Raw genomic sequence first — 144179 nt, forward strand, 5'->3', positions numbered from 1 at the left:
AGAGCTACCACCAGCCCAGCCGGTTGCTGTTGCTTAGGATTATGTGGTTCCTACTATGTCTGAGGATGATCAGCGCAGGTTGGAGAGGTTTGGGAGACTTCAGCCACCACCTTTCAGTGGCACAGAGAGAGAGAGGATGCTCAGGACTTTTTGGACAGGTGTTAGAGGATACTCCGTACTGCTGGTATTTTGGAGACTTGTGGGGTCTCATTCACTACCTTTCAGTTTTCTGGGGCTGCACTCAGATGGTGGGAGACTTATGAGAGGCGTAGGCCTTTTGGCGCAACACCCCTTACTTGGCAGCAGTTCTCCGTGGTCTTTTTGGAGTAGTTCGTGCCTCGATCCCGCAGAGAGGAGTTGCGTAGACATTTTGAGAGGCTCCGCTAGGGTGATATGTCTATGACGCAGTATGAGATGCGGTTCTCTGAGTTGGCCCGTTATGCTATCTGTATGGTTCCCACGGACAAAGAGAGGATTATAAGGTTTATTGATGGACTCACTTATCAGCTACAGTTGCTCATGACCAGGGAACGGGTTTCGGGTGCTACCTTTGATGAGGTTGTCGATATTGCTCGGCAGATTGAGATGGTTCACAGTCAGGAGAGGGTTGAGCGGGAGGCCAAGAGGCCTCGTGGTCAGGGTGGATTCAGTGGTGCTCCTTTTGGGGGTCAGTTCCAGCACGGTAGAGGTCGTCATTTCAGAGAGGCTCAGTCAGCTCGGCCATTTCATCAGGGTGCATCATCTGGCCATGGTTCTCACAGTTCTCATCAGGGCCACTCATCACTTAGTGCCCTTCCAGTTTAGAGTTCGTCCCGTGCTCCACCTGTCCAGGTCTCTTCCATGCCAGGTTCTTCTACCAGTCATCCCGGTGCTAAAGGTTCCATTCAGTTTCTGCCGCCAGCACCAGGGAGTTGTTTTGAGTGTGGGTAGCTTGGACATATGTGGAGGCAGTGTCCTCGTCATCATCGAGATCTATCTCAGCAGAGGAGTCAGCCTCCGACTACAGCACCAGCTACTTCACCACCCGCCCAGTCAGCTCGGGGTGGAGGTCAGTCAGCTAGGGGTCGCCCTAGAGGAGGAGGCAGATCAGGGGGTGGTCAATCCCGTTTCTATGCTCTCCCTACCAGACCAGATGCTATTGCTTCAGATGCTGTGATTACAGGTATTGTCTCAGTTTGCCACAGAGATGCCTCAGTATTATTTGACCCTGGTTCCACGTATTCATATGTTTCCTCGTATTTCGCCCATTTTCTGGATATGCCCCGTGAGTCCTTAGTTTTATTTGTACATGTATCTACTCATGTGGGCGATACTATTATTGTGGACCACGTATATCGGTCGTGTGTGGTGACTATTGGGGGTCTGGAGACCCGAGTAGATCTATTATTGCTCAGTATGGTTGACTTTGATGTGATATTGGGTATGGATTGGTTATCTCCATGTCATGTTGTTCTAGATTGTCATGCTAAGACGGTGATGTTGGCTATGCCAGGAATTTCGAGGGTTGAGTGGAGCGGTTCTGTAGATTATGTACCAAGTAGGATGATTTCATATTTGAAGGCTCAATGCATGGTTGAGAAGGGTTGCTTATCTTATTTGGCTTTTGTAAGGGATGTTAGTGCAGAGACTCCTGTCATTTATTCTGTTCCGGTGGTACGTGATTTTCCAGATGTGTTTCCTGCAGACCTACCGGGCATGCCGCCTGACATGGATATTGACTGTGGTATTGATTTGGTACCCATGAGAATGTGTATTGATTACAGGCAGTTGAACAAGGTCACAGTCAAGAACAAGTATCCTTTGCCTCGTATTGATGATTTATTTGACCAGTTTCAGGGAGCGAGGGTGTTCTCCTAGATTTTTTTGAGGTCCGGTTATCACCAGCTGAAGATTCAGGATTCAGATATTCTCAAGACAGCTTTCAGAACCCGATATAGCCATTATTAGTTCTTGGTGATGTCTTTTGGGCTGACCAATTCCCCAGCAGCGTTCATGCATCTGATGAACAGTGTATTCCATTCCTATTTGGACCTATTCGTCATTATATTCATTGACAACATCCTGGTGTACTCTCGTAGCCAGGAAGAGCACGCTCAGCATTTGAGCATTGTATTGCAGAGATTGAGGGAGGAGAAACTTTATGTAAAGTTCTCTAAATGTAGGTTTTGGCTCAGTTCAGTAGCATTCTTGGGGAACGTGGTGTCCAGTGAGGGTATTCAGGTGGATCCGAAGAAGATAGAGGCGATGCAGAGTTGGCCCAAACTGTCCTCAGCCACGGAGATTAGGAGCTTTCTTGGTTTGGTGGGTTACTACCGTCGCTTTGTGGAGGAATTTTCATCTATTGCATCGCCCTTGAACAAATTGACCCAAAAGGGTGCCCCATTCAGGTGGTCGGATGAATGTGAGGAGAGCTTTCAGAAGCTCAAGACTGCTTTGACCACAACTCTAGTGTTAGTTCTGCCATCAGCTTCAGGTTCTTACACTGTGTATTGTGATGCCTCGAGGATATGCATTGGTTGTGTTTTGATGCAGGAGGGTAGGGTGATTGCCTATGCCTCGCGCCAGTTGAAGACCCATGAGAAGAACTATCATATCCATGATCTTGAGTTAGCAGCCATTGTTCACGCCTTGAAGATTTGGCGTCATTATTTGTGTGGGGTTCATTGTGAGATCTATACTGATCACCGAAGTCTGCAATATCTGTTAAAGCAGAAGGATCTTAATTTGCGTCAGCGGAGATGGTTGGAGCTTCTTAAGGACTATGATATTACTATTTTGTACCATCCGGGGAAGGCCAATGTGGTGGCCGATGCTTTGAGTCGCCGGGCAGATAGTTTGGGGAGTTTAGCATATCTTCTAGCAGCAGAGAGACCTTTGGCATTAGATGTTCAGACATTAGCAGGCCATCTTGTCAGATTGGATATTTCGGAGCCTAGTCGGGTATTGGCTTGTGTGGTCTCCAGGTCTTCTCTTTATGATCGTATCAGGGAGCGTCAGTATGATGACCCTCACTTGCTCGTTCTTCAGGACATGGTTTGTAGAGGTGATGCTAGGGATGTGACTATTGGTGATGACGGGGTGCTGAGAATGCAGGGCCGGATATATGTGCCTAATATAGATGGGCTTCGAGATCTGATTCTTGAGGAGGCCCACAGCTCGCGGTATTCCATCCATCCGGGTGCCGCGAAGATGTACCATGATTTGAGGCAGCACTATTGGTGGAGGCGGATGAAGAAGGATATTGTTGGGTTTGTGGCTCGGTATCTAAACTGTCAGCAGGTTAAATATGAGCATCAGAGACCTGGTGGCTTTCTTCAGAGGTTAGAGATCCCAGAGTGAAAGTGGGAGCGGATCACTATGGACTTTGTAGTTGGGCTCCCACGGACTTCGAGGAAGTTCGATGCTATTTGGGTTATTATGGATTGGCTGACCAAGTCTGCGCACTTCATTCCATTTGGTACTACTTACTCTTCAGAGCGGTTGGCTAAAATTTACATCTGAGAGATCGTCCCCCTGCATGGTGTCCCAATTTCCATCATTTCAGATAGGGGTACTCAGTTCACATCGTAGTTTTGGAGGGCCGTGCAGCGAGAGTTGGGTACTCAGGTTGAGTTAAGCACAACTTTTCACCCACAGACGGACGGGCAGTCCGAGCGCACTATTCAGATATTGGAGGACATGTTGCGTGCTTGTGTCATTGACTTTGGGGGTTCATGGGACCAGTTTCTGCCACTCGCGGAGTTTGCATATAACAACAGTTATCAGTCAAGCATTCAGATGGCTCCGTACGAGGCTTTGTATGGGAGGAGGTTTAGATCTCCGGTTGGATGGTTTGAGTCGGGTAAGGCTAGGCTCTTAGGTACAGACTTGGTCCAGGACGCATTAGATAAGGTGAAATTGATTCAGGAGCGGCTTCGCACGGCGCAGTCCAGGCAGAAGAGCTACACGGATAGGAAGGTCTGTGATGTGTCTTTTATGGTTGGGGAGAAGGTTTTGCTGAAAGTATCACACGTGAAGGGTGTTATGAGGTTTGGGAAGAGGGGCAAGTTGAGCCCCCGGTTCATTGGGCCTTTTGAGGTGCTTCAGAAGATAGGAGAGGTGGCTTATAAGCTTGCCTTGCCACCCAGCTTGTCGAGTGTGCATCCAGTGTTTCATGTTTCCATGCTCCGGAAGTATATTGGAGATCCGTCCCATGTTTTAGATTTCAGCACGGTTCAGTTGGAGGGTGATATGACTTATGATATGGAGCCGGTGGCTATTTTGGATCGGTAGGTTCGAAGGTTGAGGACAAAGGATATAGCTTCAATGAAGGTGCAATGGAGAGGTCAGCCTGTGGAGGAGGCCACCTAGGAGGCCGAGCGAGAGATGCGGAGAAGATATCCACGCCTATTCGAGACTCCAGGTATGTTTCTAGACCCGTTCGAGGATGAACGGATATTTAAGAGGGGGAGGATGTAATGACTCGGTCGATCGTTTCGAGAGTTATAACCCCATTTTCCCAATTTCTACTTATTTTTATGTTATTCAGCTATATTATGTTATATCGGGTTAGTGGGTTCGAGTCCGGAAGGAACTCGAAGTAAAATGAGACACTTAGTCTCATAATTGAAAATTTGAGTTAGAAAAGTGGACCGGATATGGACCTATGTGTAAACGACCTCGGATTTGAATTTTGATGATTCTAATAGCTCTGTATGGTGATTTTGGGCTTAGGTGCGTGCCCGGAATAGTTTTTGGAAGTTCGTAGAGAAATTAAGCTTGAAATGCCGAAAGTTTTATTTTTGTTAAGTTTGACCGGGGGGTTGACTTTTTGATATCGCGGTCGGAATCCGATTCTAAAAATTGGAATACCTATGTTATGTCATTTAGGACTTGTGTGCGAAATTTGAGGTCAATCGGACGTGATTTGCTAGGTTCCGGAGTTGTTTGTAGAAATTAGAAATTTCAAAGTTCATTAGGCTTGAATTAGGGTGTAATTCATGGTTTTAGCGTTGTTTGAGGTGATTTGAGGATTCGACTAAGTTCGTATGATGTTTTAGGACTTGTTGGTATATTTGGTTGAGGTCCCGAGGGCCTCGAGTGAGTTTGGGATAGTTAACGGATAAAAAATTGGACTAGAACAGCTGCTGCAATTTCCTTCTGTTGGAAATTGCTTCTGCCCAGATGTAAGCCCAGATCGAGTTCAGGGTCAAGGGCCACGACCGAAGCCCAGATCGAGCTCAGGTTCGAGGGCCACGATCGAAGCCATGACCGAGCTCAGAGTCGAGGGCCACGATCGAAGGCATGATCGAGCCCAGGGTCGAAGGTCATGGTCGAAGGCCGGGTCGAAGACATAATCGAGGGCCAGGATCGAGGACCTCGATCGAAGGCCAAGATCGAGGCAGAACCGAGGATGTCTGGGCAGAATTATAAAAACGGGGACTTCGTCCCATTTGCCATTTTTGACAAATTGGAGCTTGAGGAGAGGTGATTTTTGATATATATTTTCAAGAAAAACTTGAGGTAAGTCCCTTGTGATCATTTCTACTCCATAATATTGAATTATCATCGAATAATCTAACTAGATTACATGATTTTGAGGTGTAAATCGGCGAATGGAACTTAGAAATTTGGAAATAAGATTTATAGATTTGAGGGTCGAGTTGAGGTCAGATTTTGGTAAAATTGATATGGGTAGACTCGTGGTTGAATGGGCTTTCGAATTTTGTAACTTTTGTCGGGTTCCGAGACGTGGGCCCCACAGGCGATTTTTGAGCCAATTTCGGGCTTTGGTCTAATTTTGAAACTTTTCTTGTGGAATTCATTCCATTAGCGTATATTGATGGTATTATACTGATTGTGAATAGATTTGGAGCATTTGGAGTCCAAGTCCAGAGGCAAGAGCATTGCGGGGTAGAGATTTGACTGGTTTAAGGTAAGTAACGATTGTAAATCTGGTCCTGAGGGTATGAAACCCCGAATTTCGTATCATTCTACTATTTAGAAGTGACGCACATGATAGGTGACGGGCGTGTGAGCGTGCACTGTTGGGGATTTGTGACTTGGTCCGTCCCGTAGCAACTGTAAAGTTGGATACTTTGTTGAAACCATTTGATACTTATATGTTTTAGAAAGAATTTCTGTAAATTGGGTTGAATGCCATGTTTGGGCCTTGCGCCAAAGCTGTTTGGACCCTTAGGGGCTGTTTCTTATCATCCTCTCACTGTTTTCGATTGAAAATCTATACTCAGTCATGTTTATACTTGTTTACCGCATAACTCAGTTTTCTGACTCTATTTTGATGCATATAAATGTTTTGGGCCGAATGCCCTGCTTTACTGAAATGCCAGAGTGGCTTGATTTTTTAGGATGAGTGTGGATCGGGGCTGCCCGCCTGCAGCATACTTTATGACTAAGTGAGGCCGGGGGCTTGATTTGTGAGGATGAGTGTGGATCGGGGCTTCCCGCCTGCAACATACTTTATTATTATGGCAAGTGAGTTGTCCGTGCAGATTATAACGCTTGGGCTGAAGGAGCCCCTCCTGAGTCTGTACACACCCCCAGTGAGCGCAAGTACCTACTGAGTGCGAGTGCCGAGTACTGAGTGATTGGGAGACATGAGTGATTGTGAGGTATGCCCGAGTGGCAAGAGTGATTGTGAGGTATGCCCGAGTGGCAAGAGTGATTGTGAGGTATGCGTGAGTGGCAAAAGTGATTGTGAGGTATGCCCGAGTGGCAAAAGTGATTGTGAGGTATGCACGAGTGACTGTGAGGTTTGCCCGAGAGGCTGTATATGAGTGATATTTTGCCCGAGGGGTTGTTTATGATTTCATCATTTTTGCTCACCCTTGCATTGAGCCTTTATTTTAAAAATTGTTGGAAATATCTTTTAAAAATAAATTTTACTGGAACTGGGTTTAAACGAGATGTTTGATTCAAATCCTGATTTTTAAGAGCATGTGGTATTTTACTGAGATTTTCTTATATGAACGTTATATGCTTTATTACTCGTCACTACTGCTCAGTTTTTATTTATTGTTATTACTTACTGAGTTGGCGTACTCACGTTACTCCATGTACCTTGTGTGCAGATCCAAGTGTAGTTGAACATGGTAGCGGTTATTGAGTGTTCTGGTTGCAGATTTTCTTGGACATAGCAAGGTAGCTGTTTGGCGATCGCAGCCCCTGCTCTTCTCCCTCTTATCTTTCTCTAGTTGTATTTAGCTATTTTTCGGGCTGAGTTAGCCTTGATATTGTTAGACAGATTGTAGTATATGCTCATGACTAGTGACACCCCGATGTCAGGCTTTTCTTTTTTGCACTTCTATTTTTTTTTATTTGAACTCTTTAAATGAAGGTTTATGTTAAATAACCTTGAAATTTTCTTTATAATAAAAATATCGATTTGTTTTGGAAATGAGTCAGCTTGCCTAGTTCCACGATAGGCACCATCACGATAGGGGTTAGTTTTGGGTCGTGACAGATATAGGGTGAATGGTGACTATGAAATTGAAAAAATCGGGAATGTGTTTAGGTGTTTCACTGTTTGGCTTTTAACAAGAGTTACATGATTGGCATGTGGTATGGTGATAGTTAGTCACCGTATGTTTTTAACCAAATTTTGTTAGTAGGACTAAAGGTACTCTACTTTAGCAAACTTAAGGGATTAAAGATGCTTAGGGAAATAGTTAAAGGACAAAGTTAGACCTACTCTTAAAGATAAGGGACAATTTTGACTAAAAACTCGTTGACACTACATCGGCTAGAAGGGCCCGACTTGTAAGTAGGGATGACAAACAGACGGGGGTCGAATGTATGGGGATCGAAACCGGATAATAAAAAAATTGGATAAGTTATTCGATTCAGCCTATATTTAATACGGATGGGTTAATCGACGGATAATATGAATATCCATATTATCTTGAATATGATTACTTCTGGGAGAATTCCCAAGCTCCGAAACTTGAGGAATCCCAATTTGAGTCTTTACAATATAAAAGTTAAACTCATTAGTTATCTATTTTCTGAATAGATAATGTGGTTGTTATCCATATTTGACCCATTTTTAAAAAGTTCATATCCAACTCATTTTTAGTGGATAATATGGGTGAATAACTGTTTTTTATCTATTTTACCACTACTACTTGCAAGCAAGCAAGGATACACTAAAGTCAGCCCCGACCAGCCCAGACCATCGAGCTAAGTCTAGCCCGAACTGATTAGAACCCGGCTAACCCACAATCGGATACGAGCGCTAGATCAGACAATATTAGTATATCACTAAAAACCTGACCCCAAGACTCGCCCACTTAAGCCAGTTCGGACAGGCTCAGACGAGAATTCAGAATTGGTCAACAATTTGAGTGTCGGGTTAACCCGGATCGGCCAATTGAACCCTTAATATAGACACTAAGTTATTTTGAAGAATTTTTTTTTTAATGGTGCATGCACTTGTGATGTGAACGATAATCTAAGTCAACGCAGCAATTGACCAAAATGTGGTCCAAAATCTAAATTTTGAAACTGGTTATATTCAAAGCTCTCTAAACTCTGAAGTTTCTACACTCATTGATGGCTGATTTATTGCTTAGTTTGGAAGAGTACAAATGCCATTATTGCACCTTCAAATAAGTATTACTAGTACGTACTGCCAACCATGCATGGTGGTGAGACCCATTTTTTTCGGTGCATGCATGCTCTGATTTACTAGTCAGTATTGCCCAACATTTTGAAAGCTACTATTCAAGAATCTTTCTTCCAGTTTTATTCTGATTGTTAATAACTTTAAAGAAACTAAATCCTATGCACAATAAACTCTCTCTATTATTTAATCTCAAGATTTCGTGCCGGAATGAGAGAAAGATCTAAGATTTTTATAATATTATTGCACCATTAAAGAAATAAGAAAAATAAGTATTAAGTGGGAACTGATCCTTATTTCTCTAGATAAATAACTCAACATTTAATAAAGTACACCATTTAGCCTCTTTGTAGCATGGGTGTCAGCCAATAATAATAGATCAATTCTAGAAAATATGTACATAAAATACCTAGTTTGATGGAGAGATCATCGATTCACATGCACCATATGTTGGGCTATAAATCCGCCCATGGAAGAAATATAGTCCAACATTGAACCACAAACATAATTTATTTATCCGGTTTAACCACCTGGTAGTTGAAGTTCACTAACTCGATTGATCGGAATTTGCACTGTGTAAACCCACTAAAGGGGTAAAGTGCCTTTACTGTTCGAAAGGTTTTCTATTTTCCAAAGCTTATACGTGATATTTAAAAGTAGAGATATTTTAAATACAACAGCAACAATCCAGTGAGATTTCACAAGTGGAATATGGGGAGGGTAGTGTGTACGCAGACCTTATCCCTATTCCGGATGAGTCGAGAGGTTGTTTTCGGTAGGCCCTCGACACAAGAAGGAAAGAGACAGTGTATCTGTAACAGCAAAGGAATCCAGAAAGATAACACCAGCAATGCAACAACCAAAAAATATAGAGAAAAGTAATAGCACTAAGCAGTAACAAAAGCACAATACTAGAGACGTAAGGGAATAATATGGACATAACAAGGGCCACTAAACATACTACAACCTAACCTACGACCCTAATGAAGTATTAAGAACACAACTGGAGCCACTAGCAACCTAAAAAAACACTATCATACTAGCCTCCTATTTCCTAACCTACAACCCTAATGCTCGACCTTCACAACTTACTATCAAGGGTTATGTCCTCGAAAATCTACAGTCGTACCATGTCCTTCCTGATCCTCTCCCCAATATTTCTTAGGCCGCCCTTTAACTCTTCTCATACTCGTCAAGGTCAGCTGTTCACACATCCTTACCGGTGCATCCATACTTATCCTCCGCAAGTGCCTGAACCATCTAAGCCTAGCTTCCCGCATCTTGTCTTCTATGGGAGCCACGCCCACCTTCACCCGGATATCTTCATTTCAAATCTTATCCAGCCTAGTGTGCCCACACATCTATCTCAGCATCTTTATCTCTGCAACTTTCATCTTTTGGATATGAGAATTCTTGACTGGCAAATACTCTGCAACATACAACATGGACAACCTAACTACCGCTCTATAGAACTTTCCTTTAAGTTCTGGAGGCACCTTCCTATCACACAGGACGTCAAACGCAGTAGAGATATTTTAAATATCTCACCATATTCTTTGGTAGTCACAAACTTGTTTGTATCTTTGCAAGGGACGAAAATAAGTACATGTTAGGTGTGTTTGGTACGACGGAAAATATTTTTCAGAAAATATTTTCTCATTTTTCACTGTTTGGGTGCACAAAATAGTTTGAAAAATGAGTAATAGTTTGTATTTAAATTATTTATGAATATTTTTGAGAAGCTATTTTCCTAATTTGTGTACCAAACACGAAAAAATGAGTAAGATTACTACTTTATTTTCTAAAAAAATATTTTCTTAAAAAATATTTTCCGCTGAAAATATTTTCCGTTATACGAGACACACCCGTCATGTTGGTACATCAACTCCATTTTTAGTATAAATGACCGACGGCCAGCATAGTTTCTTCATCTCTGTGCATCTTGCCTAATTCCGACGCACCCCACAATGATAAATTCAGAAGAAATAGTTGTATAGATGATATGTATATATTTGTTTATACTAACCACCTTTAATAAAATGAATGGTTCATATCAAATGAATTGAAAATATTTTAGAAATTGGTTATCACACAGGGCTCAAAAAGTGTTAGGTGTTTGTCCAGATTTTCTTATCATAATTGATTTTCCTATCTCATGAAGGAAAGAACAACATATTTATCATAATCGGGTTTTCCTTTTCCTGTAAGGAAAATATAATTCTTCCATATTTTGATAGTCCTTTTCTTGTAGGAAAAGGTTTGGAATTCTATAAATTGAAGATACGTCCTTCTCATTCAGTAGAATCCACAATGTAGCCATATGGGGTTTAAAAGTCGTGTTTAGGGGGAGAACTTTACGGGACAGGTGTTAGTGTGTTACTTGTATTTGCCTCTTCGTGAGGTTGTTCTCTCGATATTTTGTACTCTCTTTAATATAGTGGATTTCTCATCTCCATTGTGGACGTAGGTCAATTGACCGAACCACGTTAAATGTTCGTGTCTCTTTTGGTATATTTCTCTTTTGTTGTTTGATTTATCGTCACTGAAGGTTTGCTTTGTAAGATTCCGCATGACACCTAAATGTTTTGGTCCTAACAAGTGGTATCAGAACGAGGTTCAAGACATGTTCATCTTGGCGGGTTCAGTTCTAGCCGCAACATATTTGACGATAATCGTGATTTTTGTCTGAGAAATTTTACCGGTGTGTTGCGCACGTTGAGACAAACGTTGTGGTGGAGATTTGGAGATGCGACCTATTGAAGGCTATGTGAAGAAGATGGATCAAGTTTATTTTGTCAGAAAATTCAGGCCAAGGGGGAGAATTGTTAGGTGTTTGTCCAGATTTTCTTTGATGGCCGCAAGTCCTTCATCGCAAACGATTTGCTCAACTGCTTCTTAAGGACTGCAATTCTGGATTTATTCTTGCCAACAGTAAGCATATCATACACGTAAAGCAATAAGATAATAAAATCTTGGGCATTCAAATCCACCGACATAGAGATAGAAATGAGTTATTTTTGTCCCAAAAGCAATACATTGAAAAAGTACTCAAGAGTTTCAATATGACAGATGCAAAAGTGGTTAGTACTCCTCTTGATAAACACTTCAAATTGAGTATGAGTCAGATTTTATCTACTGATGAAGAGAAAAAGGAGATGTTTCGTATTCCTTACTCTTCTTCCGTTGGTAGCTTGATGTATGCTATGGTTTGCACTAGACCAGATATTGCACATGTCGTTGGTACTGTTAGTAGATTTTTTTCTAATCCTGAAAAAGAATATTGGGATGCAGTAAAATGGATATTAAGGTATTTGAAAGGTACTGCAGATTTGAAGTTGTGCTTTGGCAATGGCAAGCCTCAACTTGTTTGTTACACAAACTCTGATTTAAGAGGCAATCTTGATAATTCAAGATCCATTTCCGGTCATTTGATCACTTTTGCAGGGGGAGCTATTTCTTGGCAATCTAGACTACATAAGTGCATAGCTCTATCTACCACAGAAGCTGAATGTATTGCTGTAACAGAAGGTGCCAAAGAACTATTATGGATAAGGAGTTTATTAATGATCTTGGCTTTGAGCAGCCAAGGTACATCTTATTTTGTGATAATTAGAGTGATATATGTCTCACCAAGCACTCCACTTTTCATTCTAAAATCAAACATATAAATAGAAAGTATCATTGGATAAGAACGGGCATGGAAGAGAAATTATTTGAGGTTGAGAAGATACACACTGATGAAAATCCTTCGGATCTGCTGATAAAGGCGGTGGTTGCAAATAAACATGAATTTTGCAGAAAATTGGCAGGCATGAAGCCTATCAATAGTTCCTCTACTTGAAGACATATTTGGCCCCTTGACTGGAGGGGGAGTTTGTTGGGCCCATGCACATGTTGTCCAGCCAAAGGCCCAATGGCCTAATCATATTCTCTTTGTTAGGATCGAAAAATTCAGGTGTCATGCGGAATCTTACAAAGCAAACCTTCAGCGACGATAAATCAGACAACAAAAGAAAAATATACCAAAAAAACACAAACATTTAATGTGGTTCGGTCAATTGACCTACGTCCACGGCAAAATTGAGCAATAGAGAGTACAAAATATCGAGAGAACAACCTCACGAAGAGGCAAACACAAGTGACACACTAACACTTGTCCCGTAAAGTTTTCCCCCTAAACACGACTCTCAAATCACATATGGCTACATTGTGGATGCTACTGAATGAGAAGGACGGGTCTTCAATTTATAGAACTCCAAATATTTTCCTACAAGAAAAGGGACTAGCCAAATATGGAAGAATTATATTTTCCTTCTAGGCAAAGAAAACCCCAATTATGGTAAATATGTTATTCTTTCCTTCATGAGATAGGAAAACCAATTAAGGTAAGAAAATCTGGACAAACACCTAACAATTTTTCCCCTTGGCCTGGATTTTCTGACAAAATAAACTTGATCCACCTTGTTCACATAGCCTTCAACAGGTCGCATCTCCAAATATCCACCACAAAGTTTGTCTCAACGTGCGTTGCACACTGGTAAAATTTTTCAGACAAAAATCACGATTCTCGTCAAATATGTTGCGGCTAGAACTGAACCCGCCAAGATGAACCTGTCTTGAACCTCGCTCTGATACCACTGTTATGTCGAGGAAGAGGCAAACCCGAAAATAAAGAAGATAATAAATACCAAAATTTAACGTGAAAAATCCTTCAAATCGAAGGTAAAAACTATAGGATCACAAAGATCCAAAAAAACTCTACTATAATAATAAGAGGGTTACAAAAGTTCTCAAAATTGGCTACACAACAAAATACAGAGCAACAATAGCAACGACAAATCAATTGAAGACAGAGGAGAAGTCACAAAACTGGAGATGTTGTTCGGGGAACAAAATCAGATGCTACAGCTCACAAAATCCGATCTCCACCGTTCAAATCACCAAGACATTATGAACACTCAGTCAAAATTTCAGCCCGATCCAACGGTTAACGAATCCGTAAACGGGATTTGAAGTTGGTTGGTCGGAATAAAATCTTCATCAAAACGAATACTTTTCTTCTCTCTTCTCTCTTGATGAAAGCTCTCTCAAAAATCACTCTTATGTGCTTAAGTCTTTCAAAGACTTGTACCAATGAGTATTGAACAATTCTCCAAGGTTGTCCTATTTATAGATAATGAGTGGTGCTTTCTCTTAAAGCCAAAACCAACGCTAAATAGAAATAAAAACCGAATCCAATTCCGAATAGGAATGGAAACCAAAAGAGAATAGGATTAGGTTATTGGGCTTTTGGCTGGACAACATGGGCATGGGCCCAACAAAAAGATGGGACAAATCAGAATTTGTTGTCTTAAGTATAATTTTAAATTACTCACAGTTAACATACTCTGAGTAATTTATAATTTTTGAAAAAACAAAAAAAAAATAAGGAGATGGGACATTCTAATTTCTAAGAGGTAATAAGGCAAAGAAAAGGCATACTAAACATTTTAGACGATAATAGAAAATGTTTAGTTCACATAGTTCAACGAAAGTTAGTAGACTTGTACAATATATAGATCAATCAATAAAGTAAAAAGTGAATTCAAACTTTAAACTCTATCTTGTAAGTTCTTCATAAATTATAAATTTAACTTAACTTAAAAAATTCAAGATCTCAGCAAAATTTGAAGCTTGATTCTAATGGTACCAATTGGTTGCTTCGCCAAAAATGCATTTTTATTTCCTAATCTAGAGTTGCAAAAGCACAGTTGCTCTTAAAACCGCGCCAACCTTTAAAAAATCAATTAAGATTAATGTGATTATAACTTATGATGTGTAGAATGAAAAAGACTTTTTTGCCTTGATGTCGACTGTTGTCATATCATGTGGCCATTATGCAAAAGGATTGCAACATGTGCATCGGCAAACTTGAAATGTTTTCTACCTTTTGAGGATGCAAAGATAAATTTGACACATTGAACTTAAATTTAAGCCAAATTAAATTAATTCATTAAAAAAAAAAAGCGCGGGGGGGTGATAGTCACAAGTTCAAGTACTCATGTTATAGAAGTTTATGCAAAAATTAGAATGCATACAGCATGTAAACATTGAATGCGAATAAATATGTTTATTAAGTTTATAGTTGAAAAAGAATATAGTACGGAAAGACCATCATTATATTTTGAGGAAAATATGATCTTGAAAAAGGATAGAAAAATCAGAGAAAATTGATCTGGAACTGCTACTTCACTTACTTCTTCTATTTTCTCTTTTCTTTTTACTGTCTCATTTAGTAGCCACATCCCACAGCTTAGAAACTTGACAATTTACAGTCTTTTCTTTTTTCTTTCTTTCTCCGGTTGGTACTTAAAGGCTTGAAGCTTGAGAATCGTATTTCAACTTTTATTATCCAACATTTTTTCTTTTTTCACGAGTGAGGCTAGTAAAGCCTTTATTTTAGGCCCGCAAATTTTTGAGGCTATAAAAAATATTAATGGTGGAATACAAATAATATTTTTGCTTAGACAATATTGAAGTTTAACAAAAAAAATACAAATTTTGTGTAAAAAGAAAGAAACAAAGAATGTCTACTTTTTAACATTTAAAAAAAATTAGAACTTAATTAAATTACTCAAATCTTCATATTAGTAAATAAAGCTTTTTTTACAACAAGATCCAAGATAATGTATTACAAACATATGGCTAATATCTTATTAACTTGAATTAACCCTTGCTAATATAAATAATAATGTTACTAAGTGAAGTTAAAAGTATACTACACTATAACAAGTAACGAAAAAAATAAAAAGATAACATTAAATTTTTTGCATATATTTATATAAGCGCCCTTACTTTTCAAGATTACTTTTCTAAAACGACCAAGATTATACAACATTGCAGTTAGAAGGGAGTTCATGTAACAAACTTTTCCCATATTCAGTAGCCCCACGTATGGGACAAAAAGGGTTCATTAGTTGCAGTAGGCAGATCCTCAAGTTCCTGTGGAAAGCACAAAATTATTAAAAATAAAATAAAAATATCTTATAACAAAAATTCGAAGAAACTATCTCTTCAGCAGTAGGCTGTTGTGATTTTCTATAATTATGATTTGTCCCATTTTTCATATCTTTACGAAGATATCTTCATATTTCCTTTGGAACTTATCTTTTTTGACAGTCGAAATGCAACTCTTCTCTATTAATGCTCTGAGAAATGAAGCAAACATACACTTAATATAAAAAAGGCAAGAAGGCCTTCTTGCCACTTAAAATTGTACCGGATTGCCAACCCGGTAAACGAACTTACAAGTTTTCCAATTTAACACCTCTACTTTATAGAATAAGGAGTAATAAACACCCCTGACCGTTGACTATGCATACGTGGAAGAAACATGGCTGACATGGCCAAACTACGTGCAAATCACACCTAAATGGCGCATGAATATAGTAGTTTTAATAAAAAAATATTAAAATAAATAAAAATATATAAATAATAACAAAAGATAAAAAATAATAAAAAGAAAAATTAAGATCAACACTTCCTCCCACCTCCTTCGTTCCCACCCCTTTTCCCCATTCTTTCTGCTTCTTATCTCATCCCTCGCCCCAGCCTTTCCTCCCCAAGCCTCTTCATTCTTTTCTTTATTAACCTTTAATTAGTTGAAATAAGAGATTTTTTTTTAATTAATTGAGTATAAAGTTTTAGAGAGAAGGTAACCTACAACTCGATTTTCGGCATAAGAAAATCGCAACAGTTTCTCCGATCTGGTCCGATGGTGATGGAAAATTTTGGACGAGGTTCTGGCGGAAAAAAAAGGCTCTCTTCTTCACATTTAAGTATTTGGAGTATTTCTTTTTGGAGTATGTTTTTTGTCAACAAAGGAGATGATTGTGATTTATGGTTAAGGTCACTTTAGAAGCTTTTCGATCTGGTCAACGCTCATCTTTTTTTCTTTTTTCAGGAAAAAAAAATAGCGACAGGGGTGAAATGCCATTTCTGATCTGTTTTGTTTGTGCCAATGAGCTTGGTAGGAAGGAAGTCTCGACGGACATGGTGATTGAGGTGGTTGAAATCAAATAAAATAAGATGTTTGGGCAGAGATGGTGGCTAGATATTGATAAAATGAGTAGGCAACACGGAGAGCGAACTATTCATCGCCGACCAGAGACAATACAAGGGAGTTCTCCGGCCAACTTGAGTTTATTGCTGGTTTATGAGTTTCTTGCATGTTTCAATTGTGGTGGGAAAAAAAAAGAAGAAAAAACAGTTAAAATTTTGACAAATTAGAATTAAAAAGGTGGGACCACAAATTACACGTGTCAAATTATGAAAGGTTAAGCATATGACATGTCATTTGTGTCATAGCAATTGAGGAACACGCTCAAACCTATGTGTTTATTACTCCTCATTATATGAAGTAGAGTTGCTAAATTGGAAAACTTGTAAGTTCGTTTACCGGGTTGGCAATTCGGTACAAGTTTAAGTTCAAGTTAGCACGTCATATCTTATTCACAGTATTGATGTGGACAATTTGCATTTGTGATATTCGCCAATATGTGTTCTTCTTGACCCTTATTAGGGCTGGCTCAAGGGGAGACTAGTAAAGCTTTGTCTTTAGCCCCAAAATATTGAGACTCCAAAAAATTGTATTAATTAATTTTGTAATTTTTTTTGCTTAGATAATACTCTATCCGTTCACTTTTAGTTATCCACTTTGAACTTTTCATGCCCCATAAGAAATAATAATTATAGTATGTATTTTACCATATAACCCCTAATAATGATAGTATTTCAAAAGTCTTGAAAAATAATTTTAAAAATGAGTATTTAATGATAGGGGTAAAACAGAAAAAAAAAATTATCTTTCTCTTAATTTAGTATAGTGGACAAGTAAAAATAAAAATATATTTTTAATATAATGGATAAGTAAAAGTGAACAGATGGAGTATTGAAGTTGTAGAAAAAGAAAAAAGTACGGAATCTTTATAAGAGAAATAAAGAAAGATTGTTTTATTTTTAACAATAACTACGCTTCAATCCCCAATAAAGCTCGGGACTGTATTTTTTTAACAGTAGAAATATTTTAGAATTTTGAATTAAACTACTCAAATCTTTATATTAATGAATTTTTTTTGTAATAACATTCAAGGTAATATATTATAAAAACATGGCTAACATCTTATTAACCCGAAGTAACATTTATCAGTATAATAATAATATTACTATGTGAAGTTAAAGACATACTGTAATGACCCAACCAGTCATTTTGACTTTTAGAAACTCATTCCCTAAAATAAAACTCCCTGAACATGCTTTTATTAATTTATGACTTGCGGGGATGGTTGGTTCGGAATTTGGAAGTGTGTGGGTTGAAATCAGAACACTTGGTTTCTTAAGTTAGCTTTAAATGGACAAGTTTGACTTCGGTCAACATTTTAAGAAAACGACCCCGGAATCGGGATTTGACGGTTCCAATAGGTTCGTATAATGATTTTGGACTTGGGCGTATGTCCGAATCGGATTTTGGATAACCCGGGAGCGTTTTGACGCTTAAATAGTAAAAATCAACTATTTGAAGGTTTAAACTTTTTTAAATTTGGTTTGGAGTAGGATTTTTAGTAATTGAAGTCCGTTTGGAATTCCGAGTTTGGAAATAGTTCCGTATAATGATTTAAGACTTGCACGCAAAATTTCATATCATTCCGAGTATTTAAGTATATTTCGGCACATTGGAAGTAAATTGACGAACTTAAAATTCTTAAGTTTGAATCAATTTGGTTTGAGGTGTGATTAATAAATTTGATGTTATTTTACGCGTTTCGTGAGTTCGAGCGAGTCCCTTTTATGATTTTAAACTTGTTGGTATGTTCGGGCGGGGTTCCGGGGGCCCCGAGTGTCAATCGGACGAGGCTCGGACCAAGTTGAAAGTTGGGAACCAAAGCTGAGGCTCCCAGCTACTGTCAGAATCGCACATGCGCTTGGCCAGCCGCAGGTGCGGCAGTATCTCGCAGATGCGAGTTTTTGTGCCCAGAAACGAAAAAGGGAAGGGGCAATCGATCGCAGATGCGGAGAATTTGCGCACATGCGAACGCGCAGGTGCGAAGCTTTGTGCGCAAATGCGAGAATTGGCCAGGCAAGTAGAACTCGCACCTGCGAGGATTTTCCGCAGGTGCGGTACTCTGTCCGCGGGTGCGAAAGACATGTTTGGCAGAAAGCTTAAAAAAACGGGAATTCACCATTTTTGCCCATTTTCTTCCATTCTGAGGCGATTTTGGAGCTTTTTTACAGGAGATTTCAACTAACAACTTTGAGGTAAGTTAATTTTACACCCTTTGAGTTAAATACATAGATTATGGGTAGATTATAGCTAGTAAATCTTAAAAATCAAGGGTTTAGGTAAAAAAAACCTAAATTTTTATAAAAGTGAGATTTTAACCACGAAAATAGTTATGGAATTGAGTAGAAATTATATATTCAAGTTCTTGAGATTAAGAGTAACGTTTTCATCCGAAAATTTTCAGAATCTGAGCACGTGGGCCCAAGGTAAAATTTAGGAATTTTACCATTTTGGATAGAGTAATTTATTTAATAGATGAATTTAGAATTATTGAACATATATTAATTATTTTATGTAACTTTTGGATAGTTTCAGATTTTTCGGCATTAAATCGAGAATTTTACGCGACACGACAATCGGAAAGTGGACTTTGAGATGAGGTAAGTCTCTTGTCTAATCTTGTGAGGGAGAAATTACCCCATAGGGATTAAATTGAATAATTATTGCTAATTGCGGGGGCTACGTACGCACGAGGTGACGAGAGTCCGTGCGTAGCTACTATAAATGCTAAAGTCTGGGTAGTTTAGGACTCGAAGCATGAATTACTTGTGTAAATTGTATTCCCTGATTAATTAATATTAAATTGATATATATGAATATATTGTGAATTATTAGATAAAGATATTAAAGGATGAAAATCTCATATGCTTGATTTTCTGTTTAAATCAATTAATTATTAAAAGAAATTGTTCTTCCTCCCGAATTTATCTCATAATAAATATACTCTCCCTCCGGAGGTACATAAGAAAATATCTTCTTTTCTTGTGGAGCGGGTCGAACGCCTCGGCACGATAGATGCATTTATGGATCGCGTCGCACGTCCCTCGGCAGTGTACACGACACTCTGGATCGGGTCGTACATCCTCGGCAGAAATCGTGCTTAATAATAATAATAATAATAATAATTACACGATACTTTAATAGCTTATTTCAGCTTGCGAAACTAATTGATAAATTGAAAAATACTTGGAATTTAATGAATTATTATTCTTGCGTGTTAAAAAATTAATTGTTATTCCTGTAAATGATATTTAATTGATAAATTGGAAATTATTTGAATTGAAGAAATTTGATTATTTTCGCTGATTAAATAAAATTCTGTAAATCATGCTGATTTAAATATCCTAGTTGTATTTCAATTATTATTATTGACCCATAGTGAGTGTCAAAGTTGACCATCTCGTCTCTACCACTTCGAGATTAGGCTTGATACTTACTAGGTACACGTTGTTTACGTACTCATACTACACTTGCTGCACTTTTTGTGCAGGATCTGAGGCAAGTACTAGTGGGGGACCTATCGTCTTACACCCACGTTATCCAGGGGCATAGTGGTGAGCTGCCATTCTGATCTGTTCTGCAGCTACTAGTGTCTCTCCTTGTATTTTTCATTCTGTCTATTTTTATTTCAGACAGTATTTGAGGTTTTGTATAATCTACTAGATGCTCATACACTTGTGACACCAGGTCTTGGCACACACATTGTTAGAATTTGGTTTTTTATTATATTTTTCTTGGTTTTAAATTTTATCAATGTATGCTTAATTTATTAGTGGGCTTGCCTAGTTGTAGTGTTGGGCGTCATCATGACTTATAGGTAAAATTGGATCGTGACAACATGGTATCAAAGCACTAGGTTCACGTAGGTCTCACAAGTTATGAGAAGGCCTAATAGAGTCTTGCGGATCGGTACGGAGACGTCTTTACTTATCTTCGAGAGGTTATAGGGTGTTAGGAAATTTCCTTTCTTCATATTCCATCGTGCAATTGTTGTAGTTCTAAATATCCTTCTCTTATCCTCTCTCAGATGGTGAGAACACGGTCGAATAAGGTTCCAGACCAGGGAAGAGCTACTCCCCTAGTTGCTAGAGGCCGAGGGAGGGCTCGAGCCTGTGGTAGAGGGCGAGGATATCCCAGGACTGTTCCAGTTATTCCGCCAGTGGATCCAGCAGAGAATCCCATTATTGAGGAGTAGGGTGAGGTGCCTGTGGTAGAGCCAGCTCTGGTGGATTTCACGTCTGCACTGGGATTTCAGGATGTCATGGGTTGTATGTTGCGGTTCATGGACAATATGACTCAGGCCAGTTTATTTCCGGCAGACCCAGCCACATCTCAGGCGGACATGGGAGCCCAGACCCCTACTGCAGGCTCATAGACAGGCAACTGCTGTATATCAGACCCAGGGTGCACTACCCGTGGGTGGAGCCCAGCCAGTGGCGGCAACTACACCTGAGCCCACGCCAGCTGTAGCTATCGATCCTCAGAAATTATTGGACAGATGGACTAGACTACATCCTCCTTTCTTTGGGGGTGAGCGACATGAGGATCCACAAGACTTCATTGATCGTTGTAGAGATAGACTGTACAACATGAGGATATTGGAATCTCATGGGGTTGACTTTGCTACTTTTCAGCTAGAGGGCAGAGCCCGTAGATGGTGGCAGTCTTATGTTCTTGGCAGACCAACAGAATCTCCTCCCATGACTTGGGACAGATTCACCCGTATTTTCCTGGACAGGTATATTCCACCCTCCCAGAGGAAAGAGTTGCGATTTCAGTTTGAGCAGCTCCAGCAGGGTTAGATGTCAGTGACTGATTATGAGGCGAGGTTTTCTGAATTATCTCGCCATACACTTATGATACTCCCTACTGAGGCGGAGAGAGTGCGGAGATTTGTAGCCGGTTTATATACTGGTATTCAGGCCACTATGGCTCGAGAGGTTGAGATGAGTACTTCTTATGAGCGAGTTGTGGAGATAGCCAGGAGGATTGAGGGTGTGCGTCAGCGGAGCCGAGAGCAGATTATGAGAGATAAGCGGTTCAGGTACTCTGGAGAGTTCAGAGGTGCTCCGTCTGGGGGCAGAGGTCAGTTCATGAGGGGGCAGTCCAGCAGACCCCCATTTCCAGCACCACCACCTCCTTCTGGTGCTCCAGTGCGACCTTATCTCAGTGCTATACCAGAGAGTTCCTACCGCCCACCAGCTATTCAGGGTCCTCCCAGTAAGTATTCAGATCCCCAGGGCTAGACCCTTAGTCAGCAACCCATCGCACCGAAAAGTTATTATGAGTGTGGGGATCCCAGTCACATGCGAAGGTTTTGCCCCAGGCTTCGGGGTAGACCAGTACAGCAGGGTCAGCATCCTATGCTTACCGGACCAGTTGCTCCACCAGTAGTCCGACCACCAAGAGGTGGATGACAGGTGGGTAGGGGTCGTCCTAAAGGTGGAGGTCAGCCAGACGGAGGCCAGCCAGTTGGCGCTCCAGCTCGGTTCTATGCTTTTCCAACTAGGCCAGATGCAGAGGCCTCAGATGCTGTGATTACAGGTATTATTTCTGTTTGCGGCAAAGATGCCTCAGTATTATTTGATCTAGGATCCACGTATTCATATGTGTCATTTCTATTTGCTCCATTCCGGGGTGTTTCTAGTGAGTCCTTGAGTACTCCTGTTTATGTGTCCACTCTTGTAGGCGATTCTGTTATTGTTAACCGGATCTACCGGTCTTGTATTATTACATTATGTGGTTATGAAACTAGAGCAGATCTCTTATTGCTCGAGATGATCGATTTTGAAATTATTCTAGGCATGGACTGGTTATCTCCATATCATGATATTCTAGATTGTCATGACAAAACTGTTACCTTGGCTATTCCATCTTTGCCTAGGCTAGAGTGGAAGGGTTCGTCGGTTAGTTCATTTAATCGGGTTATTTCTTTTATAAAGGCTCAACACATGGTTGAGAAGGGTTGGTTGGCTTATCTAGACTATGTCCGGGATACTAGTGCAGAGACTCCGGCTATTGATTCAGTGCCAGTAGTTCGGGCGTTCTCCGATGTATTTCCTTCAAATCTTCCAGGTATGCCACATGATCGTGATATTGATTTTTGTATTAACTTGGCTCTAGATACCCAGCCTATATCTATCCCACCGTATCGCATGGCTCCGAAAAAATTAAAAGAACAACTTGAAGAGTTACTAGCCAAAGGGTTCGTCAGACCGAGTATATCGCCTTGGGGTGCACCGTTATTATTTGTGAAGAAAAAAGATGGCACAATGCGAATGTGTATTGATTATCGCAAATTGAACAAAGTTACTATTAAGAACAAGTACCTGTTGCCGCGTATTGATGACCTATTTGACCAGTTACAGGGTGCTAGGGTGTTATCTAAGATCGACTTGAGGTCGGGGTATCATCAGTTGAAGATTCGAGATTCGGATGTTCCGAAAACTGCTTTCTGTACTAGATATGATCATTATGAGTTTCTCGTAATGTCTTTCAGTTTAACTAATCCCCCGGCAGCATTTATGGATCTGATGAACAAAGTATTCAGGCCATATATTGATTCGTTTGTCATTGTCTTCATTGATGACATTTTGATCTACTCGCGCAGCAAGGAGGATCATGAGCAGCATATGAGAGTAGTGCTTCAGACATTGCGGGAACAAAAGTTATATGCTAAGTTCTCTAAATGTGAGTTTTGGCTAGAGTCTGTAGCATTTTTTGGGACATATTGTATCGGGCGAAGGTATTAAAGTTGATCCCAAAAAGATTGAGGCAGTTCAAAATTGGCATCATCCCACTTCGACGACTGAGATCAGGAGTTTTCTGGGTTTAGCAGGTTATTATCGTCGGTTTGTGGAAGGTTTTTCATCTATTGCAGCACATTTGACCAAATTAACCCAGAAGAGTGTTCAGTTCCGATGGTCCGATGATTGTGAGTCAAGCTTTCAGAAACTCAAGACAGCATTAACTACAGCACCAGTGTTACCTTCCGGTTCGGGGATGTATACAGTATATTGCGATGCTTCACGCGTTGGTTTGGGTTGTGTATTAATGCAGGAAGGGCGAGTTATTGTATATGCTTCACGTCAGTTGAAGCCCCACGAGCAGAATTACCCGGTACATGATTTGGAGTTAGCTGCGATTGTTCACGCCCTTAAGATTTTGAGGTATTATCTTTATGGGGTGTCCTGTGAAGTTTATACTGATCATCACAGTTTGCAGCATTTGTTCAAGCAGAGGGACTTAAATTTAAGGTAGCGCAGATGGCTGGAATTACTAAAAGATTATGATATTACTATCCTATATCATCCAGGTAAAGCAAATATAGTTGCACATGCCTTGAGTAGAAAGGCGGAGAGTATGGGAAGTTTGGCTTTCATTTCAGCAGAAGAGAGGCCATTAGCTTTGGATATCCAGTCCTTGGCCAACAGACTTGTGCGGCTAGATATTTCAGAGCCCAGCCGAGTTCTTGCATGTATCGTAGCTCAGTCTTCCCTATTTGAGCAGATCAAGGCTCGCCAGTATGATGACCCACACTTAATAGTTCTTCGAGAAACGGTACTACGAGGTGGTGCCAAGGAAGTCACTATTGGTGCAGATGGTGTTCTACGACTCCAGGATTGTCTGTGTGTTCCTAATGTGGATGAACTGAGGAAAAAAATCCTGGAGGAGGCACACAGTTCTCGGTATTTTATTCATCCAGGTACTACGAAGATGTATCGTGACTTGAGGCAGCATTATTGGTGGCGACGAATGAAAAAGGACATAGTTGAGTATGTAGCTAGGTGTCTAAATTGCCAGCAAGTTAAATATGATCACCAGAGGCCAGGTGGCCTACTTCAGCAGATGACTATACCGGAATGGAAATGGGAACGCATCACTATGGACTTTGTAGTTGGGTTACCGCGGACCTTGAGGAAGTTTGATGCAGTTTGGGTGGTTGTTGATAGGTTAACCAAGTCGGCACATTTTATTCCTGTTGTGACTACGTATACTTCAGAGAGGTTGGCCCAGATTTATATTCAGGAGATAGTTCGGTTGCACGGTGTGCCAATTTCCATCATATCAGATATAGGCCCTCAGTTTACTTCACATTTCTGGAGAGCAGTACAGAGTGAATTAGGGACCCATGTAGAGCTCAGCACAACCTTTCATCCGCAGACCGATGGGCAGTCAGAGCGGACAGTTCATATTTTGGAGGATATGCTCAGGGCATGTGTGATTGACTTTGGAGGTCAGTGGGATCGTTTCCTGCCTTTGGCCGAGTTTGCTTATAATAACAGTTACTAATCCAGCATCAAGATGGCTCCATTTGAGGCTTTATATGGTCGTCGATGTCGTTCACCTATCAGATGGTTTGATCCCGGTGAGGCTAAGTTATATGGTACTGATTTGGTAAAGGATGCCTTGGAAAAGGTAAAGTTGATTCAGGAGCGACTTCGTACAGCACAGTCCAGACAGAAGAGTTACGCGGATCATAAAGCGCGTGATTTATCCTTTATGGTAGGTGAAAAAGTTCTCTTGAAACTTTCGTCGATGAAGGGGATTATGAGATTCGGGAAGAAGGGCAAGTTGAGCCCAAGGTTTATAAGCCCATTTGAGGTGTTGAGACGAGTTGGGGAGGTTGCTTATGAGCTTGCATTGCCTCCCAGTCTATCGGGAGTTCATCCGGTTTTCCATGTATCTATGCTCCGGAAGTATCATGCTGACCTATCACATGTGTTGGACTTTAGCACAGTTCAGCTAGATAAGAGTTTGGGTTATGAAGAAGAGCCATTTGCCATTATTGATAAACAAGTTCGCCAGTTGAGGTCCAAGAGAATTTCTACAGTAAAGGTCCAGTAGAGGGGCCAACCAGTCGAGGAAGTGACTTGGGAGGCCGAGGAGGACATGCGGAGCAAATATCCACACTTATTTAGCACTCCAGGTATTATTCTAAACCCGTTCGAGTACGAACGTTTGTTTAAGAGGTGGAGAATGTAATGACCCAACCTGTCATTTTGACTTTTAGAAACCCGTTCCCTAAAATAAAACTCCCTGAACATGCCTTTATTAATTTATAACTTGCGGGGATGGTTGGTTCGGGATTTGGAAGTGTGTGGGTTGAAATCGGAACACTTGGTTCCTTAAGTTAGCTTTAAATGGACAAGTTTGACTTCGGTCAACATTTTGAGAAAATGACCTCAGAATCAGGATTTGACGGTTCCAATAGGTTCGTATGATGATTTTGGACTTGGACGTATGTCCGAATCGGGTTTTGGATAACCCGGGAGCGTTTTGACGCTTAAATAGTAAAAATTAACTATTTGAATGTTTAAACTTCTTTAAATTTGGTTTGGAGTAGGATTTTTAGTAATTGAAGTCCGTTTGGAATTACGAGTTTGGGAATAGTTCCATATAGTGATTTAAGACTTGCACGCAAAATTTAGTGTCATTCTGAGTAGTTTAAGTATATTTCGGCACATTGGAAGTAAATTGAAGAACTTGAAATTCTTGAGTTTGAATCAATTTGGTTTGAGGTGTGATTCATAGATTTGATGTTGTTTTACGCGTTTCGTGAGTTCGAGCGAGTCCGTTTTATGATTTTAAACTTATTGGTATGTTCAGGCGGGGTCCCAAGGACCCCGAGTGTCAACCTGACGAGGCTCGGACCAAGTTGGAAGTTGGGAACCAAAGCTGAGGCTCCTAGCTACTGTCAGAATCGCACCTGCGCTTGGCCAGCCACAGGTGCAACACTCGCAGGTGCGGCAGTATCTCGCAGATGTGAGTTTTTGTTCGCAGAAGCGGAAAAGGGAAGGGGCAATCGACCGCAGATGCGGAGAATTTGCGCACCTGCGAACACGCAGGTGCGAGAATTGGCCAGGCAAGTGGAACTCGCACTTGCGAGGATTTTTCGCAGGTGCGGAAGCCACATGTGCGGTACTCTGTCCGCAGGTGCGAAAGACCTGTTTGGCAGAAAGCTTAAAAGAACGAGAATTCACCATTTTTGCCTATTTTCTTCCATTCTCGGGCGATTTTGGAGCTTTTTGAGAGGAGATTTTAACTAACAACTTTGAGGTAAGTTAATTCTACACCCTTTGAGTTAAATACATAGATTATGGGTAGATTATAACTAGTAAATCTTAGAAATCAAGGGTTTAGGTGAAAAACCTAGATTTTTATAAAAGTGGGATTTTAACCACGAAAATAGTCATGGAATTGAGTAGAAATTATATATTCAAGTTCTTGAAATTTTGGGTAACGTTTTCATCCGAAAATTTTCAGAATCCGAGCACGTAAGCACGGGGTGAATTTTAGGAATTTTACCATTTTGGATAGATTAATTTATTTAATATATGAATTTCGAATTATTGAACATATATTAATTATTTTATGTAACTTTTGGATAGTTTTGGATTTTTCAGCATTAAATCGAGAATTTTACGCGACGCGATAATCGAAAAGTAGACTTTGAGACGAGGTAAGTCTCTTGTCTAATCTTGTGAGGGGAAAATTAACCCATGGGGATTAAATTAAATAATTATTGTTAATTGCGGGGGCTACGTACGCACGAGGTGACGAGAGTCCGTGCGTAGCTACTATAAATGCTAAAGTCTGGGTAGTTTAGGACTCGAAGCATGAATTACTTGTGTAAATTGTATTCCCTGATTAATTAATATTAAATTAATATATATAAATATATTGTGAATTATTATATAAAGATATTAAAGGATGAAAATCTCATATGCTTGATTTTCTGTTTAAATCAATTAATTGTTAAAAGAAATTGTTCTTCCTCCTGAATTTATCTCATAATAAATATACTCTCCCTCCGGAGGTACATAAGAAAATGTCCTCCTTTCTTGTGGAGCGGGCCAAATGCCTCGACACGATAGATGCATCTATGGATCGCGTTGCACGTCCCTCGACAGTGTACACGACACTCTGGATTGGGCCGTACGTCCTCGGCAGAAATCGTGCTTAATAATAATAATAATAATAATAATTACACGATACTTTAATAGTTTATTTCAGCTTGCGAAGCTAATTGATAAATTGAAAAATTCTTGGAATTTAATGAATTATTATTCTTGCTTGTTAAAGAATTAATTGTTATTCCTGTAAATGATATTTAATTGATAAATTGGAAATTATTTGAATTGAAGGAATTTGATTATTTTCGATGATTAAATAAATTATTTTAAATTCTGTAAATCATGCTGATTTAAATATCCTAGTTGTATTTCAATTATTATTATTGGCCCATAGTGAGTGTCAAAGTCGGCCATCTCGTCTCTACCACTTCGAGATTAGGCTTGATACTTACTGGGTACACGTTGTTTACATACTTATACTACACTTGCTGCACTTTTTGTGCAGGACCTGAGGCAAGTACTAGTGGGGGACCTATCGTCTTACACCCACGTTATCCAGGGGCATAGTGGTGAGCTGCCTTTCTAATCCGTTTTGCAGCTACTAGTGTCTCTCCTTGTATTTTTCATTTTGTCTATTTTTATTTCAGACAATATTTGAGGTTTTGTATAATCTACTAGATGCTCATACACTTGTGACATCAGGTCTTGGCACACACATTGTTAGAATTTGGTGTTTTATTATATTTTTCTTGGTTTTAAATTTTATCAATGTATGTTTAATTTATTAGTTGGCTTGCCTAGCTGTAGTGTTGGGCGTTATCACGACTTATAGGTGAAATTGGGTCGTGACACATACTATATTTTAAGACTACTATACTATAAATAAAAAGTGAAAAAGAAAAAAGAAAGATAACATTAACTTTTTCATATTTGTATTAAGTTAAGAAATTTAAGGCCTCTTATTAAATTTGGCTTTAGGCCACTAGTTCTATTTAGCCACCCTTGATGCACACAACATCCTAATAACTTCAAAATAATGTATGGATCAAAACAATAAACCCTTTATAAAATATTCAATAAGGGGACTAATAACTATTATGAAGGCAAAAATCTTTTTTGTTTCCTTTTTGCAAAATTAAAACCAATTGTTCTTTTCATATAGTTCGGTTAGTTGGTAAGGTTTAATTGAACAGATAATAAGATAACACCGCGATGAGAACTTATAATATTATACTATCCTCTTAAATACTGTATTAGTTATTCTACTCAATTCATTTCAAATTTATTTATATCTTAAAAAACAATAAGTTGTTTATTATTTCTTTTTAACTCACCCTTTTGTTTTAATTAGTATAGTGTCAATCAAAAGATATGTTTAGGGCATGTTTGGAAAGCCACACTGTAATTGAATTTGGATGTAATTACACAGTTTTATCATATTTGTCTAGTCAAGTAATTACTTGGTGAATATGTAATTAGGTGTAATTGAGGGACTATAATTACACTCTCAAACTCTCGAGGGGAGCTAAGAATTGTTGGTAATTACAAGGTTATTTTTTGAACCTCTTTTCTTTTCTTTTTAATTTAATTTTTATTTCTATTTTTTTCTTTTAAATTTACTTTTTATTTTAATTATTTTTCCAAATATTATTCTTTTTACATTACTTATCTTTTATTCCTTATTTCTCATTTTCTAACCTTTACTTCACGTGTTTCTACAGAATTTCTCATATTTTATTTCTTTCTTGATTATTTTTTTATTTTTCTATTACACTTAGCTATGTTATTATTTTATTTTATTTTTTAAAATTATACCTTGTAATCTTGGAAAAAATAAGTCATCCACATGCTTGACTTGTAATGAGTGAGTCATTAAAGTTGAACTTAGTTATTGAATGAGGTTACATGCAAACTTAATTATATTAAAATAATATATTACTTTTTGATATTTAAATAGTATTCTAATTTTTCAACCTCTATTTTTTGTGATTCCATGTAGTTGCTCATATTTTTATTTTTCTTTATTTTCTTCGTTTAACATAATTGTGCTATTATTCTAGTTTTGAAACTACACCTCCTAATATTAAAAACAACGAGTCATTAATAAATTCGGCATATAATGAGTGATGTCATTAAAATAAAATCTCATTGTTGAATGAGGTTATAGACTTATATTTTCCATTTCTATTGAATTATATTACTTAAATTATGTTGAAACTTATTTTATATTATGTTGTAATTTACATAAGAGTATTATGTTATTTTTTTTGAATTTTGAATTTATGTTATATTTTCGTTTTCATTTTATTTGCTTTAGTAGTATTGACTTATTAATTCAAATTGCGTGCCATCCATTTTTCAGTTAGAATTGATAGATTATTTTTCGTAAAATATTTGAGTAATATTATGGCATTGTGTTTATAAATATTAATCTTTATCAAGCATGCAGTCCAGGATGTTCTTACAAAATATGCACTTTTAGTTTTATAATTAATTAGAGCAAAATATTATTTTTACAATATTAGTTACAAATATATGATTAGTAATTAATATATTTTAAAGAAACAATACATATCTTAAATGTCAAATTTTAATATAATGTATAAAGGCATATATTTGTTAAATCTTAATTTTTAATTTTTGATAATTAAATTTATATTTAAAATTTAATCTAACTGTGTAATTATACTTATGCAACCAAACCGTGCACTTATAATTACATTGTACTTATATTGTGACAAACAAATAGGTCGTCCTAATTACAATACTATGTAATTACTAGATTATGTAATCACTACCTTGGTAATAACACCAATTCCAATTACTTGGTAGATTTTCAATGCTAGGGAGAGCTTCTTTTTCTTTTTTTTTGGTTTCCCACCAGCTATTCGGTACCCATATTGAACCCGACTAAATCCGAATTCACGTCGGTAAGTCTCACCTCGGGAGGTAAAGCCTCTCTAACAAAGGCGAGTCGAATGCTGGGGAGAGCTAAATGCTCTTATAATCTCTTTCTTAAAAGACATAAAAAATTTAAAAGACTAATAATATAGACCGTTTATTATGACCGTTTTAAAACAGAATAAATGAATATTATGATATGTGAAGGTTGTTAACGGGTCCACATGAGAAGGTCTGAGAAGATTTAACACAGGGGCCAACTCTTATGAATTAAAAAGTCAGCATCCGATGCTAAAATTCTTGGCACAGTTACACTTCTTCTTATAACAATTCCGTCTTTCAAAAAAAAAACCATCCCCTCAGTTTTCTTGTTAAAGTTCTGACCAAAATCAAGAGTTGTAAATGCAAAGAGTGGCAGGTGAAATTAATTACCATCTCATTCAATGCTCTCAACTACACTTAAGTCATGCAATTCAATGCTTTGCAGCTAACTTGGTCCCATCTCTTTGTGGTAATTTCTGTAGTTTTTGTATATCTACAGTGTGTGTGTGTGTGTGTTTTACTAAGTAGTTTGCCTTTGCTGTTTTACAACTTCACCATTCTTTTTCTTTCATCTTGTTCTTTACATTGTTCTCTGCATTCAATTTCTTCAGATTAATAGTTTAATATAGTCCAATTTATTTATTTAAAAAAAACCCATTAAAAATCATTTGTCCTGCCTTCATTCCTTCATTTATTCTTTCTGTAGCCCATTCATTTGTTTTTTGTTGCTTTGTTAAGTCATACTAAAAGATTTTTTCTTTTTCTTTTTTTGCTTGAGTTTATTAAATATGTATGTACATGTCTGAGTTTTGTAGTGTATTCAAGAATGTAATGTGAGATATCAGAGTCTTTTCTAGTTGGTTCCTAACAAAAGTGAAAAAACAATGAATGGTTTAGTGATAGATGAAAATCAGAGAAGAGTTGGTAAGAAAGAAAATGGCAATTCTTGGAAATGTGCATATGGTTATGCCCAACATAGGCGTTGTAAAAGGTTAATTTTTTAGCCTTAGCTGCCTTTAATTTTCCTCTAATCGTGCGGTTTTTGTCTTCTTTTGGATGTTCCTTGACTTATTAGATGGTTAATTATGGTTTAGATATAGCAATGACTAAGGAGATATGAAATTTTGAGGGACATTGCCACTTAAAAAGGCAATGCTGTCTTTTCTTGTATAAAAGACTAAATCTTTTTTGTTCAAAGACTTGGATTTCGAAATCTTCTGAATTTTGTTCAGTTCTTGGATGTGAAGATTAGAGAAGAAATTACTTGCCTTCCTCTTCAACTTATTGATTTTATCAGTAAGGTCTAATTGGATGGTTAACTTTAACTTGAGTGTAAATGCATTTGAATATTTTGACTTGGCCTTATAGGGTTGTACATTTATGTTGCAAGAAGAGCATGCTTTTTTGGCATATGAAGGAGAAAAAAGAAGAATCATTTTCAGAGTAGTTTATCAGTAAATCCTCTGAAATAAACGCCAAAATCATGTTATTACCACTTCACGTTAGCAACTTGTGTGAACCTTTACAAGATAAAAATGGCTACAGATGTTTGCTTGTTATGTTTAAGTTAATCCTTATTATTTCTTTTCCTTGGATTCACATCCATGGTGAAAAATGACTAGAGCTGTGTCTAGATATTGCTGACCAAGAACATGAACTAACACAAAGGAGGAAGTTTACAAAAACTACATTTGCTCAAATTAGGATGAGATTAATTTGATTAAGTAGGGAATCTTGTGTCAATTCATTCTTTAATTGCTAATTTAAATGTGCATGAATTAAAATTGAGTTGTGTGGTTGGCCTTCTAAGTTGGTTATGCTTTTGTCTCAGTGCTTCCGACAAAAACGTTGCTGTATCGAAAGGCGGAGACAGACAATCCGTAAGAAAAGAGTTGAATGAACCACCTGTAAGAGCTTCATGTTTTTCTTCTGTTGTATAAGCGAAATTTGAGGATCTTTAATAATTCGTGCTTGCATTATTTAGAGGAATGATGAAGTTTGATTAGATAAGTAAATGACATGAGCAGATATAATCTTGAATATGCAGGTTTTGCTACCTTCAGCAAGGAGTTGTAAAGCAAGTCCATTACATGAATTCTCCAAAATTATTAGCAGAGAGGCAGTTCCAGACCACAGAGTCTCCTTGGAAAAAGATGTAAATTTTATTCACTTAATGTCTGTGAAGTCAATTCCATTATCACATCTTTTTACCAAAAAAAGAAAAAAATTACCTATGCAACTTGTCGACCTTGCTGCTACTTAAACTGCAAGCAACTCGAGATACCTTGAGCCATGTCAAGCTAGTTGGTGTAAAGCATAAATTGATTCTAGTTCTAAGCTGTTGGTATTGATAGAATTTTTATTATTGTTAAAGCTAGGTACGGAATGTACTTGTTCTCCAATCTTTGTCCACTAGGAAGTAGAGAAAAATTTACTTATTAAACAGACAATATTAGAAAATTTGAGGTTTCATGTTTTTCATTATCCATCTCTAAAAGTTTACTAACTCATTAATATAAGCAGGATCTCAGTAAAACTCCAATCTTGAAATTTAGGATAAAATGAAAATGAACCTTGTTTTGCATGTCGGAAAATTCATTTGGACATCTATAAATGGAAATGAGGCTAATATTCCATGGGCATACAGATTTCAGAGTACTTCAATATCATTGTGTTTCTCCTACTATATACCATAGATAGAGCTAATTTCTTATCTCGTTAGTTGGAACGGAAGATATCTTAGTTTCATTTGGAAGTCAAAAGTAACTTCTCAGAAACTCTACCATGATCTGAATTTATGATTGTCTTTCACATAACCAATATGCACAGATCGAGCAGTTACAAATGCGTTTGCAGCAAGAAAAGTCGATGCGTATGGTGCTTGAGAGGGCAATGGGACGAGCTTCTAGCACCCTCTCTCCTGGACATAGGCATTTTGCTGCTCAGGTACCTGACCTTTGACAACTGACATTTTGTACTCTCTTTATCGCTTTAGACCTTTGAGATGTTTTGGTAAAAATGTAGGAAATGGAGCATCGGATAATGGTTTTTACTCGTGCAATCTGCTAATTGGAATGGTTGACTACCATGTCTTCTAGTAACTCTATACAGTTCTAAAGATTGGCCTTGACTTGAGTTTTCCCATTATAGTTCTGGATATAGTTCATATATATACTTTGTCTAAGACCTCCATTCTCGCTTTAACTTGAGAATTTACTATTTTCATATCTTATGGTCTCTTTTTTCTAAAATTTATTTCCGTGTCAAGTAAAAAAATCGATGGTGTCTGATAACACAACTGGTTGGAGTCTGTTATCTATTAAAAGAATACTTAGGTAATTTCATTTTGTCTATAAGGTTGACAACATCGAATATTTCACGTTCTCTGCTCATTTCAACTCCCAACCTTGGCTTTGCTTAACTTAGTTAAAGTTAATATTTGTTTTCTTCTCATTTCAGACAAAAGAATTGATAGCTGAGATTGAATTACTTGAAGAAGAGGTTGCAAACCGTGAGCAGCATGTCCTTTCGCTGTACAGGAGCATTTTTGAAGAATGCATTAGCCGGCCTTCTTCTGAGCAAAGTTCGGTCATGACTTCTCCAGCACATAATAAAGCTGAGTCAAGAAAACACCCAAGTATAATATCAAGTGCCTTTTGCTCATCCAAAAAGTTTCCTTTGCGGACATTCCAAGATCTTGCTGCCATAAATGAATTGGGAAAGAGAAACTTGTCGCAGTCAAAATCAAGACATGCTTCATTTTATAATAGTAAAGCTAATGCACACATTCAGAAAAGTTGTTCAGGTCATGCTAAGGTAAGGATCCAATCCTAAGAGAATGAAACTTTCTGCTAAAGTGGCCACCCCTAGCACTGTGCTGTAGTTGGTTGGTCTCTTGCTTAAGCCCTTGTCCAGTCAGTATCCATATGGCGAAAAACATGAATCCCAGAACTCTTGTTTTTCTGTTGGGAAAATGAAAACTTTAAAAGGACAAACCACTTTGACTTTTGTTTCTTTGCTTCTGATATTTTGCTACCCTTAGCTTTTGTTTACCAGTATGAAACACACCTAAAGTGGAACACCTAAGTTAAAGTATAATTTAAGCATGTTACTTTACGACATGAACGCATTATATCCAACTCAATTTTTTTTGTTGGTTCTTAAATAGTGAAACCTAAATTAACGCGCATGGAGAAAGTTGGAACTCATGGTGAAGCTAAATATCATAGGCAATTCAATATTTGACCAGTTCTAACTAACTTAATACAGCTCTAGGTTCAAAATATTGTAATTAGTCTTTGGTTTTGGGCTGTACTTGTAATCCAGACTCTGGCATGCTACAAACTTGAGTTCCCCACTCATACTCAGTGCCCACAGTATAGTATCAAATGAAATTCAATATCTATATTTCCGAGTAATTTTTTTTGACTTTTCTCTAAATAGCTTATCCAACATTATGCTATGCTTTTATCCTCTAGTGTTCTATTACATTCTTGTGGTGTGCTCTGTGCTGAATCTGCCCATTGCTTTACTAACAAACAAGCTGTTCAATTGGCCCTTTATCATTCTCTGCTGAAACGGGATCCAAATTACTCACTATGAAAAATTCAATCCCAATTATGTCAAAGAAAGACCCTTGTACTTGTAGAGCTTTCATTATTATTTTTCCTCTAGTTTATGCGGGATATCTCTTTCCACATGATCGACTCATGTTATTTTCTATCAATTGTTGCAGGAGCAAACATCAATGGAGAAAGCTCCTCTGTCCCGAAGTCTTAAAGACCATCTTTACCAGTGCCCCAGTAAGTTGTCTGAGGAAATGGTAAGGTGTATGGCTGCAGTATACTGTTGGCTCCGTAGTACAGATCAATCGACAAGTACTGAAGAAAAGCGATCACCTTTGTCATCAAGGTCATCCACTAATGTGATAATTCCAAAGCATGATATTAAAGAGGACAGAGATTGGTTTTGCAAATCCACTATTGAAATATCTTGGATAGCAACAGACAAGAATAAATTCTCTCGCGCATCTTACGCCATCAGCAACTACAGGTGCATTTCCTTAATAGCAAAAAAGAAGCTTAAACTACATAAGTTTACCACTGGAAAGTTGAGGCCCTAAGAAAGAGAAGTATTAAGTTCCACTGCCACCTCTCTATGCTGTCTTTCTTGAATTACAGGATGGTTGTTTCTCCCTTTTTTAATGATTTTGTTTGTCCCAGAGCCACCATTTGAGTCAGAATTTATTTTACAACAACAAACCCAGTAGAGACTTAGAGTCCCACAAGTGGGGTCTGGAGAGGGTAGTGTCTACCCAGATCTTACCCCTATTCTGAGGGTAGGGTAGAGAGGCTGTTTCCGATAAACTCTCGACTCAGGAAGATGAAAAGAACACTAGAAACAAGCAGTAACAACAACAAAGGCCAAAAAGATAATACCATCAGTCTAAGAGCCAGAAAAATAGATGAAAGAAAGCAATAACAACAAGTAGTAACAACAGCAAGATACTAGGAAATCGTAGCGGAAGATAGTAAGAAAACAACATGTAATACTAGCAACCTAAGGCAAGACACTATCAGACTAGCCCTACTAACCCGGTGCGGAATAGAACAACGCTCGACTACCTACTAACCCTCAATGCTAATTCTCGACCTCAACACCTTCCTATCAAGGGCCATGTCCTCGTAAGCTGAAGTCGCGCCATGTCCTGCATGATTGCCTCTCCCCAATACTTAGGCCACCCTCTACCTCTTCTCGTACCCGCCAAAGCCAACCATTCACACATCCTTTCTGGGGCATTTAGGCTTCTCCTCTGCCCATGCCCTAACCTCGTTTCCCGCATCTTATCCTACATTGGGGCCACGCCCACCATCAAAATTTATGTTATGCTCCAAATTATAGCCTGGAAAAGAAACTTCGGGTTAACCTTTACTGCTCTTCTTTTTTCTAGAAGTGTAACAACTATTAGTCAGGTCACTAGCATCCCTTGCATTTCTACACTAAACTATGTAGAAGACCAAATAAGCACTCTTGAGAAAGCCAGTCGATGTTATAGTTAAGCATTTATTCCCTCCTTAAAGAAAGGAAACGAGAATGAATGAGAGGCTGTAACCATAGTTACGGGCCAATTCTCTATTTGGATCATAGGAATTCTTAAATGCTGGTTAATATCATTTGCCTGACGTAGTTATCAGAGGATACCTGGAAAGGCTCCAGAAATTCTTCATTTTCTCATTCCAGTAGCATTATGTTTAATCTGGGCCATTTTGTAAAGCATCATCTCTTTTAGATACTAAGGAGTTCTGACCCTACTGGATACGCTTTTAAGATATTACAATTTTTCTTGATCGGTTAAGATATTACTGTTTTGATGGCGGCCCGATTTAAAAGAAGTAACAAGTATGTAAGTGGAATCACTATATCCTAAGTAGACCCTACATCCTTTTGTAATGCCTCTAGAACTTTTCTATTACTTAAAGGTGAAAGATACTAATATAGAGGAGATCTTGTTGCATCAACTAATCTCTACTCGATAAAAATGATATAGGTGGAAGATACGTTTTCATAGTCTGCTAAGGGGATCAAGCTTTTGGTATCTTTTTTCTTTTTCAACTTTCTATATTTGGTGCAATGCATGCTACATATGCTGGTTTATCTCTCTATAGCAAAGACGCCTATAAAACAACCAAAAAAAACAGAATACATGAGAATCACCACTCTGATATGTATCTTTGCTTCAAACTTTCAGAGTTTTGGTGGAGCAATTGGAAAGAACAAATATCAGTCAGATGGAAACCAATGCCAAGATGGCATTCTGGATCAACTTGTACAATTCCTTAGTCATGCATGTAAAGATGGCTCTTGCTTGTATTGTTTCTCCTTTTGGATTCGTTTATTATGTTTCTTTACATCTCCTTCTTTGTCTTATCTAGGCATATCTGGCATATGGGATACCACAGAACTCCCTTAGGAGATTGGCATTGTTTCACAAGGTAGTCTAATTTAATTTGTGTTTACTATGTGTCATTCTCCTTTTCTTCTTTTTGATCTACTTGGCCTACTTATCCTGCATATATTTTTGAGTATTTGAATCACCATTTGCTTCTCTGTATAGTGCAGGCTGCTTACAATGTTGGTGGCCAGATCATAAGTGCCAATGCCATTGAACAGTCGATTTTTGGCCTGCGTACACATCGGATTGGACGGGTATTCACTATTTCTAATTTAGAATGCCTAAAAGCTCCAGTTAAGGAATAGCAGTATAACATCATTAGAAACTAATTTGGATCCTGCCTCTTTTGCTCATTATATATAACGACAATTGAGCAAAATGATTCTATGTGCTGCTTTCTTGCTCTGACCATCTCATAAGTTGCTAGTTTTCCGTTGTCAGCCTTATGCAATATGTACTTTTCTGGGACTTAGACGTAGTTGTTGTTGTTGTTGTTGTCGTCTTATGCAATAAGTACAATTGTTTCTTAATTATAAGTAGCCTGGAATGTTAATATGTCCCAATATGCACTTTGTCAAAGAGGGGAGAAAACTTTAGGGGTTCAGCACTTGTGGCTAATTGAAAAGCCAAAAACAATCAAGAAAGTGATTGAAGTCCTGTCAAAATGTATACTTAGCTACAAAGCCTAGTAAATTCACAGTTATTATTCTTCTGTTAATATTTGCTTGTCATATCTTGTAGAGGACACACCTTCAGTTTATAATTTCTGTTTCTGCTCCAATTACAGTGGTTAGAGTCCATTCTGTCAACTGCTTTACGGAAAAGATCGGGAGAAGAAAAGCAACTCATCAGTTCAAAATTCGCCCTTCAAGAGTTCCAGCCCCTTGTTTTGTTTTCTCTTTGCACTGGCGCTTTTTCCGATCCCATGGTTAATACTTATGTTCTCTCGTTTTATTATTTTTATTTTTTCTTGTGTATTCTCTGTGCATCAGAGCTTCTTCTGATATCTTGGTAATTAAGTAGTTACATTTTCTCCTTATATTGGTAAACCAACAATATCGCTTTCTTGACGATTTCTTGATAGATTTGAAGCAAAACGGAGTAATAGGTGAAGCCTTATCAATATACATTGGATCTAAAGCAGATTGAATCAACATCTAACACTTTCTTCGGCTTCTTTCTTCTTTTCTAGCTGAAAGTGTACACAGCCTTAAATATTGTGGAGGAGTTGGAAGCAGCAAAGAAAGAGTTTCTACAGGCTAATATTGTCGTAAAGAAGTCAAAAAGAGTATTCTTGCCTAAGGTTCTCGAAAGATACGCGAAGGAAGCTAGTATTCCAGCGGATGATCTTCTTAACTGGGTTATGGAAAACGTTGAAAAGAAGCTTCGCGATTCCATTCAGAAATGTATTGACGGACGAACCAATAAAAAGTCGTCTCAGATAATTGAATGGCTACCTTACTCTTCAAGATTCCAATATGTTATTTCAAAAGATTTTACAGAGAAACCTTGGTGGGCATAGAAGTGTTGAATAATGTAGAGAAACTCTTGAGTTGATCTTTCTAATGCACATAACTAATGCTTAAGCTTTGGTTCATTTCTTCAGTTTGTAGGAGTATGATTTGATCTGGTATTAAGTGAATGTACATTGACTTCAATTCATCTACAGGTTCTAGTAAATGCAGTTACTTAGATATTCAACTGTTAATTTGTGAAGTGTAAGTTGTGTAAATACTAGTTAAAAATTGATATAGCTGCTGCTGCTACTGCTACTGCATTATTTTGTCAAGTTTATGACACATTTTAGAGGCGAGTGAGAAACACATACTGAGAAAACAGTTTAGGATATGGTCTAGCGGTCAATGAAGTATGACAAAAACCATGAGAGACGAGGGTTAAAATCCCAGCAGAAGTGAAAAAGAGTTGGATGATTTCTCCCCATTTGCTCAGAGTCAGATGTAGCACTCAGACACTGGGTTCATCTTAACTCATTATTTCAGCGAAACATAAATTTGTGTAAAAATTCATTAAAAGTGCTGCAAACAGTAGGCCAAAACTTATAATTTTAAGAATATAATAGGTTCAATCATAATAAACTTTAAGGTTGAACCAATAAAATTTAAATCTATATGTTCAATAATGCATATCTCATCCTACAAATCCGCGATTTCAGATTAATTTACTATAAACACGTGAACTTAGTACATTAGGTCATCTCGTGATTGAATTTAAACATTAGTTAGTTTCACTTAATTTGCCAAATGCCAAATGCCACGCATACAGAGTCAACTCAAAATTCATCAAGCGTGCAAGTGGTTATTAGTTTATTACTTAGACAGACTCAATGAAATTAATTCGATTTTGTCACAGACTCAAAAGATTGGTAAACAAAATATGTGAGATTTTTGTAAGGTGAATTTCTTCCATTCATGTTATAAGTGGTTATAGGAGATCATTTTCTCTTAATTTTATAATTTTGCATCTGTATCATGCACTTATTTTTCAAAATTTAATTTTGCATTTACCATTTATTACCCTACTAATTTTTGAGAATGCAATAAATACACTATTTTAACTTTATTTTAAAAGAAAATTCCCATTGTGTTGCAAATACCTTAGCTTTACTCGAGTCTAACGCTTGTGTGTGTCCTATGCTAGTTGTTCAACAATTTAACTTCCATTTATCGTAAGATTTGAAAAGATTTTTATAATGGATAAGTACATTTTATTTCTACTATTTGCCAAAATATTGTAAAGAAAATTACATTTATGTTTCAAGTGCCTATCTTTCTCGAAGGAAATTGAGTTCATGTTCTATCACCTAAAGGAGAGAGCAAAAAAAAAAAAAAAAACTGTTCATCTTTAGATGCACCAAAAGATAAATGCATGACACGTTCTTTTATAAGAATATAGTTTGTTTTTAATAGGGGATTACAATGAATTTGTTGTTGTTATTGTTGAATATTTGTCATTTAATTATGAGTGACTAATATATTTTATATGTATAATTTATTATTTAAGGAGTATAGTTTAGTGTACGTACCACGTTAATAGCCTCTTTGGCAGAAGTGCTTTTTTTTTTTTTTTGCGAAAGGTACTTTTTTCCCAAAGTTAATATGTTTGGCCAAACTTTTAGAAGAAAAAAGTACTTTTTAGTAGAAGCAGAAGCATAAGCAGTTTTGAGAAACAGAAAAAGTAATTTCTCCCCAAAAATACTTTTGAGAAAAATATATTTGTTATACTAAATTATGGAGCAAGAACAACAAATTGTGTGTACCTTATCACGCATAGCAAAAATTGTTGTAATTGCTACCAAGATAACTGCCCCAACTCTACTTTGAATCACTAGGAAACAAAATTTATTTCACAAACTAAAGTCTTCCCTCTTTTGTACGTGTATTTTGTTGGGAGAAGAAGAGAAAGTTTTCACCCTTGGAGAGTTCTTCTACAGGAGAGATATATATAAGAGGAATAGAGGAAGAACTACCGATGAAAACCACCACTGCATGTTCCCACATCTCTCAATAACGTGCGGTAGTTTTTTTTAGGAGTTATAAAACCTCTGTTAGTAACCTCCTTAAATTTAATTTCTTCTAAAACGGGTCGGGTTAGTCTACATGGGCGACCCGCGGCCCAAACCTAATATCCAACATCTCCCACTTTGCACATGGTGGACTAGACCCAAACCAGTAACTACCGTGGAAATAACACACATAATTAATATTGGCAAATAGTTCGTGCGACCTGCAAGTATTAAGAGCTATAATATTCTTAAACCTTTAGAGGTTGTTTAACAGCTCTATGTAGAAATCCGATCATATGCGGAAAGGATTCACTACTACCATGAGGATCTTATTATTAGTCGCAATACCCCAGACATCATTCGCTATTCCAGTAGCTACTTATCCGATCCCTCATCCTCGAAAGAGGTAAACTCGAGTTCTCGTATAACATTGTATGTACAATTACACCTAATACCCTCATGGTAAGTGTAAGGTCGACCTATGAATATAGGTTAAATTACTAAATTTTAGTTGTCTTCCCTTTTCTACTCAAATCTTTCCACTCCAAACCAACTGCTTTCTTAGACATGCACTGCATTGTCGAATCACTCATGGCTATTACATGCTAAAATAGCAATATAGATTGGCACTTCAAGAACCAGTAAAAGGTCAAAGGGTATTTGGATAGAAGTTAATATAAATTTTGGGGATCTCACACAATGAAGAGGCAGAGATCCATTCTTCTATTATCTCACTGGTCGATAGCACACGTGGTATGAAACACATGTTACGGTGTCCTCGCCTTATATTGGGACGTGTATCTTATTCTTTTAATCGTTCAACACCATATAAATCTTGGTCTAGCCACATTCAAATGTCTAACCCGAGTTTCTCACTTCAATAATTCTCAAATTCAACTTTTTGGAGAAACCTGCATCTTGCTTACAAAATAAGTCATAATCAAATGAAAAAATTCGTAAGTCTGACTAGTTTTCAAGACCGACCTTTACAAGTAAATATAACCTCGCATTATCCAAGGTTCTATAAGGTCTCATCTCTTCACGATTCTAAACGTAAGAGGCGATTGCTCGTGTGAGAGAGCCAATCTCGTGACTTATTCGACATACTTTATCATCAAAACATCATCACATGCATACGAGATATAAGCATAAATTTAAGAATCAAATATTGATGAGCATATTATAATAATAATAATAATAATAATAATAATAATAATAATAATAATAATAATAATAATAATAATAATAATAATAATAATAATAATGTTATTTTACAATATATAAATATGTTCATATCCTTCTTAAACCTAGAGCCATAACATGTTTCTCAAACAGGTCTCTAGATATCGTCTTTGTAAAAGGATCAGCTATCATGCTTCGCGTAGGAATGTACTGTAAACCTATCTCTCTACTTGCTGCCATGTCTTTCACAAAGTTATACTTGATGTCAATGTATTTGATCTCACTGTAATACTTAGAATCTTTTACGTATGCAATAGCCACTTGACTATGACAATATAGAGTCATGGGACCTTGAGAGTTCTTTGTAATATCCAAATGTTCAAAGAATCTCTTCAACCAAACAGCTTATTGTACTGCAGGCGCACAAGTCACGAACTCATCTTCCGTCGTCGAAAGGGCAGTACAAGTTTGTTTCTTACTTTTTCATGAAATAGTACCACCACTAAGTAAGAAAGCATAACTGGATGTTGATTTTTTATCATTCCGGTCACCAACCCAATCAACATTTGTATATCCTCTCAAGTATAAATTATTTTCACTATAACACAGTGAATATCTGCAATTCCTTTCAGGTATCTCAAAATTCTTTTCACAACTTTTCAATGATCTCTTCCAAGATTAGATTGATACTTGCTAACTAGACCTATGACATATCAAATGTCTGGGAGAGTACATATCATAGCGTATATCAAGCTCCCGACAACATTTGAATACGGAACTCGAGACATGCCTTCCTTTTCATTTTATGTCTTGGAAAACATTTCAATGCTTAAATTTTCACCTCTCGCTATAGGAGTATCCATGGATTTACAACTATTCATGCGAAAACGCTCCAATTTTTTCTTTATATAAGTTTCTTGAGATAGACTCAATAACTTTTTGAAACGATCTCTTTGGATCTTAAATCCAAGGATATAGTCTGCCTCACCCATATCTTTCATGTCAAATGACTTTGAAAGCCACGACTTGATAGTTTTCAAATACTCTAAATTATTTTCGGCCAATAAAATATCATCCACGTAAAGAAAAAAAATTACAAACATCCCATTGAACTTCTTCACATAAATCCAATGGTCTTTATTGATCATGGTAAAATCATACAAGATCACCTCCTTGCGAAATCTCAAATACCATTGCCTTAAATATTGCTACGGGCCATAAATATATCTTTTCAATTTACAGACCTTTTTTATTTGGCCTTTAACGATGAAGCCTACAAGTTATTCTATGTAGATTCCTTCGTTTAGTTCTCCATCGAGAAAGGCTGTCTTCACGTTCATTTGGTGTAATTTCAAATCCAAACGTGCAACAATAGCCAAAAGTGTCACGACCCGAAATTTCCATATTCGTATCGTGATGGCGTCTAATATTTTACTTGCTAGGCAAGCCAACGTTAGAATAATATTAATCATTTTTTAAAATAATTTTTAAATTATTAATAATCAAATAAACAAATGCGGAAGCAAAGTTTGAGATATAGTGAAATAATTCATAAAAAATAACGGTGTCTAAATACCATCCCAGAATTTGTGTCACAAGTGCACGAACTTCTAGAATAAATACAAATAAAGGTCTGAATAAAATAAAGTTGTCTGAAAATAAATACACAGCTAAAGTAAAATAGACGGGGACTTCAGAATTGCGGACGTCATGCACCTCAAGTCTCCTCTGGTAGCTGAAATCCGAGCAAGTCTATGGTACGCCGCTGGGACCAACTCCAAAATATGCACAAGAAGTGCAGAGTGTAGTATCAGTACAACCGACCCAATGTACTAGTAAGTGCTGAGCCTAACCTCGACGAAGTAGTGACGAGGCTAAGGCAGGTCACTTACATTACCTGTACGCAATATTAGTAACAACAATAATAGTAGAAATAAATCAGGTAATTCGTTTATAATAATTGAAGCCAACTCAGCAGTCATAACTAATTATCATTTCTATCAATTCTGTTGCAGCGTGCAACCCGCTCTCACAATATATTCACATTCAGTTTTGTTGCAACGTGCAACTCGCACCTCCAATATATTCATTTTAATCAAGTTTATTGCGGCGTGCAACCTGATCCCCCAATATATATATATATATATATATATATATATATATATATATATATATATATATATGTCGACTTTTAAATAAGTTTGTTGCGGCGTACAACCCGATCCTCCAATATGGAATTTTAATAAATCTGTTGCGACGTGCAACCCGATCCTCCAATATGGACTTTTAATAAATCTGTTGCGGCGTGCAACCCGATCCTCCAATATGGACTTTTAATAAGTCTGTTGCGGCGTGCAACCCGATCCTCTAATATATTCATTATAATCAATCTTGTTGCGGCGTGCAGCCCGCTCCTCCAACATATTCATTTACCAATTCTTATAGAAGAATTTCCCCAATCAATGCAACAATTAATATAAAATTATAAGAAAACAAGCATACATTAATTATGATTTAATTACGAACAAACAAAGGCAAATAATAAATTATTATAGAAATCAGAGAGAAAATATACAGTTTAATATTTAATATGCTAAATGTCAAATAACAATTAAGGCACATAATTCAAATATCATGTAACAATTAATGCATGAATTCAAGAATTAATATTTGACAAAAAATAGGAGAGAAACAAATATTATAACAATTAATTCATAATTTAAAATAATTTATGATTTTTTAAGTAAATATACAAACAATTAATTTGACGACGTATAGACACTCGTCACCTCGCTTATATGTCATTCACATGCATTTCACATAACAAATAATTTAAGGGTTCTATTCCCTCAAGTCAAGGTTAACCACGACACTTACCTCGCTTTGTAAATTCTAATCAATTACTCAATCACAACTTTTTCTTTTAAATTTATCTCCGAAAGCTTCAAATCTATTCACAAACAATTCAATATACTTAATACGAATCATAGGAATTAATTCCTTATGAATTTACAAATTTTTCGGATAAAAATCCAAAATTTATTTAAATATTCAACAGTGGAACCTGTGTCTCAAATCTCGGAAAAACACTTACGAAATACAAACACCCATTTCGAGACGAGTCCAACCATATAAAAATTATCCAATTCCGATGTCAAATGGACCTTCAAATCTAAATTTTTTATTTTTGAAAAGTTTTATAAAAAATCCAATTTCTTCCGTCTAAATCCGAAATAAATGATGAATATAGATTTAGATTTATGAAATGCAATCACGATATGATAAAGAACACTTACCCAGTTCGAAATCGTGAAAAAATCCTTAGAAATCGCACCTAAGCTAAGTTATAATTGAGGGTTTGTGAAAAATGAAAAAAAATCCCGTTTTGGTTCTATTTTAAGTCACGGGCGTCATGCCTTCTTCGCGTTCGCGAAAGGCCTGTCACGTTCGCGATGAATAATAGCACGTGGCTTTCGTGTTTGCAAAGGCTTTTTCCCCCTGGCATTCGCGTTCGCGTGCCAGTGCTCGCGTTCGCGTAGAAGGACAACTGACCCCTCCCCCAGGCCTCTAAAGTTTCGCGTTCGCGTTGAGCTGGTCGCGTTCGTGAAGGGTAAAGTCCCCATAGCTTCACGTTCGCGGCTCAATCTTCGCGTTCGCGAAGAAAGAAAATTCAGCCAGTCCATTTTGCTCTTCGCGTTCACGAGAGTACATTCGCGAACACGATAAAGGAAATACCAGAAGCCTGAAGTTGCAGAAAAATCAGATTTTCTAAGTTCAAAATCATCCCGTATTCTATCCAAAACTCACCTGCGCCCTCGGGGCTCCAAACCAAACATGCACACAAGTCATGAAACATCATACAAACTTGCTCGCGCGATCAAATCGCCAAAATAACACCTAGAACTACGAATCGGACACCAATTCAAAGGAAATTTCAAGAAAACCTTAAATCTTATATTTTTACAACCGGACGTACGAATCACGTCAAATCAAGTCCGATTCTCACCAAATTCGGCATACAAGTCATAAATATTATAGTGGATCTATACCGGGTTTTGGAACCAAAATACGGATCCGAGGTCAATAAATCCAACTCGAGTAATTTCTTAAAAATCATTAAGCTTTCAAACTTTTAATTTTTTATCAAAATTCCATATCTCCGGCTAGGGACCTCGAAATTCGATTCCGGGCATACGCCCAAGTCCCAAATCATGATACGGACCTATCGAAATTGTCAAAATACTGATCCGAGTTCGTTTGCTCAAAATATTGACCAAAGTCAACTCAGTTGAGTTTTAAAGCTCTATTTCACATAAAAACTTTCCGAAAATTTATACGGACTGCGCATGTAAGTCGAAGAATTATACATGATACTTTTTTTCGAAGTCTTAGAATATAGAATTACTTATTAAATTTAAAGATGATATTTTGGGTCATCACATAAAGTAAGCGAATTGAGGTAAACTTCACAATAGGGAAAATGTTTTCTCATAATATATTCCATCTTCTTGATTAAAGTCTTTTTCCACCAATCGTGTCTTGTATCTTTCTATTAACCCATCCGCTTTGCGTTTAACTTTGAAAATCCATTTGTTCCCAATGACTCTACGCCCAGGCGGAAGGTCAACTAGATCCTAGACTTTGTTGGCTTTCATGGTCTCTACTTCTTCTTTCATTGATTTCATCCACTCATCTTTTTCAAGGCTCGATAAAACCTCAGTCATAGACTCTGGCTCATCTATTTATGTGGGAGACACCAATAAAACATATTCTTCAATATCATAAGTACGTTTGAGTATTTTTTTTTTTTTCCGATACTCTTTTGTAGTTGAATTTCAAATTCGTTAGAAGAACTTTGGGATTGAGAACTCCCACTCCCACTCGGATCAAGAACAAGATCCTAATTAATTTGATTATCAATTGGGTCAAAAAATACTTGCTAACTATCTGAATTCAATATTTCATAAAGCGACTCTCCATTCTTTACCCCGCCCTTCTTTGGAAAATCATTCTCAATAAATGTGACATCTCATGATTCAATCTCAGTAACACTTTCATCACCTAATTCGCCAATGAACACATACTCTTTGGAGTGATCTAAATATCCTATAAAGATATATTTCTTGCCTTTTTGACCTAATTTATCAAACTTGCTAAAAGAATTTTTTACATATGCAACACAACCCCAAGGTCGTAAATTATTTAAGTTTGATTTATGACTAGTTCATAGCTTATAAAGAGTGGAAGAAACTGATTTAGAAGGCACTTTGTTCAATATGTAGGTTGCAATCAATAACACATCTCCCCAAAAGGAGATAGGTAAATTTATCTGCGCCATCATGGACCTTATCATGTCCAACAATATTCTATTCCTCCTTTCTGCTACACCATTTTGTTGAGGTATGTAACGAATAATTAACTGTCTAGTGATGCCCTTTTCATTACACAACTCTTCAAACTGTTTGATAGATATTCACGCCCTCTATCAGTTCTTAAGGTCTTAATCATTTTATCTAATTGATTGTCAACTTCATTCAAATATTTCTTAAAGCATTCTAGTGCTTCATATTTATGAGAAATCAAATAGACATAACCAAAGTGCGTGAAACTGTCAATAAACGTAATGAAATATAAAGCATCGGACCTAGCCCTCTTATTCATTGGACCACATATATCATAATGAATTAATTGCAATGAAACATCAGCTCTCTTAGCCTTTCCAAATTGTTTACGTGTAATCTTTTTCGGTAAGATAATTTTCACAAGTTGGCATTTTAATTTTTGAGAAAGAACCTAAATGTCCTTTCTTAGCCAATATATTCATTCGATCTTGCCCTATGTGACATAAGCTTGTATGCCATTTAATACTATCAATTTTATTATTACTAGAATAACATGCCATAACACAACAGTCAATATAATAGTTATATGCAGAAAGATTACAATCTAACACAATAAAACCATCATAACGATGTCCAAAACTATAAAGAACATTGTCTAGAATAATTCTAAGGCCATTGCGTCTAAAGTTCAAATTGAAATTTAAATCTAGAAGAAAAGACACATAGACTAAGTTTCTTCGAATCTCTAGAACATATAGGACGTGTTGGGAAGACTAAGTTTTGATAGATATTCACGCCCTCTATCAATTCTTAAGGTCTTAATCCTTTTATCTAATTGACTAGTGAAATAATTCGCGCTTCGCGCGGCCTTAAAAGACATCTATAAAATTTCAAAAATGATAAAATATTCTTGAAATTTTGTCGAAACAAAAAAAAATCATACATAACCAAAAAATAGATCCTTGCAAAACCTCATCAAAAGTAGATCTTTGCCAAAACTAACCAAAAATAGATATTTGCAAAAATTAAGTAATCTAAACATACCAATTTTTTACTTCAAGCGGGAGGTATTTTTCAACAATATTTTTTTTAAAAAAAAAACAATAAAACCAAATTAACAAAAAAAAAACATCACGTATAGGTTAATTTGTTTTAAACAAAGAAGTAAGAATAAAAGTATAAAGCCACGACGGCCTAACAGCAAAAGGCCGAAAGCAAAATTCTGGAAACTATTCTTGTATATGAAAAGAAGTTTTCACTTGCTGGTAATGCATATGTTTTAGTTGCAATTTCCTCCATCTTCTTCATGTAATATCGACCAGTCACTTACTAACTTGAATTACTCTTTTATTTGTTTTTTCACTTTGAATTACAAATATAATTTTAAAAAAAATAGATCATTAAAATCTAAAAAGGAATAGAAAATAGTATAAGAAGTTATTTTGCTAGTTGAGTCAGATTATTTTCTCATGTGTATTATTTTCTTAGAATTCAAATCAATATAAATTTTCAAAGTCTGATGTAATAGCAACCTCAAAATTTTTAAAATTTCTCTATGCACAGAAAAAGGAGTTTCTCACAATTATTAAGGCTGATACATTTTCAATTTTCATAACTCGTAAAAATATGAAGAGTTCTAGAAAGTCAAAATCGAAAAGTAAAGCACACTTCACATTCCACCGCCAAGAAAACTTGTTTTAGCCTCTACAGTCATTCCAAATCGCAATAAAACTTACCAAACATGCTTTTGAAATAACAAATGATACTCACATCTCAAGATTGTCATACTAATATAGGAAAAATGACCCATTACTTTTAGTGGTGAAAAAAATCAATATCAACTCATCAGAGATCGATCGAGCTCTTATAGTATTAACCATATGCTAATATGAGTCAGTGATTTTTCTGAAAAGCAAAGAATATGATATTACTCATAATGTCCTCAACTACAATCCAGAAAGAATAAATGGACTAAGAAAATTATAATAAAATAAAATAAAATAAGGAAGGTAACGATATTAGAGTAAATCACAAAGAAGTTAGTGTTACGAAGCGAAACGTTAGAATAGGTATCTCAAAGTAGTCGTAACCCACTGATCCGCGAGGTAAAAATTAGATCAAATTAAAACATATACATCATATTCAAATAATAGCAAAGTATGGAGTGTCACAAAATTAAGAAAGAAAAGAAAGAGAAAGAGTAAGAACCTCCAATCATTAATCGGAATCCACATTTATATACAAGGCTTTGGCTCAAAATTTAAAGGATGCCAACCGTTGGTAAACAATTTGAAATGGAAAATAGGTTACAAAATTAAAAAGAAATAAAAAAAGATACAACCCTTCTCTTTCATATTATACAAAAAAGAGAGAGAGCACATAAAAGAAAAGATCGATTGCCGTATCTTTACAGTTCTGTCTTTGCTGCCATCACCTCTGCCTCCTTTATGGTCGCACTGTCACTTTTTTTCCCGTTAAAATTCTTATTTTGTCATGTTGAAACCTCCCCTCCTTTATATCCTCCAGATCTGAATGAACTCGTTAATTTGTCCAAATTAAGAGAATATAATACAATCTCAAAAATATGGAATGAAAAACCTTTGTAACCTTGTGAGAAATCTATATTTGGTTGCATGCTAATTTAGTGTCACCCGACTTCTACAGTTTAGAGTTTTGGGATGCAGTGTATGCGCTTGTCCTTCACCTTGTTTCTTGGCAATGCTAGATATAGCACAGATAACCCACACAATTCTCACACAACCATTATCATAGCAAAGTGCTCTCTCCATTTCTGGTTCTCTCGTTCTTTGATTGCTATTATTCTTTATTATATCATTCAATACACAGCTAAAAACAGAAATTAAGAATTGTAACGGTTGTATAATTAGAAACATGATTGAATACTAAAAGTCATTAAGGAGACCTAAACATGTAACGGAAAAGATTTTTAAAAAAAAAGAAGAAGAAAAAGAAGCGAAAAAAATGAGTGAAAAAATGACTTGATAAAGGAGAAAACATGGGTGTAAAAGAAATAAATGATAATAAGGAATGACACAAATAGGATGTACTTAATTTTCTCTAGATTTTGTAGATATCAAATGAGGGGAAAAGGTCAAAAAGGGAGGAAAAAAGGTACTTTCATGGCTTATGAGATGCCTCACATCATTTTTTTAATTCCCAACTTTATATATATATATATAGAGAGATTCATATGACACAACAACACACACAAGCACATTATTGCGTTTGTTTATTTATTTACCGGTACTCCTACATTTTGTGAGGCAATTCATTAACGATTACCAATATCATTGGCAGATAATTAGTACTTCCCATTAAAAAAAAATACCTTAATGTGACAATTTAAAGGAAAAAAAGGAAAAGCAGAGACAATATACAAGTATAAATGTGTATATTTAAAGAAAAAAAATATAAAAGAAAAAACTTTTTATATATGTAAAATAAAGGCATTAACATTCACTTAGTTATAAATGTTTGTTTCCCAATTAGCTAGGCAACGACATTGACAATATGAGTATCTAAAAAGTAAAACTAAGATGCTAATAAGCATAAAAATCAAAATTTTAATTGGAAAAAAAAGAAGAGAGGAAAGAAATACAGAGGAAGGGGCAATAATAATAAATCGCATATTTGTTAGTTTCATATCTATCTTTGAGTGCACCTACCGGCACAAAAGAAAAGAAGATAAAAATCCAAAACATTACAACACATAAGCAAAATGTTAAAAATTAAAGAAGTGAAAAATTCAAAATAACTACAAAACAAGTAATCACAAAGTGAGAACTACCTCTCCGTTAACAAAACAAAAAACTTAAAATATAAAGTCAGCCATATTGATAGGGTGTTAGAGATTGATGCTGAGGCAATAAAACTGTTGCTGGCATATTGGCCTTGTAGGACCAATTTTCTTCTTCTACACACGCAACTTTTGATTCCGCCACTCTCCACTCTCTACTGTAACTTTCTATTTAGTAGTAATATTTTTCATACGCACCAAGCAACTCGGTAAACAAAACCCAAGCAGCAGAAAATGAAAATCGGAGAGGAGAGTAAAAGAAAGCCCAAAAAATAGTAATGGAGGAAGAGAACTTATTTGTTCATCATCAATCAATAAAAATAAAACTGAAGTGTGATGCAGAGTTGATGATGAGTAAGTAAAAAAAAGGAAGAAAAGATGCACTTTATAACACATTAAACAAATAGGGGTTACAGATTCAAAAAGTCACAACCCAAGATGTAATTTATAACAAATTAAATAATTGTGGGTTATGAACTTGAAAAATCACAATGAATGAAGAAGTGTAAGTTATGGATATAAATTTTTTAAATTAAGATAAATGGTTAAAATGAAAGGAAAAAGTCAAAAAAATGAGAAAAAAGATAAATAGATTTCCTACAATATAAGAGATGCCACATCATTTTGTCAAATCCCTCATTTATATATATATATATATATATATATATATATATATATATATATATATATATATATATATAGATTGTCAACTTCATTCAAATATTTCTTAAAGCATTCTTGTGCTTCAGATTTATGAGAAATCAAATAGACATAACCAAAGTGCGTGAAACTGTCAATAAACGTAATGAAATATAAACACTAGACATAGCCCTCTTATTCATTGGACCACATATATCATAATAAATTAATTACAATGGAAAATTAGCTCTCTTAACCTTTCCAAATTGTTTACGTGTAATCTTTTCGACAAGACAATTTTTACAAGTTGGCATTTTAATTTTAGAGAAAGAACCTAAATGTCCTTCCTTAGCCAATCTTTTCATTCGATCCTGCCCTATGTGACATGATCTTGTATGCCATTTCATAATATCAACACCATTATTACTAGAATAACATGCCATAACACAACACTCAGCATAATAGTTACACGTAGAAAGATTACAATCTAACACGATAAAACTATCATAACGATGTCCAAAACTATCAAGAACATTGTCTAGACTAATTTTAAGGCCATTGTGTCTAAAGTTCAAATTGAAATCTAAATCTAGAAGAAAAGACACATAGACTAAGTTTCGTCTAATCTCTAAAATATAGACTAAGAGCTCGTTTGGACATAAAATTTGATGGTAGTTTTTTCTAAAAAATATTTACTTTTTTTCGAAATCAACATTTGTTCAAAAAAATTTCAATTTTCACTTGAAGATGCATTTTGAAAATTTTCAAAAATTTAAAAAACTCCAAAAAACTATTTTTTAAATTTTTCACTCAAATCACTCACAAAATTTCAAAACAACCCAAACTGAAATTTATGTCCAAACATAACTCTAAATTTCAAATACCATTTTCACTTGAAAATATTTTTTACCATTTTTTCGAATTTTATAATTCTTATGTCCACACGCCTACTAAATTTCCTTTTCCAAATATTGTAAGTTTCCACATCTCTCATGTATTGGGCAGTATTACGCTCATCTGGGTGACTTATAACATGGTTAATACTCTCAAGATAATCTTGCTCCTCGAGTACGTATCATATATTACGACTTCAGATGTCGTAATTCTCACCATTCAGTTTGTCACCCTTGTTCAAGTCAACAGTGATACTTTTCGATGACATTTATGTTATTAGAGACAATATTATAAGTTTCACTCGTCAATATATACTTCAGTCAATTATGCATGTGATTGCACACTCAAGCAAATTAATTATAATAGTCATTTTATATTTAATATAGAATCGAAAGGTCACTATGTTTTCATTCATCATCTATATCCAATAATTTTAATTAATATTAAATTCACTTCTCAGTGTGTGCTTTGTTTGAAGTCTTAATTTATTACAAAATAAAATAACATATAATATATGTAACTGGTGAGACAAATAATATAATTTAAATTTTATTAAATAAAACACATAATAATAATTTACATGTTTGCTATGACACACATATACCAATTGAATAGTAACTATTGCACATATGTGCTAAAAGGTACACTAGGCCAAATATCATGATAAATATCAGTTAAAATTTTACCCCAAAGCTTTCGAAGATAATCAGCTAAAATAGCTAACGCTTCCCAATCAGTAATCTCTATGTAATTAGACAATTCAGCATTTTTTAACTGGAAAATGTGTACATGTTCAGGAATAGAAGTATCAGGGCCATTTTAAATTCTTTAAACTCCATAAATTTCTTTTTCTCTTCCCTTCGTTAAGCCCCTTGATCCCTTAACTCATTTTGCCTCTCCCTTGGGACATTCATGATGACTTCAGGCTCAAAATCTGGATCATTATAGAAATAAGTTATGCGACAATGTATCTTTCTATGTTGTCCCCTTCCTCGACTTCGAGAACTCCCACTTGGAGTAATCGAACTTGTCTCTGTTGAGCCATGTCTGAAATAGGACAAAGAAAACAATAAAAATGGATACAACCATTCAATGTGACAACATATATCACAATTACTTGTATAATGATATTAATTGAGGGATTAGGACTAAACTAATTTTAATTCACTAAAGCAAACATCGATAGGTATTAAGATCATTTCTGTTTTATGTCAGAATATCTAAGGAGTAACTAATTTACTCTACTGGTTGGTCAAATAAGAGATATGCCAAAGTAACTTCAAATTCAATTTTTTATTTTAATAACAAAAGAATTCAACACTACTTTTTGTGAATGTGTATCAAAAGAAAATTTCGCAGAAAATACCAACTTAAGCTTTCTACAATATAACATGGTGCTAAGCAACTTTTTAAAAATTAGTGTAATATATATTTATTCTAAAAGCACCATCAGTGGAAAGGAGGTTAAAATAAATAGTTAATCCACAAACTCCTTCTATGCACCAACATTTTTTTTTTTTTTTTTTTTGGTCTTTGGATTACAAAGATCCTTTTAATTATAAAAGAAACTTTGCCTCACTACTAAAAGACAAAAAAGAATTATGCAGAAAACTTCTAGTGTAACAATGGATTAGACATTAGCCAAAAATCAATTCGATTCCGTCAACAAATGAATTGTTAATTAGTTATACTACAAAAGAATTCTTTTTATATGCAAACTTTATTCCCATTCCAATAAAGATCCACAATTCTATCAAAGCTAAACTTAAAATACCAAACGACACCATAATGGTTATCCAAATAACTTATCAACGCTATTAGAAATTATTATCAAACAATTTATCGTTTTCTTTCTTTTACTACGACAATGCATAAGAAAATTGCAGCAGCAATATTTAAAAACATATAACATCAACTGGGAAGATGTGGATCAGGAAATAATATCACTTGCTCTGATGCCATTGTTCTACTAAATTACGGAGCAAGAACAACAGATTATGTATCTTTTTACGTGCAACAAAAATTATTGTAATTGCTACCAAGATAATTTCCCCAAATCTACTTTGAATCACTAAAAAATAAAGTTTATTTCACAAACTAAAATCTTCCCTCTTATGTACGCGTATTTTGTTGGGAGAATAAGAGAAAGTTTTCATCCTTGGAGAATTCTTCTGCAGGAGATATATATATAGAAGTGGAATAGAGGAAGAACCACCGATGAAAACCACCACTGCACCTTCCCACGTCTCTCAATAATGTGCGATAGTTTTTTAGGAGTTATAAAACCTCTGTTAGTAACCTCCGTAAGTTTAATCTTTTCTAAAACAGGTCGGGTCAATCCACATAGGTGACCCGCGACCCAAACCTAATATCCAACAATATTAAAAGTACTTTTTAAAAGGGAATCTTACAAAAATATCCCAAATAAATCCCAACTTACCAACATCTAGCCTTTAGTCATAAACTTACCAAAACTAACCAAGCACATATAAAAATTAAAAATCCAAATAAATAAGGATTTTTCTCTCCAATAATTACAATCAAAAATCTCCTTTCATATTTTTAAGTGTGATTATCAATATTAAATGTAAGACGGAAAGAAAATTTTATGGATGAGATAGCAAATAAGGTGATGAAATACAAAAATAAAATAAAATATATATATATACAAGATTCCAAAAATCTATGCAAAAATGACCTTTTTCAATGGGCATGGTTGAAATTCATTGAAAACATGTAGATGAGTCAATATACAAAATTTGAGGAAGATTGAAGGTGATTTGGACTGATTTGGTATCAAAATTCGTAGCTAAAATCGAGTTCAAAAAATTCTTCTGCGACATATGTATCACACATGTATCTCACATACGGGTATACGTGGATATACATGTGATACACATTTAATACAAATATGATACATATGTGATACACAAAGATACACATATCATTTTATTTTCATGTTCGTCTTCTACTTCGAATTTTCAATTCAAATCAACTCAAAACTCTACCAAATCATCCCAAAACTGAGGTTCAAACTTCTTAAAATGTACCCTATCTATTCTAATTACACCCACTCAAAAGAAAGCAAATATTTGATCTTTTTTGGGCTACAAATAGCTAATTGGCTAATATTAATAATATTTGGCTAATATTAACAATATTTTGTGAATTGACAAATTTTTGTTATAAGCTACTTATAAATAAACATAACGGATAATTTTTCCTTTTAAAAACTTGGTCAGATATTAATTGCTGCTCAAAAATATTTTTTAAATTTATAGCAAAAGTACTTTTGAGAAAAATATTTTTCAAAATAAGATGACTTTAGAAAATTGGCCAAATAGGCTATAAGTTTTTCTTGCAAAAAGTTTAGTAATAAAAAGAAAACAATAATAAAAAAAGATGGCAAAAAGGTCTCATAGCCACTTGAACTTGCGCCTTTTTTTTTATCCCGGTAAATAAACTTAGGAAAGTCCCATTTTAACACCTCAACTTGATAGAATGAGTATTAATAAACACCATTGACCAAGCTTATGTGCGAGTGGTATAACAGACGTGGCAAAAGTGCGTGCATATCACTGTCATAAAGCGCATGTATATAATGGTTATGATTTAACAAATACTTACTAAATAAAACAAAAAATTTATGCTTTAATTAAAAGAAAAAAGTTAAAAAGAATAAGTTAAAAAAAGCTTTAATTCCATTCTTTATTTTTCTAGGTTCCCCTCCTTCTTCTTCCCTCCCCCCACTCCCCCGTTTCTTTCACAGTATTCCCAGATTCCCCTCCCCTCCACATTTTCTCCCCCCTTCTCTCCTCCTTTTTTTTTTTCATACTATTTTTCAGCATAATTTTTTCGTGACCTCCTCTCCCCCGCTTTCATAGAAATCAATTCGAAAACCTTGCAGAATTCATTTTGGTTCCCTATTTAGACGGGTTTAGTCTGAGAAAATATTTTAGCTGCTATGTTTGTTGGACTTCGGGCAGAAGTAATCGGCCTTTTGGAAGGTGTTCAAAGAAAAATCTTGATATTATTTAGGCAAAAGAAAAATGGTGTTGGATGTTTTATGAAGAGTCTCAATTCTATCAGAAATTCATAAACTATAGAAGTTGAAATAATAGCTCAAATTTGTAGCAGCAATGACAATTTCATAGAGAGCTGTGAAAACGGTGATGGAAGCCTGTAATTTTTTTTTAGTTTGGGGTGGGGTAGGAGGAGGTTGAATTTGGAGTTCTTTTATATATAAAATAAAAATAAATAATATTTATCTGATTAACACATCAGCGTAATTGAGCAACACGTACTGAAAAAATATTTATTATGAAGTGTATTTAGCGGGATGAAAAATCGGTACACGTTCAAGTGGTTAGGAGACATTTTTCGCAAAAAAAGATCTATTGGTAACTCACCTGCTGGTGACTTTAAACGACCGCCCGTCGCTTTAAACCATAGAACAACAGTCTCATTGGCTCCAAAATCACCAGAACCAATAATATACCACCACCTCACTATATTCCTTCCTTTTATTTTTGTGACATTTCATCCCTATCATTCCTCATTATTTACATAAAACTCCTCTAAATTTCAAAACCTTACATCACCTCTGAGATTTGTCATTTGACCACCTAGTTATTCCCTTGCTATTTACACAAAACTCCCCACTTTTTCAAAATTTGATCCGGTCCACGTGAGAATAAAAACAAAATTTCACACAGTAAACCCCTTTTAGTCACACACAGAGATAAACACACACTATTATTCCTACATATATATAAGCTCATTTTACACTCAATTTCAGTATTTTCTTCACTTGCTCACTTAAAAAATTCTTCTTCGTTCACCCAAGGGTGTGGAGGTTACAGGCGGAGATATTTATTCTTCCGACGTCGTCGTTTAGGTGTGCGTGTTTTTGGTTTTAAAGGTGTTAGGGTTAAAGTTAGGGTTAGGGTTTGGCGATTTGGGAGTAGTTGCGTAAAACCCTAGATGGTATGAAGCATCGCGTAGCTGATATCGTTTGGGCTGAGTTGATCGACGGTTGAGATCTCATCACCGGATGGAGGGAGGTTGCATCTCTACACTTAATTCTTCTGGTAACTGTTCATTTCTTCAGCCGTGTAATTATTTTTTTCGACTGTAGTTTTCATGGTAGTTAAATGCAGGTGTGTGACTAGTTCGACTTAGATTTTGTTGGCGATTACTTTGATTTTTATCTGAGTGTTCGCTTGAGTTTTATAAAAGTTGTCCTTTTTTGGTACCTCTGATTGCAACCGAGAAAAGGCAAGTTGTAAGATTTGTATGTGAAGGGGAGCCTTGGAGTGTGGCGTCGTGGAAGCAGCCACTAATGCTTACCTTAATGTAGGCGTCTACATCACATCCCTTGGGTGTTTGTCCTTCCCCGGACCCTGCGTGAATGCGGGATGCTTTGTGCACCTGATTTTTTTTTTTTTTTTTTGTAGGATTTATATGCCAGTAGAAATATAGAGAACTTTCAATATCAGTATTTTTATTATTATTACTATTATTTTTATAGAGTTAACTTATTTTTTGCTTTAATTTTTATTTGGTATGATGATGACATGAGTTGAGCTTAAATGGAGAAATATACTAAGTGAAGATTCATATAGCCGACCCTTACTTGTTTGGGACTGAGGGATAGTAGTTGTTAGTGTTGAAACAATGAAACTTTGGAGCGTCTTGGTGGTTACGGATGAAATTGTGATTTTTGACCTGGTAAAAAGGTAAAAAGTTCATTTCTTTAGCTCTGTACCTAGGTACCATGCCTACCTTTGCTAGTTGAATCCTTAATATCCATTTAGCTTCTTTTGAACCTATTCCAATACTCATTTGTCTTTTTCCTTATAAAAAAATACACATTTATCCTTTTAAGGCAAATTAAGGAGTCTTTACCTAGAGGTTCTTTACAATTTTCACCCACTGACAAATCTCTAATCAAAATATAAAGATTAGCCGGAAACTCGAGAGGGTCACCTTTGGAGAAGCTCTTGGCAAAATGGGGTCATTTTAGCACCCAACATTATGGCTTAGTGGTCAATAAAGTGGGTTGAGAACCTGAGGTCTCAGGTTCAAATCCTAGCGGAGACAAAAACAGTAGGTGATTTTTTCCCAATCTGTCCAAGCCTTGGTGGATTGAGGTTCTTGGTACCTGTTGTTGGTGGGAGGTAGTAGGTATCATGTGGAATTAGTCGAGGTGTGCGCAAGCTGGCCCGGACACCACAATTATAAAAAATATAGGGGCACTTTTAGCTAGCTGTGTTAGGGGAGAGTGGGTTGAAAAGGTTTAAGGCCTTTTTTTCAACCATCTTGTATGTTGTTTAAAACTTTTGTGCATCTGTTAGTATCTTCTATAATCTTCTGCTAAGTTGCTCCGACGCGATAGTTTAGGTGTCGCACCCGTGTCGACACGACACTAGTATGAGTGTGGATATGGGATCCGTACGGGATTTGTCCTAACAATTTTGGGTACTTTGACCACGACGAAAGAAAAAATTCGAGCTGAGATACAATTTGATTCACGAAGTCTGAACCAAAACTAGGATAAATTTGAAGAAAATAGCACACAGCCACACCTTATCTAGGAAATTAATTTCTGACTTATCTACAACTTGAGAATAAAAAAGAAATTCATACTTTACAAGCTATATGTAAGTATTCCACAAAAGTTCTCATAATTTAGAGATTTTTTTTTATTTTTTTGAATTATTTTTAGCCGGATCTCTGCACCCGTATCCGTATCCATCCCTGGTATCCATATCCCCGAATCTTATAAAATTACATCTCAAAGGGTCCGATCTCTGATCCATACCCGTGTCGGATACCCGCACCCGTGTCCGAGCAATTTAGATCTTCTGGACTTTCTTTTTAGTTAGGCAGCTTTAAGAGAACTATGAATGGTACAATGTTTTATTGTTTTGTGATAGCGGGTGGGTACAAAGATAATGGAAATTCAAAAAAAGAAAGCAAAAGAGAAAAGAGATGAGAAGATAATATACAAATATGAATGTTATAGGCAATAAATGGTGTCAGAAATCAACTACCTCATATTAGGGAATTCAAAGAAGCACCAGAACTGTTTGAAACCCCTCAAGAGGCAATGAAATCCTCGTGCAAGCTCCAATGAATGTTTTGTACAACAATGGCATACAACCATCACAATCTTACAAAAAAGAAGTATCAATCATCCAATTATCAAAGTTGTCTGAACTAAACCCTAAACATCCTATTTATTGTATAGGGTTATAATAGCTCCCAAGCAAATACTTAAAATGTCCCTCAAGCTAAGACTTTGCATTGACTAGTTGGGATGGATGGATTAATATGATGTACTTATACTGGTTAGGTATGATTTTTGTGGGATAAACATTTAAAAATATCAGATTGGAGTTATGGGCTACAAAGTTGAAATTTGAATAGAAGATGATCAAGAGTAAATAATGTTCTTTGAAAACGTTAATGACACGCGTCACTGCCTTATTGGGGCATGACATTACACATAGCGTGTTAGACATACTTTGGAAAGGTTTGGTGTGTAAGGAGTTGCCTGTGTTGGGGGTGTGTCAAAGGGATTTGGCTTCAAGGTTAGAGTGTTAACTATTTATATTCTGCCAAATATAAATAAAAACTATTAGAAGTTCTCTACAGCCTCAACCTAATTATTTTGTTTGCTGGTTATTTTACCTTCATTCATATATGAGTAATTATTGAAAATCGGTTGAAGGTTCTGAGGCATATTAATAGAAGCTTCATTTCGTGATGTGTTGTCAGCAAAGGATGCTTGGTCGTTTTTTTTATGTTGTTGGCATTATGCTTGTGCATTTGATATATTTCTTTTGTAGTGGTTCAATTGTGTTTTCTTTGGTTCACTTTGATGTTTTTCAAGATTTTACTTGGGGATAATTTTGATTTAGCACTAGTATTGTTGTCGCATCTTTGCATTGGTGCTTTTATATGGTAATCTTCCCACTTTATTCCATAATATACCATAGATGAAACTGTCACAATGAGGATGTTATTTCCTGGTAAAATCAAATTCCAGACATCAAAAAATAGTCTTGATACACTTTGAGACAAAGTTAACTTGGAGCCAAATGTTGATCTGCCACATTGCAAAGTTTCTTGTGAATTTGATAACAATCAGTAAACAATGATTACACTATATAATCTCACTTGATGAAGAAAATGAATATGATCAACCAAGTGGCAAACATTTTGCTTGAAGTTTAGCTCACATGCCAATTTATAAGTACAACCACAATACTTATCCCAAAAAGATACAACCACAAACATTTGGCTTTCAAAGTTTAGTTTCTTGGAAAGTTTGAATGGCTTAAGGAGGAAAATCTTTTAATATATACTCCATGAATTTCATTGTTAATCGTTTGACTAACTTATATGCTGTCCAGGGATATACAGATGGATTACAATGACAATGATTATCAGAGTCATTTAACTGGTGAAGACAGCTCCAAAGTTTCCTCTGTTTTGCATCCCTATGCGCTTCCCAAATTTGATTTTGACGATAGTCTTCAGGGGCATTTAAGATTTGACAGCTTAGTTGAAAACGAGGTTTTTCTTGGTATCCCCACTCAGGAAGACAACCAGTGGATAGAGGATTTTTCTCGGGGAAGTAGTGGAATAGAGTTCAGTTCAAGTGCTGCAGATTCTTGCTCCATACCAAGGCGTAATAATGTCTGGTCTGAGGCAACATCAACAGAATCTGTTGAAATGTTATTGAAATCGGTTGGGCAGGAAGAAATGGTTCCAGGGGACACTATTATTGAAGAGTCAGATGCTGGAAATGAATTGGGTTGCTTAATCCATCCAGTGGAATCTAATTTGAAGTTGGATGATAAAAGAGACGATATTAAAGAGTCCAGCTCAGCAGCGCCAGCAGATGAGTCGGTTGAGTTTACTGTTACATTTTCCAAGTGTGAGAGAACAGAGAGAGAAGGTAAACATATTGCATGCGCTGCGGAAATGCAGGCTTTGGAACGTATTGCCGATAGATGTTCTGACATTACTGGTGAGAGATGTTCTGGAGTTACTGCTGAGGAAAAGTCACAGACTGAAATAAAAAGCATTGATGAGAATCTAGGGGAAGCTAAAACTTCACAAGATGAATTTCTACCTGATAAATCTGATAGACATCCATCTGTTCCTGTAATTCAAAGTGCAATTAACGAGTGCATAACAGATGCTCGTCCTGTGAGTGTGGAGATTTTGGATAGTCAGCATAATTTAACCAGCTGTCATAGTGGAAATACAAGTGGTTTACCAAGTGAACATCACAAACCAGAGGAGAAACAAATTTCTGTGAGTAAAGAGAAGAGTATGGGTGATGAAAAGCTGTGTGGAAGTGGCGTTGAAAGTGAAACTTGTACCTCTAATGCCAGTCCTCTCTCTCTCGCTGCTTCAGAACTGGAAGTAGTAAAAGAGCTTCCAACTGATACCAGGATGATTAAATTACAGGAATCTTGCGTGCAAAGGAACGAATGCAGTCTTACTGCTGATGGGTGCAAAGAAGATGCTTCTTCTGTTGAACCTCCTGAGATCTGCGGATTGGTGACGGTTTCCTCAAAAGCCTCGGAAGATAAGGTACAGGCTGAAGGTAATAGCATACTCTGTGAGGATGAGGAGGCATCTATTAGTCAGCATTTAGATTCAAGAGACACCGAGGACCAAGAAAATGGCTCCAAGGGTCAGATGGAGGTCTCTGCTATGCAGATATCAGATGGACTGAATACTTGCACTGAGAAAGAGGAGAATATTCTTGAAAGTCATATCCCACTTAATCTTGGTATGTCAGAGGCATGCACAATATCAGAGCTCTCCGAGCCGTCAAAGCCGAATAATGGTAACGGTAATTGTACTTATTCTCTGGAAGGTCCGAGTAATATACAAGAGGCATCTATTTCTGCTCAACTTATTGTGGAGAGGCCAGTACCTGAGAATTTAGAAACTGGAAATGATGCTGATAGGGTCTCCAAGGGGGATGCATGTGCTGGAGACCGCGTCTCCTCGTCTGTGCCTGTTGGATCGATGGACATATGTGGAGAAAGCGTCCCTTGTGTGGTTGATGTTGATACTACTAATGAGGGTGTCTCTAACGGTAAGGAAAAGGAAGAAGTGCTGCCAGTAGAAAATGAGACAGAGAGATCATGTGAGCGTGACCATGGGGTTAGATCCTCCTCTGTGGGTGAAGAACCTGAAAAAATCTCTGACCAAGGTCATGGATCACAACTTGAATCTTCCACATTGATTAAACAAGGTATTATTTTCTATTTCTCATTTTAGTGCTTAAATATTGTGGACCGCCAAATGTGTTTTAGAAATTTAGCCTGTTATTATTTTTTGCTACTTCTTACTGGTACTTGGTGTGACTGCAGCATCAAATGCTGGGTTTGAAGGTAGGAGCTTAATCTCAGGTGGCACACCAGTGAGTATTCCGAGTGTTCCGTTGCCTTCTGGTAGTGGCACTATTGCAACTGAGATAGTTAATCAGGATGAAAAGCTGAAGCCAGTATCAGTTTTGATGGGTTCAGAGCATTTGGCAGAAAAGGAGGAAATGGAAGTTGTTCCCAGTGTAGAAGCAGAAGTGCCAACACTTAAGGAGTCTACTGCAGGCCGTCCAGGTCCCCTTTCCGCTGATGAAAAAGATGCATCTGGTGACTGTCATATGGAAATAGCACCTGTGATTGTTGATCAGAACATTTCTATTCAGGGTAATCCCGACACAGCAAGCCACGTTGAGCAAGCAGCAATTGCTGAAGCAAATAGCGAGTGCTGTAGGCATGTGGAAGCATGTGCAATGAATAGTGGTTCAACCATCAAAAAGGGTGATGATGCTGAGGCAGCGGCTCTTGCAAGGAATCAGGATATAATTGTAGAAACAGTGGAATTGGGAAAAGTTGGAGGTTGGTCTTTTATTTCCGGCACTCGTATAATTATATCTATGATTTGTTGGTTGCTCAGTCATTATCATTTATTCTTGGAAAATGGCCTTATTTAGGTATACAGTATACTTGTCTCCACCTTCCCTTTGCTCCCTCTCGACTGTGGTAATTTAATATATAAATTTTGTTTTAAATTTTCTCAGTTGTATCTAGTTGTATCTACCACAACATCTGGTTGTTGTTTGCTAATGAACTATTTACAAACTAGTTTTCTTTCTCATTTCATTGTGAGAGAACTTGTTGTTGGTGAACATTTTGGACTTCTATGTTGACTATCAGTGTTGTCAAAGGCGCGCTTAAAGCGTGCTTAAGCCCTGAGGCGAGGCACAATATATGCTGAGCGCTTAGAGAGTGCTTCGCCTCGCTTAGAGAGCACTTCAACACCATCATCAAGGCTCTAAGGCATACTTTTCCTTACCAATGAGCGTCATCCCAAGGAGGGGACACTAAACAATTGATATTTCATTTTATCGTAATTTGTTTTCAATTTCGTTGTCCATATATCTATTAGTCATGCTTATAATTATTAGTCTTGGACTACTAATACATAATTGTATTTTTCCCTCCATTCGCACCTTTCTTCATTAAAGTCCACGTTTTATTTGCACTTTGCGCTTAAAGACCCAACGGACCTTAGAGCTTTTTTGCGCTTTTCGCCTTTGATAACACTGTTAACTACTGAAGAGTTGTCTTTGTGAACTGAAAAACATGACATAAGCAGTGGTGTTTGCATTTCATTGAATGCTTTGTGGCCTTATGAGATCCCCATTTATTATGTACCGCAGATGGGTATAATACTAATTGGTCTCAGTGTCCATCATCTTTTGAAGTCGATGGCGTCATAAAAACTCTTAGTGAACATGGGCGATTTGTAGGTTACTTGTTGCTGTTTTATCTTTATTTGCATATTGGGATGTCAAGTTATGCATACTTATATTTTTCTGCTTTTTCTTTTGTGCTTTATGACCTGTTCATTCTCTCTTTAGAACCAATTGTATTACTTGTTCAGTGGTCAACTGATTGACAGATTGAATTGTCTTACTGTGTCAGTTATCTATGCCAAATGGAAGAATTTAAACATGATCATAGGGCCTTATGAACTCAAAGATAACTTGGATTCTCTCTCTCTCTTTCTCCCTCCCCGTTCCATTTTACCAAGTACCTATTATATGACATTATGAGAATAACTTCACAATTATGAGTTTATTTTTAAAAAAAAACGGATAGAAGAAGAAAAGGGCTTTGGACTCATTTGAAATTTTAGAATCTCTCTTGGTCGGGAAGGGCTGATAATAGATAATGGTTTAGATAGAAACCTGCAATAAGGATCATTGCCCGGGTGGAGTGCAATATATAGCTTCGGGTTCCTTGAAAAATTCTAAATGAGAATTGAAAAGATTGGTAGCATTCGACGCCTGTTATTTTCCGCGAAAGACCTTTTTTACAAACAAAAGGAGTTTTGAAATGATTTAGTTGCCTTTGCAGTTCAGGAAAGTTCTGACGTAATTGGAGGATCTAAACATGATTCTGCTGCTCTCGTAAGTTGTTCTGCTCTTTCACCAAGTGAAAAGAAAACGGCAGAGATTAGAAGTAGTGCTGTAGTTGAGAATGTTGCTCCCCTTGCTGATACAATTGAAATTGGTGGTAAAGCGCAGTCCACCTCCATAAGTTCAGGAGAAAATACTTCCACTAAAGCAGATAGGAGCTTTACTTTTGATGTAAGTCCATTGGTTGTTAATGCTAAGGGAGAAGCGGACAAATCAATCACCAGTACTCAAGCTTCCCAACTAACTGAGGTCTGCATTGTCTTCTACAATCGTATTATTTTATTTTGTATTATGCTTCTTATAGCTCCTTAATCTGTTCTGACTATCTCAGTATGAATTACAGTTGAAGGCTGGGGATGGACTGCTTTTGACATCTGGCAGCAAACAAATTGATACTAAGATTGTGCAAGAAATTTCTCTTGTAAGTCCTCTAATAACTGACAAAGCGGCTCAGTCTGGAGGTGCTAAGGGTGAGCGCAAGGCAAGACGTGGCTCGAGTAAATCAAGTAAAGAAAACCCTAAGGGAAACCAAGTGAAGGAAATAAACTCATTGAAGCAGTCGGATAGAAGAGACAAATCATGTGCTCTGTTTAGCCCTTCTGTTGCTGCGCAGAAATTGCAAATTGAAGCTGGAAACAATGAGCGCAATATTACAAAGTCCAATGGGGCTGTTTCCTTTCCGTCTTCAAGTTTACCGGATTTAAACACTTCATCTACTGCATCTGTATTGTTTCATCAGCCTTTCACAGATCTGCAACAAGTGCAACTGCGAGCTCAAATTTTTGTTTATGGGTCTCTGATGTGAGTCCTATATGCCACGTTCTTAATTTATATGCATATGTGCTGGTAGCTATCCACTATAAAATAAGACCATGTAGTGTAAGCACAAAAATTGCCCTAGAGCATGTTTGGATTTAGGTATGACTTCATATGGCAGGTGGGTAGGAATGCTTGTTTCTTCTTTTTTGATGATGGGAATTAGCAACAAAACTTTCAAACCACCTACTACTTTCCCACACCAGTACTGCATATAAAGAAAATTATAAAGGAAATAAGAAAAAGGAGAGAGTAGACTTTCGAATTGACAGGATAGATTTTAAGGTAAGAAAAGAAAGACAAAGAGAAGAGTTATTTAGATTGATAGGATAGACTTGAAGATGATATTTTTTTTCTTCCAGTTTCGTTCAAGTATATAGTTTTTAGTTCAAGGAAAGGAAAGAACAGCTACTATTTTGGTGGGTGTCCAATTGGTCTGATTATTTGATGTTGCTAGACCAACTCACTAGGGATGCATACTGGAAGGATTATGGAATAGCCTGCCAATCTAACATGTATATGATGTATATGTTTAATTTCATTGTTTCCAATGGTTGCTGCAGACAAGGTGCTGCACCGGATGAGGCTTGCATGATTTCAGCTTTTGGGACATCTGGTTGGTTTGTCTGCTTGTGTTAGTTATATTTTCATGTTTTACTTTCTTTTCTAAAACTTGGACATGTGATTTGTTACCTGAGGCTCTGCAGATGGAGGGAGAGGTCTGTGGGACCCTGCTTGGCGTGCGTGTGTTGACAGGATTCGTGGACAGAGATCTCACACTGGAAACAATGAAACTCCGTCTCATCCACGTTCAGGTAGAGAACATCTCTATTTTTTTCCCTTCATGTTATGCTGCTACTGATTTTACTTTAGAAATGAGAAATGCAGGTCCCAGAACTCCAGATCAAGCTAACAAGCAGGTTATGCATCAAAATAAAGTTACTACTCCGGCAGCTGGACGAGCAAGCGGCAAGGCTATCAATTCACACGTTGTTAGTCCTATTATACCACTTTCATCCCCTCTTTGGAATATACCTACCCCCTCGTGTGATGGGCTACCATCTAGTGGCATGGCCAGAGGTGCTGTCATCGATTATAAGGCACTTTCTCCTATGCATCCCTATCAGACTCCACCAGTACGAAATTTTGTAGGACACACTGCCTCTTGGCTACCGCAGGCCCCTTTCCCTGGTTCCTGGGTTGCTTCTCCACAAACTTCTGCCTTTCCTGCATTGCCTGTTACAGAGCCTGTGAAATTAACCCCCGTAAAGGAGTCGTCCTTGTCCATTTCTGCTGGTACAAAGCATGCAACGCCTGTTTCGGTGGCTCATGCTGGGGAAAGTGGTATTCTGGCTGGGGCTTCTCCGCATGATGACAAAAAGGCCTCAGTGTTGCCTGCTGATCAGAAATCTAGAAAGAGAAAAAAGGCGTCTGGTACTGAGGATCGTGCCCACAAATCTTTGCGTGGTACCTTTTCTGAATCTGTTCCTGCCCCTGCAGCAAGTACTCAGTTATCAAGTAAAGCCCCGGCATCTGATAACTTTGGCCAGTCATCATCGGTTGCTGTTGCACCACTGGTTGCTCAAAGCCAGACAGGACCTGCATCTGCTCCCATACTTGGCCATTTTTCAACGTCAGTTGTCATTGCACCTCCTTCTAGCTCTGCCCGTATAAACAATTCTGATATACCGATCATCTCTACTCCATCTTCTACTGATCTCTCTAAGAGAGAGCTTTTAGGAAAAAAGGCTTTAACTTCGGAGTATTTAGGCAAAGTTGAGGTGTCGAAGGTGCAAGCAGAGGAGGCTGCTGCCAGTGCTGCTTCTGCAGTCAGTCACTGCCAAGATGTGTGGAGCCAATTAGATAAGCAAAAGAATACTGTTTTGGTGGCGGATGTGGAGGCTAAGCTGACATCTGCTGCCGCTGCTGTAGCAGCTGCTGCTTCTGTTGCAAAGGCAGCCGCGGCTGCTGCTAAGATAGCATCAAATGCTGCAATGCAAGCTAAACTGATGGCGGATGAGGCATTGATTGCATGTGGAGTGAGCAATCCTGATCAAACCAATGCTGTCTCTTTCCCTAATATGAACAACTTGGAGAGTGCCACTCCTGCTTCCATATTGAAAGGTCGAGAAGTTAGCAATAGTTCTAGTTCAATTATATTCGCTGCTAGGGAGGCTGCGAGGAGAAAGATTGACGCTGCTTCCGCTGCATCAAAAAATGCTGAGAACTGGGATGCTATAGTTAAGGCTGCGGAACTGGCAGCTGAAGCTGTGTCACATGCTGGAAAAATTGTTGCAATGGTTGATCCTTTGCCCCTGAATCAATTAGTGGAAGCTGGTCCTGATAACTACTGGAAAGTTTCCCAAGCACCCTCTGGGCATGGTGGCAAGGCTAAAAAGGTGAATGGGGATGAATCTGGTATTTCAGTAGTCCAAAAGATTCCTGGCATCTTTTCCAAGAGATCTGAGGGTCCGTCTGATGAAGACACAATCCCTGCTTGCGAGCCTACTGGTGTTTCAGGCAACATGGCAGAGGACAACGTGAGGAATGAAGAGGTTATTCAAACTCCCGTTACAGGTGTTGAAAAGGATGTAAGAGGAGCAAAGGGTCATAGTATGCCAGAGATGCGTAAGGCTGCAGGCCTAGATCCTGAGTCATTGAATGACTTCAGGTTGGCTTCCGATGATGTGCAAGCATGTGGAGATGCTGCAAGCTCTAAAATGCAAGAAGGGTCCCTTGTGGAGGTATGTTAATAATAACTTTATCAGCCTTTGGCTGCCTTATTACTTGTATGATACTCGGTGTAAGATCCTATTGAAATGGGTAGTTCCTTGAGAATTTCCCATTGTTCTTTTGCATCGGATTGTTTTCTGTGGATTTGTGCATGTACAGAAGCTATACATTTGGAACTTGCGCTTTTCTTCTTTAGGGAATTTATGGACTCTTATCCATCATGCCCCATTTTCAGCGGCGCTTCAGTGTTTATTTGTTTGTTTATTTTATTGATGATGTAGCTCATTGCTGATTTAATTTATTAATAATTTTTGTACTGACAGGTTTTTAAAGATAGTGATGATGGTAAGAGAGCCTGGTACTCAGCCAAAGTGTTGACTTTGAAGAATGGAAAAGCTCTCGTTTGTTACACTGACCATCAATCTGATGAAGGTAAGCTGAAAATGATACATTTTTGCAAGTAATTTGATTGGCGTGGAGAGGCGTTGGTCTTGAGTATTAGGGGAATAAGTGAAACTTTCCTCTCCAATTATTCATAGCATCTGGGATGAGTAATTAGTGTTCAATTTGGGATTTTTGGATGCAATTGCTGCTAGGTCTAAACATATCGCCATGCCTATGCTTGTAAGTTCAAATTTTGTCGATGCTTGTTAGCATTACCATAGGTTGGGGGCTTGAGTTGAGTCCTAGGGGGGCAACGTTGAAAAAATTCTGTTGCCCTGTCGGGGGGGGGGGGGGTTATGACAGTGGGGGTTTACCCAATCAAGAAAATTCATTCTCTTTTTTGGACTCTATCAAAGAAAAGAACCCACTAATGGTGAAAATGCAAACAAGAACAATGCAAACAAGAACTAGATGATATGCATCTCTTGTTATGTCTTAACGATAGTAGATTGAGTTGGTTAAGCAACAAAAGCTCATATCTTAAAATTAGAATGTGAGCTGGAAGTATGAGGCCATTTACATTTTACAATTGTAGTATGGCCTTATGGAATATTGCATTTCCCAAGTTGGCTGGAGTAATATTAGAAGTCCCTTGTTTGTTGGGCATGTGGTGGTTAGTGAACATCTCGTAGTTAGTGACTTCTAAAGTTCAACCAGGAATTGACTTCTAAAATTCAGCAAAGACTTGCTAAGCACTCACTTATCTATTCTTTGCCTTAAAGTTATGTTTCTTCAATTTTGGTAAAGACCTTGCCTTTTTTTCCTTTTCCCTTGGAGTTTCTCATTTAGTTCAATAGATGTCACAAGTGGTAAGTTAGAACTTCTGCTCTTCGTGGAATCTAAAGTCCAACAATTGTTACCTGGAACTCAGTACTTACATTCTTTTGCCTTCCATAAAATCTAATTTCAAAGTTTGTCATGACCTGACCCTTGTTTCTGTAGTAATCAGATAATTTAGGTCGTACATATGGAATATGACTAGGAAGCCAAAAAACATCATTCTTTGTTGTCGTTATGGCTAAGGACTTTGTGGATTAAAAACTGGTTTATACCTTCGAATATTTCAGGGCTCGAACAGTTGAAGGACTGGGTACCTCTTGACGCAGACTGTGACGAAACACCAAGAATACGTCCCGCACATCCGGTGACTGCTCTGCAAGGAGCAAAAAAGAGGCGAAGAGCAGCTGTTAAGGAGTATACCTGGTATGTAGGAGATAGAGTTGATGCATGGATCGACTACCGGTAAGTTCCAATCTCTTTTTTATCACATTAAGTCGCCAATTCCCTTTCCTAATGATTGTGAGTTCAAGTTTTCTCCTTCAGTCCTTGACAATTAATGCATTTTTGGGATGTATGTGTGTAGGTAATATATATGCATCAGAACAAATTCTTTGATTTATGACATATCCTTTTGGTTAAATTATTTCCTGCATTTTAAGATGATAAATGCTAAGTTGGAGAAGGGTAGAGGGGCGAGCCCATAATCCTCAAGTTTTGAAGGATGTGGATGGCCCAACGGATCGGCTTCAGACTGATTTCTGTGTCATAGAAAAAGCAAAACAATTGATAATAGTTTTTGACTTGTGGCATTATAAGAATATTGTTCGTCGACTTTTGAATGTCTAGAGGTCTTATTATCCTCTGGGCTTTATTACATGTGCCCAATATCACAATTCATGTTACGCTAATAAATTTACATTGTTGAACAAGCACTTTTCTTGATAGAATTTGTAATGTAGTTCGCACTGTGCTTCCAAAAGAAATAAATGTACAGATGAAATTTTATTATTTTTGATTTCATTCTCAAGTTCAGAAAGCAACCAGAGCTTCAGTCTCGTGGTAGGATCGCAACGTGTGATGTCTGGGTTAGGCACACTTTGCGGGTTCAAATCCCGCCACAGACAAAATCCTGGTACTTAAGTGGAGAAGGATGGAGGGGCGAGCCCCATTATCCATCACGTTTCGGACCTAGCCCTTGGGAATTTCTCAGTTATACAAAAATGGAAGTAATTTATCCTAAAATCCTGGTTTTTTTTATCTCAGTAATTCAGACTTTGTCAGGTCAGAGTTGGCCTGAGGAGATATATTCTTTCCTTGTTTTTTCTTCTAGTTTTCGCCGACCCCAACCTGTTTGGGACTGAGGGTTAGTTGTTGTTTTTGTTGTTTTCTTTTTAGTTTTGTAGTTTATTATATTTTCTCAATATGAATTTCATTTTCCAACATCTCGTTTTCTTTGCCCTATCCTGTGTCTTAGCTGGCGAGAGGGGGTCATTGCTGAGAAGAACAAAAGGGATGAGACTACATTTAGTGTCAACTTTCCAGGTATTTTTAATGTTTGAAACTCAATTGTTTTCTACCATTCTATGTGGTTGATTAACTGGTAAGATTTTCTTGCGTCATTTCTTCAGCTTATGGAGATACTGCAGTTGTCAGAGCATGGCATCTCCGACCAACTCTTGTATGGAAAGATGGGGAGTGGGTGGAGTGGTCCAGGTCAAGACATGACTTCTTGTCCCAGGTCTGCATGTATACATAGCTTCTAGTCTTCTCTTTTTATCAAATCATCAAGAATTTGATTTATTCAGCTTAGTTGTTTATCTATGGTCAGTGTGGTGTCCCTTATTTGTGACTTTGTTTATTACCTAAGTAGTACCTAGTTGTTAATCTACAGTCAGGGTGATGTGCCTTATTTTGATCTAGTTGTTTATTACATAAATAGGGCGATACACCTAAGGAGAAGCGAATTAAGCTGGGAAATCCTGCTAGTGAGGATACAGGAAATGACAGTCTCTCAGAGAAAATGGTTCCGTTGGTGCCAATGACAAATGAACCAGCAACGTTGCTTCCTTTGTCTGTCAATGAAAAAACGTTTAATATTGGGAGTAACAAAAATGACAATAAGCCCAACACACTTCGAACAATGAGGTCTGGTTTGCAGAAAGAGGGATCAAAAGTTTTTGGTGTTCCTAAGCCAGGAAAGAAAAGGAAGTTTATGGAAGTAAGCAAGCATTACGTTTCTGACAGCGCAACTAAGAGTGATGCTGCACATGGTTCAGCCAAGTTCACAAAATATTTGATGCCTCGAGCAACAGGAGCTGGTGGATGGAAAAACAGTTCTAGAATTGACCCGAAGGAGAAACAAGTGACTGAAACTCGACAGAAACCTCCTAAACCCAATAAGCTTCCTAGTTCAAATAGAAATTTGAAGGATTATAGTATTACTTCCGCTGGAGATGCTAGCGGAGCGGTAGGTGATGCAGTCAAGTATAATAAGAGTGAAGCACAACAGCCTAACGTGGTCAGTTCTGTGGCAAATGCTGAAGGCAGAGCTGAAGGTCCCATGAAAATTTCTTCAGAAGCTCTCCCTGCCAACATCGCCAAGAAAGCTTCAGCATCATCTTACAGAGGTGAGGGCATGAAGAAGAAGATCCCTGTATCTAGTATGAAGTCAAGTAACGTTGAAGTAAAGGACAAATTGATACATGAAGTTAATGAACCCCGGAGATCAAACCGAAGGATTCAACCAACCTCAAGGGTAAGCCTTCTCTTTGATTTAAGTATACTCAACTTCTGTGAGGATGGACTCTTTCTTTTATCAGCAAAAGATAAGTTTATCGATTTCCAGCAACAAGTGAACTGCTGGGACATATATATACAGTGTGTAGCTACATCACAGGTTGTGCTAAAAAGTTTCAATCATGGCTAATAACATTAGCTTAAGCCATATTGCACAAAAAAAAGTAAAGCGGTACATCATTGTAGTTGCAGAATCTTTTTTGCTGTAAATATTTGTTGTGTTTCTGTCCTTCAATGGAGAATGGACGTTCTTTGAGCATTTTTGGGGGTTAGTTTTCGGGCAATATTGAGATTGCTTTAGTAAGCACGTTGCTAGCAATTAGTGCAGTCTAGATTAACTAATATGTTGAGTGAGTATTTTTGAGAACATTAGTTAAGCTAGCATAGGTTTCCAATATCCTAAAATTAGGTGTCAAATGATTGGAGGGCGTTGAAGCAGTAGGGATGTTTTTTGTGTTAACCAATGAAAAAACATCATTAGAACATAGAAACACCTGCATCATGAAGAGTCTAAAGCGAATTGGAGCATAGACAGTTTACTTAACCTGTTGTGTTTTAAAGTTGACCACCCATTTCCTGCTTGTTTTTCCTTTCACTGCCTGATTTAATTTGTAAGCTGGAGAAGAAACAATCTTTCATATCATGTGGCCGTTTTGAAGTGTGCTCTTGGTATGCTCTTTGGAAGAGAATGTTGGGAATTTATATTGTGCCATCAGTAACCTGGCCTCCACCATTACAGTGCCATCCTTTCCCACTAATTTTGCTACCAAGTAAGATCGAAGTCAGCCCTTTTATATGTCATTTCCATTACCAATTGGAAGAAATCACCCTCCGGCTATTCATGGCTGCCATTTATGTTTTGTATAAGTTGTCTTGTTTCATTAATTAATGGTACTCAGGTAAGCCTGCATATAGAAGGTTAAGATAATTGCTGATTAAGAACAAAAAAGTTAAATTAGTATTTGATTTGTTACGTGCAGTTATTGGAGGGACTACAAAGCTCGCTGATCATCTCTAAACTTCCATCTATTTCACATGATAAAGGTAACAGAAGCCACAGCAGGGGTGCATCAAGGTAAGTTTTGAAATACCTCCCATTTGAAAAAGAAAATGCAGTCAAAAAGATTCGCGTGTCTTGAGTTCTTTCACTGATCTTTTCCAGCTTTAGTATGTTAGCCAAACTATCGGAAAGCAGGATTTGGGTTGTAATATTGCTCTTTTTACCCCGCAGGTAATATTGAAGGTGGAAAAGCGCTTATAAATGTTTCTGCTCAGCCCAGATTATCTAAATGTAGCTATTAGGATGCCTAGCGTTTAATGTTTTTTCCTGTACATTTAATATAGAGATGAAAATTGGGATGGGAAGTTCTCACTTCCTGGCTGTAAAATTTAGGCAGTAGATGTCCATAATGATTTAGTCCTTTCCAGAATTTGTGGAGGACTGTTCTAGCTGGAATAGGTTGTAAATGACTAAATGGGACTTCTTCATGTTGGTGGTTAAAAATTGCAAGAATTATTTTGAAACGATCTGTCTTCAAATATTTGCAGTCTTCGCAGGGTAACAATAATACTCTGGCTATTAGATGTTACCTTGGGACTAGAAGGCTGGTCTTATACCTTCATATGCCATTGGAAAATGCCGTGGAAACAATTTTCATTTTTAGTGGTTGATGCTTACTATCATTGCTCCAAACATAGTATGCAACCTTTCCATCATATATTTTTTCGGTCACCATTCTATCATTTACCTGGCTCAAAACTACGCAATTATAGGTTTTCACGGCTCCTTTTAAGAGTGAACAAGTGATCTTTGTACGAATAATTGGACTGCTCAATTATTAATCCTTTCTGGTTCTATTATATAACCTTTACGACTATTGCAGGCTACATCCGAAGAATAATTATTCCCTAAAACTGAAGTCTCTGCAGTCGAGAATCAACCTTTTTCTAGTTAGGTCTGGAACTAGAGATTAATAAAGGGGGACAACCTAAATACCAAGCATCTGATAGGCTAAGAAAGATTCATTTTAGGCAGAGAATAAGTAGGGAAAATAATAGTATTTAGCCGATGTCAAAATAATAGTCGAAAAAATTTATATTGTTTGTATATATATATATATTTTTTGTATGTTATATACAAAAATTATATAAATTTTATACACTTTTTTAGTTAAGGAATGTAAATAGTTTCTGGAACGGGTTAAAAGTGAAAAAAACCCAAATAAGAACCTTTTGGGCCAATTGATCAATTGAAATTATATGCAAGTGATTATTATGGAAATACTAAAATGGGAAAGGCAAGGCAGAATGTGAGGAAGCCCCGGGGTATTCAGGTCTGCTTTTGATGAACCAAACTGTCCTAATTGAAATACATATCAAACAAACGAGACATAGTGAAAAAGGTGCAGAATATATATCTTCAACCAGGCAACATAAGGCCTCACTCTTCTCCCTACAGTCCTATCTTACAGAACGTATATGAACAATTGCAGATCACCAGAAGTTACACGATTTGCTATACAAAAGCAGCAAGATCGGAAAAATTGAGCATTGAAGATGCTACCGAGCACTGAGACTCCAGCTTCCTGAAGTCATACAAAGTGAAAATCGCAGCCTGTTGGAGAGGACGAGATAACCATAACAATGCTAGCAAAACTGATAACCTAATCACGATATTTATTTAGTCAGACAAAGGATTATCAGGGTCAATCTCTTCTATTAGAGATTCATGCCCTTCCCTCAATCTCCCTTTTCTAAATTTCTGTAAGCTTTTCTCATCCAGGTTACTGCTATTGGATAGGTACCTATATCTTGAATCCACGACAGTTGGATTCCTTCTCGAAAACTGATCCTTGTTCTCTTTGCTTAATACATTAGAATAATTGTATGGTTTCTTACAGATACACGACGATGGAAATTCATGGAACTCTCCACGGCCTGGTCTCATTTCCTCTGGATCTCCCATGAAACCTCTTTGGCATGATTTGACTTTTCTAGAGAATGTGGCCCAATCCATCTTATCTCGTGCCATGAACAAAGCACTGAGCCTTTTGGCATTTGGTCTGATCGTCCTCTTGTGCCCCATGTATCTCCTTTGGTATGAACAACAAAACAATGAGTATCAAAAGGACAGTTATCCCTATCATGCTACGTCGCTAATGAACAGATCAATAAAAAAATGGACAGTAATCCCCCACCTTCTACCGGCGAGGATCTTTGCCATGTTCCCGTTATTGTTAGTGACAAAGACATCACTTTCATCACATACAATGTAGTCAACTGCAGCAAGTCGAGAAGAGTAGGGGAGAAATGGTTGAAGTTCTTCACTGGCAAGCATCTCTTTGGTATAAAAGTTTGGAAAAAGCTCTCTTAGAGGCTGCAGAGTCTTCTCTCCACCATATATTTCACCAGATGCAACATAAAGGTACGTGTCATTTTTGAAGCCAAGAGCCCGCAGCATAAGCCCGACTTCATGAGGTGTTAGTGGGCATTTCCCTCGTGTTCGCTCTTCATCAGGGCTCAACTCCTGAACCAACAAAATGTACAGAAATTTTTATTGGAGTTACTGCTTTAGTATATCACCAAACTTTCCTTTCTTGTTGTGGAAATTACTTTGCAAAAGCAAGAATGAAGAATTCATTGTGACTCAATCGCATTGCTTCCCTAAATATTATGCTTTATGTATTCAGGCTAAACTCCAAAAGAAATAGCATTTCAAAATCCTAAAATCCCAAAGCAAGAGACAGTGCTTGAGAAGAATAATGAAAGAGGCTGCCAGCAAGGAAGTAGTTCACAAGCTTGGCAATAAAATTGCAGCTCTACAAATCCTAGACACACCCTAATATGCAATAGAGACCTGATAGCGCAGAAGTGATATCACCTAAATTGGCGTGTAATAATGGGCAGGAGCGCAATTCTTTAGTGATAGAGATCTTACAGGTAAAGTAGCCCATCGTTTTCTTATCTCACCCAATTCATATCTTTCCTTGTCACCCCCACCATAGTAGCAGCCAGAGAATGCCAACATATCAGGTTCAAACCTACAAAAAATAATCAAAGCACAGCAGAGATGAACAGCCAGTAGAAATCATAAAGTCGAAGGGGATCAATATTGACGGAACATAAGTGTTAAACGGCATCAGTAAGATTCTAAAGCTTCATCCTGTCTAAATTGAAAACTTATGCCACACTTTTCTACTAATTTCTAAGCAAATAATGAAGGCAGACACTCAACTACGACCAAGAATGAAGCTCGAAATACAGGTCCCTTCTTACCAAAAGGGAACACAAATTTATAGCCTGTTCTAGTTCATTTTATCTTTTTCTACATAAGCGACTTTTTTTGTTATCTTCATCATTATGCCACGGAGAGAGAACTACTAAGCCGTAACCACTAAATTGAAGACTAGATCCCCCTCCCTACAGCACAGCAAACTTGAACAGAAGTGCGCGTGACTAGCTCCATTAAAAATTAAATATATACATGTCAAAAATGATCATGCTAAACTTAAGAGGCCTAAACAGTTGCAACTTCAGTTCTCAGTTTTACTTTTAACCAATGGTGCTTTCTTAAATTGCAAGGAAAAAAATTTAAGCTCAGAGAATCAGAAGGCTTAACTGTTTAATGCACTAAGTCAAACTAACCTCAAGTGAACTGCAATGAAACGTTTTGCCATCTTTCGCATGCGCAACACAACTTTCTGACCAAGATTTCTTATGGGTTTCGTGAATCTTAAGGCATGATAATTCACACGGCAACGCAATCTTTGTAGCTCTTCGTCGAGGTCATTAGCAAGTCGATAATCAAACTTTGTCAACTGAAGAACCTGCATGCAATTCGGAGCCCAAACATCAATAAAATTTTAACATAATCATGCACTTTCCAGAATCTTGTTTTCACTTTAATAGACTTGACCAGCTTAGGTGAACTGTGATGTTGATGAACGAGAAAAAAAATGAAAGCTCAATTTAAAGAACATATTAAAAGAGTGAGCATAGGTAGACCACTTTCCAAGAATGATACTTTTTAGGAAAGCATAAATAGATATGACTAACTCACTTAAAGAAAAATTGCTCAACTGCTAAGAATATCAGTGAAATTAATTAACGCAGATATTACAAGCATCTTAGGAGTCGTTTGGTTAAACGGATACATGACAACACCGGGATAAAATGTGGGATTATTTTATCCCGCATTTGGAAGAACTTTTGATTCTGGTATAAGCAATCCCAGGATGGTTTATACCACAATTATGGTTTTATTTTTATGCCACTCTATGTGGAATGACAATCCCGGGATTATTAATCGTAGGATAAACCAACAAAATGACACATTTGCCTTTCTCCAAAGTTCTTTTCTCGAAGTCCTTTAAGAAAGCTAAAGTTAAAACTGAAAATAAAAGTTTAGTGTAAAACCAAACACATGTTTTATAGTATACCCGTATATTACATTCTTTTGTCCAATGAATCAAAAATCTACAGACAAAAGTATATCCACTAAATAATCCAGTCAATATTTAATCCCTGCATTATAATCCCCATATTATAATCCTAATATAACTTGTTCACAGACCAAACAACTCCTTAGTAGCTCAATTTATTACTCTCTTTTTTTTTGATAATCGTGGTGTACAGGCTAGCTCGCGCACACCTCAACTAACTCTACTTCCCCATTTACCGAGCAATATGATTTCTTATCCTTTCAAGCACACAATTATAGACAGAGTCCTACTACAGATGCCATGATCAAGTTAACGAAATGACTTTAACAAAAGCCTCAACACTTAATAGATATTTATGAAACAAAAGACAATGAATAGCCAGAGTGTCTGACCATGCCATTAATTATCTTTTATAAATTCCAACCCCTATTATACGGCTAGGCCCAAAAAGAAATGCAAAAATGATAATTTTTTTGCAAAAGAACTGACTGACTTGCAAACAAGTTTATCCATGTCTGAAATTGAGAATGGTTAGGTCAGACAATGGCCTAAGCTAATATCAGGAAAACAGAGAGAGATTTAGATCTTATTCAAAGTGCATCTTTGGCTCTTGCAACTCGACATAGTGCTCACTGCTCACTTAATAGGAGGTCAGGAAGCAAATGATACAACATTTCCTAAAGTGCATTACTATTTCTTGGAATCATCAGCTCTAACAAGAAAATAACAGCTAGCTTAGTAAGCTATTTTGTGTATTCACTTACCCGTCTTCTTAAGAGTATAGGCAATACTTGCTCCAAATAATATTCAGGCTCAGATTTTCTAGGAACTCGCATGGTATATGGGGGTTTTTCCATTGACGTCATGACCTTCTCTGGAACCCTTTTAACAATCGTGACATCTTTTGCAAGGTAAGAGATGAACCAACCGACGTCAAAAATGTTGACAAAATCACTGCAAGTAAACAAGCCTCGGTAAGAAAAAATCACAAACTTGCTTAATATACTATGACGTTAAGAAATACACATGCTCTACCAATAAACTAAAAGAAGCAGACAAACCTGTCATCCTTCCAAAATGAATGATGATCCAGTTCAGGTACAACTAAAGTGGCATTGAGTATCCGTGCAACAACTACAGCATCAGTTATCTGATAAGCAAGATATACATTTCAAATTTCAGATTATTGAGGTGTGGAATTAAAATGATTAAAACAAGAATATCACAGAGGCCCCAAAGATAAGTGAATGAATAAATGTAAAGTCAAGTAAAATATACTTACACCAGTTCTTTGCTGGTTGAGACCTCCACTAGTTGCAATAAGCAGATATCCATTTGAAGATCGCTCATGCACAGCAGCTACATTTAATTTTGGAAACATTATAGCGTCAAATCAGGTTCATGTTTAAACCAACGAGTTAACTCAAGCCAATAACAGAAGGACCATAATTGATATTTCACATACCTTTAGACTACTGGAGAAAAACACTATGTACCTTTAGAAATATGCAAGGATACCATGTAAAAGCACTAATAAACTTACAAGCAAAATGAGGGCCTCTCTCACTGCATCCGTAGTAAGAACTTGAATACCTTGATTTCCAAATGTCAATTTGTGCACGATGACCTCCATCCTGAAACATGTCATAGAACCAAAATGTGATGCTTAAATATATCAAGACACGCATCACAATAACTTAGCCTTCACTGTCATGCATGTTAGTGTCATAGCCACAAACATTTGCTTTTCCAATTAAATTTTGGGCCATACCAGCAATGGCAAACTTCTCCAGTATTTTTTATCTAATAGAAGAAAATCTTTCGATGACTCATCCACAAAGATCTAGCACAAGAAACGAAAATTTCTTTCCTTAATATCTACGAGAGTTCATTTCCACATGAAGATATGTCCCATCTAATTATTCTACTACAACTATATGCCTCAATCCCAGACTAATGAAAGGGGCTAGAATCCTCAATATGCATTCTGTAGCATTTCGACCTCTGTTCGATACTAAATAATTTAACTGTTAATGCATATTAGGGGTTCTTCGAGGGAAAAAAAAGACAAATTAGGAGAGTGTTCTAACACTAGTAGTTTCCTACCAACATACAAATCTCTAACAAACCAAAAAAAAATCCCTATATAAGTGTAATATAGCATTTTAAGTGTAATGGCATTTTCTTTTATTAAGTACTGCAAATCTAACAGCATTACTAAGACTTAATCCCAACTTGCAGGTGTCTCCTATGCAGATCTTTTTTTTGTTTTCATTGTGTTATTTTCTTCATTGTTTTCATTGTGTTACTATAGACCCTTGTGGTCCGGCCCTTTCCAGGATCCCGCGCATAGCGGGAGCTTAGTGCACCGGGCTGCCCTTTTATTATGTTATTTTCTTCGATGAGTCTGCATGTATTTCTAAGAGAAAATAGGTCAAGTAGCACTTAAGGATGTTGGCTAGCGGCCAATGAAGTGCGAGGAGAACCACGAGGTCTCGGGTTCAAACCAGCAGGAGCAAAAAACACTACGTGATTTCTTCCCATCTACCTAAGCTTTGGTGGATAGAGTCACTCGGTATTTTTGCCGGTGGGAGGTAGAAAGCATCCGGTGGAATAGCCGAGGTGCGCAAGCTAACCGGACAGCACCATTATCAAAAAACCAAAAAAATAAATAGTAGATCAACTTGAACAGGGTTTCTCAAAAGATAGAAGAGCTCCCACCCCCCTTAAAAAGAACACTAACACATACATTGAAAGAGGCCAGTCATCAGCACTTATTTTCCACATTCTAGCTATATGTGGGAGTAAGGGTTGAAAAAGATCAAAATTTTGAAGACTGCATTATCAAATACATAGCTGATACTCATTTAGCTAAATGGAACATTCCCCATTTCCTCAATCTTTTTTCCATTTTTTCACAGACCCTTTTCCTCAAAAATTACACTGAAGCATAAAATTGCCACAACAAACAAAAGGGTGAAAATCTAACATTTTTGTTACATTACCAGCTTATAAAACCAAGCCCGTTTGACGAGTCGCTGAGAGTACCATTCAAGATTAGATGCCACGTGTCCAGTGAAGAGTGAAATCAACCCCAAAGCAAAAAGCATGAACCCGCAAATAGCTGTCCATGAGATCGGCCGACGCGCCGCCGCCCCCGCCCCCAACGACGGCCCCGACGGCCAAATCTTGAAAATGACACTATATCTCCACACTTTGGCCACCCCCATTTGTAAAGATACTAACTTTCGATCTTCTATTACCCTTTTTTCTCATATTATTACCATTACCATCAAGAAATCATATAAAAACTAATAAAATGCTTTAACTAAAATTACACTTCACTGTGCTCTCTCAATAAATGAGCTTTATTTCAGAAAAACCCTAATTGGGTTTTCACTGTAGAGGTGGGGTTTCAACACAAATGACAAAACTGTGTTAACGAAACTGTGTTGAGCTTTTTTCAAAGGGGTGGAGTGTGAATAGTGAATACGCTCTGTGGGTTCTTTTTTTCTTTTTGATTTTCCCAAGAAAAATAAAAGAGAATATTAGTTCTATTAAATTAAAATGGGAATGAGAGGAAAGGGTGTGTAAGAAGAAAAGTGCATAAAAGCCATAAATGGAGGTGAATGAATGCTTAAGTAAGCAAGCTTAGGCTTCGCTTATATGTTTTCCCCCGTTTATGAGGAATGATGATATGAGATGACGGTGACAGTAACTAACTAACGGCGTTAAGATTTGTGGGAATTGGAAACTGAAACTCTGCTGCTTTCTTTCTTTTCTCTCATATTCGGTGCGGTCCCTAATTTGAGACTCTATTAATTCGGATTTGTAACTTGGTTGAAAAATCTCATTTTGGGTAAAATGCCATTTAGTAAAGTAATTCTATTCTCTGAGCCCAAATCATAAATATTTATATTTATATTATTATAAAAGCATGAATACAATCTCGGTTTACAAAAATAATTATAATATTAAGCATAATAACTCATAATAAAAGGACATAACCGAAACTCTAGATATTAGCCTTATAATCCTATTAGTTTTTGGACATAATACTACATGTTAGGAATCCTATTAGTATAATTACTTTCGGTCTTTCAAATTCATATAAAATTGAATAAGTAAAATATCTTAATTAGTCGTGTAATGATATACTTCTTAAAAATTCCTATTACTAATTTAATTTGAAAACGTATTATAATATCCTATTACTAATTTAATTTGTGAATGTATTATATTGTCCAAATCAATTTAGAAAAATGAGAGCATATATTATTATAAAAGCATAAATACAATTTTAATATATCAAAATAGCCTTAAAATATTAAACGGAAGAAATCATAGGAAAAGGACATAACTGCAATAACCTATTTTTTGGACTACAATATCTTCTATGCTAATTTTTAATATTTAAAATTTTAAAATCAATAAAATTTTGTCTGTTAAATTCTTATTAAAAATATGTAGGAAGGTTTAGTAAAATCAATTTTATTAGAATCCTCCGTATTGGCAATACATTACCACTCCATAGTATCCAATACGAAGAAAAAATAAAAGTAATATTAAATGAACTGCATAAAGAGTTGAAATTGAGAAAAAAATATCCCCACGATAATATATTTTTATGTTATATTTGAACTATTTTTCTACTCAAAAAATATTTTTTTATCACTTTTTCGTATAATATTGAAAAATACCCCATTATTAAACAACAACTAAGAAAGTATTTAAGAATATAAATGTGTGAGAAAGAGAAAAAAAATGGTTGGTAAGAGTCAATACCAATAATGATTCTACAAACATAAAGATCTAAAAGTGAAATGTCATATCAATCTTTTATTCTTTGAAAATAAAATTTATGGTGGATAAAATTATAATTAAGATTAAATATTCAAAACAAGAGATGAACTAATATTAAGATCTGAATAAACATAGAATAAATTATTTTTTATGTTAAAACCCAATAATTAAATCTTTTAATTAATTATTAACAAGTGAATCCAATTCAATTATTTTTTAAATTCATCATATGAGTAAAATTCTTATTCAAGTTAAAAAACAATCTTAGAGTACATAAATTTATTCCATAAATAGAGCGTTAGAACACAAAGTAAAAATGTTAGTATATTATTAAGAATCAAAATGTTATACAAGTGTCTGAGGAAGCACAATCAAAGCTAAATCCTAAACAAGAACAAGCTTTCAAGTATATTATAAAGAGTCGACTATGGTATAACGAGATTATTCTTTGTAGATGCCTCCGACGAAATCGAAATAATATTTCTATGTTATGCATTACTTGCAAATATCATATCAAGAGGCATGACATTGTTAGCAATAGTAGCAAGTGGTGTACCAACAATGATTTTATTGTGAGGTCACCCACTTTAGATTTGATATACCTCTTCAAACAACTTAAATAACCATCACAAATATATCAAAGCAGAGCAATGGTGCTAAATTTATATGGAAAGAAAAATTGATAATATGAGATGAAGCATTTATAAGTATCAAACGATCGAAATAATTGCCCGAAATTCTAAAGATATAATGGATATTAATGAACTGTTGGGTAAAATATTAATGGTTTGGGAGGTAATTTTTATCAAGCACTACCAGTAGTTCCAAAATCGACAAAAGCAAAGACTGTAAAAGCTAGCTTGCCAAAGTTATACTTCTGGCCTCAAACGAAAAAGATTCAATTGACAAGAAATATAAAGTAAGAATAAATAAAGTATTAAGTGTCTTCTTGCTTCGTGTCGGAAACGAAGAAGAGCATCCAATAAAAGATGATTTGGTTCTTCCTGAACACTTGGTTATCAATCTCAATGGTAATAGTAGTGCATTTAAATAAGAGAAATATTTCTATCATTAGATTAAAAACGCAATTTGTGCAAATCGCAGGATAGAATTAAAAATATATCTTAGCTATAAGAAATGAATATGTTGATCGACTAAATAAAAAGTTGATTGCAAAATTTTATAGTAAAAATAAAATACTTTTCAGTTTTTCCCTCAGCAGAAAATGATACCAATAATTACTACCAAGAAGAATACTGAAATACTTTAATACCAAATGACCTTTTACCATACATGTTTGTTGTCAAGTTTTTTATTTCTTACGTATGTTAGTGCCACCGTATATATAATAGACTAAGTTAAAATTGATCTTCCATTGTATATAGGTTAATTTTGAAGAAAAATATGTCTGTCATGCTACTGAAAAACTTAGATACGCCGAATAGCTTATGCAATAGCACACAGATGGTATATAGAAGTTTTGACAATAACGCCATACATGCAAAAGTTATGATACTGGTTAATGTACTTCTAAGTATATTCTTTTCTCTGAATTCAACTTTCGTCTTTCGAAACTAAGGAATATCCTTTTAAATTTATGTGAATAATTTTTAGTATGTGTATGTTTTACAAATATAATAAATAAATCACAAGGACAAACATCCTAAATATTGGACTATATTTACCGCAAATATATTTTCTTGCACGAACAACTGTATGTTGCACTTTGAAGAAGGATATCAATAGGGGTGGGCGTCGGACGGTTCGATTTTTTCGGTTTTTGATTTTCTATTTAGTGCACCAATAACCGAACCAAAATTAGTTCGGTTTCTTCGATTTTTGTTAATTTGGTTCGGTCGATTTTCGGTTCAATTCGGTCGGTTTGGTCTTGTATTGAGCTTTTCAATCGAATTTTTTCTACTAAAAATATATTTAATTTCATGTTTTAGTGCAATTAAAACTCAAAAATACGATACTTATAATATGATTGGCCAAATTATTTAGTTGATGTAGAAAATACAAATTAAATATGAACCAGGAGAACACTCAGTCCCGCAAAGACAACTGTAAAACATGAACATACTAATATGAGTCCAGCTAAATCTAAGGCAGTCGTTGCAAACGAGAGTTTGCTAGAATAGATGGATATTACTTAGCCACAATCGAGTGGAGAGAAGCCGTCATGGGCAGGCGAAACGGAAAATATGGAAGCTCAACCAATACAGGAAGGGAAAACTGAATTTTGTTAAGGAACTAAATTTAAGGCATTAGTATGGGATAATTTCGATATTACAAAAATCTATTTAACAAATATTACTTATAATATAAATACCTCGTAGACAGCAACACCGGTGACGCTCAAGCAAACAAAGATTAAAGATGCATTGGCAAACAAAAAGGGATAATTTTTAGAATGTGAGACTTTATTTGGGTTTGGGATTCAAATTTTATAATGTAAATATGAGAAAAAGTGGGGCAAGACAACTTAAGAGGAGCCTAGAGGCTAAGACCCATATAAGAAAACTTCAGTTTTTCGGTTTATCCGAAAATGAAGTTGCAAAACCGAGCACCGAACCGAACACCAAAATTATAGAAAACATAAACTATAAATCGACCGAATAAGCCGAAAAACTGGAACCGAATGAACCAAAATTTACGGTTCGGTCGGTATTATGCCCACCCCTAGATATCAAGATCGACAACAAGAGTTCTGGTTAAGGCAGAACAACCAACGCATTAGGAGGAAACATACACAAAAAAATATTGTCCATAAAAAAATGTTCGTTAAGATACCATTACATTAAATACTTTTAAACTATAATATATAATTATCTAACTAACATGATAAAATTGATCATTTGTGTAAGTTTTGATGATGTCCTTTTATTTTAAATTTATATATTATGCTAATGTAATAATATTTTTCGACATTTAGATGATTGTTGTATTATTATACATAAAAATTCTCTCATTAATTAAATTTTATTGTTCCTTCATATCAATAAATGTTTAAATCATCACGTGCCATTATTAACCTGCAACACACGTTCATAGATACTAGTCTAATTAAAAATAGAGGAATATTTTTTATCTCATCACAATTTTAGTAATGAAGCTTTGCTTTTATGAATGCTCATTTAGGTTTGTGTCAATGGTTCGATTCGACCGATTATTTTATAAAATTTATACCATATTATTTTTTGATTATTCTTTATGTATTATGAAAATTAGAATTTTCGAAATCTCGTTTCAATCATGTCAGTTTCTCTTCGGTATCAGTACGATTTGGTTCGGTTAATTTTCGTTTTTTTTAAATATTATATAAAAGTCACTAGTAGAAGTAGAATGCAATAACATACAGTCAAACCTCTCTATAACAACCTCGTTTGTTCCGAATATTTTTGAATGTTATAGCGAATTATTGTTATAGAGAATATATATTATAACATAACATAAAAATTGATTTCGAAAAAATTTGGCTTTTATAGAGAAGTGTTGTTATAGAGAGGTCTGACTGTACATACTTTTATAGGACTTAGTAAAATTATCTAGACATTTTACTCTTTAAAGGGTGATAAATTAAAAAAAATATGAAAGATGACCAAAGTATAGATCCATCAACTATTCTATAGCAGCGTTAAAGAAACTAATCAAAGACAAAAAAATATAAATCACACGAGTGAAAAGATATTAACTAAGTTGGGACTCAAGAATAAAGTCTATAGAAGATTAAATATTCAAAAGATAAATCTAAATCATACAAAAGAATTCGATATATTGTAGTTTAATTTACTACTCATAATCGCTAGAATAATTTGTATCTTGCTAGTGAATATGCTGAAAATAATTTAGTTTCAATAGAAATAGCATAATATGTTTTGAAATTACAATTTTGAGTTTAATTACTTGTTGGTTTTTAATCGTTTTCATAATTCCAAGGCCAAAAGAAAAAAATTGAACCATGTTCATTGAGTCATTTTTTCTGGTTAGTATTAATTGTATAGCAAGAATTATACTTTCCAGGTCGGTTTTTTTTCTCACGATATTTTTAGATCGATTGGATCAATGTATTGTTGTAACCTGTGATTATTATTAGAGGTGGATTGTTTAAACCATGTTAGTTGTCTGTTAGATTTCCAGAAAAATTAATCTATTTATAAAAGTTTAAAAGGGTTTAATTTCAAAAGGATCTATCTAGATACATTACTGATGTCACATGAGTAGTTATTTTGTTGTATTTATTAGTTAGATCTGTAGGTGTTTTTGTTTAGAGCTACTCTATAATGAAAATTTAAGTGGAAATTTCCCTTAATCAGTTTTTCTAAAATCTCAGCAATTGAAACTTTACGCTACACATTCAGAAGTTTGGCCAACAATTTCTAACACCAAAACCTACTTGAGAAATTAGGGACCTCTTTTGGGAGTTTCTTGATCAAGATTCAAGCTTGCACATGCTTTGTCACCATCTCAAGAATTTCATTAACTCTTTTTATTGGTTTCTTTTCAGAATGAATGTAAAGAAACATGTCATTTCTTAAATAGAAACAATTTAAGTACGAAATATATGCTTTCTTTTGTTAGTATCTCTTTTTCTGAACTCAAGCAAATTAAAGCACATGTACTATAGCATACAAAACACTATAAGAAATAGACCCTTGCTCTATTAGAAGTAACTACTACTCCAAAAATTATTGAACTTTTGCATAATCCAAGTCTCTGCATGGATGTGAAAAAACATTGTCATTTTTTAAATAGAAATAATTTAAGCACGAAATATATGCTATTTTTTGTTAGTATGTATGCATTTTTTTTTTTAACTCTAGCAAATTAATTAAAGCACATGTACTATAGCATACAAAACCATAAGAAGTAATTAAACCCTTGTTCTATAAGAATTACTAGAAATTATTGGACTTTTACATAATCTAAGTTTCTGCATGAAATGAACAAACAAGAAAAATGCTTGATTCGTTAATAAATGCCCAAAAGATGGTAGATAAGGTAATTAAGACAGCAGTAGTGTTATAGGGATATTTCTTGCCAATGCATTATGCTGTTTTCCTACACTAATTACTAGTAATTACTAAAGCATTTTTTCCGGTTATATGAATGTATAATGTGGGAGAAAAATCTCCATCTTCGGGTTCGTTTCTTCGTATAATATTTAATATGCAGAATTATATTTGTTTGTTCTAACAATGTTAATTTGCCATTAAAGATCAAGACAAGATTAATGATATTTAATGATTGAAAGTTGGTCTTTTTTACCATATATATACATCTTAATTCTTTGTTCACACACATACATATATATGGTAGAAACAATAAATTGCCCATATTTACCACGATACAGGTAATTTCACAAAAAGTTAATTCTTGATAAATATTGTTTTATCCCGATATAATAGCAGAGAGTACTATTGTGGTTTTAAATGTTTTCGTATTGATTTGTCCAATAAAAAGTGTCATCTCACACGATAAGGATTTCATATTTTCTTATATGCTCAGAAAATTAATGTTGATCATAGTTAATGTGAGACGTTGTTGATGTCACGACCCAATTTCACCTGTAGGTCGTGATGACGCCCAACACTACAGTTAGGCAAGCCAACTAATAAATTAAGCATATATTGATAAAATTTAAAACCAAAAAAATATAAACCCAAACTCTACCAATGTGTGTGCCAAGACCTGGTGTCACAAGTGAATGAGCATCTAGTAGATAATACAAAACTCCAAATACTATCTGAAATAAAATAGATAGAATATAAATATCAGAAGAGACATTGGTAGCTGCAGAATGGCTCAGAAAGACAGCTCACCACTATGCCTCGGGAGGATGTGGGTATGTGATGATAGGTCCTCCACTAGTACCTGTCTCAGATCCTGCACAAAAAGTGCAGCAAGTGTAGTATGAGTACGTAAACAACGTGTACCCAGTAAGTATCAAGCATAATCTCAAAGTGGTAGAGACGAGATGTCCGACTTTGACAATCACTATAGGTCAATAACAATTGAAATAAAACTAGAATATTTAAATCAACGTGATTTACAGAATTTACAATAATTTATTTAATCAACGGAAATAATCAAATTCCTTTAAATGTATCAATTTTTTAATATATTAATTAAATTCCTTCAATTCAAATAAATTCTAATTTATCAATTAAATCTCATTTACAGGAGTAACAATTAATTCCTTAACAAGCAAGAATAATAATTCATTAAATTTCAAAGATTTTTCAATTTACTAATTAGCTTTACAAGCTGAAATAAATTATTAAAGCATCGTGTAATTATTATTATTATTAAGCACGATTTCTGCCGAGGACGTACGGCCCGATCCAGAGTGTCGTGTACACTGCCGAGGACGTGCGGCGCGCTCCATAGATGCATCTATCCGGCCGAGGCGTTCGGCCCGCTCCACAAGAAAGGAGGACATTTTTATGTACCTTCGGAAGGAGAGTATATTTATTATGAGATAAATTTGGGAGGAAGAATAATTTCTTTAACAATTAATAATTTAAGCAGAGAATCAAGTATATGAGGTTTTCATCCTTTAATATCTTTATCTAACAATTCACAATATATATTCATATATATATATATATATATATATATATATATATATATATATATATATATATATATCAATTAATATTAATTAATCAAAGAATACAATTTACACAAGTAATGTATGCTTTGAGTCCTAAACTACCCGGACTTTAGCATTAATAGTAGCTACGCACGGACTCTCGTCACCTCGTGCGTACGTAGCCCCCACAATTAGCAATAATTATTTAATTTTTAATCACCTATGAGGTAATTTTTCCCTCACAAGATTAGACAAGAGACTTACCTCGTCTTGCTCCAATTTAATCCAAAATTTTGCCTTTTCCACGATTATCCAATTCTGTCTGGCTCGAATCTAGCCAAAATAATTCGATACAATCACTAAAAATTATAGAAAATAAATTCTATAAGGAAATACTATATTTTTAATAAAAATCCCGAAATTAATTAAAAATTCGCCCGCAGGGCCCACATCTCGTAATCCGACGAAAGTTATGAAATACGACAACCCATTCAATTACGAGTCCAACCATACCAGTTTCACTCAAATCCGACTCCGAATCGATATCGAAATCTCAAAATTTTATTTTTATGAGATTTCTAAACTTTTCCAAATTTCAATCTCAAAACACTAATTAAATTGTGAAAACAATGATATATTCTTGTATATTGATCAAATCCGAGTTATAATCACTTACCCCAATGTTTTTCCCTTGAAAATCTGCCAAAAGTCGTCTCTGCTCAAGCTCAAGTTCGTCAAAAATGGCAAATGGGACGAATGTCCTCTCTTTGTAACACTGCCTAGCACTTCGGAACTGGCCTCGAACAGGGCCTCGATCGCGGCATCGAACATGTGACTTCGATCAGGGCATCGAGGGTTGGGCCTCGATCCTAGCCCTCGAGCCATACCTTCGATCATGCCATCGAGCCTTACCTTCGATCGCGACTTCGATCAGAGGCTCGAGTCTGGACCTCGGTCATGGCCTCGATCAGGGTATCGAGGTTGGGCTTTCGATCATAGCCTCAATCATTGCATCGAGCTTGAGCCTTCGATCAGGGCATCGAGCATGGGTCTCGATCCTAGCCCTCGAGCCTTACCTTCGATCATGCCCTCGAGCCTTGCCTTCGATCGAGGCTTCGATACTGAGCCTCGTCCCTGGCTTCGACTCAGGCCTCGATCGTGGGCTCGATATCTGGGGCTCGATCTGAGGCTCGATATCTGGGGCTCGATCACAGCCCAGAATATGCAGCAGAAGAGAAAATTGCAGCAGCTTTTTAAGTCCAACCTTTGATGCGTTAACCATCCGAAACTCACCCGAGGCCCTCGGGACCTCAACCAAATATACCAACAAGTCCTAAAACATCATACGAACTTAGTCGAACCTCTAAATCATATCAAACAACGCTAAAACCATGAATCATACCCCAATTTAAGTTTAATGAAATTAAGAGTTTTCAACTTCTACATTCAATGTCGGAACCTATCAAATCAACTCCGATTGACCTCAAATTTTACACACAAGTCATAAATTATATAACGGAGCTATAAAAATTTTTGAAACTGAATTCCGACTCCGGTATCAAAAAGTCAACTCCCCGGTCAAACTTTCAAACTTTAAATTCCTATTTTAGTCATTTCAAGCCTAATTTCACTACGGACTTCCAAAAAAAATTTCGATCACGCTCCTAAGTCCAAAATCACCATACGGAGCTGTTGGAATCATCAAAATTCTATTCCAGAGTCGTTTTCTCAAAATATTGACCGAAGTCAAACTTAGCACTTTAAGGCCAACTTAAGGAACCAAGTGTTCCGGTTTCACCTCAAACACTTCCAAAACCCGAACCAACCGTCCCCGCAAGTCATAAATCATTACAAGCACCTACGAAAAGTTTTATTTTAGGGAATAGAGTTCTAAAAGTTAAAATGACCGATTGGGTCATTACAGTTGATCTCCACCTTATACTGAAACCCCTTTTGTAATCCACATTTTTTATAAGTTTCTTGTCCAGACTTTCTATTTTCTATTTATATTTATGTCAAAATTTAGTTGTTGAGCAGTTGAAATGCCTCAATTATTCTTAACCATATAACTTATAATAACATATCGTAATATATATCTACGTAAACTAAGTTTAAAATCCTTGAAATTTGCTATTGGACAAATGAAAACCCTTGAGTTTCATTGTACCACTGAGTGCAAATCCTTTAATTTTTTCCGCCATACTATTATGAAACTAATAAACTAACTCAAGGTCACTAAAACATGATCATTTTGGAATTGATGTTTAGTGATGGATGAGTAATTAATAAACTAGTTCCCTTTTTTGAAAATTCTTTGACTGTAATTAATTAATTAGTACTTGAAAAGGGCCCCAAAGAGGATGATGATTTCTTTATTTATTACTTTTTCTTGGAATGATGTTGAAGGTGATTTATGATTATGTCTACTCTTTAATTAACACACTTGTTTTCAACAAATTAAGTTGGGTTTGTAACTTTTTAAACGAGGAACACGAGGTATTTCACCTTAGGCATATACCCAAATATGTGTGAAGTCTTAAAATATGTGTGTCAGCATGTGTTATATTAACAGTATCATGACATTTGTTCCATTATTAGTAAATTTAACTTTACCTAACTAAAGTCAATTATACACCATCTCCATATAAAATAATACTATATTAGTATATATAAAGAAATACATAAAAAAGAAAGAATGCACTTTTAATTTCTCAATAACAAAATGCTATTTTCTATCTATGAAAGACATGATTCTCGTAAATTTGCTTGTAGTTTTTCCTTTGCAACTCAAAGAAAGCGAGGATATTGTGCAACCATGGAAGATGGGGGAAAAAAGAATGAAAGATAGTGATTTTTCCTTAATTAATTTCTCTATGTGTTTTTTCTTTTAGATGGAAAAAACAAACATTGAAGTAGTAGCTTTTTTCTAGTTACTTTCTCTCTTTTCGTTTCAATACAAAAATATGGTTGCTTTGAGTTTTACTCTTCTATTTTTTTAATACACATACATTGGACTTACGATTAATTCGGATTCGCGTCTAAAATATATTACAAAGAAAGCTCTATCTACCAAAATTTACATATTCAGTGCTCGAATATGATAATTTTAATTAAAGATGAAAGGGATTGTATCCAAAATACTATTACGATAAGCTGCGTTGAGTTTTACAATGCATCATAAATGGATGGTTAACTTGTCGGCCATAGATATTACCAATGCAATGCCATTTTTTATTGGTGAAACAGTGTAACAGAGGGTCCGTAGCTTCTCCTCCAACATTATAGTTTTTTAATTACTTTTTTATTTAATCCGAATGTCTCTGCGTGGTTATTTGTGTTTTAGGATCGTCCTTGAATTTACAACCTCATTTTTCTTGGGAAAAGTTCTTCATTAAAGAAGTAAATAATATTAAACCAAACATGAAAATTTCTGCTACTCTAATATCAACACGAGAATAAGAATAGTGTTTAACTTCATGTATGGTAATTGAATTTTATCGGGAAAAGTTCCAAAAATGACCTTGTGGTATTCGAAATGGATCAATTATAATCCCCGTTTAAATTTGAATCCAAAAATGACTCTGCCGTTATAAAATGGGTCTAATAATGCCCTTGTGTTATTCAAAATGGATCAATAATGCCTTGAATTTTTTTTTTTAAAATGCTTTTAAAAACTGAAAAATATATATTCTGTAAAAACTAGAAAAAGAAAGGAATTTGTAAAATATATATTTTTAAGTCTTTTCAATTTTTTTAAAGTATTTGTTTTGTAAAAACTGGAAAAAAAACTGGAAAAAAACTCTCCTAAAGCAGTGGACTACATATGCATTAGTTTTAAAAAAATAAAAATATTTTGCAAAATCTTTTTTTTTTCTTTTCAATTTGACGGTTCAATATTTTTTCGGTTTATTTTTATAAAATAAAAAATCTATCATAATTATTGGTACAGTTATAGATTTATATAAAAACATACGGTTTTATTAAAAAAAACCTAAAAATTGGTTCGGCACGGTACGATTATGTCGGTTTAGTCGGTTTTTAAATATTCATTTACAGTTATATGTCGGTTTTTTTAAAATAAATTTCCAGTTTTTTTAAAAAAATAAAATTCAATAAATTTCCAGTTTTTAAATTTTTTTTTTCCAGTTTTTACAAAACAAATACTTTAAAAAACTGAAAAGACTTAAAAATATATATTTTGCAAATTTCTTTCTTTTTCTAGTTTTTACAGAATATATATTTTTCAGTTTTTAAAAGCATTTAAAAAAAAAAATCCAGGGCATTATTGATCCGTTTTGAATAACACAATGGCATTATTAGACCCATTTTATAACGACAGGGTCATTTTTTGGATTTAAATTTAAACGGGGGTTATAATTGATCCATTTCGAATACTATAAGGTTATTTTTGGACCTTTTCCCAATTTTATCTAATAAAGTCACCAGACAATTTTTGTTACGTTAAAATAATTAAACTTCACCTTATAAATGGTTTGATTTTGTAAATGTTTTTCTTGCAACGTTATTACATATAATTACAAACTCTATTTGAACAGTGAAGTATACACACAGCCAAATGTTTAAAAAATGCACGATCTCAAAGCGAAGTGAAAAGAACATTATATTACTAGAGAGGTCTGAGTTTTTGGGCTGTATGTGGGGTTTTCTTTGTTCCGATGAATTAATGGAAGGATAGTACATCAACTGAATAATGAGTATGGTTGAGCCATGATTTGAATGTTATGGTTTGTGATTGTAATCCTTTTAAGTTACTGATTTTTAAATTAATAATTTATATATATTTAATAATTTTTTTAAAATATATATAGTGTTTGAACAAGAGCTATTGAGTTCGGGCGAACTATCTGGCTCCGCCTAGGAAATACTTTTATTCTGAGTCGTCTTGACCACTCAAAGGTGAGGAAGCAGGTCCCATGGTAAGGTTAATTAATTACTGCACATTAATTTTGCATGGACCTACCTGAAAGTGAGAAGAGAATACCACATTTCTGCTATAGACTCCAAACAAGCAAGTGAGTAGGGTGTTCAAACCGAATCGGAAAAATCGCACCAAATTGAAAATCAAACCAAATCGATTAAAAAACTCGATTAGGTTTGGTTTGACTTGGTTTGGTATTGAGTAAAAAAATTCGAATCAAACCGACATATAAAATATATATATATATATATATATATATATATATATATATATATATATATATATATATATATATATATATATATATATATATATATTTAAGACTTTATATTGAATTTTCTTTAAAAAATATTGAAATATTTGGGATCCTCTCATGTGTTAATCTTGAAAGCGTACATTAACGAAAAATATTGTTAGACGGCTAAGAAAATAACTATCATGTGTTACTAAAAAAATTCTCCCATTAGAATATTTTAATAGATCAAATGTTTGTCAAATTTTTTAATATTTACTAAACATATATTTACTTATCAAAACTTTATCTACACTGCTAGAATAATGGCAAAACCCGTCCACAGAATACCGACCGAAATCGGTCGGAAAATAAGCAAATTGGTCGCAAAAGTCAAAGAAAATATTTCTGACAACGGGCACACACACACACAAACACACACACACACACACACACACACACACACACATATATATATATATATATATATATATATATATATATATATATATACACACACACACACACACACATAATCTTGAATGTTTTATTCTCGATCACCTTATTAGTACTTTGCTCGGATACTTCATCAGTGGATCAATTGGAAATTCAATTATATTCGATTAAAATTTACTATAACACATTTAAAAACAAAGTGTATAGTTCTATGTAAGGGTGGCAAGTGGGCTGGTCCCGGGCCGGTCCCAAATTAAACGGGCTAAACGGTCCCGGGATAAACGGTCTTTTTGTAGGGACCGGCCCGAGACCGGGACCGGAACCGTTTGGTCCCGGGCTAAACGATCCCGGCCCGCGGGCTAAATGGGTTAAGTGGGCCCAATAATTTTTTTTAAAAATTAAATAGAAATTAGAGACAAAATAATGTTAAAAATAATATCTAAGTCTAAAGACAAAAATATTGTAAAGAGATATGCCTTGTAATTTTATTATAGCATTAAAAAATATGGCAATATCTTTCTTAGTCTTCATCCCCCTATGGAATGAGCACAACAAGGTGCTGAAACCACCATTGAGAAGAAAAAGAAACTAATCAAGATGTGCCAAAATATAAGTTACATAATACATAATAATTTTTGTTCATACAAGTTACATGATATCTCTTACAAACTTCATAAATCTATCAAGGTCCAGAGGAATTTTCGTTGGTGGTGGCGGAAAAGTAGCTTGGTCATCGCCACTTCCGGGGTGAAGCAACATCCTCTGTAAGTTCAGCTAGCATTTCTTCGTAAGTTTCGTCTTCATCTGGTTGTGATTCAGCAAGTCCAAAATTTCTTCTTTCCGATCGGATTCAATCTCTGAAAAGTACTGATTTTTCCAAACTCTCCCTCATAGACGCTCTATAATCACCGAGTTGAAGTCTTGCTTGACTGAAAGCGCTCTCTGATGCCACTGTTGAAACTTGAATAGTTAAAATATCTCGGGTCATCCTTGAAAGAACCGGAAAATATTTTTCTTTGTCCTTCCACCATTCCAAAAGATTAAAGGAGCCGTTGGGATTCACTTCCTCAATTGCATGCGACAAATAAACTTCAAGCTCATTTAGTTGTAAAAAATTTCTACTACTAGAACCTTGAGAACCCCTAAACCCCGCCCAAGCACTAAGTGCTCTTACTCCCGCAGTTCTTAAACCCCTAAACCTTGCGCTTTTGCATTATCCAATCCTCATCAATCCACTGACTGGTAACAGTAAGGTAATCACAGTCATTACCACTTATACCAATATCAGTTGTAATAGCAACACGACAATTTATATGAGTAAATAAATAGCGCAAATATTATTCATATTCATGTTTATATTTATAAATATCGCTCTTTACGGTTGTGCGAGGTAAACCTTTATAAGTAGGATTAAATTTCTTTTTAATATAATGCACAAAGTTAGGGTCAGAAGAAAAACTATAGGGTAAACACATAACCGTTACCATTTTTGCCAATTCTTCCCAATTTTTTTTTGGATCATAATATAAAATACTACCGGTAACAGTGTTAATTGCCGGTTGAAATTGATTTGAACCGGTACTAGGGTCAACCTGACTAGGAGTATGTAGACTTTTCCCCTCGGCCAAAGCTTTCAGACGAAGATATCTCACTCTATCTTGAGGGTGTTTCATTATGTGTCTAGCCAAAGTTCCCCCCCCTCCCCCCGCGATCCAAAATATTTAAAAACTAACTCTGTGCCACAAGTTTTACACTTAGCCTTATTTTCTGGAATTAGTTGAGTAAAAAATGGCCAAACGGGAGATGTTTCCGTCTGTTTGCTAGGTTGTCTAGAAAAAGTAGGGGTAGTAACAGGAGTATCATATGGGGCATCATTTGGATTAGCAGGGTTATCACTAGTTGGGTTAACATCAGGAGCAGGACTAGTTGGTGTATCATCATCCGGTTGAGTTTTATCAAAATCTATTTCCTCGTCATCATTTTCATCAATAGTTGGATTAGAATAAAGAGCATTCATTAATTCATGGTCTAATTGTTCACCAGCTCTAATATTATGGCAAAATTAACTTTCAGTAAATTGTAATAAACTATTATCGCTATCAAGAATAGCAGGTGTAGGACGGATATGGAGTTTGGTTCGGGGAGCCCGGGGCAGTGGAGGAGGAACAGATTGAGCACTAGATTCGTCACTCTTGGACTTTCCCTTATTTTTACCAAAATATTTTTTTTTAAGGAAGCCATCTTAATTAATAAAGTAATAGAAAATAAATAAAACAAACAAAATTATAAGATTGAAACTTAAGAGTTGGAACGAGTTTACCGAATTGACGAACAACTTGTTGAAAATTGATTATCGTTGAAGACTTCAATTCACCAACTTCACAATTGTTTCACAAATTGTAACAATAAAGTAAACAATAGTAGCAATTATAGAAGAAAATTAGAGAGAGATTGTGATAGATCGATAATTTTGTAAGAAAAAATAAAAGAATGATTGGGTATTTATAGTTGAAAATAGGGAAAAAATATACTTATAAAAAGTTTGGGATTAAAATAAAGTTGGAAGGGGGGTTAAATGGCTATTTTATAAATAGCCAACGACTATTTTTGACAGCCCAACGGCTATATTTTAAATTCTTTTTAAAAAAATAAATAAATAAATAGCTGTTGGGACCGTTTGTCCCGCTAAGGGACCGATCCGGTCCCGAACCGGTGCCGGACGGGCTAAATGGTCCCGGGCCTGGCGGTCCCAAATCATAGGACCGACCCACGAAGACCGGTCCAGGCCCACTAAAATCGGGCCAAACGGTCCTGGACCGTTTAGCCTGTTTGGCCCGCGGTCCCGGGCCTGGACCGGCCCACTTGCCGCCCTTAGTTTTATGAGATGTAGTGCTATATTAATATTTAAGTTTTAGCAACAACAACATATGAATATAGCATATGTTAATATAGCATTAATATGTATATATATATATATGTTGTTGTTGCTACATATGTATGTGTGTGTGTGTGTGTATATATATATATATATATATATATATATATGTGTGTGTGTGTGTGTGTGTGTGTGTAAATACAAAATTAATTAAATATTTAATATTACAATTTAGGATCTTAAATAAATTAAATATTATGTACATATATGTATATATACATACAGAGATAGGATATAGTGTCCATATAAAAGTAATTTAAAAATACACACACACACATACATATATATATATATATATATATATATATATATATATATATATATATATATATATCAATTAAGTATTAAATATTATTTATTTAAAAACTATTTATATAAATTGACTAAAACCGACCAACTTCGGTCGGTATTTTTATTAAATTAATATTATAAAAAATTTAAAACTGAAATACCGACCAAATTCGATCGGAAATGCGGGGTCAAACAGTCAAACACTCCACTAAAAATACCGACCAAATTTTCCGACCGAAGTCAGTTGGAAAATTATAATTTAGGTTGCCCAGCAACAGGTTTCTTCCCCATTTTTCTCTTTTCTCTTTCTCTCATTCTTTCTTCTACATCCGCCAACCCTTCCCAAATTCTACCCAAATCGACTCATCACTCCTTTCTCACCCAAAATCCCCCCCCCCCCCCCCACCACCACCACACACACACACTTCGTCTCTCCTCGTTCTCCGTTGGTCCCACCTCTGTCGCCCACCACTGCTCCTCCGCCCACTGGCGCGCCACTTCCAAAATAATATCCCTCTCCTCTCTTTGAAGGTTAGTTATCTATACTTGTTAATTTTAGTTATTTAAGTTCTTTCAATTGTATAAACTAGGGTTTACAATTTGGGATTTTGGGATTATTTTAATTGATTATAATTCTTTAGATTTAAGGTTTACTCTAATTAATTTTGTTTATGATATCATGTAAGGTACTTGCTTAATTAGCTAAAAAAAAAAATTAAAATTTTATTTCTCATGATTTAGGGCTTATTAAACTATGATTTAGGGCATATTAAATTATAATTTAGGGTTTATTAATTATGATTAATAGTAAGTAAGTTAGTCTAATTGAATGACTTAACTAATTAATTATGATTAATAGTAAATATTGTACTTTGTAACTAAAGTTTATTATGTAACTTAATTCTATAAATTAATTTGAATTATGATTAATATAACATGTAATGTATTTATTCTTTATGTAGATGAAATATCGTAGTTGGATGTATAATATGAATTATCCTAATCGTCGGTTTTTTAGGGAGAAATTTATAGAAGGGGTTACGGAATTTATTAGGCATGCAATGTCACTTGAACTTTTTCAGATTGGAGGGATGACTAGGTCTCCTTGTACGAAGTGCAAGTGTTTGAATTTTTTGGGTTCGGAGGATGTTACGACTCATCTTTATAGAAAGGGATTTATGGATAATTATTTTGTGTGGACTAGTCATGGAGAGGTTTATGGTACTGATGGTGTATTGTTGGTTCCCCAAGTACACGCAAGTATACGTGGTCGTCAAGTAATAAAGTGACTCGAAAGTCGGATGTCGAACCCACAGAGACTTAGATCAATCGTTAGATAAGCAAACTAAAATCAGTTAATTGTCCAAAATAATCAAGAGTGGTGTTTTTTTATTAATCTACTATTGCGAAAATTAAACAAGTAACAACTAATTTATCAAGAATGCAAATGTGTATGATGAGATTTTACTTCAGAGGAGATGAAAATTCCAGGGTTGTGGTTGGTTTATCAATCCTATTAATTTCAATAATCACGCTAGTTAATCCAGATTATCTATGGTTGCTAATTAACCGGATCGTTTATATGAATAGTATGTTCCCACAATACTACTCGGCAGTCCACAATATATCAATCATATATTCCTATGGTATTGAGTATATCATGAACGAATATAATACGATATTCAATTAAGCAATATTGTCAGGTATATTCCTATCCTAACCGTGAAATCTTTCCCCGAGCCACGGGTTCAGAAACAAGCTCTCTCTAATTTTACGTAATCTATGCATGGCTTTCCCAAGCATAGCATAGATAGTAAGGTGAATTGGTAGCTACAATAATTCACAAGTTAAAACTAGAATTAAAAAAACAACCACAAGATGATAATCCGAATTAACAAAGATGTAATTAATAAACGTTAATAATCATGTCAACCACAACCCTAGAACTAGAGTGCTTAGCCACTCATGTTCGTAGTAATAATTTTTTAAGTATTTTGCATAAAGAAATTACAAAGAAATGATAAAGGGATGAAAAACTCTATAATTTTCTCCTCCAAAAGTTATTCCACGTGATGTTCTTGCCTCAAGTCGCAAAAACTCCCTTAAAAATGGTGTTTAATGACTATTTATATGTATAGGGAAGAGACCCAAACGAAATAACCAAGTCCAAAACCAAATAGGAGACAAAATAAGCTTTAAAAACCCGGAACACGCTCGCCGTAGACCGTGCCTTGCAACCTCTATAGCACGCTTGGTCTCGCGATAACCCTCGCGGCGCCCGCTCCATCGCGGGCTAAATTGCTCGCGTCACATGCTCTATAACGAGCTAGATTTCTCGCGTCGCCCAGAATTGAGTTCGACTTCTTGCTGTGTAACATCGAATAAAATGTTAAGAACTCAATTATGTGCCCAACTGCTTAGCTTTAATTCAATTTTTTTGCTGCCTAACTTTTCAAACTCATTTCTCTTTCTCGTTTCTATTTCTTTTTTCAAATTCACCTGCATTGTTTCTTTTTGTCTCTTCAATCATTGCTCCACATAGCATTATAATGCTTCTAATCAATAAATGATCATGGTCCATTCTTGTAGTGTATAAAATACACATAAACTCTCTACTTTGTTCCCAATTTTATCTTCAACGTACCTACACATAAAATAGACTCAATTAAGCACAAATATACTATAGTTTAGCATTAAGGCCCCAAAATGTAAGGTAAGTAATGCACTAAAAATATATAATTATAGCGAAACATCATGTATTTCATAATGTAGTTGTTGGTGAAAGTAGTAGGTCGGTGGAGAATAGTGTTCAACATCCTAGATACCATGAAATGGCTGTGGATGCTTTTGGGATGCACTTCGATTTTGAAACCCATGAAAGTGTTGAACAACCTCTTAACGAAGAGGCAAAATATATTTATGAACAGTTAGAGGCCGCTGGTCGTCCACTAAGTGAAGGGAGTATGCACTCTCAATTGTCTGTTGCGGTTAGATTATTAAGTATCAAATCAGGTATCAATATTTCTCAAGCGGGAATTGATTCTTTCATTGACCTTATGAGTGAACTAGTTGACCCAACTTTCAACATACCTGAAGATTTATATAAGGCTAAGAGATTTATTTCTAAATTAGGACTCTCGTCTATGAGAATCGATTGTTGTGAAGATGGTTGCGTGTTGTATTATAAGGGTGATGTAGATTTAGAAAGTTATAAACTTTGTGAAAAACCTCGTTTTAAGCGGGTTTCCAGCGGGAAGAAGGTTGATGTGAAGTCGATGCATTACTTACCTCTTATTCCTAGATTAAAGAGGTTGTACGCATCGATGAGTTTCGCTCCTCATATGAGATGGTACTATGAAAAAAGAAGGTTGCCGGGTGTTATATGTCATCCTTCAGATGGGGAAGCTTGGAAGTATTTCGATAGGACGTATCCGGATTATGCTAGTGAGGCGAGGAATGTTCGGTTGGGTTTGTGTGCTGATGGTTTCACGCCATTTTATGTTTCCACAATACCTTATTCATGCTGGTATATCTTTATTTCACCGTATAATCTTCCGCCTGAAATGTGTATGACTCTTCCATATATTTTCTTAAATTGTATTATTCCCGGTCCCCACAATCCAAAGATGTCACGACCCAAAATCCAACTAGTCGTGATGGCACCTAACCCAACCCTCTAGGTAAGCCAACTTTCAATCATCCAATTCCAATAATAATTATTAAAGCAATTTAAGTGAATAAAGATCTTAATCTTATACAATCCTTAAGAACTGGTAGTACAAATCATGAGCTTCTAAGAATAGAGTATACAAAGCGGAAATAAAATAAATACATAGTCTGTTTGAATAATACATAAACAAAGCTTTTATAAATATAAGGCTACCCTGAATAAGAGGCAGCTACAACATGAACGCATGTACATCTTCAAGTCCCGCAACCATCGAGCACTGCAACAACAACAACTAACATCTGCACGCAATGTGCAGAAGTGTAGTATCAGTACAACCGACCCCATGTACTAAGTAAGTAACAAACCTAGCCGTAGGTTGAAAGTAGTGACGAGCTTCTACTAAGGTCGGGTCCATAACCAATAGTCTACAACAGTCCATAACAACATAAAGCAAATAATACCAGAAGTAACTCAGAGATAAAATGCTTAGCCAAATCATGATTTCAAAAATAACAGTTCTTCCTTCAAATACATCAGTGAAAAACTAAATAGTTTACCGAAGTTGCCAAAAATATGAATAGTTTGAAAACAATAATTTCTCCCAAAATTCTTTTCATAATAAATAAGATGTTTCATTTTCCTTCCGGATAACCCGTGTAAAACAAATGCATCACTATGCCCATCTGTAAAAATATGTGAGAAATCATGAATGATGTGATGTTGTACAGCATGAGAAAAATACATCTCTATGCTTGTATGTCATGTGTGCATGACAATGCGATGCAACTCGGTGATAAAATCACAAACAGCCCCTCGGGCAGAACATCACTCATATACAGCCCCTCGGGCAAACCTCACAGTCATTCATGCCTCTCGGGCATACCTCACAGTCACTCGTGCTACTCGAGCATACCTCACAATCACTCATGCCTCCCAGTCACTCAGCACTCGGCACTTGGCACTCACACTCAGTAGGTACCTGCGCTCACTGGGGGTGTGTACAAACTCCGGAGGGGCTCCTACAACCCAAGCTCTATAATCTGCACGGACAACTCACGTGCTGCACGGACAACTCACGTGCTATAATATCATATCAGAATCCGCACGGACAACTCACGTGCCATAATAAGCCAATAAGGCCTACTGCAGGCGGGCAACACCGATCCATATAATAGTAATAATATATATAAAGCCAACATGGCCTGCTGCGGTGTGCAACCCGATCCCAAAATATTCTCACAATCAGGCCCTCGGCCTCCCTCAGTCATCAATCTCTCCAGTCTCTCTTTCATGGGCTCACAATGTCATGAGAATAGCCCAAAAATGATGATATGATGCATCAATAAATAACAACAAAGACTGAGATATGATATGCAATGAAATAAATATGACTGAGTATGAATTTTCAATTTAAACAAATAATTCACAGCAATATGATCTCTGTGGGTCCCAATAATACTGTCACATAACCTCAACATAATTTTTAATATACTTTTTAGCTCAATTTCTTTAACTCATAAAATCGCATGGAAAATGCCAAGATCATCTAACTATAAAATTTCACAGAAATAATTATGTCACAATTTCTATAGTGCACGCCCACACGTCTGTCACCTAGCATGTGCGTCACCTCCAAACAATTCACGAAATACATATATTCAGGGTCCATACCCTCAACTCCAAGATTAGAAGAGTTACTTACCTCGAACAAGCCGAATCCAATATCGAGCAAGCTAAACAATGCTTCAGAAATCCCATTATGTGCGTATCAACTCCCGAACGGCTCGAATCTACCACAATTAATTTGATTCAGTCCACACAATCTATAGAAATTAATTCCATATCAAAATGCTAATATTTTTCACAAAATCCGAAATTACGCCCCCAAAATTCACCAGTGGGGTCCATATCTCAAAATCTGACGAAACTCACAAAATACGACAACCCATCCAATTACAAGTTCAACCATACTAATTTCACTCAAATCCGACTCCAAATTGGTATTCAAACTTGAAAAATTCATTTTGTGACATTATAGAAATTTACTTTTATTTCTCTTGAAGATTCAATAATCTTACACCAAAAATGAAGATTAATTCATGGAATATAATCACAAGGGAGTTAAGAACACTCACCTCAAGTTGTGTGGAAAATTTCCTCTCCAAAATCGCCCAACCCGAGCTCCAAAATCCGAAAATGGGTGAAAATATCGAACCCTCGAATTTAAGGTTTTGTCCCAGCAATTTCCGCATCTGCGGACAAGGGGTCGCACCTGTGACCCTCGCTTCTGCGGATAAAATTGCGCGCTTGCAAAAATAGCCGGCCTTCTCAAACCTCGCATCTGCGGCACCTTCTCGCATCTGCGGGCTCGCAGATACGCATTCCCCTTCGCACCTGTGTTCGCCCCACGCCAGCCCCAGTCCGCATCTGCGCCAACACCTTCGCAGATGCGGCAAATTTCTCGCACCTGCGAGCACTGCCCAGTTCCACACTTGGCCGATTCTGCGACGGATTTTCGCGCACATGCGGCTTCGTACCTGCGATCAAAAGCTTCGCATATGCGATCACACCAGTAGGCAGCAGTTCAAGAAATGTTTCAAGTTGAATTTGATCTGTTAACCATCCGAAACTCACCCGAGCCACTTGGGACCCCATCCAAATACACCAACAAGTTCTAACACACACTACGGACCTACTCAAGGCCTCAAATCACATCAAACAACCTCAAAAATACGAACTACACATGGATTCAAGCCTAATAAATTTCAAAATTTCCAAATTCTACAAATGACGCCGAAACCTATCAAATCACGTCCCATTGACCTCAAATTTTATACACAAGTCACATTTCACATTACAGACCTATTCAAATTTCCAGAATCGGATTCCGACCTCGATATCAAAAAGTCAACCCCCCCGTCAAACTTCCCAAAAATTCAACTTTCGGCATTTCAAGCCAAATTCCACTACGTGCCTCCAAGTAATTTTTCGGACACGCTCCTAAGTCCAAAATCATCATACGGAGCTATTGGAATCATCAAAACTCCATTTCGGGGTCGTTTATACATAAGTCGACATCCGGTCACTATTTTAACTTAAGTTTTAAACCTTGAAACTAAATGGTCCAATTCATTCCAAAACCTCACCGGACCTGAACCATTTACCCCGACAATTCACACAACAACTGTGAAGTACAATTTGAGAAGTAAACGGGGTTGTAATACTCAAAACGACCGGTCGGGTCATTACATTCTCCCCCACTTAAACATACGTTCGTCCTCGAACGTGCCAAGAGTTGTTTCCAAGCCATCAAATCACTGTTCCATCTTACCACACACGTACCCGGGGGTGAACCCACGTCACCCTATTCCATATAAGCTTGACAACACAATACAACTGAAATCATTGATTTAACTTTAGCTCATAAGCCTTGGAATTTAATTTCCAACCTTTAGAAAAATTTTTTCAAGGCACAAATCTTACGTTTACACACTGTATGAGTCCGAACAAATTGCATCAATCTATAACTATAACCACATATATAATCAACCAACATATTACACAACTCGCATGCTCGTAGCACCATTCCTGATCGCAGTGACTACTCCAAAACCAATCACATACTAGTATTAAACCCATATCGAACAAAACCTCATTCCAAAACCTTCGTACACTGTTGATAATAAAAGAAACACGCGAAATTTCATGACCATTCACCAGATCAACAAGTCACGGAGCTCTCTCGCCCCAACCAGAATCGTAATCACTTTCTGAGTCGACTTTCAATAGTATACTCCCGAATATACCGAAATTAAACCTGATAGTACCCATTCCAGGTCCAATGACTTTATATTACTAAACATAATTGTTCCATAGACATACCGCACCAATATAACTCGGAGCCACAACCCGTGCCATCCATGCACCAATACGCAACCATTCAAATGTACTCAGTCATGAAAAAAATGACTCAAATGAGAGAACTGCCCCGCCAGATTAACAAGTACTGCCACAACGAAATGCTGAAAATTCATCACACACCGTAGAACCATCACCCGATCCTAACACAAGGTTCATACCTTAACATAGCTTCGCTGCAGTGCGTGACCCTATCCAAACGATAGTCCATAATATATACCTCGAGCCACCCCGCTCAAAATCAATAACCACATAGAGGCAAATGACATAAATGCCACACAAAACCTGAAAGAAAATAACCATTACGCAATCGATCATGCAATACCCAAATACTCATCACACTCAAATTCCGCTATAAAGTTCAAATAGAACCGCACCATCTGTGCACATAACCAATGAATCACAACTCCTCGTAGCATAAAGGAGTAACTCACAGATCATTTCATAACATGAATAAGCTCAACATCAACAGAATGACACATCTCTCAATAATAGCAGTATGGAGCCAGCCATTCCGGCTCGTTGTAGAATACACATCTTAATTGGGCCTACCTATGGACCCCAAATCAATTCGGGTTACCCAAAAATAGATAAAAATCCCTCCGAAAATCCATAATGACTGAATCATAACACATTTTATCATCTGGCTAGCTCTGGGCACAACTTCACAGTCCACAACCATGAAACAATCTGCTCGTGAGAACTCCCAATCTCCAAATCCATAGAACACGCGAATCACCATATTTGATTTCATCTCCACCGCCTGAATGCCTAACACTTCTCTCATACACGATCATCCCACGAGAAATACTTTAAAAGTTCTTCAGTGCCACTTGACAAAATTTGAATATCAACAGTCGATCAACCAGGAAGATGCCCCAATACCTATGAGATATCCATAATTCAAAATATAGTGTGCCTTCTGAAATGTACACTCTACTCACGCAATACCAAATAGTTATAGCATTCATCTAAACATCGAAAACTGTTCATGCCCTATAAGAATTTATGACCTCCCTTTCAAAGCTAAACCATGGCCTTGCACACGCCAAACTTAATCCTACATAACACACCGCATCTATCATGCCATCATTTGAAAAATACGAGAACCTCATAATCATTCTGAGTCACAATTAAAATACATATCTGATCAGTCAGAAGCCTTACATTTGATCCCATCCGATAAATAATCACAATACTCAACATGCTCCTCAGGCCGATAGGAAAATACTCATCTCAAACCGTGGTAGAAAACCTCGAGAATGCTTTGGAATTTATTTGCACATAATCAGGCCATCAGAGTTGAATCTCTCTAATCAACCAAGTCACGCAGGTCGCCAAGCCCAGGTGTATTGCCACAAAGTACTTGTAGAAAACCCCCACATCATAAGCACCCAAAGAACCGATCATATCCATTACCATACTGATCCAACCTACTACCCGTTTGTCTTATTTTCTCCGAGTTTCTTCTAAATCTGTCTTCAGATTAATACTTCTCCTTGCTAAAACGCCACGATCTTTAGCCACAGCTCACCCCACAAACCTAGCATAGAACCACAATGCTCTACGACCCATAAGCAATTGTATTCTTCTTAAACACCTTCAAAAATACCACAACTATAACACTCACTCTGAGAATACCTTATGTGAATTTGAAATTGTTCTTCTTACCTTCCTTATATAAAAATGTAGAATCCATAGTCATATAGAATTTCCGCAAGTCCAGGTACCATCAAATGCAAATCTCTGATTTTATCCATACACAAGTTCGGAAACATTCTCAATTGCTATATATAATTCTCAAACCCACTAGAATTTTCTCGGGAGTCACCCACTTTACTTAAATCTAATTGCACCGCCTAAATGGGCCAAAAGACACGTGCCCCATTAGCACCACAGTACTCAAAGAAGTAACTCTACTTTAACACCATATATCAAATTCATACTCCGTGCGCACTATATCATTCACCAATAACAACTCACTCATCCCACGAATTTCATATACTCATACGTGTAATATAATCCTTAACTAGAAATTTCCTTATTCGAGTCATCCTCGATCTCAACTTCTGCAAGTCATAGCTAACTTAGAAGTATGCCTAGGACCAAAATTAAAATTTAACACCTAACTATGAAATCAAATTGTCAATAGCAGACTCCCCCACTTGGCTCAAAGCCATAGATTAAAACATTCCATAACTCACAATACCAATACTCTCTTACTTCCATAATGCCACAGTCAGTTCAACGAAACTTTTTCCCAAGTTCATACAACGCCAACCATAAAAATACCTCAATCATCCGCTAAGCTCGTATTCATCCTCTTAACACACAAGTCAACTTTCTCAATCAGATTCAGATTCAAATCTCCACCCATACACCTCGTCGACAGAAAAGAAACTCTATACTAACATCATAAGGAATACACATACATAGATTACTCCACAGGAGATAATCCACATGCTTAGCCTCAAACTGGTATCTTGTTATACCCTTTCACAGTCACAATTACTATGCAATCACTTAGTCTATCCGAGTCCAAACTCATTAATCAGACATGAGAGTTTGGCATGTCCCAAAATTTAACAATATGAAAGATACTTCAAAACATTCATTACTCGAGACTGTTCGTCACATCAAATCGAAAATCAAGCACCTAATGGCCTTTCTTTTACATTTCAAGGAAACACTTCTCGTCATATTCCAATCGTCTTAACACATCTCGCGGTAATATCATACCCATCACACCGCCATTCCACCGCTCATCGAGCCACAAATTCCACTGTAGGGTCATTACCGGATATATAAGTCCAATTGTACAAGTTACAACTAAAGCTACCGAGCTTAAGCTGCGGACTGGCCCATCACCAAAACACAGAATACTCATCTCGAACTTTGTTTATGGAATCATAAGCCGATGATGCACAGCTGATACCGAGCGCTCATGTGCGCATACGAATATGTGGAAGGAATTCAAAGAGTTTAAGTCTCAAACTGAATCAATCTCGCACGATAAGGAAAGAAAGATGGGAAGTATATATCCTAAATGCCCCGTAGCCTCTCGAAGATAAGTACGGACATCATCATACTGATCTGCATGACTCTACTAGATACTTGCTCATGACTTGTAGAACCTATGAACCTAGAGCTCTGATACCACCTTGTCACGATCCAAAATCTAACTAGTCGTAATGGCACCTAACCCAACTCCCTAGGTAAGCCAACTTTCAATTATCCAATTTCAATAATAATTATTAAAGCAATTTAAATGAATAGAGATCTTAATCTTATACAATCCCCAAGAACTGGTAGTACAAATCATGAGCTTCTAAGAATAGAGTATACAAAGCAGAAATGAAATAAATACATAGTTTGTTTGAATAATACATAAACATAGATTTTATAAATCTAAGGTTACCCTGAACAAGAGGCAGCTACAACAGGAACACAGGTACATCTTCAAGTCCTGCAATCATCGAGCACAGCAACAACAACATCCAACATCTGCACGCAATGTGCAGAAGTGTAGTATCAGTACAACCGACCCCATGTACTAAGTAAGTAACAAACCTAGCTGTAGGTTGAAAGTAGTGACGAGCTTCTACCAAGGTCGGGTCCATAACCAATAGTCCACAACAACCCATAACAACATAAAACAAATAATTCCAGAAGTAACTCAGAGATAAAATGCTCAGCCAAATCATGATTTCAAAAATAACAGTTCTTCCTTTCAAATACATCAGTGAAAACCCAAATCGTTTGCCGAAGTTGCCAAAAATATGAATAGTTTTGAAAACAATAATTTCTCCCAAAACTCTTTTCAATAATAAATAAGATGTTTCATTTTCCTTCTGGATAAACCGTGTAAAACAAATGTATCACTATGCCCATATGTAAAAATGTGTGAGAAATCATGAATGATGTGATGTTGTAATACATGAGAAAAATACATCTCTATGCATGTATACATGCCAATGCGATGCAACTCAGTGATAAAATCATAAACAGCCCCTCGGGCAGAACATCACTCATATACAGCCCCTCGGGCAAACCTCACAGTCACTCATGCCTCTCGGGCATACCTCACAGTCACTCATGCCACTCGAGCATACCTCACAATCATTCATGCCACTCAGGCATTCCTCACAATCACTCATGCTAGTCACTCAGCACTCGGCACTCGGCACTCACACTCAGTAGGTACCTGCGCTCATTGGGGGTGTGCACAGACTCCGGAGGGACTCCTACAGCCCAAACGCTATAATCTACACGAATAACTCACGTGCTATAATATCATATCAGAATCCGCACGGATAACTCACGTGCCATAATAAGCCAATAAGGCCTGCTGCAAGTGGGCAGCCCCGATCCATATAATAGTAATAATATATATAAAGCCAACATGGCCTGTTGCGGCGTGCAACCCGATCCCAAAATATCCTCACAATCGGGCCCTCGGTCTCTCTCAGTCATCAATCTCTCGAGTCTCTCTCTCATGGGCTCACAATGTCATGAGAATAGCCCAAAAATGATGATATGATGCATCAATAAATAACAACAAAGACTGAGATATGATATGCAATGAAATAAATATGATTGAGTATGAATTTTCAATTTAAACAAATAATTCATAGCAATATGACCTATGTGGGTCCCAATAATACTGGCACATAACCTCAACATGATTTTTAATATGCTTTTTAGCTCAATTTCTTTAACTCATAAAACCGCATGGAAAATGCCAAGATCATTTAACTATAAAATTCCACAGAAACAATTATGTCACAATTTCTATAGTGCACGCCCACACGTCCGTCACCTAGCATGTGCGTCACCTTCCAGCAATTCACGAAATACATATATTCGGGGCCCTCAACTCCGAGATTAGAAGAGTTACTTACCTCGAACAAGCCGAATCCAATGTCGAGCAAGCTAAACAATGCCCCAGAAATCCTGATATGTGCGTATCAACTCCCGAATGGCTCGAATCTACCACAATTAATTTGATTCAGTCCACACAATCTATAGGAATTAATTCCATATCAAAATGCTAATATTTTCCACAAAATCCGAAATTACGCCCCCAAAAATCACTCGTGGGCCCACATCATGAAATCTGATGAAACTCACAAAATATGATAACCCATCCAATTACAAGTTCAACCATACTAATTTTACTCAAATCCGACTCCAAATCGGTATTCAAACTTGAAAAATTCATTTTGTGATATTATAGAATTTTTTTTCTATTTCTCTTGAATATTCAATAATCTTACGCCAAAAATGAAGATTAACTCATGGAATATAATCACAGGGGAGTTAAGAACACTTACCCCAAGTTGTGTGGAAAAGTGTCTCTCCAAAATCGCCCAACCCGAGCTCCAAAATCCGAAAATGGGTGAAAATGTCGAACCCTCGAATTTAAGGTTCTGTCCCAGCGATTTCTGCATCTGCGGACTTGTCACGATCCAAAATTCCAACCTGTCGTGATGGCGCCTATCTCAATACTAGGCAAGTCGATAATCTCGATAAACCATAATTTCTCTTAAGTTTGAAAATATAATAATTTAATACAGTAAATTCCCATAAATACTGACACGAACACTCCCCAAAACCTGGTGTCACTGAGTACATGATCATCTAATATGAATACAAGTCTAGAAAATATGGTCTATAATAGTCTGATACCAAATACAGTAAACAAGGAGATAGAGAAGGAGAGACAAGGTCTGCGAAACACGGCAGCTACCTCAAAATCTCCTGAAAATCAACTGTACGGAAGAATCAACACCTGCTATGTCCGGGAACACCTGGATCTGCACACGAAGTACAGAGTGTAGTGTGAGTACAACCAACTCAGTAAGTAACAATAATAAATAAAGAACTGAAAATAGTGACGAGCTACACAGCTACAATTCATATTCAGTAGTTCCAGCAAAGAGTAGACATGCTTTCAAATATAACAGTTTAATGTCAAATCATTTTTTATACAGTTCATATTTATATAATCCATATATAAAATCTTTTAGAGATTTCACAACAATGACAGATAGCAACTAGGTGCAACAACAAATAGAAATCAAGCACAACCTCTCAGGACAACAATTACTCACCGGGCTCCCAGCCCTCATCACTCACACTCAATGGGTATCCGCGCTCACTGAGGGTGTACAGACTCTGGAGGGGCTCCTACAGCCCAAGCGCTATAATCTGTACGGATAACTCACGTGTTGCACGGACAACTCACGTGCCATAATATAAATATCTGGATCCGCACGACAAACTCACGTGTTGCACGGCCAACTCACCTGCTATAGTATAATATAAGGATTCGCACGGCCAACTCACGTGCTATAGTATCAATATCTCACAATCAGGCCCTCGGCCTCACTCAGTCATAAATCTCTCTAGTCTCCCGGGCTCTAAAAAATCATGAAATCAGCCCAAACAACAATGATATGATGTATCAATAATAATAACAGAGACTGAGAAAAATTGAGCAAGTAAAAACTGAGACTGAGTACATATAGCATTTAGCAGGTAATTCAACAAGTACGCGACCTTTGTGGGTCCCAACAGTACTATTACATAGCCTAAGCATGATTTCTAACAAGATTTACACTCAAATTTTATCAACACATAGAAATCATATAGCTAACAACTAATTATTCAACTTTACAGTTCCTGGGACGGACCAAGTCATAATCCCCTCGGTGCACGCCTACACGCCCGTCACCTAGCATGTGCGTCACCTTCAAAATAATCACATGATACCAAAATCCGCGGTTTCAAACCCTCACGACCAGATTTATAACTGTTACTTACCTCAGAGCGTGAAATTCTTTACTCTGCTATGCCTTTGCCTGGCAAATCGGTCTCCGAATGCCTCGAATCTAGTCACAAATAATTCGTTTCAGTCAATAAAATTTATTGGAATTAACTTCATAAGAAAATACTAATTTTCCATAAAAATCCAAATTTTAGCTCAAACATCGTCTGTAGGGCCCATGTCTCGGAACTCGGCAAAAGTTACAAAATCTGGAAGCCCATTTAACCACGAATCTAACCATACCAATTATATCAAAATCCGACCCCAACTCGACCCTCAAATCTTCAATTTAAACTAAGAGGGTTTTCAAACTTTTCCAATTAATTCACCAATTAAATGATAAAAACAACCATGGATTCGGGTAATTTAACCAATATTGAGTTAAGAACACTTATCCTATTATTTTCCTTGAAAAACTTCCGAAAATCGCCTCTTCTCGAGCCAAATTCGTCAAAAACTGAAAATGGGACGAAGTCCCATTTTGAGAACTTAAACTCTCTGTCCAGACCTCTCTTCTTCGCGAACTTGACAGGTCCCTCGCATTCGCGAAGCACAACTCGACTGCCCACAAATTTAACTCTTCGCGAATGCGAAGCTTTGCAAATCTTACCCTTCGCGAATGCGACCACCGCTTCGCGAACGTGAAGCTTTACTAGCTCAGACCTTCGCGAACGCGACCGCCACCTCGCGAACGCGTAGAACAAGGACCCGGGGGTCCCCAATAGCCTTACTTCTCTTCGCGAACGCGACACTTCTCACGCATTCACGATGCACACACAGACCAAACCTTCACGTTCGCGTTCGCGTTCGTGTCCTCCCCTTCGCGGACGCGAAGAACAAAACCTCACACTTAGAAAACACTCTTCGCGAACGCGAAAGAGAAAATCAGAAAAATGCAGCAGCAGATTTAGCAATCTCACCAAGGCCAAAAATGATCCGTTAACCATTCAAAACTCACCCGAGCCCCTCGGGACCTCAACCAAATATACCAACAAGTCCTAAAACATCATACGGACTTAGTCGAAACCTCAAATCGCCTCAAACAACGCTAAAACCATGAATTACACCCTAATTCAAACCTAATGAACTTTGAAATTTCTAATTTCTACAAACGACTCCGGAACCTATCAATTCACGTCCGATAGACCTCAAATTTTGCACACAAGTCATAAATGACATAACGAAGGTATTCAAATTTTCAGAATTGGATTCTGACCCCGATATCAAAAAGTCAACCCCCGGTCAAACTTCCCAAAAATTCAACTTTCGGCATTTCAAGCCTAAAATCCTCTACGGACCTCCAAATAATATTTCGGACACACTCCTAACCCCAAAATTACCATACATAGCTATTGGAATTATCAAAATTCAAATCCGAGGTCGTTTACACATAGGTCCATATCCGGTCCACTTTTCTAACTTAAATTTTCTATTGTGAGACTAAGTGTCTCATTTCACTCTGAATTTCTTCCGGACCCGAATCTACTAACCCGGTAAGTCATAAAACAACTATAAAGCATAAATTGAGCAGTAAATGGGGGAACTGGGTTATAATACTCAAAAAAACATGCCGGGTCGTTACATTCTCCCCCTTTTAAACAAACGTTCGTCTTCGAACGGGTTTAGAACAATACCTGGAGTCTCAAATAAGTGTGGATATTTGCTCTGCATCTCCTGATCAATCTCCCAAGTAGCTTCTCTGGCTGGCTGGCCTTTCCACTCCACTTTCACTAATGATATGCTCGTTGACCTCAGCTTTCTAAACTGTTGGTCTAAAATAGCCACCAGTTCCATGTCATAAGTCAAATTACCGTCCAACTGTACTGTACTGAAATCCAGAATATGAGACGGATCCCCGACATACTTTCAGTGCATGGATACATGGAATACTGGATGAACACCTAATAGACTAGGTGGCAAAGCAAGTTCATAAGCCACCTCTCCAATTTTCTTAAGTATCTCAAAAGGCCCAATATACCGAGGGCTCAACTTGCCCTTGTTCCCGAACCTCAACACACCCTTCATGGGTGAAATCTTGAGCAGAACCTTCTCCCCCACCATGTGAACAACATCAAGAACCTTCCTGTCGGCATAACTCTTCTGCCTAGATTGTGCCGTGCGAAGCCGTTCCTGAATCACTTTGACCTTCTCTAAAGCATCCTGAACCAAGTCAATACCGAATATCCTAACCTCACTCGACTCAAACTAACCCACCGGATATCGGCATCGTCTCCTATATAAAGCTTCATATAGAGCCATCTGAACGCTTGACTGGTAGCTATTATTGTAAGAAAACTCTGCGAGTGGCAGAAATTGATCCCAAGAACCCCCAAAATCAATGACACAAGTGTGTAGAATATCCTCCAATATATGAATAGTGCGTTGGGACTGTCCGTCCATCTGAGGGTGAAATGTTGTACTCAACTGAACCTGTGTGCCTAATTCTCGCAGCACTGCCCTCCAAAACTGTGAGGTAAACTGCGTACCCCGATCTGAAATAATGGACACTGACACACCGTGTAGGCGAATAATCTCGTGAATATAAATCCCAGCCAACCGCTCCGAAGAATAATTAGTACCGACTGGAATAAAATGTGCAGATTTGGTCAACCGATCTACTATAACCCAAACAATATCAAACTTTGTCAAAGTCCGTGGGAGTCCAACTACGAAGTCCATGGTAATACGCTCCCACTTTCACTCCGGAATTTCAAGTCTCTGATGCTCGTACTTTACCTGTTGACAATTTAAACACCGAGATACAAACCCAACTATATCTTTCTTCATTGGCCTCCACCAATAGTGCTGTCTCAAATTCCGATACATCTTCGCGGTGCCTGGATGAATAGAGTACCGCGAACTGTGAGCCTCCTGGAGAATCAGCTCACGTAAACCATCTACATTAGGCACACATAGCATGCCCTGCATCCGTAATACACTGTCATCTCCAATAGTGACTTCCTTGGCATCACCGTGCTTAACCGTGTCCTTAAGGACAAGCAGATGTGGATCATCATACTGGCGCTCTCTGATGCGATCATATAAAGAAGACCGAGAAACCACACAGGCCAAAACTCGATTCGGCTCGGAAATATCCAATCTAACAAACTGATTAGCCAAGGCCTGAACATCCAAGGCTAAAGGCCTTTATGCTATCGGTAAGTATGCTAAGCTGACCAAACTCTCCGCCTTATGACTCAAGACATCAGCCACCACATTGGCCTTTCCGGGATGATAGAGAATAGTGATATCATAATTCTTAAGCAAATCCAACCACCTTCGCTACCGCAAGTTAAGATCCTTCTATTTAAACAAGTGTCATAGACTCCTATGATCGATATATACCTCACACTGGACACCGTACAAGTAATGCCGCCAAATTTTCAAGGCATGAACAATAGCTGCTAACTCAAGATCGTGGACTGGATAATTCTTCTCATGTACCTTTAACTGTCTGGACGCATAGGCAATCACCTTACCGTCTTGCATCAACACTGTATCGAGACCAATACGCGACGCATCATAATACACAATATAAGACTCTGAACCTGTGGGCAACACCAATACTGGAGTTGTAGTCAAAGCTGTCTTGAGCTTCTGAAAGCTCTCTTCACATTCATCCGACCACCTGAATGGAGCACCTTTCTGGGTCAATTTAGTCATAAGTGATGTAATAGACAAGAAACCCTCCACGAAACGACGATAATAACCGGCCAAGCCAAGAAAACTCCGAATCTCAGTAACTGAGGATCGTCTGGGCCAATTCTAAACTGCCTCTATTTTCTTCGGATCCACCTTAATTCCTTCACTGGACACTATATGTCCCAAGAATGCCACCGAACTAAGTCATAACTCACACTTAGAGAATTTGGCATAAAGTTGCTCATCTCTCAGCCTCTGTAATACAATACCTAAATGTTGTGTATGCTCCTCCTGGCTACGCGAGTACACTAGAATATCATCAATATATACTACGACAAATAAATTAAGATATGGCTGAAATACATTATTCATCAAATGCATAAATGCTGCTGGGGCATTGGTTAGCCCAAAAGACATCACAAGAAATTCATAGTGGCCATAACGAGTTCTGAATGCCGTCTTCAGAATATCTGAATCCCAAATTTTCAACTGGTGATACCCAGATCTCAAATAAATTTTGAGAACACCTTCGCTCCCTGAAGCTGGTCAAATAAGTCATCAATACGTGGCAAAGGATATTTATTCTTGATCGTCACTTTGTTCAACTGCCTATAGTCAATGCACATCTGCATAATACCATATTTCTTTTTCATAAATAGAACCGGTGCACCCCAAGGTGACACACTAGGCCTATTAAACCCCTTTTCAAGGAGTTCCCGAAGTTGCTCTTTCAATTTTTTTAATTCAGCATGTGCCATACGATACGTAGGAATGGAAATAGGCTGAGTGACCTACACCAAGTAAATACCGAAATCAATATCCCTGTCGGGTGGCATACCCGCCAGGTATGCAGGAAATACATCCGGAAAGTCTCACACGACCGGTACTGAATCAATAATAGGAGTATCTGTTTCAACATCTCTCACAAAAGCCAAATATGACAAAGATCCCATTCCAACCATACGTTGGGCCTTCAAATAAGAAATTACCCTGCTAGGAACAAGATCTAGAGAACCCCTCCATTCAACCTTTGGCAACCCCGGCATCGTCAACGTCATGATTTTTTCGTGACAATCTAAAATAGCATGACATGGAGACAACCAATCCATATTCAGGAATACATCGAAATTAACCATACCGAGTAATAAGAGATCAACTTTAGTCTCTAGTTCCCCAATAGTTACCACACACGACCGATACACACGATCCACAGTAATAATATCGCCCACAGGTGTAAATACACAAACAGGTGAAACTAAGGACTCACATGGCATATCCAGATAATGAGCAAAATATGATGATACATATGAATAAGTGGAACCAGGGCCAAATAATATAGAAGACTCCATGTGGCACGCTAAAACAATATCGTGATCACTGCATCTGAGGAAGCAACATCTGGCCTAGCAGGAAAAGCATAGAATCGAGCTTGCCTGCCTCCTGATTGGCCTCCCCCTCTTGGGCGACCCCTAGCTGCCTGACCCCTACCCCGAGATGGCAGGGCGGGTGGTGTAACTGCTGGTGCTGGTGCCTCGGTCGAGAACTCTGCTGTGAAGCCCCACTCAATAGCCTAGGACCCTCTCTCTTGAAATGACCAAATTCTCCGCACTTGAAACAACCCCTCCTCTGACGGAAGTGCTGCTCCTGATAACCCGAGGAATAACTTGCAGAAGCCTGTGCGGATGAGGCATGATGAGAACTCTGCGCTGATAGTGCACTGAATGAAGACTGGCCTGAGTGAGCACTGTAAGAACTGTGGCTAGCTGATGCACCACAATGAGCTGGACGACCCGTATGAACGTGTTTGTAAGAACGACCTCTACCACGGTGAAACTGACCCCCTGAAGGAAACCACTGTAATCACCCAGACTACGAGGCCTCTTAGCCTCCCTCTCTCTACGTTCCTGGTTATGAACCATCTCTATCTGCCGAGCAATGTCCACTACCTCATCAAAAGTAGCACCAGATACTCTCTCCCTAGTCATAAGTAACCGCAGCTGATCTGTGAGGCCATCAATGAACCTCCTAATCCTCTCCCTATCTGTGGAACCAACCATTCTGCATGATGAGCCAATTCAGAAAATCTCATCTCGTACTGCGTGACTGACATATCACCCTGGCAAAGCTGCTCAAACTGCCTGCGCAGCTCCTTTCTGTGTAACTGAGGCATGAACTTCTCCAAAAAGACCACGGAGAATTGCTGCCAAGTAAGGGGTGCTGCGCCAATAGGCCTACACCTCTCATAAGTCTCCCACTATCTGAGTGCAGCCCTAGAAAACTAAAAAGTAGTGAATGAGACCCAACTAGTCTCCGGAATACCTGTTGTCCGAAGCATCCGTTGGCACCTATCTAGAAAACCCTGAGCATCCTCTGACTCAGTACCGCTAAATGGTGGAGGTCGAAGCCTCTCAAATCTCTCTCAAGTCTCCTCTGCTCATCATCTGCCATAACAGGAACTACCGGGGCCTGAGCAGCTGCAACCGGCTAGGCTGGTAGTGCCTCCGGTATATGAAGTCCCTGTACTACCTGGTCTGGAGTACGGGCAACAGGGGTATCAGTACCTCCCCCGGCCTGAGAAGCGGCAGGTGCGTCCTGAGCCGAAACCACCTGAGCAAGACCAGTGCAAGCTGCCAATATCTGGGCCAAAGTCTCCTGAAGGCCTGAAATCTCAATGGGCACAGTTGGTGCCTGAGCTGATCCTGTAAGCTCAGCTATATCCAGAATCTGCTCCTGAGCTGGAGCAATTGGTGGTACTACAGGTGCTGGTCCAACTGTGGTACGAGCTACACCTCGACCTCTACTCCGGCCTCGACCTCTACCACGGCCCCGGCCTTTCGCAGCCCTAACTGGTGGCTGACCGTCCAATCCGGTAGTACGTGTCCTCACCATCTATGAGAGAATAGAATAGCAGAAATTTAGTTTCCAGAATCAACAAATTCGCACGATAGAATACAAGAAAGTGAAATTTTCCTAAGGGTTCTGCAGCCTCTCGAAGATAAGTACAGATGTCTCCGTACCGATCTGCAAGACTCTACTAAACCTGCTCATGACTCGTGAGACCTATGTAACCTAGGCTGTGATACCAACTTGTCACGACCCAAAATCCCAACCTGTCGTGATGGCGCCTATCTCAATACTAGGCAAGCCGATAATCTCGATAAACCACAATTTCTCTTAAGTTTGAAAATACAATAATTTAATACAGTACAAAATCCCATAAATACTGACACGAACACTCCCCAAAACCTGGTGTCACTGAGTACATGAGCATCTAATATAAATACAAGTCTGGAAAATATGGTCTATAATAGTCTGAGACCAAATACAATAAACAAGGAGATAGAGAAGGAGAGACGAGGTCTGCGAAACACGGCAGCTACCTCAAAATCTCCTGAAAATCAGTTGTACGGAAGAATCAACACCCGCCATGTCCGGGAATACCTGGATCTGCACACGAAGTGCAGGGTGTAGTGTGAGTACAACCAACTCAGTAAGTAACAATAATAAATAAAGAACTGAAGATAGTGATGAGCTACACATCTACAGTTCATATTCAATAGTTCCAGCAAAGAATAGACATGCTTTCAAATCTGACAGTTTAATGTCAAATCATTTTTTATACAGTTCATATTCATGTAATCCGTATATAAAATCGTTCAGAGATTTCACAACAATTAGAGATAGCAACTAGGTGCAACAATAAATGGAAATCAAGTACAACCTCTTAGGACAACAATCACTCACTGGACTCCCAGCCCTCATCACTCATACTCAATGGGTACCCGCACTCACTGGGGGTGTACAGACTCCGGAGGGGCTCCTACAGTCCAAGCGCTATAATCTACACGGACAACTCACGTGCTGCACGGACAACTCACGTGCCATAATATTAATATCTGGATCCACACGGCTAACTCACGTGTTGCACGGTCAACTCACGTGCTATAGTATAATATAAGGATCCGCACGGCCAACTCACGTGCTATAGTATAATATAAGGATCTGCACGGCCAACTCACGTGTTACACGGATAACTCACGTGCTATATTATCAATTTGTCACAATCAGGCCCTAGACCTCACTCAGTCATAAATCTCTCCAGTCTCTCGGGCTCTCAACAATCATGAAATCAACCCAAACAAAAATGATATGATGTATCAATAATAATAACAGAGACTGAGATAAAATGTGCAAGTAAAAACTGAGACTGAGTACATATAGCATTTAGCAGGCAATTCAATAAGTACGCGGCCTCTGTGGGTCCTAACAGTACTATTACATAGCCTAAACATGATTTCTAACATGATTTACAGTTAAATTTTATCAACACATAGAGAGCATATAGTTAACAACTAATTATTCAACTTTACAGTTCCCGGGACGGACCAAGTCATAATCTCCCCAGTGCACGCCCACACGCCCGTCACCTAGCATGTACGTCACCTTCAAAATAATCACATGATACCAAAATCCGCGGTTTCAAACCCTCACGACTAGATTTATAACTGTTACTTACCTTAGAGCGTGAAATTCTTTACTTTGTTATGCATTTGTCTGGCAAATCGGCCTCCGAATGCCTCGAATCTAGTCACAAATAATTCGTTTCAGTCAATAAAATTTATTGGAATTAACTTCATGAGAAAATGCTAATTTTTCATAAAAATCCGAATTTTAGCTCAAACATCGTTTGTAGGGCCCATGTCTCGGAACTCGGAAAAGGTTACAAAATCTGGAAGCCCATTCAACCACGAGTCTAACCATACCAATTATATCAAAATCCGACCCCAACTCGACCCTCAAATCTTCAATTTAAACTAAGAGGGTTTTCAAACTTTTCCAATTAATTCACCAATTAAATGATAAAAACAACCATGGATTCGGGTAATTTAACCAATATTGAGTTAAGAACACTTATCCTATTGTTTTTCTTGAAAAACTTCCGAAAATCGCCTCTTCTCGAGCCAAATCCATCAAAAACTGAAAATGGGTTGAGAACTTAAACTCTTTGTCCAGACCTCTCTTCTTCGCGAACACGACAGGTCCCTTGCGTTCGCAAAGCACAACTTGACTGCCCACAAATTTAATCCTTCGCGAACGCGAAGCTTTGCAAATCTTACCCTTCGCGAACGCGACCACCACTTCGCGAACGCGAAGCTTTACTAGCTCAGACCTTCGCGAATGTGTAGAGCAAGGACCCGGGGGTCCCCAATAGCCTCACTCCTCTTCGCGAACGCGACACCTCTCACGCGTTCGCGATGCACACACAGACCAAACCTTCGCGTTCGCATCCTCCCCTTCGCGGACGCGAAGAATAAAACCTCACACTCAGAAAACACTCTTCGCGAACGCGAGGGCCCACTCGCGAACGCGAAAGAGAAAATCAGAAAAATATAGCAGCAGATATCAGTAATCTCACCAAGGCCAAAAATGATCCGTTAACCATCCAAAACTCACCCGAGCCCCTCGGGACCTCAAGCAAAGATACCAACAAGTTCTAAAATATCATACGGACTTAGTCGAACCCTCAAATCACTTCAAACAACGCTAAAACTATGAATTACACCCAATTCAAGCCTAATGAACTTTAAAATTTCTAGTTTCTACAAAACGACTCCGGAACCTATCAATTCACGTCCGATTGACCTCAAATTATTCACACAAGTCATAAATGACATAACGGAGGTATTCAAATTTTCAGAATCGGATTCCGACCCCGATATCAAAATATCAACCCCTTGGTCAAACTTTCCAAAAATTCAACTTTCGACATTTCAAGCATATTTCCTCTACAGCCCTCCAAATAATATTCTGGACACGCTCCTAAGCCCAAAATTACCATACGAAGCTATTGGAATCATCAAAATTCAAATCCTAGGTCGTTTCCATATAGGTCCATATCCGGTCCACTTTTGTAACTTAAATTTTTAATTATGAGAGTAAGTGTCTTATTTCACTCCGAATTTCTTCTGGACCCGAACCCACTAACCTAGTAAATCATAAAACAACTATAAAGCATAAATTGACCAGTAAATGGGGGAACGAGGTTATAATACTCAAAACGACCGGTCATATCTTTACAGGGCGCTTCTGCGGACAAAATTGTGCGCTTGCGGAAATAGCCGGCCTTCTCAAACCTTGCATCTGCGGGCTCGCAGATGCACATTCCCCTTCGCACCTACGTTTGCCCCATGCCACCCCAGTCCACATATGCGCTAACACCTTCGCAGATGCGGCAAAATCCTTGCACATGCGAGCACTGCCCAGTTTCACACTTAGTCGCTTCTCCGATAGATTTCACGCACATGCGGCTTCGCACCTGCGATCAAAAGCTTCGCATGTGTGATCACACCAGTAAGCAGCACTTCCAGAAATGTTTCAAGTTGAATTTGATCCGTTAACCATCCGAAACTCACCCAAGCCACTCGGAACCCCGTCCAAGTACACCAACAAGTCCTAACACACACCACGGACCTACCCAAGGCCTCAAATCACATCAAACAACCTCAAAAATACGAACTACACACGGATTCAAGCCTAATAAATTTTGAAATTTCCAAATTCTACAAACGACGTCGAAACCTATCAAATCACGTCCGATTGACCACAAATTTTACAAACAAGTCACATTTCACATTACGGACCTATTCAAATTTACAGAATTGGATTCTGATCCCGATATCAAAAAGTCAACCCCTCTGTCAAACTTCCCAAAAATTTAACTTTCGGTATTTGAAGCCAAATTCCACTACGTACCTCCAAGTAATTTTTCGGACACGCTCCTAAGTCCAAAATCATTATACGGAGCTATTGGAATCATCAAAACTCCATTCCGGGGTCGTTTACAAATAAGTCGATATCCGGTCACTATTTTAACTTAAGCTTTAAATCTTGGAACTAAATGGTCCAATTCATTCCAAAACCTCACCGGACCTGAACTATTTACCCCGGCAATTCACACAACAACTGTGAAGTACAATTTGAGCAGTAAACGGGGTTGTAATACTCAAAACGACCGGCCGGGTCGTTACAAAAGAGTTTGATTGATGTATATTTGCAACCTCTGATTGATGAGCTAAAACAGTTGTGGTTGATGCAGTTGAGACATATGACATATCAACTAAGCAAAATTTCAACTTGCGTGCTAACTTAATGTGGACCATTAATGATTTTCCTGCGTATGGAATGTTGTATGGGTGGATGACTACTGGAAAGGTAGCATGTCCTTACTCCATGAAAAACGGTAAAGCGTTCACTTTAAGACATGGCCCATAGCAGTCATGGTTTGATTGTCATCGTCAGTTCTTGCCAGTTGATCATGAGTTTAAAAGGATGAAGAACGCATTCAAAAAGAATACAGTTGAATGCGATTTACCACCTCCAGTTTTGTCCGGTGAGGAAATTTAGGAAAGGGTTCAGAACTTCACTAAAGTTATCGAGGCCCCACCTTCTAGATTTCCTAGATATGGTGTTACTCATAACTGGACAAAACAGAGCATGTTTTGGGAGTTGCCATATTGGAAGGATAATCTTCTCCGACACAATCTTGATGTCATGCATATTGAGAATAATTATTTTGACAATTTGTTCAACAGAGTGGTGGATGATAAAAATAAGACAAAAGATAACCCGAAGGCTAGACTGGACTTATAAGAATATTGCAGGCGACTTGAATTACATTTGCAGTCTACGAACAATGGTAAGGTGTTCAAGCCCAAGGCTAGCTACACATTCATTTTGGAACAAAGACGACAGATTTGTGAGTGGGTTGCAAACCTAAAGATGCCCGAGGGCTATACTTCAAAACTGAAAAATGTGCCGATGTGGTTGAAGGAAAGCTGACTCATATGAAAAGTTATGTCTGTCGTATCTTCATGGAAACCATAATCCCTATTGCATTTTGTGGTTTGCTTGAAAATATCTGAAAACCCATCATAGAAATAAGTTTGTTCTTCAAAGACTTATGTTCTACCATATTAAGGGAAGAAAACCTATTTCAAATGAATCGGAACATCCCCGTAATCAGTAATAAGCTGGAAAAGATTTTTCCGTGTGGTTTCTTTGATGTGATGGAACACCTTCCAATTCACATTGTACACGAGGCGCGACTTGGAGTGTCGGTTCAATGCATGTGGATGTATCTATTAGAGAGGTAATGATCAAACCTTGATTTATTCTTGTAATTTTCTTTAACGTTATCATCTAATATGACGATGTGCAGGACTATCGGCAGGTGTAAACGATTTGTTAAACAGAGGAATATGATTGAAGGATCCATATGCGAAGCATATCTGGCAAAGAAAACTGCCAATTTTTGTTCTTACTACTTCGACAGTCATGTGCCATGTGCTAGAAATAGGTCCAATCGGCACAATGTCATGATTGCGATTGATCCATTATATCCACCAATGTACATATTCAATTAACTAGGCTGAGGTTCTAAAGATCAAACAAAAGGCGCCTAAGTAGTATGTGTCACAACCCAATTTCACCTATAGGTCGTGATGGCGCCCAACATCATAGCTAGGCAAGTCAACTAGTGAATTAAACATATATTTATTCTTTTAACAATACTCCGAGTAATTAAACTCTTCTTACTTGCAATATTTAAGAAAATATAAAGGTCCTGATTAAAGTAAAACCAGGAAAAATACTTAAATCCACAATTCTACTAGTGTGTGTGCCAAGACCTGGTGTCACAAGTATATGAGCATTTAGTAGATTATACAAAAATTCTAAATACTATCTGAAATAAAATAGACAGAATACAAAATACAAGGAGAGGCACTATTCGCTGCAGAACGACTCAGAAAGGCAGCTCACCACTAGGCCTCGGGGTAACGTGAAAGTGCTCAGGTAGGACCACCTAAAGCTCCTGTCTCAGATCCTGCACAAAAAGTGCAACAAGTGTAGCATGAGTACATAAACAACGTGTACCCAGTAAGTGTCAAGTCTAATCTCGAAGAAGTAGTGACGAGAGGTCGACTTTGACACTCACTATGGGTCAATAATATTAAAATAGAAATATTTAAATGGACATGATTTATGTGAATAACAATAATTTTCTTAACAAGCGGAAATAAATAATTCTTTCAAATTCAATAAATTTTGATTTATCAATTAGCTTCACAAACTACAACAGAACGTCAAGGTATCGTGTAATTATTATTATTAGGCACGATTTCTGCCGAGGTTATACGGTCCAATCCAGAGTGTCGTGTACACTGTCGAGGGACGTGCGACATGATCTATAGATGCATTTATACTGCCGAGGCGTTTTGCCCGCTCCACAAGGAAGGAAGACATTTTCTTATGAACCTCCTGAATGAGAAGGTATTATAAGCTTAACACATAAGGATGTACAATTTCTATTAACAGTCAAGTAATTTGCACAAAATTTCAAGTATGTGAAATTTCGGTCCTTTACTATTTCCTCTAACAATTTACAATATAATTCCAGTACTTTAATTAAATAAAGGATGCAATTATTACAAGTAATTCATGATTTGTGTCCTAAACTATCCGGACATAGCATAATTAGTAGCAACACACATACTCTCGTCACCTCGTGGGTACGTAGCCCCTACAATTAGCAATAATTATTAATTTAAATTACCTATGGGGTAAATTCCCTCTTACAAGGTTAGACAAGAGACTTACCTCGTCTCAAAGTCCACTTTCCGATCATAAATGTCGCGTTAAAGTTTCAATTCGATGCCGAAAAATCCAAAATTATTCAAATGTTATATAAAATAATTAATACATGCTCAATAATTCAAAATTAGACTCTTAAATTAATTACCCAACCCAAAATAGTAAAATTCTTAAAATTCACCCCGACCCCACGTGCCCGGATTCTGAAAATTTTCAAAGGAAATCGTTACCTATAATCTCAAGAACTCAAATATATAATTTTTATCCCATTCCATAACCATTTTCGTGGTTAAAATCTCATTTTTATCAAAACCTAGGTTTTTCATCTAAACCCTTGATTTCCATGATTTACAGGTTATAATCTACCCATAATCTATATATTTAACTCAAAGTGTGTAAAATTAACTTACCTTTAAGTTGCTAGTTGAAATCCCCTCGCAAAAAGTTCCAAAATCGCCCAAGAATAGAGGAAATATGGGCTAAAATGGTTGAGCCTCGTCCCTTATAACATTTTGCCCGAACAGCATTTTCGCACCTGCAGAGGTACAACCGCACCTGTGGAAAATTCCTCGCAGGTGCGAGTTTCCCCCTCTTGGCCTGGCTCCGCACCTGCGGACAAGGGGCCGCTTCTGCGCATCCGCAGGTGTGCCTACGATTCCACTTTTGCTCCCTGCCCGCTTCTGCGCATCCTCCTTCGCACCTGCGTGCGTGCAGGTGCTCCCAAAATCTCCGCTTATGTGGCTTGTGGCCTGCCCCCTTTCTTCGCTTCTGTGGCTTGGGGTTCGCTTCTGCGAGCTCGCACCTGCGGCTGGCCAAGCGCAGGTGCGATTGCAGCAGAAGCTGGAAGCTTCAGCTGCTGCTCCAAATTCCAAAATTGATCTGAGCCTCGTCCACTTAACACCCGAGGACCCTGGGGCCCCGCCCGAACATATCAACAAGTTTGAAATCATAAAATGGACTCGCTCGAACCCTCGGAACGTTTAAAACAACATTAATACTAAAAATCATACTTCAAACCAAATTGATTTAACTTAAAATTTTCAAATTCTTCAAACTTACTCCGAACATGCCGAAACATACTTAAACTACTCGGAACGACACCAAATTTTGCGTGCAAGTCTTAAATAACCATATGGAACTACTCTGAGGCTCAATTCCAAACGGGCCTCGATTTCTCCAAAATCTACTCCAAACCAAATTTAAAGAACCTTAAACCTTTAAATAGTTAGTTTTCACTATTAAGCGCTGAAACGCTCCCGGGTTGTCCAAAACCCAATTCGAACATACGCCCAAGTCTAAAATCGCCATACAAACCTATTGGAACCGTTAAATCCCGATTTCGAGGTCGTTTTCTAAAAATATTGACCGAAGTCAAACTTAGCCTTTTTAAAGCCAACTAAGGAACTAAGTGTTCCGATTTCAACCCGAACATTTTTAAATTCCGAACCAACCATACCCGTAAGTAATAAATTAGTAAAAGCACATACGGGGAGTCTTATTTAGGGGAACAGAATTCTAAAAGGTAAAATGACCAGTTGGGTCGTTACAGTATGGAGTACAAATTAGCTTCAAATCATGTGTTGCTAAATTGTCCGGAAGTTCAACCCTTTCTTAAGTAAGTGTTGATGTAAGATTAATTTACATGGACTACTATTTAATTTGGTTGATTCAACTAACAAAATTTTCAATGTGCCGCTAAGTGACTTCGTGAGTCAATTTGGCCATGATGTTGTGTATTATACATTTGAGGCATGGTTTAAAGAGTGTGTAAGTGCATCTTACATACTTTCTCACATGTGAATATACATACTTGGTCACTTGTGAATGTACTTGCTCACTTGTGATTTATTTAACACTACTTGTAGGTCAATAATCCAAACAACGGTGTTAATCAATTTTTGAAAGACATATTTTGGGGACCTGCACCTACGGTTACAACTATGTCTAAGTATTTTGTAAATGATTACAAATTTCACACCGAGGAATGCTCCAAGTATAAAAAAAAAGCAATAACAGTGGGGTATATGTAAAAGGTGGTGAAGGCAACAAGGATGGGGAAAATGATTATTATGGTATGATCAAAAAAAATCTAGAATTATCATATTCAGGTTGGCTAAATAAGAAGATCATACTTTTTCGATGCAAGTGGTTTGACCCAACACCTAGAAGAGTTACAAATGTACACTCATAGTACAACATAATTGAGGTTAATAAAAAGAGGGAGTATGATCGCTATGATCCTTTTATAATTGCAGAAAAAGTTAGGCAAGTATATTATGCTCCATATCCATTGCAGAGGGATAAGGCTGATTGGTTGGTTGTAATCAAAACTAAGTCTGTTGGTAGGGTGGAAGTTGAGAATGTGCTAGATGTTGCTTACCAAAATGATACCTCAAGTGTTAACCAAATGGTGGATGATCAGTTAGAAAATGGCTTGGAGCATCCTCAACGCATATTAGAATAAGTTGATATAGAGGAAATAACAATCATAGAAAATGAGAATGAAGAATCAATTAATGAAAATGAAATAAGTGAAGAGGAAGAATTTTCGGACGAGGAAGGATACTTCAAAGACGACTAGCATGTTAGTTTTTCAAGCGCTCTCAACTTATATAGATTTATATTCTCAATTCTAACAATTTTTTAATTTATGCAGATGACCGTTAGGGGTCGAGGTAGGTCTAGGAAGGATAAGAGGCCTATTGATCATGATGATGGTGCTACACCCTCGCTTCCTTCCACTCCACACTTGCATCCCTCCGCTGTTGATGGCCGACAGCAATCTTCTAGGCACAAATATATTCCACCACATCCATCTACTCATCAGACTACCTACCATTCACCCGGCCAGCAATATTCTTACCATTCTCCGCCACAGGGCTATACCCCGCTTCCTCCACATGATCCTGCATATAGTTACATGGGTCCATCGAGTCAGTAGTCACAGGGCCATGTGGTGATACACCCATCATTTGCTCCATTTGCTTCATCACCAGTTGGATCACATCCATATAGATTTCAGCCAGCCGGATTACAACATTGGTTTGGATCGCAACATGGGTCTAGATCGCTGCAGAGGTGTGGATCGCAGCCATCTTTATCAGTGACCCCATCTCCCTCTCCGCAGAGTTCGTCTCCTAGCATTTCTAGACTTCGCCATCAGGATAGTAGTATCGATACAGATGCCCCCCTCCCTCCCTTCTACGCATGCTTCAGATTTATCGGAGGAGGATGATCCAGAGGAAGTGCGGTATGATCGTTATCATAGGATGATCATCAGGCCTGAGGGAAATGGTAAGATTTATTTATTACTTCTTTATTTTTGCTGAATTATAATAGCTACCCTTGTTTATTTAATGTAATTGCTATGTTGCAGGTTCATACCTAATCATCAAACTACAAAGATAATCACTGAAGCTCTTAGCCGGTTGTATGATGCACCCTATGCGACTTGGAGTGAATTTCCACCGGAGCTCATGGAGTAAATTTTCAACCAATTTTAGGTTTTAATATAATTCTTATCTATTTAAGTATTATATTAATAATATTTTCATCTAACATTACACATTTTATTTACAGACTAAGTGTGTCTGGGAGGACCGGCATAACAGTGAAATTCTTGCAAATTTTATGTTCAAATACTGTAAGAGACTATCTGATTCCTTCAGCTCTGCTCGAAAGAAGAGCAAGAAGCCTTCATGGGTTCTACCGCATATATGGGAGGATCTGCTGAGGCAGTGGACCACCGAGAAATTCGAGAAGAGGAGTGAACATGGAAAGAAGGCCTGAGCATCTGAGAAGGGTGGCTCCTTGCACTGTGTGGGTGCGAGGAGCATGGGGACTGCGAGGAGACTACTGGTAATTTCTTAAAATATTTACATCTATTTTTATCGAACTATATTTATATATTTTAATTTAGTTAACATGTTTTATTATATTTGTAGGAAAAAAAATATGGGAGGAAGATGACTCATGATGAGTTCTTCATGGAGACTCACATCCGGAAGAAGAAGGCACCGACAGATCCAAGTAGATGGGTCGAGAACCGGGCGGAGACTACATATGTAAGTTTTACAACTACTATAACTTGAAATTAATGTTTATAATATTATATAGTTAATAATTTTCTATCTTCTAAATAAAGGATTGCTACAAGACTAATGTAGAGGAGTACACTCAGAGCTTGCCACCGAATGAGCAAGGCGAGCGACCACCCATTTCAGACGAAGAAGCGCAGAAGATATGGTTGGCTATTGTCGGTGGTCCTAAATAGGGGATAGCATACGGCCTTCTATAGAGATCATTTCGGCGCTACAGGGATGGATTTCAAGGTATAGGGACTTCTGCCCAAGGCGAAGCAATTGATAGGTTGACTCTCTCATCTATGGAGAAGAAGATCGCAAAGCTGACAGCAGAGCTTGAAGAGACAAAGGCTAGAGAACAAAAGAGAGATACGCAATTTGATACCCTTCAAGTTCAGCTAGAAAAGCGGGACCAACAATTTAATATCCTCCAAAGTCAGCTAGTCAATCTTCTTGCTAGTGGTGCTTTCCCCATTCCCCAATCTCGTGAGCTTTCCCCAGATACTAATCCTTCGAACCATGCCGACGGTGAATGTTATAGTAGTAGAGATGAGGATGATGTAGTAAAAATACTCATTGAATGATGTTTGAACTTTTAACTTGTGAAACGTTTTGTTGTTGGATATGATATTTTGTTAATATAGTTTAGTGGAGATGGAGATGGTGATAATATTTTGTAAATATAGTTTTGATAGTTGTTATTGTTGTTGGTATTGTTGTTATTATTGTTGTTGTTGTTGTTGTTGTTGTTGTTGTTAGTTGAATGGAAGCAATGTAATATTGCCATTATAGATGATTGGTTGTTGGTAGGTGGTGCAGCTATAAAACAACTGTATTCTGCCAAAACATTACCTAGAAAACCGACCGACTTCGGTCGGAAATGTTCATCTGATTTCCCAGAAAATCAAATTTACCGACCGACTTCGTTCAGACTTTTTGATTTTAAATTTTAATTATTTAATTAATACCGACCGATTTCGATCGGAATTAACAATTTTAAATAAAAATAAAAAATTATATATTTTAAAAATACCGACCGATTTCGGTCGAAATTGAATAATTTTTAAAAAAATAAATAATTAAAATTCTGACCGAATTTAGTCAGTATTTTTAAAATAATTAAAAATTATTTTTAACAATACCGACTGAATTTGATCGGTAACTTTATTTTGTGTCATACAACTTGGTCAAGGTGCGTTGACAGTTACCAACCGACTTCGGTCAGAAAATATCAATTGTCTGCGGTCGCTCTCCGTTTGCGACCATTGTTTTATCGACTAATTGAAAACAGTCGAAAATCGGTCGATTTTTGATTGATTCCGACTGATTTCGGTCGGTTTTTGTGGACGCTTTTTGACAGTTTTTTAGTAGTGCTATAACTTGAACAAAGTAAGATTGGAATAATATTCATGTAACAAAAAAAAATTGAAAACCCGACAAAACTGAACTAATCCAAACCGATATTGTTGGTTTGATTTTATTTTGATAAAAACTGAACCAACCCGGTCCATGTACATCCCTACAAGTGAGAAAGCAGTACGTCCAATCTGAAATTTGATTTCCCCTTAAAATTCCCTATATCATTTAATTTATATATACATGCAAAATGTAACGAATTTTTATCTAGTATCAGGTTGTTTGTTTTATTTTTTCTACATTATCAAATTAAACTTATTATAGACAGTTGTTACATTTCGTTGCGGATTACTTTAACTTGATGTTTCTGTAAACTTTACAATGTCAATATATAAAAATTAAATTCATCACCCATATAAGTTATTTTAAAGGTTCACTGCTATTCCTTATATATATATATAAGGAATAACAGTGGCCCTTAGCGAAATATCGTTCACCTTTTTTACCCTTTAAAATATGATTTTTACCCTTTAAGATTATAGTGTTCATAACAGTAGTATTGGCACGCAATCTCGCTTTCTATTGGTAGTAGGTTTCTTTATTTTCTTTCATTGTTGACCACCTTACTATCTTGTTGTTTTATCCTGCTTTTATATGGCTTTTTGTTATTGTCCCTTCTTGTCTATATTTTCATTAATATGGTGCTTATACTTTTCCGAGCGGATGGTCTATTGGAAACAACCTCTCTATCCTCACAAGGTAGGGGTAAGGTCTGCGTACACACTATCATCCCCGGATCCCACAGTGTGGGATAATATTGGGTATGTTGTTGTTGTTGTTGTTGTTGTTGTTGTTGTTATAAAGTGGCCGATCTCTTATTTTATTTAAAGAAGATTAAATTGGTTCTCTAGTATCGGTAAAGCAATATCTTACCATTGCAAATAACAATAGCAAAACATGTACAAGTTTAGGACTAAAATAATATATATATATATATATATATATATATATATATATAGATTTTTAAAATTATATACCACTCATTTCAAATATGATTTTGAGCATCCATTGTTTTGATTAAATTACTATTGTTCTTCTTTAGTTTTATTGTAACGACCCGGCCGGTTATTTTGAGAATTATAATCTCGTTTTTTCATTTACTGCTCAAGTTATGCTTTATAATTATTTTATGACTTACCGGGTTAGTTAGTTTGGGTCCGGAAGGATTTCAAAGTGAAATGAGATACTTAGTCTCATAATTGAAAACTTAAGTTGAAAAAGTTGACCGGATATTGACTTATGTGTAAACGACCTCGGATTTAAATTTTGATGATTTCAATAGTTCTGTATGGTAATTTTGGACTTGAGAGCGTGTCCGAAAAATTATTTGGAGGTCCGTAGTATAATTAGGCTTGAAATGGCGAAAGTCGAATTTTTAAAAAGTTTGATCGGGGGTTGACTTTTTGATATCGGGGTCGAAATCTGATTCTGAAAATTTTAATAGGTCCGTTATGTCATTTATGACTTGTGTGCAAAATTTGAAGTCAATCGGACTTGATTTGATAGGTTCCGGCATCGTTTGTAAAAACTTAAAATTCCAAAGTTCATTAGGCTTGAATTGATGTATGATTCATGGTTGTAGCGTTGTTTGGCGTAATTTGAAGTTTCAACTAAGTTCGTATAATATTTTAGGACTTGTTGTATGATTTAACGGGTCCCGAAGGGCTTGGGTGTATTTCGTTTGGATCATTGGTTGAGAGACTAATAAAGTTAAGAAATTTGAGAGTTTGACCATTGTCAATATCGGGTCAACACGACCTCTTTTCAGTATTTTGAGTGCGCGAGCAGGTCCGTAGCGTGTTTTATGATTGAAATTCATATATGGTTTGTGCCCGGGAGGTTTCGGGTGAGTTTCGGATGGTTAACGGATCAAAATTTGGACTTAAACAGCTGCTAGAAATTTTTGCTGCTGGAAAAATCGAGGTCATGAAAAATCGAGGTCATGAAAATCGAAGCCAGAAAATCGAGGTCATGGAAATCGAGGTCATGAAAATCGAGGTCATGAAAAATCGAGGTCATGAAAATCGAGGCCAGAAAATAGAGGTCATGAAAATTGAGGTCATGAAAATCGAGGTCAGGCCTGGGCAGAAACTTTAAGTTACAAAACGGGGATTTCGTCCCACTTTTTCTATTTTTGACAAATTGAAGCTTGGGGAGAGGCGACTTTTGGGAGATTCTCAAGGAAAAATATCTGGGTAAGTGATTTTAACTCGGATTTGGTCAATATACACGAATATATCATTATTTTCATCATTTAATTAGTATTTTGAAATGGAAATTTGGGGGAAATGAGAAAGAGTTCTTGGACTAGAATTTGAGGTTTTGAATGAGATTTTGTTATAGGATTTGAGTAAAATTGGTATGGTTAGACTCGTGAGTGAATGAGCTTTCGAGTTTTGTAACTTTTGTCGGGTTTCGAGACGTGGGCCCCACATGCGATTTTTGAGCTAAATTTCGAATTTTGTTGAAAAATTAGTATTTTCTTATGGAATTAATTCCAATAAATTTTATTGACTGAATTAAATCCACATGGCTAGATTCGAGGCGTTTGGAGGCCAATTCACGAGAAAAAGACATTGCAGAATAAAGAATTACACGGCTTGAGGTAAGTAATAGTTATAAATTTGGTCCTGAGGGTATGAAACCCCGAAATATGTATTATGTGATTGGTTTTGAGGTGACGCACATGCTAGGTGATAGGCGTGTGGGCGTGCACCGTAGAAATTATGACTTGGTTAATTCCATGGAACTGTGTAGTTGAAAAATCTGTTGATATCCGTATATTTTTTCCCGTATTAGAGAAATTGATGTATGAATCATGTTTAAATCATATGTTTCTACTGTTGGGACCCACAGAGGGTGTGTACTTGTAAAATTATTTGCTAAATTGCTGTTTTGCACTCAGTCACAGTTCTATTTGCAAATTTTTACCTCGGTCTCTCTTATTCATTATTGATGCATCATATCATTGTTGTTGGGCTGCTTATCATGATTTCTGAGAGCCTTAGAGACTGGAGAGGTTGATGACTGAGTGAGGCCGAGGGCCTAATTGTGAGGATATTTATGGATCGGGCTGCACGCCGCAGCATGTTTCATTGATTTATGCCATGATTGGTTTGATGAAGGAGCCCCTCCGGAGTCTGTACACACTCCCAGTGAGTGCAGGTACCTACTTAGTGCGAGTGCCGAGTGTCGAGTGATGAGTGACTGTGAGGAAAGAATGACCATGAGGTTGGAGTGAATGGGAGGACTGAGTGATTGTTACTCTGAGAGGATTCATTGATTCCATTATTTACTGCATTTCAGCTGTCATATATCACTATTTTGGAAATTTCGAAAAAATATTATTTTCTGTTTCGGTCAAACTTGATATGAAATTTCAGTGAAATTTTAAATGTTGAACTTGAGAGCATGCCTACTCTTTTATATTGGAAAGTACTATATTTGGATTTAGCTGAGAAGCTCGTCACTACTTTCAGTTCTTTATTTATTATTGTTACTTACTGAGTTGGTTGTACTCATACTACACCCTGCACTTCGTGTGCAGATCTAGGTGATCTCGGATACAGTGGGTGTTGATTCTTTCATACAGTCGATTTTCAGGAGATTCAGAGGTAGCTGCCATGTTTCGCATACCTTGTCTCTCCTTCCCTATCCTTTTGTTTATTGTATTTAGTCTCAGATTATTATACACCATATTTTCCAGACTTGTAATGTATAGATGCTCATGTACTCAGTGACACCAGATTTTGGGAGTATTTGTATCGGTATTTGCGAGACTTATGGATTGCATTTAAATATTATATTTTCAAACTTAAAAGAAATTGTGATTTATTGAGGTTGTCGGCTTGCCTAGTATTGAGATAGGCGCCATCACGACAGATTAGGATTTTGGGTCGTGACACTTATCATATTTCTTAATTCATGGAAATGGAAAAATACATGTTATTCTATAGATTATTGTCAGTATTTGTCCGTTATTTTGTACATATTTCTTCAAGGTCACAAAAAGATAATTTTTGCTATGAAAGAATACCCAATCAAGTGCCATAAAATTTTGATTTTGGTAGCAAAAATATGACCATCAAAATCAGTTTGTATGTTATACTCGCGGGTAATTTTTAAAATTTTCATTTGTCTTCTTATATTCCTAAAGGAGTGAACTTATTCTACTTATGCTCTGGTTTTAACTCGACATTAGTTTCAAGAGTAATTTTCTTCTCATTTGGAAAGGTGAAATTAGAATCTCAATGCCATAAGTTTACTCTCTTTTGGGGATGGCAGATAGAATTGATATAAAAATTAGAAGAAAAAAAATTAAAACTTGTTATTTGCATGTTTCTTTGTAAAAGTCTAGGTGAGGATTGTTCAGTCAATGTGTTTCTATATTGATTTTTTTAATAATTTATTTATATTTGGTTTAGACCAAATCTAAAGTCAGTGGGCATATAAGATTAAATTGTCATTACAATTAGTTTTCTTTGTATTTTTGATTTGTTTATACGTGTATGTTTATTTTTGATTTGTTTTGCAGAAATTTGTTTAGGTTTTTCTTATTTAATTTATAATTTGTTTTATAATTTGTCTAGGTTTAGTTTAGAATGAATACCAAAATCATTGAGGAGTCCAAACCTGTGGTCATTAAGAAATTCATTAACTTTAATTTGTTAAAATTGATATAGCAATGTATTATATGGAAGCTCACGGAGCAAATTTTAAATAACAATAAATCATACAAGAAAAGACAAATATATAAAAAGAGATATAATATTATGATTTGGTCATGTGACCTATATATGAGCAATTCACAAAAAAAAATAGTACACAAACTTTTTCCTCCAAAAAAGGAATAGCCAAATAAAAAATAGATTTATATTTTTCTTTTAAGAAAATAACAAGATAATTGTGGCAAATATTTGTCCATGCTTCAAAGGAAAATTAAAACTTAAATATAATAAATTAGGTCAGAAACAACAACATAACATATCATTATTTTATACAATAAAATATGTATAATTATATTTACTACTAAATAACTAACTCATTTCGTACGTGAAGATTTAGAAAATATTTAATTACTTTGAATTCATCTTGTCTTAACGTAAAGTATTTATTTTTTATTCAAAAACTTATTGCATATATCCTACCATCAATTGTTATTTCACATAGTTCATTCTTATTCTATATTATGTAAGATTTTTTAATAATAGACGCAACATACATGTGCATCGCACTTACACTGAGACTAGTATATGTATGTATGTGTATATATATATATATATATATATATATATATATATATATATATATATATATAGAGAGAGAGAGAGAGAGAGAGAGAGAGAGAGAGAGAGAGAGAACAAGTAAACGATCATTTATAACTAAATAGAAGTCATTACATAGTTTCAAGGGAAATTAGTAACCAGACTAGCAAAATTATTACACATGTTAGCTGAGATATTTGATGATAGGCTATAATTACGTATTTTAGTCGCTTATTACACTTTAATTTACTGCACTTTAATTGAGTTTAAACTTTAATCGCTAGTATTTTGCACTAATTATGTATTTTATGCCTTGTAGGAGTGATTCCGAACTATGTAGATGTTATAGAATGAATCCAAGTGATTTGGAGTTTTAAAATCTGAGAAAAATCCCAAGGAATTAAGTCGGGATCATGTTCGTGGATCAACGAATGATAGGGCAACGAAACGAAGAATCGAGCAGGCATATTACGCATTGTCTAGTAAAACACACATAACTTTTCGCTTAGAACTCCGTTTGGGCTCCACAATATATTTTTGGAAAGTTAATTCAAAGGGTTATAACTTTCATGTTTTTATATTTTTTCAAATTCCAAACAGAATAGGGTGACAGTGCGCGGAAAGTGCGCGGCCGCGCACTAACCGCGCATATGGGGCAGAAACTGGCCAAAGTGCGCAGTTGATGCGCGGTTGATGCGCGGCCGCGCACGTGCTTCAGAGAAAAATCATCCAAGGTCAATTTTGTAAATTGAGAGGAAAATAACCTTGACCTATATGAAGCACAGCTCGCCCAAAAAGAGGGTATCTCTGTTTTTAGAAGAACTTTAGGGTAAGACAACACCCAAGGAGGCAAGAATACGCTAGGATCAAGGAGGAAGATTTAACCACGAGTTTTTCCCCTTCTTCTTCCTACTTTTCATTGTTGGTTATGACTTTTAGTATTGCAGTCTTACATACTATTATGAGTAACTAATTAATTATCTAGAGTTTTGATGGAACCTCTTGGAGGATGAATTCTTGTTATGTTTTAATATAATTTAACCTTTGAATTTATCTATTTGTCAACTACATGCTTATTTCTGTTGATTGAATGGTCATCGATTGACTGTACTTATCTATTATGTGTTTCTTGAGAAAGGATACATATTTAGGTGGTTGCTGAACAACGTCACTCCTAACGTATGTGAGAAATTAATACAGCGAGTTTAAAGATAGGTTTAGAAATAACAAAGCCTTGACGTGATTATAGTGAGCGGTTTGATAAAGCCAACTAGCGTAGTTCGAGAGAATATGCTTAATAAATTATTATAGTTGCTCGAGAGAGAATTACGGTACCTATAGTGCTCACGATCAGTAGAGAATACATAGGCGAAATTGTAGGAAACATAGCGGGAAAGATTTCGACAATTGGAAAAATCATAACTCTAGACCTCCTGGATTTAGTCTCCAACCCTTAGTATCTTTAGTTGTTAATTTACTGTTTTAATTTATTAGTTAATTAGTTAGATATAAGAATCTTAATATTTATAACTTAGGAATTGTTCAAGCTTGTCTTTTTGGTGATAGTGAACAGTTGTAGCTAAACCTTAGTTCTCTATGGGATTCGACTCCAGACTCTTAGACCGAATTATATTTGCAGCGACCGCTTAGTCCTTATTATAAGTCATAGTTGGGCGTGATTAAATTTTGGCGTTGTTGCCGGAAAACTAATGGTGTAGTTATAGGTATACATATTGCTAGGTTTCAAGTTTGAACTTTTATTTTTATTTTTTGTATTTGATTTTTTAAAATTTGTGTTACTTGTTGATTTTAAAAACCTGGCATATTGGAATTATGAGAGTTTTGATGTTGGTAATTCTTTTTTTAATCCTCCTTATGCATATTGTGAAGAAAATCACCCATGGCAAAATTATCAAAATATTCCTGAGAGCGAGTTATGTACACCAACTCAATCTTATGTGTGGAATGTATGTGATATGTATGGTGGTCAAGATGGTCACTTTTATGGTTGTGCTTATATTTCTTATCTTCCCCTAACCCCTCACTTTGATGGTTCTTTTTTTTTTTCTTGTGAAGTTAATAGAAACAAAGAATCGAGGAATGATAACCTGAAAGAGATCAAGGATATGCTACGATACCTTGTGGAACAAAATAATGAGAAACAACTGCACATACAAAGGCATGATGCTATGATTTGCAACCTGGAGGCACAAGTGAGTCAATTGGTTGAAGTATTTAATGCTCAACAAGCCAATGTTGGGGATAGTAGCCAAGAAGAGCATGAAGTAAATACCGAAATTGAGGTTCTAATGGAGGAGGTCAGAGTAGAACACTAACAATCTAACCAACTAGAATTTGAGGATGCCAATGTGGAAGAAGTAATACTAGAGTTAACCAGGGACGTTGAAGATATAAATTTAGTTAACTCTAGTGCGATTGGTGTTGAGGAGGTTAAAAATCTTGAAGTTCATGTATTTTAGCGTGTTGGACCTCATTCCAAACGCTTCTCTATATTATGTTCAGATGGTGAAATAGAAATTGATCTGTATGAGCCAATGCAAGAGTTAAAGGAAGAGATAGATGAACAAGGAGGAAGATTTAACCACGAGTTTTTCCCCTTTTTCTTCCTACTTTTCATGTTGGTTATGACTTTTAGTATTGCAGTCTTACATACTATTATGAGTAACTAATTAATTGTCTAGAGTTTTGATGGAACCTCTTGGAGGATGAATTCTTGTTATGTTTTAATATAATTTAACCTTTGAATTTATCTATTTGTCAACTACGTGCTTATTTCTGTTGATTGAATGGCCATCGATTGACTGTACCTATCTATTATGTGTTTCTTGAGAAAGGATACATATTTAGGTGGTTGCTGAACAACGTTACTCCTAACGTATGTGAGAAATCAATACAGCGAGTTTAAAGATAGGTTTAGAAATAACAAAGCCTTGGCGTGGTCATAGTGAGCGGTTTGATAAAGCCAACTAGCGTAGTTCGAGAGAATATGCCTAGTAAATTATTATAGTTGCTCGAGAGAGAATTACTTCACCTAAAGTGCTCACGATCAGTAGAGAATACATTGTAGGAAACATAGCGGGAAGGATTCTGACAATTGGGGAAATCATAATTTTAGACCTCCTGAATTTAGTTTCCAACCCTTAGTATCTTTAGTTGTTAATTTACTGGTTTAGTTTATTAGTTAATTAGTTAGATATAATAATCTTAATATTTATAACTTACGAATTGTTCAAGCTTGTCTTCTTGGTGATAGTGAACAGTTGTAGCTAAACCTTTATTCTCTGTGGGATTCGACTCCGGACTCTTAGACCGGATTATATTTGCAGCGACCGATTAGTCCTTATTATAAGGCATAGTTGGGCATGATCAATGTTCTTAACAAAAGTAGCTCCTAAACTATCTGCTAGCGTTGTTTTTAAAGGTCTACAGTGTCTGTATCCGACAACCAGTTCGGGTTCATGCCGGGTCGTTCGACTACAGAAGCTATACACCTTGTTAGAAGGTTGGTGGAACTATACAGAGAGAGGAAGAAGGATCTGCACATGGTGTTTATTGACCTAGAGAAAGCGTATGACAAGGTTCCTAGAGAAATTCTCTGGAGATGCCTGGAGGCAAAAGGTGTGTCGGTTCCTTATATTATGGCGATTAAGGACATGTATGATGGGGCTAAGACTCGGGGTAGAACAGTAGGAGGCGACTCTGAGCATTTTTCGGTTGTAATGGGGTTACACCAAGGTTCTGCGCTCAGTCCGTTCTTATTCGCCCTGGTGATGGACGCGTTAACACATCATATTCAATAGGATGTGCCATGGTGCATGCTATTCGTCGATGACATAGTTCTGATTGATGAGTCGAGAGCCGGTGTTAACGAGAGGCTGGAGGTTTAGAGACATGCTCTTGAGTCTAAGGGTTTCAAGCTGAGCAGGACGAAGACGGAATACCTGGAGTGTAAGTTTATCGCTGAGCCAGGGGAAGTGGGCATAGATGTGAGGCTTGATTCGCAGGTCATCCCGAGAAGAGGTAGCTTCAAGTACCTTGGTTCGGTTATCCGGGGGGAGGGGAGATCGACGAGGATGTCACACACCGTATTGGGGTAGGATGAATGAAGTGGAGGTTAGTATCTGGAGTCCTGTGTGACAAAAGAGTGCTACCGATACTCAAAGGTAAGTTTTATAAAGCGGTGGTTAGACCGGCCATGATGTATGGGGCTGAGTGTTGGCCCGTTAAGAACTCACATATCCAGAAGATGAAAGTAGCAGAAATGAGGATGTTGCGGTGGATGTGCGAGCACACTAGGACAGATAAGATCAGGAATGATGATATTCGGGAGAAGGTGCATGTGGCTCCCATTGATGACAAGATGCGGGAAGCGAGGCTTAGATGGTTCGTACATGTTCAGAGGAGAAGCCTAGATGCTCCGGTACGGAGGTGTGAGCAGCTGGTTGTGGAGGGTACGAGAAGAGGTAGAGGGCGGCCTAAGAAGTATTGGGGAGAGGTGATCAGGCAGGATATGGCGAGACTCCAGATTTTCGAGGACATAACACTAGATAGGAAGATGTGGAGGTCGAGTATTAGGGTTGTAGGTTAGGAGGTAGTTGAGTCGTGCCTACTTCGTACCATTGTGGGATTAGCCATGTAGGATTTTTGTCTGAGATAGCTAGTGGCAATATTGTGGCTTACTATTTCACTTTTCAGTGCATGTCCTATTTACTAGCTATCGCTTTTTCTTTGCATCTTTCTTCTAGATTTCATGATGTTCCTATTGTTCTTATGATTGTTGTGGTGATACTAATATTTACTAATATTGTCTCCCTTTGCTTTGCATCCTTCTTCTGGATTTCATGGTGTTTCTATTTATCCTATGATTGTTATTGTGATACTAATATTGTCTCTTTTTTGCCCTTTTGTCCTTTTTTTTTTGAGCCGAGGGTCTTTCGGAAACAGCCTCTCTACTCCTTCGGGGTAGGGGTAAGGTCTGAGTACACACTACCCTCCCCAGACCCCATTAGGGGGATTTTACTGGATTGTTGTTGTTATTGTTGTTAATTATTGCTAGTAGCAATTTGGACTGTAACTATCTGGCCGTGGGTTATTACTTATTAATTATTATAAGAAACCACGTCAATAATTTAGGTTATATAGCCAGTACAATGAAATTATGTGATCATAGCTCATACATAACCACTTTTTGGTACTTGGTACAATTTTATGCAAATGAGAGTCATTATGTTGTTTTTTTTTAAAATTATCAGGGAAATTCTCAGTCATTATCCTTCAGGTGTTCATTGAGTAATTTGCTTACTGTGCAATAGTTCACAAATTACACATGAGATGTAAATCGTATTAGACAAGTTCGGTACGACGAACTTTGATTGAGAATGCTGTTGGGTGAGGGGAATCGATTCTAAGTCTCCCATGTGAAAAAAGTTCACCCAACACTTGCACGCAGATAGTCATTACGTTATAAAGCAAAAAATAAATGTTATCCGTGTATGGTTGGAAAGTAAAGGAGGAGAAGAAATAATTAGAAGACACCCATCCTTTTGTTGTGGGCTTGTGGCTTACCCTATGTTTTTTAAAATTTTATGCCTCATTCATTTATTCCAAATAAGTTCTCTCACTTTTACTTTTATGACTTCTCTTCCTCTTTAACCAAACATATATATAAGCTTAAAATAATTTGGTCAATAGGCACAAATGCCAAATGAACCTTAAAAAATATGAACATTTCTTCCATGGTTTTGGACCACGTACTATATATGAACTTTGCAATATAGAATATTAAATATGTGTATCTAACAAAGGATGAATTGTGGACCAATTTGCTCAAATTCATAATTTGCTTCCATCTGTCTTGACGGGGAGAGCTGTTCTTATTTAAGTTTTGCCCAGATCTATAACATATATACTCAGCTCAACGTTCTTGGTAGGTCGAAAAATAATTGGCCATTTCATTGTGTGACAAATCGAAAATGATTTTTTTTAAAGAACATGAACCTTGATAGGAAGGTATGGAGGTCGAGGATTAGGGTAGTAGAGTAGGTAGTCTAAAGTATTCATAAAAGTAGTTTGGCACGCAGTCTCGCTTTCTGTTGTTAGTAGTTTTTTATGACTAATCGTTGTTTTCTTTCATTGTTGATCACTTTGCTATCTTGTTATTTTTATTCTGCTTTAATATAGTTTTTTTGGTACTGTCCCTTCTTGTCTATATTTTCATTAATGTGGTGTTTATGCTTTCATGAGCCGAGGGTCTATTAGAAACAACATATTTATCGTCACAAGATAAAGGTAAGTTCTGCGTACACATTACCCTCCCAAATCCCACGGTATAGGATAATACTGGGTATGTTATTGTTGTTGTTGTTACTGTAGTAACATAAAGAAATAACCAATCAAACATAATTTCGTTAAATCATTTTTGTGCATATAAAATGGGCCTGCTGATCTAACTAGGTGGGCCCATATGTTTTATGTCCAAGTTTGACTATATTGTAGGTATTGCCAGTTTGAAGCATGATTGAATGATATAACCCGTCAATAAATAAGAGTATGACCAGACAATTATTTTAGAGAGAACGAATTATGAAAACTTCATTATTTGATACATAATGCAACAATGGGACTATAACACTTGTCATTTTGAAGGCCTTTGCCAAGTACGGTGTCTTAAATCTTGAAGGGTGATTAACATGAATGGCCCCGTAAAAGGCTGGTTTTTGCTGAATGTCTCAAAATTGGCTACATTTAAAAAAGTAGTTCCTTGATATGCACTCATTTATTGCTTTTCAGCATTTTTTCATCGGATTGGTATAATTTATACTATATTTACTTTATTTATCTGGTAAATATTCATCAAAGTCAACTATGTTTTGCATGATTTTGTTCTTCAGGATTCCTCTACAGAATTGGTAGAGTTTGTACTATATTGACTCTACATATTTATTGAATTGTTTATCGAAGCCGATTGATATAATTTTTCTGTGTTATTTTAACAAAGTGGTCGTCGAATTTGCAACTTCAATTTCAACCAAACCATCCCAAA

General features: G+C 36.9%; 3 protein-coding genes and 1 long non-coding RNA gene across 11 annotated transcripts; 3 read left to right on the top strand and 1 right to left on the bottom strand.

Annotated features, from left to right (window-relative positions):
• Positions 1-15990: 15990 nt before the first annotated feature.
• Positions 15991-17305, top strand: LOC104099550 (uncharacterized). The gene is made up of 2 exons (XR_687038.4): positions 15991-16461; positions 16563-17305. It is a non-coding gene; the product is annotated as an uncharacterized lncRNA (long non-coding RNA).
• Positions 17306-30846: 13541 nt separating this feature from the next.
• Positions 30847-39177, top strand: LOC104099549 (uncharacterized). Of its 3 annotated transcripts, none has more exons than XM_070182727.1 (11): positions 30847-30986; positions 32349-32424; positions 32565-32672; positions 33347-33463; positions 33977-34333; positions 35253-35569; positions 37266-37365; positions 37450-37509; positions 37637-37723; positions 38257-38397; positions 38662-39177. In XM_070182727.1, the coding sequence occupies exons 4-11, from the start codon at positions 33362-33364 to the stop codon at positions 38989-38991; spliced, it is 1494 nt and encodes a 497-aa protein (XP_070038828.1). In that variant the 5' UTR covers positions 30847-30986; positions 32349-32424; positions 32565-32672; positions 33347-33361; the 3' UTR covers positions 38992-39177. The 3 variants fall into 3 exon arrangements, with proteins under 3 accessions (XP_070038828.1, XP_009604876.1, XP_009604877.1); XM_009606581.4 differs by lacking the exon at positions 30847-30986 and adding an exon at positions 30994-31508; XM_009606582.4 differs by lacking the exon at positions 30847-30986 and adding an exon at positions 31238-31508 and having other exon boundaries at positions 38554-39074.
• Positions 39178-57598: 18421 nt separating this feature from the next.
• LOC104099548 (uncharacterized) lies at positions 57599-74476 on the top strand. Of its 6 annotated transcripts, none has more exons than XM_009606575.4 (15): positions 57599-57956; positions 61287-63151; positions 63270-63797; positions 65322-65632; positions 65727-66184; positions 66763-66815; positions 66898-67014; positions 67073-68943; positions 69256-69364; positions 70444-70618; positions 71631-71698; positions 71785-71894; positions 72096-72911; positions 73933-74027; positions 74184-74476. In XM_009606575.4, the coding sequence occupies exons 2-15, from the start codon at positions 61297-61299 to the stop codon at positions 74185-74187; spliced, it is 6570 nt and encodes a 2189-aa protein (XP_009604870.1). In that variant the 5' UTR covers positions 57599-57956; positions 61287-61296; the 3' UTR covers positions 74188-74476. The 6 variants fall into 6 exon arrangements, 5 of the variants coding, with proteins under 5 accessions (XP_009604870.1, XP_009604873.1, XP_009604872.1 ...); XM_009606578.4 differs by having other exon boundaries at positions 67088-68943; XM_009606577.4 differs by having other exon boundaries at positions 66907-67014.
• Positions 74477-75262: 786 nt separating this feature from the next.
• Positions 75263-82028, bottom strand: LOC104099547 (O-fucosyltransferase 29). The gene is made up of 9 exons (XM_009606573.4): positions 81399-82028; positions 79937-80027; positions 79676-79752; positions 79455-79543; positions 79158-79347; positions 77597-77778; positions 76890-76992; positions 76150-76478; positions 75263-76044 (listed from the first exon to the last, which is right to left on the bottom strand). Exons 1-9 carry the CDS (start codon positions 81621-81623, stop codon positions 75633-75635), a joined length of 1698 nt encoding a protein of 565 aa, XP_009604868.1. The 5' UTR covers positions 81624-82028; the 3' UTR covers positions 75263-75632.
• Between the last annotated feature and the right edge of the window lie 62151 nt (positions 82029-144179).

This window comes from Nicotiana tomentosiformis, chromosome 8 (assembly GCF_000390325.3).
Source record: "Nicotiana tomentosiformis chromosome 8, ASM39032v3, whole genome shotgun sequence".
In the NCBI taxonomy this organism is placed as follows: domain Eukaryota; kingdom Viridiplantae; phylum Streptophyta; class Magnoliopsida; order Solanales; family Solanaceae; genus Nicotiana; species Nicotiana tomentosiformis.

Coding starts and splice junctions, on each gene's coding strand:
- LOC104099549 (XM_009606581.4), top strand. CDS start 31,402: ATGAATGGTTTAGTGATAGATGAAAATCAGAGAAGAGTTGGTAAGAAA. Junction 33,464..33,976: donor ATAGGCATTTTGCTGCTCAG/GTACCTGACCTT, acceptor TTCTCATTTCAG/ACAAAAGAATTGATAGCTGA. Junction 34,334..35,252: donor GTTGTTCAGGTCATGCTAAG/GTAAGGATCCAA, acceptor CAATTGTTGCAG/GAGCAAACATCAATGGAGAA.
- LOC104099548 (XM_009606575.4), top strand. CDS start 61,297: ATGGATTACAATGACAATGATTATCAGAGTCATTTAACTGGTGAAGAC. Junction 67,015..67,072: donor TCCGTCTCATCCACGTTCAG/GTAGAGAACATC, acceptor ATTTTACTTTAG/AAATGAGAAATGCAGGTCCC. Junction 69,365..70,443: donor TGACCATCAATCTGATGAAG/GTAAGCTGAAAA, acceptor CGAATATTTCAG/GGCTCGAACAGTTGAAGGAC.
- LOC104099547 (XM_009606573.4), bottom strand. CDS start 81,623: ATGGGGGTGGCCAAAGTGTGGAGATATAGTGTCATTTTCAAGATTTGG. Junction 77,779..79,157: donor CTATACTCTTAAGAAGACGG/GTAAGTGAATAC, acceptor AATTGCATGCAG/GTTCTTCAGTTGACAAAGTT. Junction 76,045..76,149: donor AAGATCCTCGCCGGTAGAAG/GTGGGGGATTAC, acceptor TTCATACCAAAG/GAGATACATGGGGCACAAGA.